This window comes from Mus caroli, unplaced genomic scaffold (assembly GCF_978045245.1).
Source record: "Mus caroli unplaced genomic scaffold, Mus_caroli_1 scaffold_13, whole genome shotgun sequence".
Classification (NCBI taxonomy): Eukaryota; Metazoa; Chordata; class Mammalia; order Rodentia; family Muridae; genus Mus; species Mus caroli.
This window is the reverse complement of record NW_028227268.1, coordinates 34558325-34665133: the sequence shown is the minus strand read 5'-3', so window position 1 is coordinate 34665133 and position 106809 is coordinate 34558325. Positions and strand designations below refer to the sequence as shown.

At 46.3% G+C, this 106809-nt stretch overlaps 5 protein-coding genes across 9 annotated transcripts in view; 1 reads left to right on the top strand and 4 right to left on the bottom strand.

The window, feature by feature from the left end:
• Nucleotides 1–34377: 34377 nt before the first annotated feature.
• On the top strand, nucleotides 34378–45072 carry Mks1 (MKS transition zone complex subunit 1). 2 transcript variants are annotated; one of them, XM_021176034.3, is made up of 18 exons: nucleotides 34378–34574; nucleotides 34993–35102; nucleotides 36234–36304; nucleotides 36722–36877; nucleotides 37819–37916; nucleotides 38064–38192; nucleotides 38440–38544; nucleotides 39114–39231; nucleotides 39855–39911; nucleotides 40891–40933; nucleotides 41353–41418; nucleotides 42001–42071; nucleotides 42397–42466; nucleotides 42555–42662; nucleotides 43272–43405; nucleotides 43843–43925; nucleotides 44016–44113; nucleotides 44208–45072. In XM_021176034.3, exons 1-18 carry the CDS (start codon nucleotides 34495–34497, stop codon nucleotides 44294–44296), a joined length of 1686 nt encoding a protein of 561 aa, XP_021031693.1. In that variant the 5' UTR covers nucleotides 34378–34494; the 3' UTR covers nucleotides 44297–45072. The 2 variants fall into 2 exon arrangements, with proteins under 2 accessions (XP_021031693.1, XP_021031694.1); XM_021176035.3 differs by lacking the exons at nucleotides 43272–43405; nucleotides 43843–43925; nucleotides 44208–45072 and having other exon boundaries at nucleotides 34450–34574.
• A 903-nt stretch (nucleotides 45073–45975) lies between these two features.
• Epx (eosinophil peroxidase) lies at nucleotides 45976–56220 on the bottom strand. The gene is made up of 12 exons (XM_021177666.3): nucleotides 56142–56220; nucleotides 55927–56020; nucleotides 55587–55762; nucleotides 55291–55408; nucleotides 55077–55206; nucleotides 53399–53605; nucleotides 52151–52469; nucleotides 50617–50777; nucleotides 50043–50298; nucleotides 49359–49529; nucleotides 46672–46909; nucleotides 45976–46177 (listed from the first exon to the last, which is right to left on the bottom strand). The coding sequence occupies exons 1-12, from the start codon at nucleotides 56218–56220 to the stop codon at nucleotides 45976–45978; spliced, it is 2151 nt and encodes a 716-aa protein (XP_021033325.1).
• A 13433-nt stretch (nucleotides 56221–69653) lies between these two features.
• Nucleotides 69654–70589, bottom strand: LOC147001429 (olfactory receptor 4D2-like). The gene has a single exon (XM_085829246.1). The coding sequence runs from the start codon at nucleotides 70587–70589 to the stop codon at nucleotides 69654–69656; it is 936 nt and encodes a 311-aa protein (XP_085685372.1).
• A 3008-nt stretch (nucleotides 70590–73597) lies between these two features.
• On the bottom strand, nucleotides 73598–74533 carry LOC147001428 (olfactory receptor 4D2-like). The gene has a single exon (XM_085829245.1). It carries the CDS (start codon nucleotides 74531–74533, stop codon nucleotides 73598–73600), a length of 936 nt encoding a protein of 311 aa, XP_085685371.1.
• Nucleotides 74534–92908: 18375 nt separating this feature from the next.
• Nucleotides 92909–106809, bottom strand: part of LOC110305869 (olfactory receptor 4D1) — a 20533-nt gene continuing 6632 nt past the window's right edge. Inside the window, exons 3-9 of one of the 4 annotated variants that reach the window (XM_085829242.1) lie at nucleotides 100626–100709; nucleotides 99989–100094; nucleotides 99761–99887; nucleotides 98137–98285; nucleotides 96648–96792; nucleotides 95732–95826; nucleotides 92909–94089 (exon numbers count right to left, since the gene is read on the bottom strand). In XM_085829242.1, the coding sequence (XP_085685368.1) occupies nucleotides 93309–94082 (774 nt within the window). In that variant the 5' untranslated portion in view covers nucleotides 94083–94089; nucleotides 95732–95826; nucleotides 96648–96792; ... (2 more) ...; nucleotides 99989–100094; nucleotides 100626–100709 and the 3' untranslated portion in view covers nucleotides 92909–93308. Of the gene's footprint in view, nucleotides 94258–95731; nucleotides 95827–96647; nucleotides 96793–98136; nucleotides 98286–99760; nucleotides 100191–100625; nucleotides 100710–106809 lie in introns of those variants that run through there. The other 3 variants (XM_085829243.1, XM_085829244.1, XM_021178005.2) reach the window with 3 other exon arrangements.

Below are 106809 nucleotides of genomic sequence, written 5' to 3'. Positions count from 1 at the left end.
CATTAACTTGGGGGGAATCAAATTCTCAAAAGACTGGCTTTTTGGAAGGAGTCACCAGAGAGGAGAGATCAGCCCGCACGCCATCAGGACACTGGGTCACAGACCCCTCAAGTCAATTCACCTTTCAGTGTTTTGAACTGTACAGTGGAAAAAATCGAAGGTTAGTTTAATGAGTATGATGGGTCTCTGACTTCACACCTTTTATACGGTGTTGCCTTAAAAAATGACCATGGCCCCAGAAAAATATCCACCCAAAGCCCAGAGATTAATAGATGACTTCTATCTCGGTGACTTGAAAAGTGTCAGATGGGTCAGAACCAAATAAGAAGGAAATGGATCGGAGAAGACAGAATTTCATTAGCGTGTTTTACAAGATGGGCTCTGTGAGGTCATCTTTGGGTGAGAAACACTTAGAAAGGACACTCATCCACCATAGCCCAGACCACGGGTTTCACCTTGAGGAAAGTGATCGCCCATCTCCGTCACTGAAATATACTTAAAGACTATTTCTCTTTTGTTTTTGAGACAAAGTCTCATGATGTAGCCCCAGCTGTCTCAGAGCTCATTATGCAGCCCAGGTTAGCCTTAGCATCACACAGTCTTCCTACCTCAGCTTCCACAGTCCCAGGATCACAGATCTGAACAGTCAGCTTCTTAAAGAGCATTTCTCTTCCGAAGAACACAGGCAAATGAGCTGGGCATCTCAGAAGAAAGCTGCTGCCCAGCAAAGGACGCAGACACCAGGGTCCTCTTGTTTGTTTGTTTGTTTTTGTTTTTTTTTTTTTTGTTTTTTTTGAAACAGTTTAGCTCTGCAGCCAAGCAGTTCCTTCCTATCTATTTTGTGAATGCTGGAGCCTGTTTCTAGTTTTGCACTTATGGGTTCAGGAAGCTCTGTCTTAGACAGATTTTATTTGAGGGTGGTTGTGCTTGGGCTCAGTCTTGGGCCTGGACAGTGCCAGGCAAGTGCTCTACCACCAAGCCATTTCAAGGTGGAACTTTCTTTCCTCTCCTCTCCTCTCCTCTCCTCTCCTCTCCTCTCCTCTCCTCTCCTCTCCTCTCCTCTCCTCTCCTCTCCTCTCCTCTCCTCTCCTCTCCTCTCCTCTCCTCTCCTCTCCTCTCCTCTCCTTTCCTTTCCTTTCTTAGACAGGGTTTCTCTGTATAGTCCTGGCTGTCCTGGAACTCACTCTGGCCTTGAACTCAGAAATCCACCTGTCTCTGCCTCTCAAGTGCTGGGATTAAAGACTGGGCAACCACTGCCCAGGCTAGGCTTGAACTCATGATCTTTCTGCTCAGCCTCCTTCAGCAAATCCTACCAGCGTCTGCCACCACAACCGGCAGAACTTTCTTCTACAATGTGCATGGGTTAATACTGTGTCCTCTAAATAATGAACTACTGCAACCAAGCTTTGCAGACACTTACACTGAGAGTTTATTCATGTAGGTTTCTCATTTTGTCCAAATCTTCTTAGCATAAGCAGCTGACTCCCCAGTAGAGAATTGTCAAGTTGGTCTGAGAAATGAAGGTTAAGAGACTGAAAATTCAGATGAAAGCTAAAATTACCAGAAATTTCTCATAAGTCAGCACAGAGATTTCAGGATATTTTAGTAATAGCAACAGCAGAAACGGAGCATGCCCTGTGAGGTCAGGGTGCAGATAGTAGACCCCTTAATCAACCAGAGATGGACACACACACACACTCAGCTCACACACACTCACACTCTCACACACTGAGCGCACACACACCCCAGGCGTTCAGTGCCTTAAACATATATCGCTTACTTCCATTTCCTTCCAAAGTGAGAACTCTGCACGCTGCACTTACGCCCTTTGGCAGGTGAAGAGGACAATGACGATCGTATGGGATACAGCTGCTGGGGTGATCATAGCTCTTGTCCTGGTCTGTGGCCTTCCAGACACCTCTGCCATCTTTGGGGAGGGGGCAGCTCCTTTCTTCCCTCACTGTCTGCTTCACAATTCTCTTACTGGCCTGGCAGTCACTTGTTTTGGGGCAGGCTATTTTTTTTCTGCTTGTGCTAAAATACATTTCCTCTTGTTGGATTCCTAGAACAATAAATGAATAGACTTCCTGACTTGAGGAAGGCTCCGTATGTCAGTGTCTCCTCCTTGGGATTCATTGGCTGTCCTACCTTAGAGAATGGAGGCTCTTTGGTATTCTGGTTATACCGTCCCCTGGGCTCTAGACCAGTATGACTATGACAAAACTCTGATTATGGACGCTGGGGGACAAACAGAAACACTGCCAGGTGGCTGCTTTCAGAGGAGGAACTTGTGAGCAAGGAAGAGAAATGTCTGAAATGGATTGTACGTTTCCCCGGAGACAAGAGACTATTGTCTTCTCAGGTTTTTTATTGTGTGCTTGTTTCAAGCAGGACATTGATAAGCTGCATAATGGCTTCTGGGACTGACATCGTACAGCACAAGGGCTTTGACCAGAAAACCCGGCATCAGTGAGTTATTCCGGTTAGTCATAGCCTGTTGCGTCTGAAGAGTCAGGGTCGTTCGAGGCCTTCCTGGGACCAGCACATTGAGGAGGGCAGGGGGAATTCCTAGGAACTACCAAGGTCAGAATGCTGTCTTCCCATTTTTTCTCGATGGACGCCTGCCCCTCCCAAGCCCATTCTTACCCAGGTTCTGCCTCTCGCTTCCACTTAAATATTTATTGAGCTCGTGATATTGCGCACTTCTTGTTTCCTCCTTCCTCTCTTCCAAATCCAGCTTTCAAATTATGAATTTTTATAAGTTCCCTTCAAATGAAAAGGGTGTCAGATCTGCTCCACATCTTGTCAGGGAAAGGCAGAGAAGTGGCGGGGGGGCAGGGTGGGGGGAGTGACAAATCTCAGCACGCAGTAAAAATAATTTATCCCAAATAAACCCCAAGACAGCCAGGATAGAAGTGAAGCCATGAGCCAACCCTCATAAGTCACAGAGAGACACAGGATGTTAAACTAAACTACACTAAACAAATAAACCAATTTTATTATTGCTAAAGCTTTTCACTGGGGAATCTGACAAAATATAACTTATAGTAACTCCATAGAGAAGATTTTCCAAAAGGTGTCTCACTTCTCGGCTGGGAATGTAGCTCAGTTGGAATAATGCTTTCCCAGAATGCACAAAGGTTTGATCTCTAGCATCACACACACATGGTGAATGGTGGTGCTCACCTGTGGTTACAGCACAAGATCAGGAGTTCAAGTTCACCCTCAGCTAGGGAGTTTGAGGTCTGCCTATACTATATGAGATCTTGTCTAAAAAAAAAAAAAATGTGTGGGGGGCTCAAGTCTCATGTATGCTTATCCCACCTCCCCAACCCCCAAGTAAGGAGTGAGGAAAAAGATTACTAAGATAGCAAGTCACTCTAGCCCTAGCCTGCTTCTTTGGCCATGTGACCTTGTAGAAATCACTCTATGGAGATGCCCGGGTTTCCTTATCTTTAGAGGGGGGTGGACATGCTAAATGACTGAGGGGGTTTCCTTGGGCTCCAAAGGCTAGAGTTCTGTCACGAACTGCCAACTGTAGGAGGTTCCAGCTCTAGCGTGCCTCTGCTTCATTGTGTAAGCCTGCTCAGGCCTCACTCCCTCTTGTCATTGTTAGGATCAAGTGGGTCCTTGATAGGGACCCATGGTAGGGACATGTTCTCCTAAAAGCCATTTTCCTTCATTCTGAAGACAGCCAGAAACAGAAGAATGGAAGACATCTCGTTGACAGCAGTTTTATAAGGAACAGACACCCATGTTGGAAACCAGGGGATCTTCCGGGCTCCTGCTCTTTCTGCTTTTCTCTTTCTATCACTCTCATCTCTCACACACGTTAGCTGGGCAGTGGTGGCACATATCTTTAATCCCAGCACTTGGGAGGCAGGGGCAGGCAGATTTCTGTTCAAGGCCAGCCTGGTCTACAGAGTGAGTTCCAGGACAGCCAGGGCTACACAGAGAAACCCTGTCTCAAAAACAAACAAACAAACAAAAACAAAAAACAAACAAACAAAAATCAACTCTTGCTTCTGTGGCTTTCCTCGTGTTTGCCACATTCCACAGCTCTTCGAATCATCCCGGAGTGTACCGCCTTCTTACAGAGCTCCCTGCCACTCCCGACATCCATCCCACCTCTCCCTCTACCCTGACATTTTGGTCAGCCCAGCACTGCCCATAGGACAAAGCTCAAGTGTCAGTGAGATTCCATACCATGTATGCCCGTGTCTCCAACCTGCCCCCTATCATTCCTTCACCCAAACTCTCCCAGCTGAACTAACACGTTCAGTCTTCCCCAACTCACAGCACGGGCTGCTGCTTCCATGCCTCTCCCTCTGCCACACTCCACGACCGTGCTTACAACCTCATCCCCACCACTCCAGAGGCTGACCTGGGACTTTTATCCTCCTGCCTCTGCTTATTCAGTGCTGGGATTACAGGCATGGACCATCCACAGTGCTCGGGATGGACCTAGGGCTTCATGCAAGCTGGGCAAGCACTGTACCAACGAAGACCCATCCCATCCTTCTTCTTTCTTTCTTTTTTTTAAAGATTTATTTATGTATTTTATGTATGTGAGTACACTGTAGCTGTACAGATGGTTGTGAGCCTTCATGTGGTTGCTGGGAATTGACCTTTGCTCACTCGGCCCTGCTCGCTCTAACCCAAAGATTTATTTTATTATTATTAATAAGTACACTGTAGCTGACTTCAGACACACCAGAAGAGGGCATCAGATCTCATTATGGATGGTTGTGAACCACCATGTAGTTGCTGGGATTTGAACTCAGGACCTTCAGAAGAGCAGTCAATGCTCTTGACCACTGAGCCATCTCTCCAGCTCATCCCTCTTACTTCTTTATGCATCTTTTCTGTTGCTCAAACTAGACCAGAAATTCTGAAGAAACTCTCAATTATCATGATGTTTGCTTTGATGATCGGGATGACACTAATATAAAAGGTATCTTGCTGGCTTAGCCTACTTGCTCCAGCTTTGGCTGTCAGTTCTAAAACTGTCCCAGGAATCCACTTTCTAGCTTGTTTGAAATAGCGTGGTGATTTAGAGTGTAGCTAGAGTCTATGATAACTGCATTTTCCTTTGATCTCCCTTCTTCCCTGTCTTAAAACCCCCATACCTTATTACAGATTAGACAGATTGAGAGCAAGCCGAGCTGCCGTGAGTAACATTGTCGCTGAGTTATGAGCTCAGAATGGGGCCAGAAAGTTTGGTGCAAAGAGCACCAGGATCCTTCTCGGTGAGTGTATCGACCCCACACCAGTTCCCACTCCCACTTCAATGCCTGTTTCCCAGAAGCCCCTTCTCTCTCAGAAGTCACGGACTTCCAGTGGTAGGCCTTGCACTCTTCAGCCTCTGTGTCAGATGGGAGGCTGGAATGGGCATCTCTGGGAAGGCTTCCTGCTCCTATGAGGGCTAAAACATGAAGGTGACAGACAGCCCAGGGTACCACACTGTGTGCTCACGTGGACTTAGTAGATGGAGGAGTTCTCACCTTTTCCCTTCAGGATTCCAGCCAGATGCTGAGGAACACACCAGGATCACAGATGCTCTGGAAGACTTTGGTGAGGTCTGGGATGAGGTGAGGTTTGCACTGGAATTCCTTCTATTCTGGTGGGAAGCTATGGAGAGCTAAGTGGCTATTCCCTGATTCCTTTCCTCGGTGCTCAGGGGACAGACATGAGGCAGGGCATCTTTACTGGTTTGCTGCTTTGATCACTTAACAAACACTGTAAGCGTGCACCTACACATGCCCTTCTAGTCTGCAAGGACTAGAGCAGGAGCAATGCTTTCCTAAAATGCCTCCACCCCAGTGGACATGCTGGAGCAGTGCTGGAGAGCTTGCCCTGGCGATGTGGATAAGGGAGAGCTGGTGGGCTGACCAGCTCAGCTAACCACTCAGACCATCCAGGTCTTTAAGTCGGCTCACCCCCAAATCTACATCATCTGTATGTAAACTGTTGGAGTTCATGAAAGGTCCGGTCTTGCTTATCCGAAGCTGTAGGATCTCCATGACACAGGGCAACAGCAGGATAGCCGTGAGGAGTCTCAGTGAGGATCCCGTATTGATGGTGTGACAGAAGCTAGAGGTCTCAGACCAGACCAATGATGCATTACAATGAACATCTTGCAAGCAAAGATGTGTGGATAGAGCGGTATACTGTGGGACACACTGTGACACACTACAGCTTCCACAACAAGATGTTGTCTATGCTTTGTTTTGTTCTGTTTATTTTTCTTTGTTTGTTTTTATTTTCTTTGGTGGAGGCGGTCACAAGGGTGGAAAGCAGTCATGAGGGGATGGGAGATGAATGAGACTTGGGTGCAAATGTCAGTCTCACAATCAATAACAGTTGAAGAAAAAAGAAGCCCCAGCTGCCCTTTCAGAGGACCCCAGTTTTGAGCATGCTCATGACAGCTTACAACCATCTGTAACTCCCGTCTCAGGGAATACAACACCCTCTCTAGCCCCTGGATACACTCAGTACACAGGCACACAGGCAAAATACCCATACACCTTTAAAAAAAAGTCTCTCACACTGTTATAGAAATTAGTGAGAAACCAAACACCACTCAGAGAGTTGGAAAACTCAGGTTTAAAATGGCAGGAGACCCAGACTGAGCTAGCACTCTGGTAGACAGCCCAAGCCACAACATTTGTAGCGTTTATAGACAGAGCAACAATGGTATTTTGGTCCTTCTCCTGCCAATGGATTCAGTTTATTTAGATTTATTTATTTTACTTTATGTGTATTAGTTTTGGCCTGCATGGATGTATGTACACGTGTTCATGCCTGGTGCCCATGGAGGCCAGAAGAAGGCATCAGCTCTCCTAAACTGGAGTTTGTGAGCAACCATGTGGGTACAGGGAACCAAACCCAGGTCCTCTGCAAAAGCAACAATGCCCTTAACTGCTGAGCCATCTTTTCAGTCCCTGTAGCTGGCAGCTTTTATAGATATAGACTGATATGGTGAGAACAGCTATTTTACAAGATCTGGGTTTTGTTTTTGTTTTTAACTAGTATGTATGTGTGCTTGTGTGTGTGTGCATGAGGGTGTATGTGTGTGTGTGCAAGAGGGTGTGTGTGTATGTGTGTGTGCATGAGGGTGTGTGTGTGTGTGCATGAGGGTGTGTGTGTGTGTGTGCATGAGGGTGTGTGTGTGTGTGTGCATGAGGGTGTGTGTGTATGGGTGCATGAGGGTATGTGTGTGTGTGTGTATGTGCAGGTGCCTTCAGAGGACAGAAGCATTGGATTTCCTAGAGCTGGAATTATAGACACTTGCAAGCCATCTGATGTAGGCCCTAGGAACTGAACTCAGATCCTCTGGGAGAACAGCAAGGGCTCTCAGCCACCGAGCCATCTCTCCAGCCCTGACATCTGCTTTCTTGAAATGAAAAGGATGAGGGTTTTAGTGGAAGCAAACAGGAGTTTGGCTCGTTTTAGTCCTCCCTACCCACGTACTACAAACAAAAGGGGACAATGACCGGGCTCCACGGGGAAGGCTGAGGCCCCTCAGAATCTCCTCATTTTATACACGCATGCAGATTTACATCTGCTGGAAGGAGGAGGGTGGGCAACTCAAAGAAGCCCTGTTGTTTACAAGAGGGGGCTTCATTAGGGAGCTCAGACTGTCTCCACCCTCGGGATCTTCTCGCCTCAACCTCTCCAGCACTGCGGTTACAGGTCCCTGTTCTTCAATATCTCATATTTTTAAAAATTAAAAAGATTGCTTTAGTGTTGTTATAGATCCACTGTATTCTTTTTTAAAATAGGACATTCACCTCACACCCAGGTTTTACTATTAGTGTGGTACATCTGTCACAGCTCGGAAACCAATACTGTTTCAATATTAATAACTACAATTTAACTTTAAATTTTTGGGGTTTTTTTTTTACCTACTTGAGAGCGTACCTGTTTTGACATGAACATTTACATTTTCCTTTTTATCTAGTTAAAATGGATGTTTGGGGAGCACAGTGTGTTTGGGGACACAAGCCACATTTAGCTCCGGCTTCATTTCCTCCCAGGGGAAGAGAAACAACCATCTTGGGCCTCACGAGTCACGGAGGGTAAGCTCAGAATGGGGCCAGAAAGAGGCAGCCCAGGACACTCAGTCCATCTCCAGCCCGAGGCCTTGCCCTCTGATGAGAGGTAATCATACCTGCAGCCTACCTCCCACAGAGCTGTGACGACCAGCTGATATGCTTCCACAGGCACGTGGAGCGTGATGACATATGAGAGATTTTTATCACGGCCGGTTTCTAGGTCGTGAGAGTTAAGCTGATACTTCAGGGTGAGCTGGCCCAATATTACAATTGCATTTCCATCTACCATCCTGATGAAAGCCTGAATCGGCTGGAACTAGAAACAGAAGTGACTTCAACCCCGTGTCCTCATTGCTGGGACCTGGCTGTAGTTGTGTTGGCTAGGCCTTGAGACTCAAGTGCAACAGGTTCTCCCAGACTCACGTGTGTCACGAGGGAAGTCACGAGGCTTCCTTTCCACGTCTGTCTTTTTCTTATTGCTGTACACTTTGGGAGGCTTATGCTGATCAAAGCATCGGGTCCGGGAGTTGATGCCCCCCTGTTACCATCCCCTCTCCAAACCTTGAGATCTTTCTCCTGAATCTCAGTCCACCATCCAGTCACTATTACTCCAGATAATTTAATTCAGGTTCACCCGGATCAAACAACAACTATATATTGAAGGATTGCTTGGATGACCCAAGACTACAAAGGTAAATTTGAGCTCAGTTCTTCCTCTTAGGAAGGTTATAGGTTGACTGAGAGCCCACCAGGTACCCAGTTAAAGTTCTGAGCTATCTCAAGATGGACAGGGTCTCTGCCTTCACGGAGCTTAGGATTTTGATGACAACTTTTAAATATTAGATGTATAACTGATGATCATAGGGAATGTTGGGGGCAAAGGGCTACACAGAATCTGAGGATAGATAATGAGGGGTCCAGTTACAGTCAGTGGGGAAGCTTCTCTGATTGAGGGGTGTTGGAGGTAGGGATGGATGGTTGGCTCAAGTAAGGCAGTAGGAAGCATATGGGGCAGGAGAGATGTGCTTATGGAGTGATGGAAAACAACCTTGTGTCCTGGGAGGAGATGGGAGGTGCACCTCACTCAGGCTGATGGGAGTATGGCCACACGGCCAGATGCAGCTGCCTACAGATCCCTGTTTTCTTCCCTCTGGCCAATGCCCACCTGACAGGCTGCACCATACTGGCTTCTCCATACGTTTCTTTTTACCCCAGGTTCCTACCTGTAGTCCAACAATGAATTTCCCGTCTCACTAATCCAAGTGACCCTTCTCCTAATTGCTGCTATGGCATACCATCTCCACCCCACTCCCAGCCCCAAGGTCTAAACCTTGGCCCCTATCCACCTCCATGAAGCCTTCTGTATTCGTTACATTTCTTATTGCTCTGACAGAATCAACTTAAGGAAGTTTAGTTTGGCTCTCAGCTTGAAGGTACAGTTCATTTAGGTGGGGGAAGGGCAGGCAGTGAGAGCAGCTCTGGCTACATGAGCAGGAACATTTTGGTCAGGAACACGTGGTCCCATTGCATGGGTAGTCAAGGAAGCAGAGATGAGGGCCAGTATTCAGCTTGCTTTTACTCCCCCCCCTTTTTTTAAAATTCCGTCCAGGCCCTCTGCCTATGGAATGATGATCTCCACATTTGGAGTGGATCTTTCCTCCTCAAGTATACCTCTCTAGAACACCCTCATAGATACAGTGGTGTGTCTTCTAGCTGACTCTAAATTTGATCAGCAGTGAAGACTAACTACCACAGGGGCCACATTGCAGGGAGATTTAATATTGATGAGTTCACTGAAAAGCAGGATTCTAAAGTAGTCAGAGTCTCCAGGGTGGGGAGATAGCTCAGTTGGTAAAGGACTTAGCACACAGCATGAGCTCTGAGTTCAATCCCTGGCTAGGCTCAATGGCATAGCATGTGCCTGGGACTTGTGATCTGGGCAGGCAGAGGCAGGCAATTCTAGTTGAATTGGTGAGTTCCAAGTTCAGTGAGAGACCCTTTCTTAAAAATTAAAACGGAGTGAATGAGGAAGACAGCCAATATAGATCTCTGAACTTTGGGCCTATATATACATATACACAAACACTATAAACCAGCAGTTCTCAACCTGTGAGTCGCAATCCCTTTGAGGTCACAGGGGTCACATATCAGATCTCCTGAATATCAGATATTTACATTACAATTCAGAGCAATAACATGATTATAGTCATCAGGTAGTAGTGGAAATAATTTTTGTGGTTGGGGGTCACCACAACTGTGTTAAAGGGTCGCAGCATCAGGAAGGTTGAGGACCACTGCTCTAAACCATGAGGCATCTGGAATTCTCTTTTTAGAGCTGCACCAGAAACAAGAGTCTGTGTCTCTTTCAAGCTCACTTTGAAGGATTCCTGCGTGGAAAACTGTTTTAAATGTTTCTTTTCACTACCCAGGATTTCCTTGCCTGTGTGTGTGTGCGCATGCGTGTGTGTGTGTGTGTGTGTGTGTGTGCCTGTGTGTGTGTGCCTGTGTGTGTGTGTGCATGCCTGTGTGTGTGTGTGCATGCCTGTGTGTGTGTGTGTGCCTGTGTGTGTGTGTGCATGCCTCTGTGTGTGTGTGTGTGTGTGTGAAAATTCTCCAAAAACAAAAAAAACCAAAAACATTCAAGTGCTGGCTCCTGTACGTGTGTGCCTAGAGGAAGCCATCAGGCTCCCTGCTTGATCACTCTCAGCCTTATTACCTTAGACAGGCTCTCTCACTGCACTCTAGACCTAGGCTGGCAGCTAGCAAGCCCTGGCAACTCTCTTGTCTCTGCCCATTTCCCCGACCCTTCAGTTTGAGTTATAGGCACACACGATTGTGTTCACCTTTTCACATGATTCTGTAAATGTGGGATTTGAACTTAATGCATTCACCTGCTGAGCCATTTCGCAAGTCTTCCTTTTAATTTTTCTATTTATTTTACATTATGTATGAGTGCACATATATGAGTGTATTTGAATATGCATGCACATGTGTGTGCCATGCATGCAGAAGCCATGTGCTCTATAATTCACCACTCTGGTTTTTTTTTTTTTTTTTTGAAAGGATATCTCACTCAATGATTGACTTGAATGGCTAGCCAGCAAGTCCCAGGGATCTGCCTATCTCTGGCCCCTACCCAGTGCTAGGGTTACATGCTAGGCTGCCATGCCTACCTTTGTGTATGCTTGCTGGGGATCCAAACTCAGGTCTTTATGCTTGAATATAAAGCATTTTATCTCCCCGTTCCCCACAAGTCTCTGTAATAAAATTATATTGGATCATTGGGCTGATGAATTTTAACACATCATTAAGAAAGTTATTTTGGGAGTATGGTATAAATCCTATCAATTCTTTGGAAAGAATGAGGTGAGAGTTATGTAACAAGGAGACGTTTGATCCCGGTACCTTTCCTGTGAACTTAAGAGTTTAATCGTCCCAGCCGTGTCCCATGTTGTGTGTGTCAGATTCTTCAGAAATGAAACTTGGAGCTTGAAATATATTTATGCCTGTGGTTCAGTGGCTCTCAAAGGCTGCACCCAGGTTAGTAGAAAGTAAAAACACAGGTGCTCAGGACCTGCTTCTAATCAATCGAGTTCAAGTCTCTGGCTTGGGAGCTGAGAGCTTTGATTTCTTATTGTTATCTGAGGGAGTCTAACATGCAGGCATGTTGGGAACATCCAACCCAGATGAGCTTTCTGTTCATGAAATCGTGGGATTTCCCCACCATATCCATGTTCCTAGGGGTGTGGTCCTAGGGCGTGCAGCAATGGACCCTACTGGGAGCTACTTATAGATCAGAATCTCAGACCTATTGAACCAGAAGTTGCATCTTGACAAAATTCTCAGATAGCATCTGATTCCATCCACTGTATTCTATGAGCAAGCACCTAGGTGCTGCCTGAGCACTTCCGGAGGTGGAGAGCAAGCGTATTGTTTTACTGGCAACTTGCTTCATCACTGGGAAGCTCTACCTAATTATCAGATCCACCCTTCCTGGGTAAGAGTTGGAGGGGACAGTACCGGAGCCAGAAAGGTCAGGTGGGGACATGTTGTCATCTAAACAAGCTTTAATGGCAGCCTAGATTCCTGCCTTCCTCCCCTCCTCTTTTCTTCTGCCTCCCCCAAGTCCCTCCCTCTCTCTTCCTTTCTTCTAGACTGGGCCCCACGACGTAGCCCAGGCTGGCCTGGAATTTGCAATCTTCATGGCTCCATCTCCCTAGTGTTAGAATCAAGGGAGTGTAGCATCATGTTTAGCTTAAACTTTTTCTTATAGAGAATTTACTCAAGAACTTAATCTTTAGACAAAAACATGAAAACTCTTTAAAAGTTGACTCACATAGACAAAGCCACATTTTCCCCACTTGGTCCATTTTTTTAAAAATTGCACATAGAACCTCTCTTTACAGAGATGTAGTTTATACTTTATTTTCACATAGGCACAATGTGAAGCTAAGTAAGTCTCTTTCTGGTAGAGGCTTAGAGATGTCCATTAGAGGTTGCTAACCCAATCCAATGTCTCAACTTCCTCCCAGAGAGAAAAGGGTCAAGGAATAAGAGACAAAGTCAGGAGATAGAGGATGAGGAAAGGAAACAAGGGAGAGGGGGAAGGAGCGTTTGTCCTAGAGGTGGGGGCAAAGAACTACTGCCTCTGGATAGAGAGGAGACAGATGCGGCCCATAGGCAAATCATGGTTTAAAAAGGCAAAATGGAAAACCTGTGTTAGGATGAGGTATTTAATTTCAATTGGGCATGTTAATTAGGTAAGCCAAAGAAAGCTTTTGGTTGCTGGACTTCAATACTATGATGGCAGGACCTTAGCAGTCAAACTCAGAGGAGGACGTGCCCCAAAAAAGAGAATAGACTTTGGTGGCTCGCTTTAGGATGTGATCGAATGGTTTTGTTTTGGTTTGGTTTTTTGTTTTTGTTTTTTGTTTGTTTGTTTTTTAGCAAGGGAAAGGGGGAGAAGGGCAAGCAAGGCCTTCCAGAGCCACGTTTGCCATGGTTGAGCTGGCTAGAGCCCCTTCACCGACCCCTATGGAACTGCCCACCATGTATTGTAGAATGTTTTGTCTCTTTATTTGTGAGATCACATTGTGTAAATCCCAGGCAAATGGAGACTGTTTAGATTACTACCCAGCCCAAGTCCATCAACAAATATGAGCCGTATGAGGTAAGGAAAAAGTTATGGGGAAAACTCAGAACTACCACATTTTATAATCTCAGGCAATATGACCAAGAATCGTCACACAAAACAAGGCATTTTTGTTAAAATGTATGTATGTCAAATAAGTAGACATACACAAAAATATTGCTTGTATATAAATGCAGACTTTCAAAAGATCACTGGTGGTTTGGTGAAAGTCAATGGACGTGAAGGATTCTGGAGTTGGAAAATGCAAGAGAAGGAAGAAAGTTAGCATTAGACTTTGATGAAGAGATTGGTTTTTGTAATTTCCATAGAAGTACAGAGAATTAAAAGGATCATGAGAATCTGGGTATTAATAATAACGATAATAATAATAATAATAATAATAATAAATAGACAGCCTTTGGAAGGGGAGAAGACTCAGGAACCAATATTATCAGAGAGCCATTACTTAGAGCAATATGTTGCCCCAGGTCATCCACATTTGTGGAAACCTGAGCTAACCTGTTGGGCCACACTGCGGAGGAATGGGACTGTTCAAGATAAAAGCTATCAACTCCCAGAAGCTTAGTGTATCTACTGGGGAACCGTGTTTGGGACCTTCCTGGGCCATACAAGCAAACTGTTACTCAGACTGAGATTCTGGGCCCTGTCAACCTACTATCTTCACACGGACATCTGTGGTAATAGTCATGTGATGTCACGTGTGCTGTTGCCACAGTTTGGAAAAGAAGAGGTGCTCACTCTGGTGGATTCTGGGTAAGTTGACCTGATTCATTAGTTACTCTTGGGTAGCTATGACCAAAATACCTATGAGAATTTTTTTTCCTCATGGTTTCTAGGGTTTTGACCAGTTATGAGTGTGGGTGGGTGTAGCAGAACACCTCACATAATGGTGTCAAATAAGTAGACTAGAGCTGTAACAGGAGGGAGCCAGGGCATGCTATGGATCTCAAAGATACATCCCCAGGGACCTACTTCCTTCAATCAGGCCCTACCTCCCAACGTCCTGTTCAAAATGTGACCCATTGGTGGATTAAACCATTCAACATGGTTATGATATAGTCATTTTTGGAAACGTGCTGTTCAAAATATGACCCATTGGTGGATTAAACCATTCAACATGGTTATGATATAGTCATTTTTGGAAACGTGCTGACAGTCCAATGAAGGTAACCTTTACTAACCTGGGCATTGCCTAACCCAATCAAGTTGAAAATCATATCAAGATTAACCTTTAGACACGGGTTTAATCCCTTCCCATCTGTTGTTTCCTGCAGTCTTCCCCCTATCCTCCAAGTGTACTTGTCTCAGGACTGTCATTGTCTCTGTAGAGCTACTTTCCCAATCCCGAGCTGTTTGGCTGCTAACCACACACACCTCCGTGAAGCCACACATACCTGTATGCAACCGCACATACCTGCATCTGTATCCATATTGTTCTTGCCTGATGGCAGCTACCTGGCCAAGGTGTGCGAGAGGCTCCGTTCTGTTTCTTCCATGAACTCAATCAATTCTCCAAGGAGTCCTGATTCCTAAATCTTGGAGAATGGATCTAGAACTCAAGGTCTCGGCATGAAAATGTACTTGTGTCTACTGGCAAATGCCTGCTTCTAGGTTTTCTCAGTGGACAGAGCTAGAAAGTTCACGTATGTGTGTCAAATTATGCATTCATATATACACAGCTATACTTAACTACACTGTGCTCTGGACCTGTCTGTAAACATACTTTAGAAAATGCCTTGCATTTTTATTCCTAACTCCAGCTTTAATCTAGCATCCCTGGGTCCATTCTTGCCTTCCCTCCTTACTTTGCTTGTAACATTTTTTTCTTAGACAGAGAAATGAGTCTCATTAGCTACTACAATTAATTTCAAAATGGCTCACCTAACTCTGCTGAGAAAAATGTATTAACTAGAGTTCGGTGTTGGCAGGTGATCTGTTTTGTGTTTAGTCTTCAGCTTTCTGTCAAAATACTGTTCCCACACTCACTCTCTCAGTTCCGGTTCTCCTTGCTCCTCTCGGTGGGCTGTGACTCATTTGTACAGGCGACCGTCTGTCATAGTTTGCATTCTGTCGTAAGTACCTCTCAACACCTGCTAATAGCCAAAGTGTTACATGCAGTAGAGTGGGACCAAAGTGTTACATGCAGTAGAGTGGGACCCTGGAGAGGTGACTGCAATCTAAAAATCCAGTTGTGATCTGTATTGCTTTGGGTTGCAACAAATGCAATAGTTTTATATCCCATTGCCACAAATCCATATTATACAGTTCTAGTCTTTCCCCAGTTTCCTCACACTGTTCCTTTATGTCCCTGTGACCAAACTCAATCCCAGGAACCACTGATCCACTATCCATCTCTATATTCTTTTTGCAAGAATGTCACATAAAAGATTTTGTGCAGTATGCAGTCTTTGGTGCCTTTTAGAAATTTGGGATCCATGCAGTTCTGTGCACTGGCCTTTTCATTATTATGGATTAGCATTCCTTCCATAGACATAATATAATTTTTTTTTTAAGATTTATTTATTATTATATGTAAGTACACTGTAGCTGTGTTCAGAAACACCAGAAGAGGGCATCAGATCTCATTACAGATGGTTGTCAGCCACCATGTGGTTGCTGGGATTTGAACTCAGGACCTTCGGAAGAGCAGTCGGTGCTCTTACCCACTGAGCCATCTCACCAGCCCAACATAATACAATTTCTTCAAGTGTTTACATACTGATAGACATGAGAGCTGGTTCTCCATTCTATCTTCATGAATAAAGGTTCTATGTCCCTCCACAGACATTGTCACTTCTCTTGGGTAAGTATGAGTGAAGTGTTTGTTCATATAATATGTAAACCTTTTACTTTATACAAAATCTCCAGGGGCTGGCAAGGTGGCTCAGTGGGTAAGGACATGAACTGCTTTTCTAAAGAACCAAGGATCAGATCCAAGCACTCATAGCTCGGGCTGGGGCAGAAGACAGTCAGAGGCCTCGGGTCTGGCTTGGGTTGGGGTGTGTTCCACTACAATGAACAAGTAGGTGGTGGCAAGTTGGAAGAGAAGGAGAAGCAGGGTGGTGTGTGTGTGTGCTGTGAAGAGAAGCAAAACTGTGAGGAGCAGCTTGCTGGTGGAGGCCTGTGCTGTCACCTGAGGCTACAGTGACATCTGGGCCCACACTGCAGCTAAGGGACAAGTCTACTTCAGCAGAAGTTTGTGTCAATGCCCTTGGCCTGTGTGAACATCTGTGATCTGGGCTGCTGTCTGAAGCCCTGTTGATATCTGAGGGCCACCCTGGGCTGCCCTTGTCCCTCACTGGCCACCACACACTGGTGCCTGCAGTGATATGGGCTTGGGAGAGCTGTCCTCACTCCTCTCTGGATGTGGCACTCCAGAGAACCAAACCCAACCCCTCACCTGGGCATCATGGGAGAACTGGCCCTGGTGGCAAGGGTGCAGAGGAGCTAGTGGGCTTTCTAACTCAGCTATTACCCAGGCCTAGATCCAGGGCTTTGAGCTGGACCACTACAACATCTACCCCATCTATGAGCTGCAAGAGTGCATGAAGGGACAGATCCCAAAGAACCAAAGCTGCAGGACCTCCATGATTCAGGGAAACAGCAGGATATCTCAGAAGAGTCTCTGTGAAGGTCCAGTATTGATGGTGTAGCAGAAGTCAGAGGTCTCGAGCCAGATCAGGGTTACTCATTGCCAAGAACACTTGTATGTAAAGCTATTTATTTGGGCAAGAGGATATAAAACTTTCCACTATGACTGAGACGGTGCCTGAGTTTAAAGGAGCTGAGAAATTATTCTCAGGGATTTATGGGAATATCTGCGAAGCGGAAAGTCTTTAGAGTTCAAAGAGAGAAGCAGGACTAACCTCTGATCTACTAGCCACAGCTCGAAGACTGCCATAAACCTCTGATGGAGTGTTTCCTCCATCACATATGGCAGTCCTTGTATGTATGGAAAGGTGCCACACCCACTCCAGTAGTGACTCGCGTGACAGGCCTAAAAACTTGGACGCAGTCCCAAGGCAAAAAGTTCATGGAAATTTGGTCTCCTGGAACCATGGCATCCTGTGAAAGGAATGCTCCAACTCTGTCCCCGAGTTAGTCGGGTGTATGGATCTGTGTGCTTTCTTTCAGTATTGTATTATTATAGGTGCTTCTAAGGATTGATTTTTGACATATAGCTAAATTAGATTAGCCTCCACCAGTGTTCCAATGTCCTAGGCAGTCCTTGAGCCGACCCTGGGTTTGGAATTCAGGAAGAATGTTACCTATTCAGTAACATTCAGAACCACCTCTAGTATTGTAAGGGAGATAGTGAAAGAAATCAGGCATTGCAATTTACTTGAAACAGAACTAGTAATCTCAGGGCTAGTCTGCATAGTAAATACTTAGAACAATAGCTGAGTTACTCCCATACATAGGAATTTAACCATGGCCTAGGAAAAAGAAGGGTTGTGGTTTAAGGAGGAACTACAGCATTGCATTATTCATGAAAGGTCTGCTAGAGCAGAACCCCCTGGTGCAAGCTTTCACAAGGCTCAAAGGAATAGCATAAATTGTGACTAAGGTGTGAAATCCTCTCCTGGCCCCTGTCATTAGCTGACTCTAGGCACTGCTGTTTTAATTATTAACTGTAAACATTGCCTGGTTCCTGCCAGTCATTTGAAGGCATTCCTCTGTTTTGTGTCAGATAATTTCAATGTACCTTGCCTGCTGGGATACCCTACTTCTTTGTTTTCTTCTATATATATATATATATATATATATATATATATATATATATATATATATATATATATATACATATATATGATGCTAACTCTGAAAAAATTACATTCAGATACAGCACACTCCTTTGTGTCCATGTCTGTTTGTCACCCTTTTCGCCGACTCCTGCCCACCTGTACGGGAACCCTGATTTCTCCCTCGGATTGAGGGGGGCTGACTGAGGCCAGTCCACTGCAGGATGGCGCCTGAACAGCGACTCTAGACAGGTAAGACTTTATCTCTTTTTCTTCCTCTTTTTCTTCTTTACTTCTCAGGCAAGGATAGGATCTCATCTTGGTGCTGCAAACCGGCTGATAAAGAATCATCAGTTTGAGGAGGACGAGTAAGTTTTACCATGGGACAGTCTGACATTAAAGCATGTTTATGCCTCACTAGCTGTAGTGCAAAAGGCCTACACTGAAGCAATGGAGGAACAGAAATTCAGTGCCAATTTTAAGAACACCTGTGGGAAAAAAAAGAGTCCTCAGGGGAATGAAGCTACATGTTTTGGTTGTAAAAAAAAAAAAAAAAAAAAAAAAACTGGGACACCAGAGGAAAAATTGTAAAACTCCCTCAAGAAACAAGAAGGGCCTTCCTCCAGGTCTGTTCCCACGCTGTGGTGAAGTGAACTTGGAGGAATGAATGTAAATCAAAGTCCCATAGAGATGGGACTTCGATCACTAAAGAAGCAGGTAAGACAAAAAACTAGATAAGGGGCAGCCTCTTAGCCCCGTTCAGGAAATGAGGGCCTCATTTTAGGACTCAGCCCCAGTTATAAGAAAAACTTCGAGTTGTAGATTCTGATACACTAGGTAAAATTAAAAGTTATGGTTAAAGCATTAAAACAGACTTCATAAAAGTCAATGAATAGCTCAATTCTTACTGTTACCTTATTTACAACTCCCCAGTCCTGCATTGTGCCAAAAATTTGTAGATAAGGCTTTATTGGAAGTTAGGAAATCATATCCTCAAACATATATAATTCATTTTGTGGATGGTGTCTTTGTTGATTGCAGAAAAGTGGAGAACGGGCAGAGCAAGTTTTGCGAATGGCTGTTAAATGTTTGACTAAGTGTGGGCTGATGGTGACTTCAAAAAACATTCAGCATGGTAGACCTTTACGCTATTTGAGACATCTAATGTATTAGTGTATAGAGATTTCATGTTTTCTTGGAGAATTGCCCTCAGATTAAATAAATTAGAAGCTTTGGATGATTGGGAATTCTGGATTTAAATCCTGGTTTGACAAGCTGCCTCTTATAAGCAGGAAAGGAAAGGAAAGGGGGAAGGGAAGGGAAGGGAAGGGAAGGGAAGGGAAGGGAAGGGAAGGGAAGGGAAGGGAAGGGAAGGGAAGGGAAGGGAAGGGAAGGGAAGGGAAGGGGAAAATGGATTTTGGAACTCTCCCAGGGACAGAGGGAAATCAGAAGTCCTGTTAATCCTCTCTGGCCCCTGCAGGAGGCATCCTTAGTTTTGGTTACATCAAGTTCTCTACCCTCTTTGTATTGTCTGTGTTTGGTGCACCAATCTGTCCATGTGTCAATTCATGTATGTTTTTGTTTCGTTGTCTGAATGACTGTTCTATGTTTCATGTTAAAAAGAAAGAAAATAGTGGTTAAAACTTTATCAGCTGATTCAGTCTCAGTTTGCACAGCGGAGGCTGAGAGTTGTCCCGCACCTTAGCCAAGAATCAAGCACGCCAGGAGAGCCCCTGCTGAAAAGCTGTTTTTAAAAAGAGTCTACACTTCTTAGTTCTAAGGCAAATAAGCTGATAGCTGTTTTTTTCCTAGAAAATTCTCAGCAATTGTGATTATTGGGTTTAGCAGATGACAAGGTGCTTTTTATCTTGAAATTATTGCTAGAAAAAGTAAAATTCTTTGAGTGGTATAAATTTACAAGATTCATGTAGCCGCTTCGTTTGGTTTTTGACTTGTCTTAAAGGTATATATATATATATATATATATATATATATATATATATATATATATATCTTGGTCATAGAGTATTGGCTTTTAAGTTATTGGGTTTGATTAAAAAGGTGTAACACGGGCTGGTGAGATGGCTCAGTGGGTAAGAGCACCCGACTGTTCTTCCAGAGGTCCAGAGTTCAAATCCCAGCAACCACATGGTGGCTCACAACCATCCACAACGAGATCTGGCGCCCTCTTCTGGAGTGTCTGAGGACAGCTACAGTGTACTTACATATAATAAAATTAGAATTTAAAAAAAAAAAAAAAAAAAAAAAAAAAAAAGGTGTAACACTGGTAACAAGAAAGTTAGCTTAAAAGTGGTAACTCAGGGTTGGAGTCATTTTTAAAACAACATGTGGCATGAACCAGCCCAAGAAACTAGGCCTCTAGGGATACTTCTAAAAGAGATAATACTTTATGTGGTTCTTATCCTAGAAGCTAGACTTATAAGAGATAAGATTCAAGCCGGGCGTGGTGGCGCACGCCTTTAATCCCAGCACTCGGGAGGCAGAGGCAGGCGGATTTCTGAGTTCGAGGCCAGCCTGGTCTACAAAGTTCCAGGATAGCCAGGGCTATACAGAGGAAACCCTGTCTCGTAAAACCAAAAAAAAAAAAAAAAAAAAAAAAGAGATAAGATTCAAAACAATGTCTCTTTACTAAAACATTAAAAATTTGCACTGTCATGCATTCATATATATGAATTGGCAGGCAAACCTCATAATGTGATCCTGATGTTTCTGGTATTGATTTTTAAAGATAATAAATTGTTTAAAATTGGGTTTTGCTTCCCAAAGTTATAGGTATAGTCTAATATGGCAAAAGAAACTTAAATTCTAGAATCTGCCTTCGCTGCAAGAGGGCCAAGACTCAGGCAATATGCTCAGATTAAAAATATTTACATTTGAGCAGCCTTGGCAAGGCTTGCGTGGCATTTCTGTTGTTTTGCAAACTGTGCCTTAGGAAGTTCTTGAGCCCTCACCTCTCCCTGCCTTCAGGGGAATTTCTTTTTAGCTAAAACAACATTGTTGCAGATCTATCCAGATGCTGCTCTAAATAAAGTTTAAATTCAAGATTTATAAAAGGTCAATCAGGCTGTAGAACATATAAAGGCATTACAAGCTGGCTTGCCTACTCCATATAAAATTATTATAGATTTGAAAGTTTTTTCCTTTGCATCCTGATAATTGTAAAGGGTTTGCTTCTAGTGAGTTTGTGATCACTGGGAAAATTTGCCTCTAGGTATGGCTAATATAGCCTTACATTATGTAAGAAATTTTTATTGTCTCAGCTTCAATACAAGAAGCTAAGACTTTGAATCTTTCAATGTATATTGTTTGTTTTAAAAAAAGTAATTTATTAACAGATGCCTCTGAAGAAAAATTTACTTCAAATCTTTGCTCTCACATAATGAACTTTAAAGTTCTGGGGAATAGCTGAAAAAAGGAGATTCAGAATATCTTTTTAATATTTAGGGTCTTAATTATCCTAGAAAAATTGTGGTACAGAAAATTCAAGAAAGAAAAGATGATTTTCTTACTTCAAATTATTTTCAAAAGCTTCCAGGAGATATTAATTGGCTAAGGCCTCACCTTAAACTCATCACCGGAGGACTTAAGCCTTTGTTGGCTGTTATCAAGGGAGATGCAAATTAACAACTGGTAAGAAACAAAAAGCTTTACGGAAAATAGAGGAAACTTCTGTGATCAATTGGTATCAATTATAATCAATGGTAATCAACTATTAGCTGCTTATTCTAGTTATTGTTACTCAATGTGTCCATAACAATTCTTTGGCAAAGAGAACATTAATGTAGAATCAATCATCTTTCTTCATCTCCAAGTAAAGTTTTTTTTTTTTGTTTTTTTTTGTTTTTTTTTTTTCGAGACAGGGTTTTTCTGTATAGTCCTGGCTGTCCTGGAACTCACTTTGTAGACCAGGCTGGCCTTGAACTCAGAAATCCGCCTACCTCTGCCTCCCGAGTGCTGGGATTAAAGGCGTGCGCCACCACGCCCAGCCCAAGTAAAGTTTTAACATCCTATTATGACACTGAAATTTGGATGCCAAAGAACTCCTTGCTGAGTGCCTTATTATGCCTAGGTGAGATGAGAAGGATCCACTTATTGGCACATGGCATGAGCCTATTTAGATACTTAATATGGGGAAGAGAACATGTTGTGTTTTTCCCACAGAATGCTGCAGGAGCATGCTAGCTTCCAGTGTGACAGGCTGACCTGTGAGTTGCTGAGTGCCCTGACAATGGTGACAGGAAAGCTGTATTGGGTGCACAGAGAAGGAGGAAGCAGGGAGAGCAGACACTTGCAAGCAAAATGAAGAGACTCTCCCTATCTCCACCCCGGGCTACAGCAAGGAACGCCGACCTGGTGTCAACTTGGGGACCACTAAAGAAGCTGACTCGTGAGGCGGAGGGACTGGTGCAGAGAACAAGCAAGCATACTACAGCTATTCAACCACAGTTGTTTAGACTTGTTGCTGCTGCTAATTTGATTTTTTTTTTAAAGAAATCCAAAGCTCAGGCCAACTCCCCTATAGCAATGAAAGCTTGTGTTCCTTACCCATATGCTATGTTATTGGGTAGTTTTGACAGAGTTAAGATCACCAATCTTGGCAAGTCTTTTGCATATTCATTGTAATTCTTGTCAATTAACTAATAGTGTAGATCCTAATTTAGATAAGGAATCTACTGCTATGATTTTGTTAAGGAGACCTGCTTATGTTTTGCTGCCTGTAGAGTTAGTTAGGAAGTGATCCTTGGTTTGAGAATTCAGGAATGCAAACTTTGAAAAGTTAAATGAGCTTACTAGACCCCAGAGACTTGTTGCAGCTCAGATTCTAGGGATTACTGCTTTAATCGCAATTTTAACTTCTTCTGCATCATCTATCACAGCCCTAGTTCGGCAGCTGCATGCCGCTCATTTTGTTAACGAAATGCATAAGAGTATTTCCATAGCTCTGTCAGAACTACATGTTACAGATAAAATTAAAAAAAAAAAATGGAGGCAAAGGTTAATGCTTTAGAAGAAGTAGTGTTAGCAATGGGGCAGGATATAGCAAATATTAAGGTTAGGTTAGCTTCTAAATGTCATGCTTCATCTCAATATATTTGTGTCACGCCTTTACCTTATAATGCAACCGTGGTTGGGAAAAGACTAAGGTTCATTTGCGGGGAGTGTGGAGAGATACTGATATTTCACATGGCATGGAACAGTTAATGGCAGAAATTTCAGATATTAGCAGAAGTCATATGGACACTTGGAACATTGATGGATTGGCCAGATATTTAAAGAATAACCTAAGTACATTGAATTCCTTGGATTGGATTCAATATATAATCTTGCTTGCTATTATTATTGGCATTATTTTATTAGTAATTGTTGTGTTTCTACTCATCTTTAGAGTTCTTCTGAGATCAGTAGCTATGAGTAGGTGGAACATTCTGGAACGTCACCTAAAAAAATAAAAAAGGGGTGGGGGGAACTGCCACATCCACTCCAGTAGGACTCACATGATAGGCCTAAAAACTTGGACGCAGTCCTGAGGAGAAAAGTTCATGGAAACTTAGCCTCCTGGAACCGTGGCATCCTGTGAAACGAATGCTCCAAGTCTGTCCCCGCATTAGTTGGGTGTATGGATCTGTGTGCTTTCTTTCAGTATTGTTTTATTATAGGTGCCTCTAAGGATTGATTTTTGACATATAGCTAAGTTAGATTAGCCTCCATCAGTGTTCCAATGTCCTAGGCAGTCCTTGAGCCGACCCTGGGTTTGGAATTCAGTAAGAATGTTACCTATTCAGTAACATTCAGAACCACCTCTAGTATTGTAAGGGAGACAGTGAAAGAAATCAGGCATTACAATTTACTTGAAACAGAACTAGTAATCTCAGGGCTAGTCTGCATAGTAAATACTTACAACAATAGCTGAGTTACTCCCATACATAGGAATTTACCATGGCCTAGGAAAAAGGAGGGTTGTGGTTTAAGGAGGAACTACAGCATTGCATTATTCATGAAAGGTCTGCTAGAGCAGAACCCCCTGGTGCAAGCTTTCACAAGGCTCAAAGGAATAGCATAAATTGTGACTAAGGTGTGAAATCCTCTCCTGGCCCCTGTCATTAGCTGACTCTAGGCACTGCTGTTTTAATTATTAACTGTAAACATTGCCTGGTTCCTGCCAGTCATTTGAAGGCATTCCTCTGTTTTGTGTCAGATAATTTCAATGTACCTTGCCTGCTGACTCCTGCCCACCTGAACCAGAACCATGATTTCTCCCGCGGATTGAGGGGGGCTGACCGGGGCCAGTCCTTGTCAGGCAGGGGCCGTGGGAAGGCTAACAGGAACTTTCACATCAGCCAGAATAATCCACAATCCTGTCACATTTACTATAGAGGATCCGGTTTTCCTTCAGTTGCCAGCCCTTGACAGGCAAGGCTACCTTGAGAGGTTTAGCATCTGTAATTTTAAAAGATACAGGCAGAGGTCCTCCATAAGGGAAGTGCATCCTCTACCTGAAACCCAAGAACAAAAGGCTCCACAAAGTGCGCGGCTTCTCTTAGCGCACTGCATCCTCGATGTCCCGCCTTCCATATTCAACCTCAAGTTAACGAGACTGAAGCAGCCTGCCCCTGCCCGTGCTCTACAACAGGACTAAATATCTCTATTCCTCCATCCAGTGTTTTCTTGTTAGTGGGGACTGGAATTTTCCCTGTTTCTTCTTTCACACCCAGGAGTCTGATCCCAGAGAGCAAGGGAAGAACAGGTCTCTTTGCTGGCCAGGCCTCTTCTGAGTCCATGTGGCCCCTGTGTATGCCCTTCCCTCTTGCAGACAGCTGCTCAACCCAGAGAAGCCACGCTCCCCCCAGCACCCTCCACCTCAATTTCTACCGTGACCACGTCTGTTCGTACTGTCCTTTTAATACTGATAAATTAATTAAATTTAATTAATTTAATGTTAATACCTTCCTGATGACTAGTGATGTTCAGCATCTTCAGTGAGCTTGTTGCTGTTCCCATGGTTTTGTTGAGCATGTCACCACACAGCTGGCTGGTCCATTGTTTCTGAGAGAACTTAGCTCAGATCTCACAAGTACTCACTCTCTTGCTGCCTTCGGATTCTCTGTCTTTGACTTTTTTTAAATTAATTTTTAAATTTTATGTACATGAGTGCTCTATCTGCACGTACACCTGTATGCCAGAAGAGGGCATCAGATTCCATTACAGATGGTAGTGAGCCACCGTGTAGTTGCTAGGAATTGAACTCAGGACCTCTGGAAGAGCGGTCAGTGCTCTTAACCGATGAGCCATCTCTCCAGACCCTGTCTTTGACTTTTTGATTATGATGTATAGACACACATACATTTCTTTGACAAGGCAGACAATGTACTTCTACAGCGGCTCATAAGATCATTGTATCCAAATGCTGCCTTCTGGGGAAACCACAGTGAGTACAGGAATCTGATTAAAGCCCAGTTTGCAAGCATTCTGCAGGGCAGGGAGTCTCTTTTTCTGCTTTTCTGAATTAAGCCCTTTGGAGTCAGGTAAGCTATAAAGTAACAACTACCAGGGAGAAGGGAGGGGCTCCTGACTCTGTTCTCATGGGGCTCCCCTGGGCCTAATTGGGCATAGATTAGTTTATGCCTATGTGGGTAGATTTAATCTTTGCCTAATCTAAGTGGGCATAGATGAAAGGGGGCAGCAGTTAAGAGGAATGGACTCATAGATTTGACTTAGAACATACTTTTTTAACATTTTGTAAAAACAAGTTTACTATCCCAGCACTCGGGAGGCAGAGGCAGGCAGATCAGAGTTCTGAGTTCAAGGCCAGCCTGGTCTACAGAGCAAGTTCTAGGACAGCTAAGGCTATACAGAGAAACCATGTCTCAAAAAAAAAAAACAAAAAAAAAAAACCAACAAAACAGTAAAACAGTTTGACTGAGGAACAGTTGATGTACATTGAACTGCAGTGTTTAAAATGTGCACTTAGTGCTCGTGCATTAACGTTTCAGCATGTGTGCACATGAGTGAACCTAGCACCACAATCAAGATAAGAATCAAGTCCACTGTCACTCAAAATGCCCTAAGCTCCTTTGTCATTTCTTCCTTGTGACTCCCATATTCCCAGATGACCCCGGGAGTCACAGTAATGTTTGCTTTTTTAGATTACACAGCAATGCCAAACTTCTGACTACCATCCCGGCACAGAGATGACATTTATTGTGTTTCTCCTAAAGTACACAATATGTCACAATACACTAGTACTGTGTGCACATCTTAACCTCTTTAGTTTAAGAAACACTTATACAAAAATAATCTTGTATGTTCTCTCTCTCTCTCTCTCTCTCTCTCTCTCTCTGTTTCTTTCTTTCTTTTGTAAACAGAGGTCATAAGGCATCACCGACAGGCCTAAAAAAGCATGAGGCTGTGCGGACCTTCTGAACTTCAGGAGCTTCACTCCTGACCACCTTGCACTGAATGGCACAATTCAATGGTAGTGGAACACAGAGGGCTTGTGAAGCCCCGAAACATCAAAGATATTTACCTTGGAGATGATGGCACTGGCTTCTTCTGGGTCTCAATGGGGACTGTCTTAATGGCCTTTTCCTTGGGCACACATCATGGTTTATGCTGTGCACAGGTTACGAGTGGCCCTTTGGCCACTGTACCTTGTCTCTTCTGGTTTGGTTTTGTTCTTGTTTTGTTTTTGAGATCTTGGAAGCCAAGACTAGAACTGTTGTTTTTTTTTTTTTTAATTGTTGTTGTTTGGGGTTTTGTTTGTTGTCTGAGACAGGGTCTCAGCTCTGTTGGCTGTGAAATAGCTGCTCAGCCAAGATTACCTTGAACTCCTGCTCCTTGGGCATCCACTTTCCCAAGTCCTGGGGTTATAGATTGATGCTACCGCACCTGGCTATGTGGTGCTGGAACTCAAACCCATGGCTTTATGTCTGCTAGGCAAGCACTCTGCATACTGAGCTAAATCCCTACAACCCTAGACATTTTCAATCATCTCTAGATCACTATTAATACCCAATGCAATGGAAATGCTATGGAAATAATTGCCTTGCTCTATTGAGTATGGACTTATGTTAGGAAAAAAAGTAACCATGTTCAGTACAGGTAATAACTTTCTCTTTCCTGATCCTTTCATTCTGTAATTTGTTGAGGGCCGCCATACAAGAAGAAAGGCAAAACAGCTTTAGGACTCATGGAATGTGGCCCACCAGTTAGCACAACCATGATGGTGAGAGGAGAGAGTCAGAACCAGACTGACTCCATGACAGGCTGCAAACTGGCAGTTATAGAAGAACAGGAACTAGAGGTTAAATAGTAACTGGTCATAAAAATTCATTAGCTTGTTCTGGGGTTTTGTCACTAGCCTTAGATGATCTTAGTATTTTGATGTACTAAATGATCATAAAAACATTCATTCTATCTGGATGTTTTACTGAAAACACCTTTTTTTGAAGTCATAAGACTTGGACGATTTTGTATTTTGATGTACCAAATGTTTATTGTTATGTCTGTTCTATTTCGCTGCTTCTCTGAACACAGCTTTTCAGAGCTGTAACACCTGTTGTTATGTATTAAAAAACCCTTGATTGAGAGCTGCAAAATACACTCAGATTCAAACTGCCTCTGTGTTTGTTTCTGTTTGTCACCACCGAATACTTACCCACCTGACCTGGAGAACCCACATCCCAGGGACCCCCATCCCCAGCCTGGGTGATCTGTGGCAGCTGATCATTTTCAACTTAATCTAGGCCTAAGTTTCTGTTTCTCAGAACTGGAAAAGTCCAAAGCAAGTTAACTCCAGGGAAAACCACCCCTCACGGGCAGCCAATCAGGAGCCGTAGAAGCAGTTCCACCTAGCTAGAGCCAAGTACAGTTAATCAGTAAAAGTCCCCCCAACCCCCTAGAGCCTTAACCAATTACAAAGGCACCTATACCTCTGGAGATAGAGCCAATCAATCAAGGAAAAGGTAAAAGTCACCCACTCCCACCCTACAGGCTTTAAACTGACCCTGCAAAGTCCACATCTCTGTCTTCCATCCCTGTGTATTGTGGGCCCCTGCATGCAGCTTCTCTGCAAAATAAATGATCTTTGCTGTTGCATACCATTTGAGCCGCGGTTATCGTTCTTCTGAAGTATGGAATTTTACAATGGGTGTGCCGAGAGGCAGAGCCCGGAGAACTACAGCGTCCTGAGGACTTGATGCAGTTGTGGAGATCAAACTGCTATCGTTCCTATGGGATTCACGTCCTGCCTAATCTATCTGTGGTTTGAAAACTCTAAAGAGGCCTCCAGCCCCTCGCTGGGCAGCATCCTTGCCACTTACAAGACTAGTGGTTTATCTTTTTCAAGCCTTGCTGCTGGAGCAGATTAATGATTCAATCACCACCCTTGGAAAGAACTCAGAAATGTAGACAGTTAGCAATGACCTCCACCCCTAGAAAGAATTTGGAGATGGAGATTGTTAGTAAAATTAGGTTAAGATGTTTTTGTCAATGGATCTGATGTGGAAAATCTTAGAAAACATTTGAAGTTCAGAAGTTAGAAGTTGCGCCAGGGATTTGTTTAAGGTCGGGGAACAAGAACAACAGCAGCCCCAAATAGACAGCACTGGACAACCAGTGTCAGCCCCAGACTGCACTGGCTGACCAATGGCAGCCCTGAATAGCACTGGCTGACCAATGGCAACCCTAGACAGCACTGGCTGACCAATGGCAGCCCCGAATAGCACTGGCTGACCAATGGCAGCCCCAGACAGCACTGGCTGACCAATGGCAGCCCCAGACAGCACTAGCCGACCAATGGCAAACCCAGACAGCACTGGCCGACCAATGGCAGCCCCAGGCAGCACTGGCCGACCAATGGCAGCCCCAGACAGCACTGGCTGACCTGACTCTTGCTGAAGCTGGACTGATGATCAAGGTGATTAATTTCTTGTACCCATCTTTTCCGTGAGATTCCTGATATGATTTAATTTAAAAAATTGTTAATGCGTTGATGTGCATTAACAATTAAGGATTTAAGGTAGATATGATTTTTTAATATAAAAGTTTAGATTTGTGATTCTTTTAAGATTTTTATAAGATTACTTTTTGGGATAAATATTAAAATAATTAATTCTTTCTTTGCAATCACAAATTGCAGCCTGCCAGTAAAAAGAAACTGCCTGAGAAAATTATCTCGCTTGCTTATACTTTGCTAATCTATAACAAGTTGCTTAGTTACAAATCTATGTGAGTTCTTGGGAATAAATTGGTTTTTTTTTTTTTTTTATTCATAATACATAAAGCATTTGATCATGTGAGGGCACCGGGGAACATACTTTTTCTTACATATACTCATTATAATTGTTCATTTAAAGAAAAACAGCATGTCACCACATTATGATTTTTGTTCTGCTTGAAAGATTTTGCTGGGATGTATAAGCTGATTTTTGGTGCTTGCCCAATGTGTGCATATGTGTGTGTGTTTGTATGTATGAATGTATGTATGTATGTATGTATGCATCTATGTATACATCCATGTGTGTGTGAAGTTGTTGGAGCTTATCTTGCTTCATCCACCGAGTGTGTGTGTATGTGCATGTGGATATGTGTGTGAGTGTGTGTGTGTGTGGGGGGTATGTGTGTGTGTATGTGTGAGATTCTTTTTTTTTTTTTTGAAAATTCTTATTTATTTATTTATTTTATTTATTATATGTAAGTACACTGTAGCTGTCTTCAGACACTCCAGAAGAGTGCGCCAGATCTCGTTACGGATGGTTGTGAGCCACCATGTGGTTGCTGGGATTTGAACTCTGGACCTTTGGAAGAGCAGTCGGGTGCTCTTACCCACTGAGCCATCTCACCAGCCCGTGTGAGATTCTTTTCTTTTTTTTTTTTTTTTGGTTTTTTCGAGACAGGGTTTCTCTGTGTAGCCCTGGCTGTCCTGGAACTCACTTTGTAGACCAGGCTGGCCTCGAACTCAGAAATCCACCTGCCTCTGCCTCCCGAGTGCTGGGATTAAAGGCGTGCGCCACCACGCCCGGCCCGTGTGAGATTCTTGAACCCCTTTTTTTTATTCCTTCTCACTGCCCCCCCCCAAAAGAAGCCAGAGAGTCTCTAGGTGGTCACAAGGAGTGCTGACTCCAGTGAATCAAGCTTTATTCCCTCAGAGAAAAGTCTGTTGAGTGGTCAGTCACCGATTCTATGCCCTGACTCAGTTTACCCTGAATGTTGAAGCTAGTCTTTGATAGTGATTGATTAGATCTCTGGATGGAAAACTCACAGATACAAAAGGCCGATTGAATAGACTGCTTGCAGTGTTTTCCCAACACATAAGTAACACATAAAAAGCTAATGACAAGAAAAAATAAAATTCAAGCCATTCTTGAAATCAAGGTACAAGTTCTTTTCAGACTCTGCTAAAAACTGTGAGCTCTTTGCAGAAAGCAGCCCAATGAAAATTCCAGAGGTGAACCTTGTTGCAGTAAATCTCCTCCCAAATATGCCCTGGCAATGAAAACACAACACAGTTAATATGATTACATGCTGCGCGCCTAGATTGGGCAGATCTACCGCTACACTACCATCTTCCACATCTATGAGACCCCTTAGAACTTGCAGTTTCTCCAGGCCATGAGCTTCTGCTACGCTTTTCTCCTTCCTCCTCCTCTGCATCCTCTCCCTCTTCCATTTTCTCCTTCCTCTCTCTCCCACCTTCTGCACCACCTTCCCTTTCATCTGCCCAATCATCAGCCCTCCTTTATTTTACAAATTAAGGTGGGAAGCAAGTTTATAGGAAATCACCTGAGTGATGACTCATTCCTTGATCTCACCACTCATCGGAGAATGGAATTAACATCAAATATAATTAGCCCCAGGGCTATCCACAACAGAACCAACTCTGGAACCTCAGATTTAAAAGACAGATTTGGCCAGGCAGTGGTGATGCATGTTTTTACTCCCAGGGGAGGCAGAAGTTTGAGGCCAGCCTGGTCTACAAAGAAAGTTCCAGGACAGCCAGGACTACACAGAGAACCCCTGTCTCAAAAGACAAACAAATGAATAAATAAAAAGCTTCGAGTTGGGCAGGCAGATTTCTGAGTTTGAGGACAGCCAAGGCTATGCAGAGAAACCCTGTCTTGAAAAACCAAAAAACAAAACAAAACAAAACAAAACAAAAAAAAAACTGTATTTCTAGGAGTCAGTTAGTAGACAAGGAGAAATTTTTAAAAAACACAGATTATTTTTGTATAAAAATATTATGTTTACTTATACAAACAGCCTATACTTCCACACCATGTATATAATGAAAATTTTGCTAACAACGACACCAGATTTCTTTTGGTGAAAGTCTAATTATAAAACTGAATTGTAAGGCAGAGGCAGGCGGATTTCTGAGTTCGAGGCCAGCCTGGTCTACAAAGTGAGTGCCAGGACAGCCAGGGCTACACAGAGAAACCCTGTCTCAAAAACCAAAAAAAAAAAAAAAAAAAAAACTGAATTGTAGAAGTAGACTCAATCCTCATTATGCATTGCTCATGTGACACTGTAGTTGTCTATTAAAAGAAAGTACTATTTTTTTTAAGGTCTTGAAGGCTTGGATTTTTGACTGGACTCAGAAGTAGAAGCTTTCTGGCCCTGCCCCTCGCCAGTGGCAGCATTCAGGGAAGAGGGGCCTGCACCTCACTTGCATAGCACAGCAGAGCTGGCCCTGGTGTGTGTGTGTGTGTGTGTGGTGGAAGAGGGAATGAGCTGGCCCCATGTGTGTGAGCGCAGGAGAGAGCTGGCTCAGCCCATAGCCAGCTGCAGCACTTGGGCCGGGCCTGACTGGGCAACACAGTGGAGCTGTCTCTGGAAGCATAGTGGGGAGGTAAGCTGGCCCCGAGGGCAAGAGAGCGGGAGAGCTGACCCTGCATCTCTCCAATGGTGGCATTCAGTGGCCTTGCCAGAGCAGTGCTGGAGAGCTTGCCCTGCTGGTGCAGACAAGGGAGAGCCAGCAGGCTGACCAGCTCAGCCACCATCCAGGCCCAGATCCAGAGTTTTGAGTTGACCCACCCCCAAATCTACATCATCTGTGAACTGTTGGGGCGCAGGAAAGGACCGGTCCAAACCAAAGCTGCAGGATCTCCATGACACACAGCAACAAAAGGATAACAGTGAGGAGTCCCAGTGAGGATCCGGTATTGCTGGTGTGACAGATGCCAGAGGCCTGGAGGCAGCTCAATGGCTCATCACAATGAGTGTTTGCAAGAGGCGATGTGTGGACAGAGGGTTATACTCAGGGGAACACTGTGACACACTACAGCTTCCACAAGGAGATGTTTTCTATGCTGTGTGTGTGTGTGTGTGTGTGTGTGAGAGAGAGAGAGAGAGAGAGAGAGAGAGAGAGAGAGAGAGAGAGCGTCAGCCGATCCTTCTGTGACCATGCACTGTCACAGAACACACGATGCTTCCGTTCATTGTCCGTTCCAATGAGTTTCTCACAGCCAGTGTCTGGGAAGGAGATATTCAGTCTCCCCTTGACACATGGCCTGGAAGGTTCCATGAAGAAAAGCTTAACTTTACTATCGTTTTTAGCGGTGGTGATGGTGTGTGTGGACGCACGTGCCACAAAGTGTGGAGGTCAGAGGACAACTCTGTGAAGTCAGTTTTCTTGTCCCAAGGATTAAACTCAGGTCATCATGTTTAGTGACAGAGGCCTTCCCCCACTGAGCCATTTCTACAGCTCTTGATCGATTTGGTTGGTTTGTTTTTCTTTTGTTTTGTTTAAAATGAGGTCTTAAATTGAAATCCTTCCATGTATGCCCCCAGTGCTGACAATCCAAACACAAACCACCTCTCCTGGCTGTTCTCATCTTAAACAAAAACTCAAAGTGACTTCCTTTCTAATCTCCATGGTTTCAGTCTATAGAAATCATCCCTTAATTGGAAATTGTATGTTCTTAAGGATGTGGGTGGGAGACAGTAAGTTGGTGGAAGGTTTGAGGCCACAAAAGCCAGACCAGGTTGGAATCTGTTTTTCCCACGTCTCATTAATACACCCCATAGTTAACTCCTGGCCCTTGGTAACTTCATCCTTTAAATAGGAATAAAGTACCTCTTGGAGAGGTTTTTGGGAGGGTTACAGGCAATACAAATGAACTGTATGAAATCCTAAATGAGTAGGTGCTATTTGTGGTGAGTTCTTAGTGCACACAATGAATAGCTAGGTGCTCAGGACTTCTCTGCTTTATAATCAGATGGCCGTGAAATGTCCCAGGCCAGGCAACAATTGCATATTCGGATGAATAAGTAGCAACTGTCAAATACTAATTGTCAATATTGATATTGCCAGACGGCCGGGATTAAACTTATACCATCTTTCCTTGGATGTGCCAGTGAACCATGACTTCTGAATGTCACTCTGGTGGTTTTTCAGGGGCTGGCTTGGAATCTTAACTGGCTAATAATCCAGAACTAACATGCCCCGGGGAAAACACCCTTTCCTTCCTTTCTGCTGGCTTCCTTGTTTTTTCTTTCTCTGGTTCAGTGCATACCAACAAAACTACTAATATACCTGCCCCACAGGTTTTTTTTTCTTCCAGGTATATTTTCTTATTTTTTTTCTTTTTCTCTTTCTCTCTCTCTCTCTCTCTCTCTCTCTTTCTTTCTTTCTTTCTTTCTTTCTTTCTTTCTTTCTTTCTTTCTTTCTTTCTTTCTTTCTTTCTTTCTTTCTTCCTTCCTTCCCCCCTCCTCCTCCTCCTTCTTCTTCTTCTTTCCTTTACTTTTCTTTTTCCTTTTTTCTTTTTTTCCCTGAGACAGGGATTCTCTGTATAGCCCTGGCTGTCCTGGAACTTACTCTGTAGACCAGGCTGGCCTCGAACTCAGCAATCTGTCTGCCTCTGCCTCTCAAGTGCTGGATGAAAGGCATGCGCTACCACTGCCCGGCTGTTTTCTTATGTTTGTTAGCATGTCCTTTTAATCATATCCACCAACTGTTTAGGCCTGAGTTTTCTCTCTTTAAATTTTTTTTTAAATTTATTTTATGCATAATGGTGTTTTGGCTGAACATATGTCTGTGCAACACATGTGTACTGTAAGGCGGCAAGGTGTCTGACCCTCTGGAACTGGAGTTAGAGACAGGTGTGAGTGGCCGTCTGGACCTGCTAGTTCCTCTGAAAGTCCAGTCACTAACCTCTTAACCACTAAGCCATTTCTCCACGCCCCCTAGGCCGAAGTTTTCAAATGTTCAGTGGAAGGCAGTGTTTGGTCAGAAAGTAAGGACTCAGGTCACGTGGTTCTGGCCACCATCACCATTTTTGCACCAAAACAAAGTAGCTGATGGCGGTTTCCTCTTTTGTGCAGTGCACCAACTTTCACCTTGGGTGGAGGTGAGCTTTACTCACACAGGACAGCTGAGGGTCCCGAGGCCAGGCTAGGGACTGGCTCCCGCAGACGTGGAGAGCTGCGCGCGCAGCGCCTCCCTTGCCTAAGAAGCCAGCGTCTCCGTTGCCAGGGGAACGGGGCACCACGCTTTCCGGCGCAGTCGCAGCGTGAAGCAGCAGTCATGGCGGAAGCGGTCTGGAGCACTGACACCGGCGAGGCCGTGTATCGCTCCCGGGACCCCGTGCGCAACCTGCGCCTCCGGTAGTCACTCGACCCCAGTTCCAGGGCCCCCTAACTTTATGCTCCGAGGCCCCCTAACTTTATTCCACCCTAAGCTTTTAGATGCTCAGAGGCCCCTACTTCCGCTTACAATCCCAACTACTTCCTCTGCCATCTCTGCGCGCGTCTTGTTATCAGGATCTTTTTCCACTGAAAGCTTCTAAGTACATCTTTCAGATTCACCCCTGCCCAAGTCCCTTCAAGTTCTCGCCACTTTCAAACCCCTCGGGTCCCTGTGCCCCGCCTCACTGACTTATCCAGCAGACGCCCCTACCCACCTCTTCTTTGCAGCAGCCTTGGCATCTCTGCCTCTGTGGTTTCTTTCCTCGATTCATGCTCTGTATATCTCCTTGCTGTGTGTCTCTGACACGCGTATTTGGGGCTTCTCTTCTCTTGACAGAGTTCATCTGCAAAGAATCACATCAAGCAACTTCCTTCATTACCAGCCTGCTGCCCAGATGGGGAAGGACCTCATAGACTTGGCCACTTTTAGGCCTCCGCAAGCTGCTAGTGGGTGTTTGTGATGACGCTACGTTCATTTGAGACTAAGGCAGGGGTGCGGGGCAGTAGAAGTACAAAGGAGGAACGAAGGCACAGAGAGGTTGAGTTTGTTGCCCAGTGTCACCTAGCCGGGGAATACGGAAGCATTTGAAAGAACCTGGGCAATCGTCTTTTTGATTATTTATTTATTTTTTTACATTGTAATTTACTTGTGTGTGTGTGTGCACGCCCATGCCACAGTGCGAGAGTGAAGTCCAGGGGATAACTTTTGTGAATCAGTTCAGTTATCTCTCTTCACCGGATGAATCCTGGGGCTTGAGCCATCTTACCCGAGTTGTGACTTGGGGGAATGGGTGAAGGGCTTCTAAGAGAAATATGTTCCAAACTCCTAATGTATGTATAAATACACTTAAAAACCAATTTTAAAACAGGAGTTTGCACAAAAATATGATTTTTTTCCCACTTGCCTTGAAAGCCAAAAGAAAGGACAGGACCCTCGTGTTTGGCCAATAATTTTTCATGGTTTTGTCATTGTTCTTTCTACTCAGAAATATTCTTAGGCAAAAAGGGTAGTCTGGCGGATCACAAAGCATGCATCTTGTGTTTATGGATGATTCGGTGGTGGCTTCAGAAAAGCATCAGGGTCCTTATCTAGCAAATTCAGCCAGGATTGAGGAAGGGCTGGCCCTTCAGCCTCTAGCTAAACTCTAGTTCCTTATACTGGACTAGATAATGTTTCCTGGAAGGCAGAGCTACCTTTTATTCAAATTAGAGTAATAATGATTAGGACACCTCGGGCCCTACTCTTGCTTCTAGTATTAACCAAAGTATGTCCACCACCTGCATTCTATGTTTAGAGTGAGCCCTTAATGAGTCACTAAATTCCAGTGGGGTTTGCAGTCAATGTGAATAGGGACTTTGAAGGCAGACCTAGTGGTATACACGTGTAATGTCAGCGTTTTTCTGCCGAGGCAGGAGGATCTGGAATTTGAGGTCAGACTGGGCTGCAGAATGAGACACTTCCAAACAACAATAGCAAAATTTTTTAAAACCCAAGTGAGACAAGAATAGGAACACTGGTTGTAGTCAACCAGAGAGGAAGAAATGTTGCTGGTCTGACTCACACTGTTGTGTTTGGAGGTGGACACCGCCCTGATGAAGAAGAGGAGGAAGAGGTTATAATTGGATGGCAGGAAAAGCTCTTTAGCCAGGTGAGCCAGCATTTCTTGTCTTCAGTCTACCTCCACCTACCTGACTCCTACCCAGCCAGTGACTCATACTGTCAAACTCATCTCCAGGAAAGATTGTGGTGGCTTATACTTTCTTCCTGTTATGTTTATGTGGCTATTGTAATATAACGGCTGCCATGCTCAGTTTAGTGTTCTAGGTAAGGCACTCCCCGTCTCCGGGCTCTATAGCGTCTCTAGCAACAAGGTTGGATTAGAACATCAGCTTGGATCCTTTTAACTCGAATATTCTTAGATTTCCCCTGCCCTTCATTTTTTAAACAAAGTGACAGTCGGTTTTCAAAATGTGTCAGCTAGCGCTAGAAGTGATTTGGTTCAGTAGCTGCAGGAACCAAAGTTTGAGGTAGTCCCAGCTGATGGATTTCTTTGTGGTGACCTCAGTTTGAAGTCGACCTGTACCAAAACGAATCTGCATGCCAGAGCCCATTGGATCATCAGTACCGCCAAGAGATCTTGAAACTGGAGAATTCTGGTGGCAGGAAAAACCGGCGAATCTTCACTTACACTGACTCGGATAGATACACCGACTTGGAAGAGGTAGTATTCCTTCTGGGGCCTCATTGCTTTCTTGTTTGTCTTCCCTGGTTTTCTAGCCTCACTGGCTCTAGGTTGTAAGTGGAAAGCCCAGTAAAGGGGCTATATAGAACATAGATGGTTCTAGAAGCTGCTGGAAGCTGCTGGCAGCCAGGCTGCAGTGGGCAGATGCAGATGGTGTCCTTCTGCCTACCAGAGGGCCCATGGGACCTGATAGCATAGGAATTGATGGCATAGATGGACAGGGTCTAGAACAATCCATTTACAATTCAGTCAAAGTCAGGAGTTATAGGCAAGAAGAGGAACATGCTTAGGCTGTGGGGATACCTGTGTTTTCACCTGTGCCCCTGAACCCTGTGGGCTTGTCTTACATTCTCTTCCATGACTCTGTGCCTTCTCAGGAAGAGATCATACATTCCTTGAAGGCGGGACTGTATCTTCTGATTTTTGTATCTATGAGCTCTGCTGGGAGCTGGTGTTAGTGGGTGTCTTAAAAGATTGGACTGCTTTCTTCAGGAAAGCTATGCGACAGCAGCATATACATTTGAGATTGATTTGGAAAAGCACATAAAAATACAGTTCATACTAGCTCACCCAAGTGAGAACTTTCTCAAGAAAACTGGTGTCCTGTTTGGCACTTTTGACCACCAAGTGAGCATCAACATTTACCAGACAAACTTACCCAACATGTGTTCAGAGAAGGCAGGTTGATATTACTGTTAGCATAAACAACTTGTCTCTAGACCCCTAAGGACACCCAAGACACAGTAGGAGTCTTCCTTGGACTGTGCCATCTCTCCCCTCCCCCAGCACGGGTGACTGTGAGGTTCTGCCTGTTGGGTTTGCACCCTGGAGGAGAGGTCAGAAGGAAGGCTTCCCTTCAGGTGGTTCTCCCCACACAGCTCTGACCACATGCCAGTCTCAGCTCTGTCTTCTTTCCCCAGTACTGTCAGAAAATAACCACTTCAGCCAGCGAGGTGCCATCGTTTCTGGCTGAGCGGATGGCGAACGTCAGGCGGCGGCGGCAGGACAGGCGAGGGGTGTGAGTACAAGCAGCGATCAGGTGGTCTCCGTGGTCTCTCTCATTTCTGGGATTCCTACTAACACTCTCCATCCACTGAGGGGTGGGGGGATGAGGGAGGCTCCCTCATGATCTCTTTCAGTGACCCTTTCCTGTGGTCCCTCCCAGGGAGGGCAGCAAACTCAAGTCTCGGATCATCACGTGGGAACCCTCTGAAGACTTCATCAGGAACAACCACGCTATTAACACTCCTCTTCAGACAATGTACATCATGGCAGACCTGGGACCCTATGGGAAGTGAGTGACCCTTCGCCCTGCTGGCTCTTGTTGTCCTCATCCTCGTCCTCTTCTTCCTCCTCCAGCCCTTCACCACTACCTTCCTGTTACAGCCATATGGGATGGAGGGTCTCTTTCTCTTTTTTGCTTTACTCAAAAGCGCCACCATGAGGATACTTGCTGCATCCCTCCCCGGTCCCTGAAGTGGCTGACTCCCTCTCTCTTTCCCTGGTGACCTGAACCTTGATGTTGATGTCCTGCTTCTTAGGCTTGGCTATAAGGTACATGAACACGTGCTCTGCATCCTGAAGGTGGACAGCAATGGCGTGATCACAGTGAAGCCTGACTTCACCGGCATCAAAGGACCCTACAGGTGGGAATGGGGAAGAAGTGTGGCAGAGACCTCTCTACGTGCCCTTCTTGCCTCTAGTTGAGCAGACTCCCAGAAAGCCCTTGACCTGCTCCTGAACATCTAGTTCCCAGGCACTTGGTCATACTCTGTTCTGGGTCGAAAGCCTTTAGGGAACAGCTGGTTAATATGCAGGAATCCCATTAGCTGTGTCAATGAGGGAGGAGGTTTTTGGTGCTGCAGAGGAGGAGGACTGGCTAGTGCAGGGGAGGTAGACTCAGCCAGGCCAGGGCCGGCCGTGCTCGGTTTTGTCTGAGAGGACAGCTCTATGAGTTAGCAACCAAACACACCCCAAGCTGTCCATTTCTCAGGCGTGAGAGCTAAGTGGTTAGGGTCCCCATGTCTTCAGGGTAGGAATGGGTCCAGATCCCATGGGTGTCGTCTGATGCCCTTTCTGTTTTATCATCTGTATGACTGTCTTCTCCATCATATACCTCAAGTGAGCCTTGTCACCAGCATAGCTGATTCCTGGGTCCAGAAGGCCACACGTCTTACCAACAGAAGCGATCCTTTTTGTGGCTTTGACCTCACAGAATCGAGACTGAGGGAGAGAAGCAGGAGCACACGTCTGCTTGGAAATACACAATTGACAACGTGTCCTCCCTCGCACAGCCAGAGGAGGAAGAGCGGGAGCAGCGAGTGTTCAAGGACGTAAGCACCAACTGACTCCACGTCCTCCCGGCACGTGGAGGAAGGAGCCCCTGTGCCGGGAGCTGAAACCATGTCTCGGTGTCTGCTGAGAGAGAGGGCAGCCCACCGCCATCCAGGAAATAGAACTGACGTGACAGCTGAGTGTTGATTATGTTCCACGCCAGCCCGGTTACAAGCATCTCACTTAGCTCTTACAACCCTGTGAGGGGAGCATTATTACCACTTTATAACAAGGACCCTAAGTTACAGACCCAAGTAATCGAGCTTGGGAACTTGAAAGCCAGGCTCGTTCCCAGGCTGGCCAACTTCAGAGCCTCTGTGTTTCGCTTTAGTTTAGTGATCTTTTAGCAGGTATATGTGTTGAGGCTGTTCACTCTGTCTAGCTCAGACTAGCCGGGGACCCCCTATGTAGCCCAGGCTGGCCTTGATTTGACAGCAGTTCTCTTGTCTTAGTAATCAGTATTGGTATTTCAGTTCTTAGGTCTGGCTGGTGGCACAGCCCTGTGCCCTGAAACAAAGCAACATCTCTTTAAAATGTCAGCATCTGATTTTCTCCCATTCAGAACTAAACCCTGGGGCGGGTTGAGCCGCATTTTGAGAACTGGTTTGCTTTGTTTCCTCAGCTTTACGGCCGGCACAAGGAGTACCTCAGCAGCCTCGTGGGCACAGACTTTGAGATGGTGGGTAGCTCAGCCCCCCACAGCGCTGTGAGCTGTTGGGGAGAGTGTCTGACTATAGAGGGACTGTCTCCCTCTCTTAAACGGCTCCAAGACCAACTCTGCAGGGTAGAAAGGAGGTCAAAGAAGAGTTTCATGACCCTGCATCTTGATGAGGGAGGGTCCTTGCACGCATAGAACCGGGTCTGAAAGGACACACATGCTATGTTGGCCTCTCTCTTGGGACAGGCTGGGTGGGTGGTGGTAATTGGGTATTGGGCAGTGAGAAAAATATACCAGGCATTTTGACTTCTTGTTCTCTAGGGTTTGGTGGTTTGGGGAATTTTATCAGTGGTAATGCATTCATGCGTTAATTTACAACTTATTTAAAAAACAATATAATGGTAAAAAGTGTCTTCTTTATTACTCATGTGGATATTGTTCCAGAGCACCTTAGGTAGGCAAAGAGCTGTCATTTTTGCTGGTCAGATGTTTTGGATCTTAGAAAATGAAACCAAAACAGTTTAGGTCAGTCACTCTGGGGTCCTGTCTGTGTTTTCCCCACCACCAGGGATTCAGTTTCTAGACCTGCAAACAAGGATAGAGCTACTCACCCCCGCCCCCGTCTCTAGAAAATTAACTCTAATAATAAAAATTATTGTTTTATGCTACATGAGCAACAGATGCTCATGTTTTTAAAAAAAAAAAAAAAAAAGCCCAGACAGATAACACAAATCATTAATGAAGAAAACCTGGCTGCCTGCGAGTTCTAGTGGGCCCTCCCTGCCCTCTCAGTGCTGTGCTGCTAATCTGCGGGTGTCAGAAATAGGAAAGCTTCCTGTTGAGAAGTGTCAGGGTGGAGAGAACGTGCAGAGTGTGGCCAAGCTTGGAGAGCAGGTGTGAGGTCATCTGCAGATTTGGGGACAGGGCTGGGGGCAGCGGTGGGGGGCAGGCAGCACTTATTCCCTCTGGGCCTGACACCTCCCATTTCTCTCTGCTGTAGATTGCCCCGGGTGCCCTCCGGCTCTTTGTGAATGGAGAGGTAGGTAAGTGTCTTCTTGTCAAGAGTCTGATGGAGCTGTGAGCGGCTACTCACCTTGGATTAGTCTGGGCCGAGCATGGTCTCTGGGAAGCTGAGTCATGAGTCTTTTCTGGAAACTGAGGCTCCTGGGCCCCAAGAAGGATTTATTTGTAGAGCATTTGGACCCTTCAAGACGAGACTGAGTTGCTGAGTAGTGGTGACAAACAACTTTAATCCCAGTACTTGGGAGGCAGAGGCAGGTGGATGTCTGTGAGTCTGAGGCCAGCCTGGTCTACAGAGTGAGTTCGAGGACTACACAGAGAAAAACTGTCTCCAAAAAACTGATAGATAAAGAAAGAAGGAGACAGACAGACAGACAGACTAGACTGAGTGGTAAGGGTAATAAGAGAACAAGCTAGGCTTACATTCCACTTTCTCTTTAAGTTTCAGCCCAAGGCTATGAGTATGACAACCTCTACGTCCACTTCTTTGTGGAGCTGCCAGCTACTAGTAAGTACTCTTCGGACATTTCTGTTCCAAGGGTTCTAGGGGCATTCTGACCACTCCCACTGAAACCATTCAAGGTTTCACAGGTCACCTCCACATGGCCAATTGTAATGGTGCCTCCATCCTTCCACCCCATTGACTTCTCTGAAGCACCTGACACAGCACACTTTTCTTCATGAAGCATTTCTCTCAGCTTCTGGTGCCATAGTCCTGCCTTCTCTCTGAGGGCACTCCAGGCTCTTGGGTGAATTCTTCCTCTCCTCCGAGGTTAAGCCTGACCTGTGTTACTTTCTACCTCTAGTGTTCCTGGGCGATTGCACCCATTCCATAGCTCAAATCACATCTGTGTCTCTTGTCCTACCCATAGGCACACTAGAATCTTAGCTCTAGGAGAGACAATCTGGTTGCTAACATCCTGTAAACACATCAGCCTACATCAGACACAACAAATGATAGTGATTGGCATTGTGTGAGTGTGTGGGCGGGTGAATGGCTGTGTGAAAGAGCGTTGCCTCGCTGCTCTGTTTTCTCTTGTGACCTCCACCCTCTCTAGTGAGCTTACTGTGTCTGCTCTTTGACTTTCAGACTGGTCCAGCCCATCATTCCAGCAGCTCTCGGGAGTAACCCAGGCCTGTGCCACCAAATCCCTGGGAATGGTACGGAGGGTGCCAGGGTGCCTGGAAGGAAATGGCAGCTCCGGGTGGGTGGCATGTGAAACATCATCAGGCCAGCTTCTCAGTGGAGGAGCCATAGTTAGGGCTCCACAGGGCTGCCTAGACCAGAGTCACTCTTTGATTTCTTAGAGACTGACAGCAGCTTACATTCAACTGTCCCTTTGCCTGCCTGCGGCTTCCTACCAGGAGGACAGTGTTTCTTTCCCCTGTGTGAAGGTGACCTTGTCACTGGACACCAAGAGCCCATTCCAATGAGGCTGCACCCACCCAGTGACTGTGAGTTGAAAGTGACACTCCTCTTTTTTAGGACAAGGTGGCCTATTTCTCCTTTCCGTTCACATTTGAAGCCTTCTTTCTGCATGAGGACGAATCGGCTGGTGAGTAGCTGTGGTCCTCAGCCTCACTAACGCGCAGCCAGGGACCTCTCTGAACAAAGGGCCCCGTGCCCCCTTGTTTACATTCCAGAGTCCCTCCCGGAGTGGCCCGTGCTCTACTGTAAGGTCCTCTCACTGGACTTCTGGCAGAGGTATCGTGTGGAAGGCTACGGGGCTGTGGTGCTGCCTGCCACTCCAGGTAACCTCTTGTCCCTGCCCTCCTGATGCCCTCTGTCCTGTCGACAAGACCAGCACTTCCCAAAGGCTCTGATGCTTCTGATGAGGAGAAATGATTAGGAACTGGGAGCTCTGACTGGACAAATCACTTGTGGCTTTTCGGAATTTCTCACCTTTCATGAGAGACGAGTGAAGCCAGAACTGACCTAGTCCAGCAACCTGACGGGCTGTCACATGTCACAGTCCTCCAGTTAGACCTTGAGGGAGAAGCTGCACCAACTGTGTGCTCTGGGCCCCAGGGGTATTGGATGAATTGACGTTCCTGTTGCTGTGCACCAGGCACCGTAGTAAACCTCATGTAATTCCCCCAGCCCCCTGCGAGGTGTAGTGTCCTGATTGCATCTATGTTTTACTAGGGTCAAAAGAGAAGCTGGCTCTCAGTGGTTGACAATCTTGTCTAGAGCACACAGTGGTGCCTGGAATAGCTGAGATTAGAACTTCTGTCTTCCTGTTTTCCAGTCAGGCACTGTTGTTACCCACCACGCTAACCTCTGCTAGGTTATCACCAACCTAGGTCATTGCTGGGAAGTCAGAGATGGAACCCCGCCCCTTTGCCCCTTTCCTTGCACAGGATCCCACACCCTGACTGTCTCCACGTGGAGGCCCATGGAGCTGGGTCTCGTGGCAGAGCTAAGGAGGTTCTTCATTGGTGGCTCTCTGGAGCTGGAGGACCCATCCTATGTGAGGATACCAGGAACCTTCAAGGTGACTCATCTCTGGGGAGACTTCAGGCTGAGTGCTTATATCCTGTTTGAGCCCCCTACCCTAATTGTTCATCATACACTCATGGTATAGCCCCTTCCTCCCTATGGCTTATGCTGCCAGGCCTGCCCGTATTTTAGAGGAACTAATATCTATACAAGGAGATCCTTGAGGAGTCGTGTAATTAGAGATTTCCTCTTCTCCTTTCCACCATGGAAGACCTTGGTAATCAGGTGCAAGGTGGACTCACAAGAAACATTCTTGCTTCTTGCTCATTCTCAAATGAGGGTGGAGCCTGGTGTCCCCCCTTGTGTTGCTGTCTGAATGACAAAGTAAAGTTACTCGATGATGCTATGCTACCTAAGAATAGGGATCCGGATGGCAGCAGCGCCCCAATCTAGAGTCTGCACAAACTGATTCTGTCTCTGCTGTCTGCCCAGGGGGAGCGCCTGAGCCGCTTTGGATTCCGCACTGAGACAACAGGTACTGTCACCTTCCGATTGCACTGCCTGCAGCAGTCCCGGTGAGTGACACTGGGCCCCTAGGGAGCCTTGAGCCCCTTGTCACTGAGGGCTGGAGAGCAGCCTTGGCTATGTTTTCGGTTTCCCTGCAGGGCTTTCATGGAATCGAACTCCCTCCGGAAACAGATGCGGAGTGTGTTGGACCGTCTGGAAGGGTTCAGCCAGCAGAGTTCCACGCACAACGTGCTAGGTAGACATCTCATCCCCTCACCTGGACACCCAGGGCCACTTGCTTCTCCTTCCCACAGTAGCTGACCTTGTGGCAATATTTTCCTCCCTTATAGAAGCATTCCGTCGAGCCCGGCGCCGGATGCAGGAGGCCCGAGAGAGCCTCCCCCAGGACCTTGTGAGCCCCACGGGAACGCTGACCTAGCTCTCTGCAACCCTGGCCTGTGGAGCAAGGGGAAGATGTCTGCATCCAGTGCTCTGACTTTGTCTTGCTTATTAGAAACCACATTGGTCAACCAAACTGGATGATCTAGAAACTTCCCACCGGCTCCGCGCCTCGTCTTCAACAGGACATTCTTTCCTCCACGCAGAAGTCAAGCCTGAGACTCTGGGGCCCCACCTGACACCCTGCTCATGTTTTGGCTATCAAACACGAGCATCATAACAAGGCAGGCCGTGCAGTCTGAAACTCGTCTGGGGGAAACCCAGCGTTAGCCTGTCCTCAGTACAGTGTCTTTTCTGGTTTGTCCTGGAACCTCCGTGGCAGAGGGCTCCAAAAGGGAGTTTGGCAACCGGGTGTAATGGTGCACACACCTTTAATCCCAGCACTCAGGTGGCAGAGGCAGGAGGATATCTATGAATTTGAGGTCAGCCTGGTCTACATAGTGAGTTCCAGGACAGCCAGAGCAACATAGTGAGACCCTGTCTCAAAGCAACAGCAAAAGCAGACAGCAGCAGCATGGAGTTTGGCATCTTCCGAGGAAGAAGGTGCATTCCAGAGCTCAGTCTCTTGTTTCTTCCAAGAAAAGGCGAGAGAGTACGGGGCCTCAACTTCCTGGCTAAGTCTCTGTCCCCTGACATTTTAGGGCTGGCTGGCTCTGGGACATAGCCTGGGGGAGTTCTCAGTTCTCCTGCTGGCTGGGTGGGGTCTTTTATTGTATTTGTTTGTTTTTCATATAAAAAAGTATTTATATTGACTGATCCTCTGTGGACTCGGTCTCTCTACTCTGGAGGTCCAAACTTTGCCTTTCTCTCCCTCACAGTGTTTCTTAAAACTCCAGAAGAGCCCGTGTGGCGAGTCCCAGGCTCCATCGCACCCTCGTCCTTACTATGTGGGGCAAAGCTTAGAACCAAGGCCTCCCTCTCCCCAGCCCAACAGAGAGACAGCGGGCCCTGCTCTTGCATTGTTTTATTGGTAGAAGAAGTAGAGAGAGTGCTGCTGTTCCTTCAGGTCCCAAGGAAGATGGTGGATGGCTAAGAGGCAGGACTGTGAGCTCTTCCTGTCATGCTGAGGGAGGGCAGGGGTGCTGGAAGCCCTCCCGCAGTGTCTTGCTGGGACCTCAAAGCCTCGTGGCTCTGCTCATAGGCTCTTATACCTGGTGCTGACGCATAATGTGCTATCTAAGAGGTTCCCGAGGTAAGTGGGCCTGTTGCCATAGCACCCCTGACACTCTCAACCTAAAAAGCCTTCTCTGAGTTTAACCAGCAAAAGCTCTAGCAGGAAACAGTGGTTCGCAGGGCAGAAAGCAGCCTCATGATCTCCCCGTTACCCTCATCTTCAAGGCTTGGAGTTTTGGCGTAGAATCCTGTGGGAATAGCAAAAAGAAATGGATGAGGAATTGGTTGGCTATCCAAAGAGCTATTTTAGGATGTTAGTGACAAAACTGAGGTCAGTTAAATACTTCTGATTGTCCCTCTCCCCACTACACCAAATCTTAGACCCCAGAACTGATTATCAGCCCAGAAGCTAGCGTTCTTGGAAGCCACTATGGAAGAATACTGTGTTCCTAGCGACAAACTGTATAGCAGCAGATGGGATGTCTTATTCCTGGAAGAGGTGCTAGGGCCTGACCTGTTCCAGATCTCCCCTTACCTGCAGAAACCTCATTTGCCTCGCCAGGCTGACAGGTTCAACTTGGGAATACGGCTACAGCTCACAAAACCCTGTGGGTAGACGTTAGCCCTGAAGATGTCCCTCGAAACCGTGGTGATACCAGTGTTGTCGCATACAATCCGAGATAAAGAGATTCGCCTCAGGGCTTTGCGTTGTCTTTTGGTGAAAACTCCCCATTTCTGCCACCAGAATCTGTGGGTCAAAGAGAGGTGTGAGAAGGTTGGAGAGTTGCTGTGTAGTGAGCACCATGCTTGTGTCTGACACCCGGGCACTCTATCTCGTCTGCTTTCCATAACCTTACCAGTTCCATACATAAGTGAACTGCCCAGAAGTAAGTGTACACCAATCTAGGTGGCCAGGGACGGACTTGAACTCAAGCGTATGCCACATTCAGATAAGGAGTCAGGTCTTAAGCCACAAGCTCAGGTTTAACTCTTTCAGCCCACATCTTCTGGGGTCCGCTAGCATAGAACATCGAGGTTGGCCAGTCACCGTTCTGGCCTATGGAGGCTCCGATCTTGACTGGGGCAGCATTTCTTTCCCACAGACCCACTTTGCATGGGGAAGCCTCCTGGCCTCAGGTCCCGTGAGCTCAGGAGAAAGGAAGCTTTAAAGAACGCTTTCCCCATTGTCCAGCCTCTCGATGCTGTATCCTGATGCTGGGTTATTTTAGGCGGATCACTTACCTGTCTCCATCTCTGGCTCTCCTGAACTGGTTCTCGAAAAGACAAGCCAGAAGCGGCCCCACTCGGGCCCCTGGCAGGAGAGGCTCCGCAATGGCTCCGACCCAGATGTCAATGTTGTCGGGCGTCTTGTACAGTCTCAGAAACTTCCTTGCCAAATCCTGGTTTTTTAGCACTCGACTAAGCTGGGCCAAGTTTCGGGGCTGGGAAAGCCCACAGAAGCGTCTCCAGGCATTGTATCCTGCAGGGGAGCCCAGTCAGAGCCATGCTGTCAGTCTCCCATCAGCTTCTGCTGTTCCCCACAGACCCTCCAGAGTATATTCAGTGCTCAGTACTGGGTGGCACCAGATAATCCCTGAGGTCTGAACACTAGATCACTGCCCTCGCTAGACTGTAGGTGGACAGTCTTGTTTTGTGTGTGTTGGGCTGAGGAGTGTGTCCTGATGTACAAAGCCCCTAGACACAGATTTGATGTGTATGTGTTTACATATTGTGTGTGGGGGGTGTGGATATAGAGGTCAAAGGTCAACACTAGGTGTCATTTGCTAGACACTGCCGTTGTTTTGTTTTTTTTTTTTAACTTGCCTGGAACTCATCAAGTTAGGGTGGCCAGCCAGAGAACCCCAGGTTTCTGCCTGTCTCTGTCTCCCAAGCACTGGGATTACAAAAGTATGCCACCTAAGCCTGGCATTTTCAAAAAGTGGTTTATGGGAAATGAACTCAGATCCTCATGCTTGCAAGGCAAACAATCCTTTTACTAACTCTGAGCCCCACAGATCTGACATTTAATATTATTATTAGGTTCATATACATTTTATAGGCACACTGCTCAGAGCATTCTTAAAAATCAGGTTTGAAGACTATGTGAAGGAATGACTAAATGAGAAAATAAGCAACAATTTCAAACAGTGTTGCAGGCAGCTAAGGAAAACAGTACCACATTCTCTTATCACTAAGTGTTATGTACCTCTCTCAAGAAGTCACAGTGCCTCTGTGAAGCAACCTGCAGAATGTAAAGTCTATCCAGTCATCGGCTGTTCAAGGTCTACTAAGTGGAGTTCAATTCTAGATTTGCTGTTGGCTGGGGAAGGGGCTAGAGGAGACTGCAAAAGCCAGATTCGGGATAGTATTTCTGAAATGGGCTATAGGAAACAGCTGTTTATGGGGAATAGAAAGTTACAGTGTGACAATTTTGAGTGGCTAGCAATGCCAGCCTTCCAGCAGGGGGCGACAACAGCTCCTTAGTGTAAGACTACCAGGGAACTGACCCTGCTTGTCACACAAGCATAAGGACCTCCTGAATTGGATTTCCAAAACTCAGGTATACATACACACACACACACACACACACACACACACACATGATCATGCACACTTAAAACCCTAGTGCTGGAGAGAGAGACAGAGGTAAGCAGATTTGGGATTCGCTGATGACTCAGCTCAACCTGCATGGCAACCTCCAGGTCAGTGAGAGACCCTGCCTCAAAAATACAAGGTAGAGCTGAGCGGTGGTGGCCCACACCTTTAATCCCAACACTGCGGGGGAGGGGGCAGAGGGAGGTGGATCTCTGAGTTCAAGGCCAGCCTGGTCTACAGAGTTAATTCCAGGACAGCTAGATCTATACAGAGACCATATCTTGAAAAAAAAAAAAAGAAACTGGCAAATAAAATACATACATACGTAGTACATACATACATACATATATACATACATACATGGTAGAGGGCAGCTGTGGGATAACACCTGAGATTCGCCTCTAGCTTCCATGTGAGCCCACAGACATGTACATGGGGGGGGGGGGGAAGAGGAGGAAGAAGAAAGGGAAAGCAGCCCTCATGTCTCGAGGCCTGCTGTCCATTGCTGTAGTGAGCAGAGCAGGCAGTTAGGACGTGCCTCTGACTCCTTGACACACAAGTGAGGCTCCGCCAGGACACATGGGGCTTCAGGCTCTATCTAGAGAGAAAGGCTGGAGTTGGAAGGGAGAAAGGCCAACCAGGCTTGAAGCCTCTTTGTGGTGTTGAATGGGGTCAAACACCAGGAAGAATGAAGACATTTTGAAGTCAGATTTCATATTCTCGAGACTTTGAGTGGATTACTAGCTGTCTCTGACTACTCCCCATCTGTATGACGGCTGGGACCGCTGACGCTGAAGGTCATTGGAGAAAGGGGGCGAAATGAGCATCCGTTCTCTTCACACTGCCATGGTGTCCTCACCAAACAGCCCTGTGGGGCCTTAATCCTAATCTACTTGCTCCCCATCTCTCTGGCTCCTGCCTTCCACCCTCAGGTCAGAGGGCCCTGCACTCTCTCTGGTCCTAGAAATTTTATAGCCTTCTCTGAAGTTGCCAGTGAGGTGGGGAACGGTTATCCATGTCCGTAAGGCTATTTATTGCTTTTCTCTGCTTGGAAAGTTCTGATCTCTTCCCTTCACCTCCTCGTCCCCTGACCTAGTCCTGGGGTGAACCTAAAGCCGGGGCCCCTCTAGCAGATAGAACTTAAAGCCTAAAGCCTATCTATAGCAGATAGGGGTGACCTGAGGAGCCAGCAAGTGTGGGATTTGGGGGAGGAGCGCTTTGCTGCATCGGCATAGGTCTTGCCTGCTCTGCACTGCTATCTTGTTCCTGTCATAAGGGAAGGTCCAGGTCTGCTCCAAACCCCCAAAATGGTCCTATGTGAGGAGCCCCGTCACCTGGAAGGCCGTGGTCCCGGCTGCGCTGCATGTTCAGAGCTGCCAGATCCAGCCCGATCCTTCTCACTTGCTGAAACAGCTTGTCACGGAGCTCATCCACCAGCATGGAATCCTGCCGGTTCAGCTTAGCTGGGGTGGCCATGAGACCTCGGAGGATAGGGTCGATGCCTCCTGGTTTCACAAAACGGAAGGAAGCGTTGGCCCGCCTCTTAGAGGCTCCTGAGGTCATCCCATGATGCTCAGCCAGCAAGTGGGGCTCCTTGCAGGTCCATGACGTCGGTCTGTCCCGCCCCTTGCTTAGGAAACCCCCTTTATCAGGCCTGGTGATATAGATACGATGATAATCCTAGCTACTCAGGAGGCTGAGGCAGGACAATCACAAGTTCAAGGCCAGCCTTAGCTATTTTTGTAAAGCCCTTATTATAAAATTTAAATTGTAAAAGGGGAGGGGAAACACTTTAACGGTAGATCACTTGCCTAGCGTGCACAAGGCCTGGGTTTAAATCCCAGTGCGTGAGGCAGGAAAGAGGGGGACTCCTCCCTTAGGGCATGAGAGACTCACTGATGGCTGCCATCTTTCCACTATCCTGAGAAGATGTTTGCAGAGGCCAGACCAGCAGACATCAGCCCACCTGGGAAGGGGTGCTTGGACCCTCCCCCCTTGCCTTTGGGAAACCCAGTCACCTTCATGTATGATTCGCCAGCTGGCAAAGAATACAGAGCTAAGCGGGACGTGGGAGTTGGGTGCCGAGGCCCGATACTGGCTATCCAGGCGGAACATGAAGGGCTGAAGCATGGTGTGGCCAAAGCGGAAGGCCAGGGTGAAAACGTTGGCTACACGGGGGTCCACATTGGAGCAGTACCCTCTGTAGGGACCCAAAGTTCTTCTGATCCGGGCCCTGCCCAGAACCAGAGGCAGGAAGTCTCGGTAGGTGATGATCTGGAAGAAATGGAACGGGAAGAGTGTTGCCCCAGCAGCCTGCAGCCCTCCCTCTCCTCTGCTGTTCAAAAGGCTCCTCGGGCACACTAGTGATGACTGTCATTGTGCCAAGTGTGGCAGCATTAATCTCCCCTTGGAGGATGAGATACTGGAATCAAAAGAAATGTCATAGATGGGGGCCTGGTTAATTTTGGAACCAGAAGTAGAGATGCACCCCAAGTATCCAGAGTCAGCAGCCTTAGGGCACAGCCTCAAAGCCATGTTCTCAAAGGCTGGGAACCACCCCCTCAGATTCATGCTGGCCTCTGGGCTCCCTACCTGGACCATGGCTCCCACGATCTTCCGGGCTTCGTTGTACAGCTTGTCTCCACTCCAGCGGGGATTCAGGCGCCTCAGCTCAGCGGCTAGACGATTGTGTTCTCTCACAAACAGCGTGTGCAAGGCCGTCAGTTTGGGGGTTTCACTTGACCGGGTGTCACCTTGAAAACCCCCAAGTTCAAGATTATAAGAGTCTCTTTTGGTAAGGGAAGACTGAGGTCTGGGTCCCAGAGACCAGGTGAGGCAAACTTCCTAAGCTAGGCTTCCGTCTAAGTCTCATGCGGCTCCCTACCGACAGTCACCTTCCTTCCCAGGGCAGGTTAGAACTAAGTGAGACACAAAGGGCAGATGCTGATCTTCTTGCCTGGTGGCTCTCTTCTACAAGAAGACCAGACCCATAGCCCAGACAACACTCTGTGGGGAGATGACCATGGGGGCCATGACCTTGAGACTACAAGTCCCTGCCTGCATCTGTTTCTCCACCAGGGGCTCTCCCAGTTCCCAGTTTGAATTTGATATCCTGATGCTCTTCCAAGGAATCCAGGAGGCGGGGACATTGGGCAGAGCACATTTCTGTACTCAGACCTTTCCCATAAGTAGGCAAGGACACCAAGTTCAGCCACCCAATGGCTTCCCACCCAGCCCCCACAGTCTTGTTTGGACTAAGCTTCTGAAGGCCTCTGGTGAAGGTACATGCTGCTCCCCCAGATTATATATATAGCTGTGCAATCCTTATAGAGTGAGTTTTAGTTAAGCAGAGAGGTGAAATGGACAGAGCAGAGACCCAAGAGTTACAGTGACTTTGTCCCAGGATAGGCTCTGCCCTCAGAGCGCTGCTCTCTGGAGCACAGCCATCTTCCCTCAGCCTCAGCCTCAGATCTGTAAACAGAGGATGATATTTCTCACCTTTCAGGGCGGCTATGAGGGTTCATGGATGGCTCAGAAGTGATTACTGTCATTATCATAACCACACAGGAAGGCTGGGGTAAGGACTATGAATAGAATGCAAACTAAACAGCAGAAGGGAGGGAGGGACCGCATAGATGCAGAACTGTGTAACCAGAAGGAAGGCACAAAACACACGTAGGGAGGGACAGCATAGATGCAGAACTGTGTAACCAGAAGGAAGGCACAAAACACACGTGTGTGAATGCACACACACACACACACACACACACACACACACACACATACACCAGCCTAAAGGAGAAAAAATTGAGTTCACTTGGGTCTCTGGACCATGACTAGGAGCAATGGGCAGATACTTAAGAGGGACCACTCCTGTAGTTGGCTGGAGTGACATTCAGGTAATGAGAGCCTTGTCACTGGAGACAATGAAACAGGGACACCAGGTCACAGCCAAGGGATAGGCACTTCCCATGTACTAGGTAATGACTGCACAGATCTGTACCTAAGGTGTGTCCCCCCATGCTGAGGGTCTCTATCCTGTGGGTCGCCTGAGGTCATCACTAATGTCTCCTCACCACACCCCATCATGCTCCTCCCTCCTGGGACGACTCCTCTGCAGACTGACCTGCCAGGAAGCAGGGGATGCGTGCAGAGCGGTTAGTCAGGAGACAGGGGTCCTCATGCAGGTTGTCGAAAGGCAGTAGGGCTCGGCCGTTGTCCTGGAATCGCTGGTTCGTGGCCAGCAGCCCCAGGAAGTTGGTCCTATTACGGAGCCGCAGGGCGAGGGTCACCTCGCTGCCGTACACCATGCTGGCGTCCACGAAGGATGTAAGCGCGTTGATCTGGTTGCGGACTTTGTTCCTGTTTTGGGGGCACGCCGGGGCAGAGCGGAAGAAGGGGATGCAGTCGCGCTGGTTCTTGATGCGGGGATCATTGCATGGGATCTAGGGTGAAGAGCTCTCAGTGACTCTGGGGCCCCTCCGTAGCAGGCTCACTCTGACATTGCTCAAAGCTTCCCTACCCCAGGAAGCCCTCCAAGACTCACCCAGACCTAAACCTGGGGTTTTGTGCCTGCTAGGCAAGTGCTCTACCCCTGAGATGAACCCCTTCCCCTCGAGGAAGCTTTTAAAATGAAGACCTTCATCTAACTGCAGGAGAGAGACTGACCCTCCGAGAGACAGGTTGTTGCCCAAGCAGTTGAGCAACACTCGGTGGAGGTAGCTCCACCGTACAATCCGAATGCTGTGCCTGCCGTACAATCTGAATGCTAACACTGTTCTGTAAAGACCTGGCAAGCTTCAGAGGAGGCACCCCGGCACCAAGGTGGGAGGAAAGGGGGTTTGTAACATACAACCCCTTCTGAGTGCCCCCCTCCCTACCCACGCAAGGAAGCAAACCTGTAGGTGAATGTGTGTCTGTGTGTGTGTGAATATGTCTGAGCGTGGATGTACGTGTGGATGTGCGTGTGGATACTTGTGCCCTTCCCTTCCCCAAAGCGAATCAACTTCCTGAATTCTGCATCTTCTCACCTAGTGCCCCACAGTATCCTGGCTTGGAGGAAGACCCTGCTAACAGCCCCCAAACCAGAGTTGGCAAGAATTGCAGGGTTCTTGGACTGCACCAACCCAGGAAGAGCTTCTAATAGGTTCTAAAAGGAGGGCCCAGAGACTTCCTCTGCTGGCGTCAGTCCAAAGGGTCAAGGCCTGCCTTATACATCTCCCCCATGAAACTCCAATAAAGCCCACCCATCCCCCCACCCCTCCACCATGCACCGCAGGGGGCATCTGTGGTCTCTGAATAGGGCTTGTTTTTCTGGCACCCCTCTTTCTGGGCTGCAAGCTACACCAGAAACCTAGAAGGCTGGCTGAGGGACCTTGATGGGGAAGCAGGGGGGCAGCTGGGCACAGGTCTTCTCACAGTCCACGCCCATGCTGAAGGCCACTCTGGCTGGGGACTCCGGGGAGAAGTCCAGGTCATGGTCGATGAACTGGCCCCACTGCATGAACATGAGGGCCCGGCCGCGGTCTGAGGTCAGTTTCTTGCTGGGGAAGCGCACAATCTGATTGGAGACATCCCGGACCTGGTAGGGAAGTACAGTCGGCATGGGTCTGGGCTCTCGGTCAGGGCCAGGTACTAAGACCAACTGGGACTCAAGGGGTGCCAGCTCCTGCCAGAGCTGTCTGTCTCCCATCCACCCTCTCCTCCTGGCACTTCTTCTGTTGTTAGAGATGCAGCCCGGATGGTCTGCCAGCTTGGCTTGAGGTTGCTGGTGGCACATGCCTAGAATCCCAGGATTTGGGAGGTTGAGGCAGGAGGATTGTAAATTCAGGGCCAGTCTGTTAAATAGTGAGTTATATGCCAATCTGAACTACCCAGAAAGATCATAAATCAACAAGTGTGAGGAGGCTGGCCCAGATCAGCAGATTCCCCCCTTCAGCTGATCCAGAGAGATAGAAACATGTTAATATGTAGACACAGCCAGAGAGATAGAAACATATTAATATGTAGACACAGATTATAGAACTGGTGATCTTCAGAAACAGGACTGATTTCAAGGTGACGGATAATAAATAGAGATCTGGGTAGACAGATGGAAGGGTCAGTAGGGTAAAATTTAACACTAATATTAAGGCAGGTGGGGGATTGTTATATTAACATATCAAAAGAAAGTTGATATTGTGAGAGTACAAATCATGGACGCACAGGTGCATGGCTCTTTATATTTAGCGAGATACTTTGACCTGAACGTGGAGTCTCATGGCTATAATCCCAGCCCTGGGAAGCAGAGACAGGAGGATTGCTGTGAGTTTGAGATCAGCCTGGGTTTCATCCTAAATTTGGACCAGTCTAGACAATAGACACAAGGCATAAAACAGAGGGACGGGAGGGTGACTTAGTGGGTAGGAACACTTGCTATGACCTGAATTCAAATCCCTAGGACCTACACAGAAGCCAAGCATTGCTACGCGTGCCTGAAACCCATGCATTGAGGGCAGAGATAGGCCAGTCCTGGTAGCTCACTGGCCGGCCAGCTTCCACAAAATTGCAAACTTCAGGATGGGTGAGAGACCTTGCCTCAAAAAATATGATGGCGGCAATCAGCCAAGGAAGACATCCAGCATCTTCCTCTGGCCTCCACAAACGTGTGCACACCTGTACACACGTATGACACACACAGGCACATACACACATACATGGGGTGAGGGGAGAGAGAGAAGAAGGGAGAGGAAGGAGGGAAATAGAGAGAGGGGGAGAGATGTCCTCTCACAAGAACCATAAAGGAACTCTATTCCATAGTAGGTAGCATTAAGGGATCATGGTCTACACAGCTGTTTAAGCCAAGAACTTCACTTTGATTCACACACGCTCTAGATTTTTCTATTCAAAGGTGAAGAAACTGGGCTCAGAAGGTAAGTATATTCTCTACCCACAGTCACTCAGCCACTCAGGGGGAGGAGAGCCTGGAGCTGAGCTTTGCCTGTGACAACTCAGGGCTGTCTTTACCTTCTGTGTTTAAAAGAGAGCAAGCATTTTCCAGACCCTTCACTCACAAGAGGAAGCAGGAAGCCATTACGCCTCTTTCCGGGGGTCCAGCCAAAGGGGAGAGACCTGTGGTCTTCATACTCAGCTGGCAGCCAGCGGGCCAGGGCTTGGTTGGAGGCTCCCAGCCAGGGATGCTTCCTGGGGTAATGAATAGGTGGGTGTTAGTAGGGTGCAGGGCCTGAGAGAGGGGGTGCAGAACAGAGGCAGGGTCCCAACACTCACTTGTTGTTGCATCTCCCTGTTATGGTTCGGTACTTGTTGCTGCACCTCTCAGCCTGGTCCTGGAGAGCACAGCCACTGGCCTGGGACAGCAGGCGCAGCTGCGGTTCTGTGAGCACATCTGGGGAGGAGGGAGGCAGGGTTCTGAGTCCAGAGTCCTATCTCTTACCTGGGCTGTTCAGTTCCACCCCCTTGTCATCTCTAACATCCCCTAGGCTTCTCACCCCACCTCCCACATCTGGCTTTCCTCTATTCCCAGGCTAGGGCAGGCCTTAGGGACTCAGCAGGAAAGAGAGTACCAGTGGCATTGAAGGGTCTAGATCCCGGTGGCTGCAGTCTCTCTTCTAGCAGCCCTAAGGCCACATGCATATAATCAGCAGCCTGAACCACTCTTCTGGTGGCTGCTACTGGCTGTTTGAAATAGGCCAGGAGGTCCATGGGGCTGGCCGAGCCACTGCGAAGACGCTGCGTGATGCTGTCCCAAAGAGGAGGAGAAAGAGGAAGCTGGAGGAGGGTGCAGGCTAACCATAAATTCTCAGCCCAGCAGGGAGACCCATAGTGCTCAGGGGTTCAGGTTGGGTAAGATGATTTTGCCCAGAGCCCGTCCTCCCTCACTGACCTTCCCAGTCCCAGGCCCACCTTTTCTGTGTGCGATTGTAGGCGGTGTCCACCAGCAGCTTAGCCTCTGCTATGCAGTTTCGAAGGACTGAAATCTCCACTGGACTGGGGGAAGCTGTTCAAAAGGATGGAGACTCAGTATTCAGGGAAGCCACAGACTCCCTATATCCAAGTGTTTTCCCTCCACATCCTTGCTTTAGACCAATCTTCTGCCTTGGTACCTAACAGTCTCCTACCTGGGGCAGTGCCCTCAGCATGTTGGGTGAGGATGAATGTGGCTAAGGCCCCTACCAGGGCCAGCAACTGCTGCATCATGCAAGCTGAACCCCCGCTACAGCTAAGCAGGCAAGCAATGCCCACGGACGTCACAGAGGTGAATGTACAATTCCTCTCTCTCCTAGAGGCCCTGTGATGGTTCCTTTCTTCTTACTCTTCCCTGGAAGGAGCTAAGAGACTTTATATCCCATCTTGGGGTAAAGGGGGCGGGACTTGGCTACCAGAAGCCCAGCCCCTAAGGCGGAGCTCTGGAACCTCGCTCTGATTTTCAGGGGGAGCCCCCGTGGGATTGAAACACCCCCATCATACTTTATCAACTCACCAGAATGGGGGTTCCCCTAGCCACCATTACCTTGTTCCACATCCACCTCTAGTCTTGGGTTCATGGATGCATTCCCCCCCCACACACACACAACCTGAAGCAGTGCTGGGGATGTAGGTGTCACCCAATGAGTGATGAATGACCTTGTTACTGACAAAAAGAGAGAGCTTGACCCCATCGCTAATTGTCACTCATTTCCAGACCTCACTTTCACATCCCTAAAATGGGTTTTGTGTGGATGTTTGGAAAGGTTCCTCTCTCCCCATCAGGGCAGAAATGGGGTCCGGACTTATTACCATCCCCCTAATACTCAGCACAAGGCTCCATTCAGTAGGTGTTCATTAAATGTTTGTAGAGGAGTGAATTGTCAATAATCCAGTTCTCTCCTTATCTCCCTAGGGCGATCAGCTCTCTCCAAGATGCCAGAGAAATACCTCAGGAGACACCTGGGGTCATGGTGAGGTGTCACAGGTAGAACTCACAGTGAGTGAACTGCTGGAAGCTTCCTGCCCAGACCTAAAGGCTCACTGTGGCTCTGAGCGTGCCCTGATCTCTTCTCAATGCACAGCAGTGGTGGGCTTACTGTGTGCTCCTGTGAAAGAGATTGCTGCACTAGGCCTGACTGACCTGAGTCTCCATCTGGCTCTTTCACAGGCAGTGAGATCTTGGGGCAGAACTCAACTCAGTTGGCCGCAGCCCCTTCCTTCATACTTCCAAGCCTTTCCTCCTGACAGGCCCTTCTCTGGAGGAGCCTGTTGATCCTCGCCTGCCTGATGGCTAGTGTTGGTCTCTGGCTCCAAAGCCACTGCCGCTGTGCCGGTAACCAACCTATCCTGGTCCCTTCAGGTGAGCATGTCCATTCCTTCCTAGACCTCAGGAGACTCTTCCCGGGCTCTTCAACCCCTGCCCCACCTCAACCTGCACAATGCCTTTCCCTGCCCCTCCTCCCGCATCAGTGCTCCCTCCTTCCACATCAGTGCTCCCTCCTCTGCCTCCAGCCTCAACAGTTGCTCCTGAAACAGCCACTTTGCTTTAGCAACTCCTTTCACAAGCTCCTGTTGGCAAGGCTTCCCCTATCTTATCTCCCATCTTCAGCAGAGGCCGAACCTGTGTGCCAAGGGATACAAAATTACAAAGAAGGATGAAGGTCGACTAGATCTCCCGACATACCCTGCTAGACCTCCGTTTCCAAGCATAAGAGCCAGAATGGTGATCCCAAGAGATTTTAAACCCCTACCATGCACAGCTGAGTTTTTCCTCCCCTCCAGATGCCCCAGGCTAGAGCTAGGATGCCCTCCTTCCAGGGATACCATACCCCCACAGGGCTCTGCTCTCCCCTAAAGGGGTCATTAGTTCTTTAACAGCAGGCAGTTAGTTGAGAGTGGTCCTAGCGATGGAATGCAGTGGGTTTGGGAGATGAACTAGGGGCAGAGCACTGGGCTCTAGATCCATCCCTACCTGCTACATTCGTTATATTTGGGTATCTTAACAAGTTAGGCTTAAAGATTTGACTGAGAGCCTGAGGGACCCTACAGACCCTGACTGTGGAAAGCAAGTTCTGGGGATGTTGCTAAAGCTGCCCCTTGGGTCAGGACTAGTGGGTAAAGCTCATTCAGGAGACTGAAGAAGTATGGCTTGTCACATGGCTCTCCTAACCCCTGGGGCCATGTGCTCCCTTCATCTTACACTCAGCTGCTCTCCTACGGGACCCTGTCCAGAGCACCAACCATGCTAATCTTCAGTTTATGATCCTCTCCCTTTGATGAATGCCACCCCCTTTGCCCAGCTCCCTCTAGGATGCCACGTTTGACCCCCTCTCAAGTCAAGCTGGGACCTAAATCCTGCACTCAGCACCAAGGAGCCCCCTGAGAGCAGCTCAAAGAAGTCCTCAAGAACTCCTGATAGAATCCCATCATCCTATGAGGTAAGTGCTGGGCCCAAAGGCCTTCTCCTGCACAGTGGAGGTTTCCCTAGCTCCTGGTAGAACATGTGACACACTACCACAGTGCCTGGCAAGCAGGGCACCAAAGAAGCCTCATCATTCTATCTTATTGTTACTTCTTTGTCACCTTTACAAGGGGCTGTCCCCTCAGGCAGCCATAGGGATATCCCCTCAGGCAGCCATGGGGCTGTCCCCTCAGGCAGCCATTGGCTTCAGCTCGGAGGCAGGAGCGAAGAATGCAAAAGCGTCTTTGGATCCTTCAGGGCTAGATCTCTAAAAGGGAGGCCTCTAAAATAAAGGCATTGGCTCCTAGTTCTGGGGCTGAGGCCACTGGGACCTGATGAAGATGGAGCCCTGATGAAGTGGGTGCCCTCCAGCCTCGGCACCCACTGTGGCCTTCACTGTGACAGGTCTGACAGACAGGCAGGGTCCGCACATGCTCATGGTAGTCAGCTCTGACATTGACTTTCTTCTTAGTTGTCGTGATCAGAGGGACCAGGGGAGGAGTGTGGGCAAAGGCCATGGGTTCGCAGGCTTCCCCATGGGTCTTTTCTCTCAGCAACTCATAGGGGAGATTTTCCTTGTAGCTAGTTTTGTCCGGTAGCAACTAAGTGTGTCTGACACTAGGGCCTCCTTCAGTATCTTCCTCTACCCATTAAAATAATTTTGAATGATACTCGTTAAATGAAACAAATAGTAATGGCCAGAAATGTGAGATTTTCTTTTATTGATCTTAATGTATATAATTATGTCAGTAAAATATATATGTATATGTGTATGTATATATATATAGTGTATGTATGTGTGTATATATATAAATATGTGTATATATATATGTATATATATAATACATAATATATATTAGCTGAAAGATTGAAGTTCAAGGTCTGCCTCAGCTACACAGGAAGTTAGAGATCAGTCTAAAATGCATGAGACTCTGGAAATAAACAAATACATGCATGCATGCAAACATACTAACTATATAAAAGGAAAAGTATAATGGCTTAATGTTTTTAACTTAAGGGGGAATATCCACATGTTGTTAGATTTTTGTTGTTGGTGGTGGTGGTGGTTGGTTGGTTTAGGTGTTTGGAAAAGAACCTCATGAAGTCCAGGCTGGCTTGAAGCTCTTCCTCCTCCTTCCCCCTCCCCAGGGCTGAGATTACAGATGTGAGATAACACACACACCTGGCTTATTTTAGCAGTTTTAGTATTCAACATACGGTTAAGCACTAAATTTCTTCTTTAGTTTTAGAGTCAGCAGTTCCACCAGGTGCGGCGGCACACCGCTGCCATCCCAGCACGTGGGAGACTGATGCAGTTAGAGATCGCCCTGAGCTACACAGCAGGGGCGTCCCAAAAACAGACAAACGGGCGTTTAAAGGGAAGAAGCAGCTCAATCTCGAAGGCGTAAAAACCCGTAAAACCATTTCTCGTGTGAAGTCAGTTGTACAGGAAGACACTGTTTCCAGGGCTGGGGAGATGGCTCAGTGGCTTAGAGTACGTGCTGTTCTTCCAGAGGACCCGGGTTCTGTTCCCAGCACCTACATTCAACAGCTCCCAGGCCTGTAACTCCAGCTCCAGGGGGTCCAATGCCCTTCTCTGGATTCCCAGGGCGCCTGCACTCATATGCACACACCTACACACAGATATGTGTATATCTACAAGAAGTTAAAACTTAATAAAAATATATCTTTTTTAAAGATACAGTTTTCACACACTCTTTTAAACTTGAATATTATATTAATTAAAATGCCAGCCTTCACATAGAACAACAGAATTAAAAGGAAATCAGATTCTATTTCTTTCAACTTTATAAGTACTGTGCTATCATTTATATCTACTATTTTTTGTTTTGTTTGAGACAGAGTTTCACATAGTCTAGGCTAGCTTCAAACTTGCTATGCAGCCAAAGATGACCTTGAACTTTGGCTTCTCCTAACCACTCCTACCCAGTGCTGGGGTTACAGGCATATTCCACCCCACCCACACCCCCAGTTCATGTGGTGCCAGGGATTGCCAGGACCTTGTGTATGCTAAGCAAGCACTCTTTCAGCAGAGCTACATCCCCAGGCAAGTGAAATGTGTAAATACAATCATGCACAGCTTTGTCCTTACTTTTGAAGTAAACGCACACAGCAGAGGCAGCCATTGTATAACTGGGAATTTCCTAAATTAACTACAGTTCTTATGCGCAATAAAAAAAAAAAACCACTGACTTGAACTCAGGGGGTTTATTAAAGTTAAACAGTATCGGCAGCAATCACTTAGCATATAGAGCGGCACAAGCTGTACTTGGGGAGGAGAATTTTATTGCAGAGATTGTTTAGAGTAACAATGGCAGAGTGGACCTCAAGAGCCACCTGACCCTGTTTAATGACTCCCTGGGGTAATGACTCTAAGGGGTTCACGGAACTCCTTAGCTTTTGTGCTTTCTACTCCCTCCACAACCCACCGTTCCATGTATTTTGAGTCAACGGAGAAAGAGAGGAGGGAATCGCTGGGCTCTGAGCACCCAGGGAGGGGAAGGGGCTGGGTGCACAGTGACCTGGTCTATTGAGCAGCAGGGACCCCAATGCTTCCACACCCCCTCAGGCTCACAGCTTCTCTTTAGCCTCCACTATCGTTCCTCCCCACCACCCACCATACCCCAGCCTTAATGGATGTGCCCTTCCCCCACTTCTAGATCCATCCGCACGCCCTGGTTCCAGAATAACTCCACTCATTTTACCCTAACCTCGGCCAGAAGGCCTTCCGTTGGCGACTTCCTGCTTGCCCCCAAACACATCTCTGATGTCCCTCTTTGATCTATGGGGCACCCCACAGTGATGTTTCACAGCACATATTGAACTTTAATGAAGGAATGACGTCACCACGTCCATTCATCTTCTGGATGCGTGGGAGAAGAGACTCCATACTTGATCTCCATGGTGTGTAGTCAACACCCAGCAGAGGCCTGGGGCCAGGTCTCAGAAGAGAGCGAGTAGCTTTCTTGCTTAACCCCCTAAGTCCACCCTAACAAGAAAAAACAAATCCCCTCCCTGACCTAGTTGGGATTTCTCCAGTTCTCTTCCTTCTCCAGGGGCCAGTTAGGCTACAGATCCAGGGTGGAGGGCAGAGCCTGAGCCAGCAGAAAAAAAGAGAGGGTGCGCAGACCACTAAGTAGGAGCCGGAGGGATACCCTCTGGGTTGGGTGTTAGGGAAGCTGCCTGTCTATGAGCTGATGTGAGAGCTCTTCCCTTAGCAAGTGAGCCGGGAACCTGTTTCTGAGGTAGATAAATTTCCTTCCAGGAATGACTAGGCCATAGGCTTGGGGATCTCACAGGCAAGCCCTTCCTCCTATAGGGAAATGGCCGAAATAAAAACAATGAGGCGGGGCCACTCAGGACCTGTGAGGGGGACTGTACTTAGGGCTGGGATGATTCTCTAGGCTGCGTTCCATGCCCAGCACTGAGGAGAAAGAAGAGGAAGGGGGTGAGGAAGAGATTATTATTTGGGGGTGACAAGGCTTCTAAGAGTGCTTGGGATGTGGAGCCCTGACCATTCAGCCCCTCAGTTGCTTGCTTGGGCTGCCTGCTTCCCTCCCTCCATCTCAGGCAGTGAGACTATGGGGCCATGGAGGAGTTGGTCCCCTGAGCCGAAAAAATCAGCATCCAGTCTCTCCTGTTGTCTCATTCTGACCTCCTCCCCGCCCCCCACCACCCCCCAGCAGCTCCTCCTAAAGAAAGAGGCACATGGGCGAGGAGGGCCACACAACCCTGGCTCCTGCCTCACCTGCAGGGTAAACCTATTCCAGTGCTTCCTACGCACACTGGGCTTTCAGCTTCATAGCAAAGTCTACCGTCTTTCAGACAGACACAAGTTGCAAGCCCTGAAGGCTCTTTGTGTCAGCCTGGCTGACTCCCACTGAGTTCCTAGGTCTTACTCATCCACAGGGAATCCTTCCAAGACTCGGCAGGCTTAGGCCCTCTGGTTCTTAGTCTCACAGTTTCTTTCCAACCTTCATCATGTGCTAATGAATTCAATATGCTCCTCAAGTTCCACACAGAAAAGGCGTTTGCTCACAGCCTGGTAGGATTTGTGGAGCAGATGTGTTTGCTGTGACCTTGCCTGCCATTGCTGTTGGGTCAGGAGATGGATTTGTGCCCGTACATGTCAGGACCCAGTACCTATGGTAAAGGCCATCCCTGGACCAGCCTTGCTGTGGGTCACTGGATGCTGTGGCAGACCAGGCCATGGACCATGAGGACAGCTTCCTTCTCAGGACTCTTAATCGACAGCACTGGAAGACCTCTCCCGCCTCCCCCCCCCCCCCCGGGCAGTCTGAAACCTCATCCTTCTGCAATCACTTTCACAAGAACTGTCTACCCGCCATGGTGGAACTGCTGGCCACAGGCCTGATCGGATCTCTTTATCTGCTCTGCTCCAACTGTCCCATTAAGACAGGGGACACAGCAAGGCTCAGGCTTGGCAGACTCACCCTTGCTCCCAGGGGTTCTTTGGAAAAGGGGTCATTTGTCCTGGTGTCACTTTGAGAACACTGATATGTGCATGGAAAGGGAGCTTGCCTAAACCTTAGTGGCAGCACACTGTGCCAGAGGCTGGTGTGTGTGTGTCTCTTTGTGTGTGTGCCACTGTGTGTGTATGACAGTGTGTGTGTGTGCCACTGTGCGTGTATGATGGTGTGTTTGTGTGTGAGTGTGTCACTGTGTGTTTCTGTGTGTGTCTCTCTGTGTGCCTGTATGTCTGTGACTGTGTGTCTGTGTGTGTCTGTGTGTGTGTTTGTATGTGTCTCTGAGTGTCTATATGTCTGTGTCTGTGTGTGTGTGTTTATATGTGTCTGTGTGTCTGCATCTGGGTGTGTGTTTGACTATGTATGTGTCTGTATATATGTATCTGTCTGCATCTCTCTCTCTCTCTGTCTGTGTGTGTGTGTGTGTGTGTGTGTTGTTTCTGAAAAAGATAGCTCTGAGTTCCCCACCTTTACTCATCAAGTCTGACAGTGCAGCTTGGGGCTCTGGAGAGCTGGCCGGAAGTCCAGCACTACTCCCACTTCTGTCATGGCTTGACCCACCTGTGTGGCTTTGAGCAAGAACTTGACCTCTATGAACTGCTAATCAAGTCAGCAAAAGGCAGGAAGGGTCAGTCCTAACTCTGCAGCTGGTCTGGAGAGACGGATTCCCTACACAGCCTCCTGGATGAGGATTGTGTAGGCTGGCTGTTCAGCTTGTGGAGAAAGAAGGCCCCCAGAGTAGGGGTTGATGGGAATCTGAGAGGGAAGCCTGCGTCCTCCTCAGCTCCCCTGGGCTCACACGTGTTTAATAAAGGACCAGCATAGGGTGAGGGAGAGCTTGCTGCTTGAACAGGAGGACCCAAGTTTGATCCCTGGAAACCACCTGCGAAGCCAGGCCTGGAGGTCTGGATAGAGGAATCCTAAGCTAAGAGCACTTGCTGCTCACACAAAGCCAAAGTCAGAGTTAGGAAGCACAGAAACACCTGTAATGCTAACTCCAGGCGATCTGATGCCCTCTGTAGGTACCGAACACACACGATGCACATGCGTGTGTGCAGGCCCTCACTTAAAAAAAAAAAAATCCCTGGCTGTCCCAGAACTTACCACATAGAACTTACAGAAATCTACCTCTGCCTCATAAGTGCTGGGATTGAAAATGTGTCCCACCATGCCTAGCTGCCCTGGCTGTCCTGGAACTCGGAGATCTGCCTGCTTCTGTCTCCCAAGTGCTGAGATTAAAAGTGTGTGCCACTATTGCCCAGCCCACATTTTTTTTTTTAATTTTTAATTTTTTTTTTAAGCCAGGCAAGGCAGCACCCTTGTGTTGGGGAGGGAGAGGCTGGAGTATCCCTGAGGTACAATGGCCACTGAACCTAATCAGCAAGTCTCAAGTCCTAAGGAAAGCGCTTGGCTTGTCTCAAAAACAAAGAGAGAGAGCTCCTAAGCATCCTAAGCTCCTAGGGCAATTCACAACCTCCTGTAACTCCAACTCCGGGAGCTCTTGCACCCTCTACTGGCCTTAATAGGTACTGCACACATGCACAAACAGATTCACAATTTAAAAATAATTAAAAAAAAAAAAAAAGATTTAAAGCAAGATTGACCATGTCTAAGTAAAAATGTCCAGGGTTGACATCTGGCCTCCATACATATACACACACACACACCACACATGCATACTCATACATGCCAGTGCACACATACAACCAACACAGTTCCTCGATAAGAAAAGGCCTCCCCCCAGGGGGGAGTGGGAAAGAAGGGGAACCTATCTGGTATTGGGTGAGGGAAAAGGACTGAAGCCCTAAGGGCCAGCAGAAAGAATGGAAACAGGCAACCTCAGGAGATAGGAGGTTGGGGGAATCCTCCAGAAAGCACCAGAAACCTGGGTGGTGAGAGACTCTCAGGACTCAAAGGAAGGGACCTTAGATGAACTGCAGGACAGTAGAAGAGGGAAATTACAGAGCCCACCTGCAGCAGGAAGACAGCACATCAAGTGAGGGAAGGGGCTGCCATCCCACAGTCAAACCTCTGAAGAACTGCAGGGATGGAAATGGAGAGGAGTCTGAGGAAAAGAAGGTCCAGCGACAGGTCCAAAGTGAGATCCAGCTCAAGGGGAGGCTCCAAGGCCTGACACTATCACTGAGGCTTTAGAGCGCTTACAAAAAGGGACCTGTCATGACCGTACTCTGGAAGCCCCAACAAGCGCTGAAAGAGTCAGATGCAGATATTTGCACCCAACCAATGGACAGAAGCTGCTGACCCCTGTGGTTGAATTAGGGAAGGCTGAAAGAAGCTGAGGAGAAGGGTGATCCTATAGGAAGACCAGCAGTCTCAATTAACCTGGATCCCTGAGATCTCTCAAACATTGGACCATCAAACAGGCAGCATACACCAACTGATATAAGGCCCCCATCACACATACAGTAGAGGACTTCCAGGTCTGTGTTCATTCAGAGATGACACACCTAACCCTCAAGAGACTGGAGGCTGCAGGGAGTTTAGAGGTCAGGTGGGGCGGAGGTAGGGACATCCACATGGAGACAGGGGTGTGGGGAGGAGGTATGGGATATGGAACAGTTGGAGGGTGGATGGGGGGAATAAAATATGGAGTGTAAAAAATTAATTAAATAATAAAAATAATAAAATAAAATAGAAAAGAAGAAAAAGGCCCACAGTTGTGCGTTTTTGCATGTTAGCAATTCAAAACACATAAAATCATGAATGTCGGAGTCAGAGTGTAAAGTTAGCAGTTTAATCAGGAGAGGATATGGGGATTGCAAACCAGCCTGCATTTTGCTCTCCAGGTGGTATTCTCTGGTCTCTCTGAGTTACATCAGTCCCATAGAGGCGGAACCTTTGTCTAATTTCCACGAAGCCTTCAAACATATCCGACCACCACACTGAGTGACAAAATCAAAATTTAAAGGTATTTGGCGTCTGCTGAGAGGCATGGAGTGGTGTTTAGCCTAATACATAAAGTCCCCCCACAACCTTTCAGAGATAATCCCAGCTCTGTGTCAAATCATATCATCTGAGAATCTAGAGAACAGGCAGTGTCCAGAGAAGTCATGTTGCAGCCACCTCCTGGTCTTCGGAGCTTCTTTGTCAGCCCGATGGAGGGATGTACCAACTTCCTTTTTCCACCTTCCTACACCAACCCAGGCAGCGGATGCTGCAAAGACAGAGGAAGCCAAGTGAGAGCAGACCCCTCCCCACACTCACCCCGAGACACCTGGACCACCCAATTCTTATTTCTCTTCTGACTTTCTCAGTTCTCTTAGTATCATGCATTACACATGCTCTGTAGTAGACCACTCTGATACACACACACACACACACACACACACACACACACGGGTGAGTTCTGAAGAGACATAGCAGGTGCATACATTAGCCAGGCAATATTTTATCTGACATCATTGAGGATTGCCAGGGTGTGGTGACAAGGAAGCACCTTGTAATTTTATTATTGCTTATGAATTCTCTAGAGAAAATGACTCCCCTATGACTTGCATGGGACATCCTGGCCTGCCTATGTTGTGTCCTACATCTGTCAGGAGCACATCCAGGGCAGGAATCCTTGTCTTTGACTGCCCTGGTGTCCTCCTTCCTCGAAGGGTGCCATTGGATGCTCCTCTTGCTGCCTTCAGGGCAGGCAGTATAGAAAGGATCCCCCGCATTTGTCTCTGCCTTCTTCCCAGCTCTCTCAGCTCTTGCTCTGGATGCCTACTGGGTATTCTGGCATGGATGCCACCACAAGTATCCCCTTGGGGTACCTCGGTTCTTGAGACTCCTGACCAAGGGTAGAATAGTTTCTCTTCCTTGTATTTGCCAAAACAGAACCAGGAACTCCCCTATGAACCCACAGTAAAAAATTAAAACAGAACTGAATGAGTGCATCACAGACACTCAAACACTTGCTCAGTGAACGGGCACGACACATGAGCATCAGGCACAACTAAAGAAGAAAGGATTGTGTGGTGCCATTAAAGGGATGCTATTCTTATTGCTTGTGTGGTAGACCATATTGAAGGTATCAGCAACATCCATCGTCACTCTCTTGGAACAACCCCCACCCACAACCCTTGCTGAAGGGGAACAGTACAATGATACTTACGTTCAATAGCCCCCTCCCCAGCCACTGGGGACATGTGGCCCTACCTCACTGTACTGGATAGCTTTATTTCAATATGACACAAGCTATAGTCATCTGAGAGGAGGGACCCTCAATTGAGAAAATGCCTCCATACAATTGGACTGAAGAAAAACCTGTAGGGCATTCTTTAAATTAGTGATTGATGGGGAAAGGCCCAATCCATTGTGAGTGGGGCCACTGCTGGGCTGGTGGTCCTGGGTTTTCTATAAGAAAGCAGGACGAGCAAGCCATGGGGAGCAAGTTAGTAAGCAGCACCCCTCCATGGCCTCTGCATCAGCTCCCTCCTCCAGGTTCCTGTCCTGCTTAACTTTCTGTCCTGACTTCCTTCAGTGATGGACCAGAGACATGGAGGTGTAAGTCAAATAAACCTTATACCCCCTAAGTTGTTGTGGTTATGTTGTTTCATCAAAGCAATAGTCACCCTAACTAAGACACCTACCTAATCAAATCATCTTCATAGATGTCATTAGAAGCCTGATAGACTGAGCTAGGCAGCTACAGGAAGTAAAAAAAAAAAAATCAAGTCTCAGTTTGGAACAATGGTCCCCATTTTTGCCCTTATGTGGACAGTTCCACAGGCAAGAGAAGGTGAGGTGAGAGGAAGAGACTCTTTCCTTATGGCTTCTTGCTCCCAAGGGAGACTCTCTTACATCTAGGAGATCTTCTGTCCTTGTTTATTTTTGTGGCATTTGTCTGTGGACATGTTTGTACATGTTCTTATGAATGTATGCTAATATAAATGGATGTGTGTGCATAAGGAGGCCAGAATTCAATGCTGGGACTTCCTCAATCACTCTTCACATTATTTTTTAGGACAAGTCTCTCAGCAAACCTGGAAAATAGCAATTTGGCTAGACCGGCCAGCCAGCAAGGCTCAGAGGTCTCCCTGTCTCTGCCTCTCCATCATTAGGTTTACAGATGCATGCCGCCATACCAGGCTTTTGTACAAGGGCTCTAGGGTTGAACTCGATTCTTTGATAGATTGAACCTTCTCCCTAGCCCAAAGATGTACAAACAACAACAATGACAAACCCTTAATTTGAACTTGTGTGGGATACAGCCTCCCTTGCAATGTAAACCATAACCTACTCTCTTTAACCTGACACCTTTCACATTTGTAATGAAGAAAAGAGAATAGGTGTAGCAGAGGAAAACTTACCAGTGAATAGGAAAATGAATAGCCCTAGCTGGCTATAAAGACTGAACTTACAGCAACTGATGAAGGAAAAGGGAGAGAGGAGGAAGATGAGCTAGAAAGAGATCAATGAACCGAGAGTCAATAAAATACTACACAGTATCTTCTACGAATCAAAATATGGCACCAAAACCCAAATTCAAATGTATAAAAGTGAATGATGGGGGAAACGAATTGTTGACTAAGTTAATGGGCATTCTGATCCAATTTGCGAGGAATTGTTGCTTCTGAAAATAGGGGTGGACCGGGAACAGCAGCCAATAGCCAGACTCCTATCAACCCCACTGATTACGGGTTTCACACCTTGGGTGTGGTGGACAGCCACCCTCACTGTCCCCACTAACACACACACACATCACAGAGGTTTTCTGGCCACTTCAGTGCACAACTCAACTGACAGAAGAAATATGTTTGTGTCGAGAGTGATGATCAGTAACTCTTCCCACATTCTGTGTCCTCCACAGCATCCTCTAGCGCCCTGTTTAGATCTTGACAGATGTGTAACATTGTCGAGATCATTGGTTTAAGCCAGTTTGGTGAAGCCAAGACCTGAGAGTTGAGGTAGGACATCTGTGGTCAGCAATTTGATGTGAAAGATCAGAGCTCCTGTACAGGAATAGGAGTGCAAACCATGTAGGTCCACCCCGTGCTCTGGACTCAGAACAATGGAAAATGCTTAGAAGAGAGGTGACACACAGACATAGTCTTCTGTGGGAGATGCCATCATCAAAAATGAGAAGTTTCTATCCATCAGAAGAGGGACAAAGAGGCTATGGCTGTTCATGGACAAGTAAACATGTCTAGTGCTAAAATACTTTTCACAAACTTTAACCACAAAGAGAACTCTTCCTTTTTGCCTACAGAGCCAAGTTACTGAGTCCCTGGGACTAAAGCAAATTAAAGGAGAAGAGGGTTGTGTTGGCTCACAGCTGCAAGAAATAGTCTATCCTGAGGAAGGCATGGTGGGTGAAGCAACTTGGTCCTTAATGTCAGGAGTGAGGGGTGGTGGGAACAAAGTACCTGGTTACAATGTATTGGTGCATTGAGACTTTGAGAATGCTGGAAGTGGGGGCTAAGATATAGTATCCAAGGCCTGTACCAATAACCCATGTCAGAGAGCTGGGTCCCAGACCCCAAAGGTTCTACAACCTCCCAAAATAGTTACGCCAGTTAGCAAATAGTTGAGTTTATGTAAAACAGTTTAGACTCTATCCATAACAGTTACTAGATTACAGAACAGGTCCTTTACAAAGACAGGCTGTGAAAACCTGCTTAAGCTATGAGAAGTAAGAATGTATACTTCTAAAAAGGACAAACCACAGGAAAGTACGTTACCCATAGTCACTCTTTTCTACAAACTAGCAGATGCATCCCTAGTCTCTTCAATGCTGCCTGCATCTCCTGGTTCCTGAGAGTGTAGATCATGGGGTTGAGCATGGGGGTCATGACCGTGTGGCTGATGGACACAGCCTTGTCCATGGTGAAGGGGGTGAAGGGCCGGGCATACAGATAAATGCTTGGAATGAAGATCATAGACACCACGATGATGTGGGTGGTGCAGGTGGATGCCACCTTCCTCCTTGCCTCCCCTGAGTGAGACCTCAGCATCACCAGGATGACCAAGTAGGAGATGAGAAGGAGAAAGAACCAGATGACATCCAGCATCCCACTGTTGGAGATCATGAGGAACTCCAGGAGGGAGGTGTCCGTGCAGGCAAGTCTCAACACTTGGGGGACATCACAGTAGAAGTTATCCAGGACATTGGGGCCACAGAATGGCAACGGGAGCATCAGAGACAGCTGGACAATCGAGTGGACAAATCCCACAATCCATGCAGTCACCACCAGTACCACACAGTGTTGAGTGTTCATGATGGTGACATAGTGGAGAGGCCGGGAGATAGCCACCAGGCGGTCATAGGCCATCACTGAGAGGAAGAAGACCATGGCCCCTCCAAGGAAGTGGAAGAAGAAGACCTGTGCCATGCAGCCTCGGTAGGAGATGGTCTTCTTCTCAGAGAGGAAGTCCACCAGCATCTTGGGGGCAGTGACTGAGGAGAAGCAGAGGTCTAAGACAGCCAGGTTGCGGAGCAGGAAGTACATAGGTGTGTGGAGCCTGGCGTCTGAGGAGACTGTGACTATGATGAGGAGGTTTCCCACCACGGTCGTGCTGTAGACACACAAGAACACCAGAAACAGGAAGACCTGAAGCTCCCAGATCTCTGAGAACCCCAGGAAGACAAACTCTGACACCCACGTGAGGTTCCCTGGTTCCATGGTGTCTTCTGCATGAACCTAAAGGAAAATGGCTGACTGATCCACGTGCATGAGGTAACTCTGCCCTGTAAGCATGCGGGGCTCAGACTGAGTTGTTCCATATGATGGACATCATTATGCGAAGACTGTGGTACCACCTACCTCGTCTCTGAAGAGGTGACAAGTAAGTTCTGGAATACACATTGACGAATTATCTTATAGCTGTCCAGAAGGATATACAACTTACCTTCCCAAGATCCGCACAGTGATGAGAAGACAGAGTGAGACACTCTAGAATGAACTTCAAGTGTTCTTTTGGGTTGTTTGTTTCTTTGTTTTGTTTTGTTTTCCCAGAGTTAACCAGGAATGACTAACTTATTTCTTTGGAATTTCAGTTCCGACATGTGAAGCTGGAAATGGAAAAGGCTTTCTTTCCTGGGTTTCTGTTGGAGTGAGTGGAACAACACATTTGAAATTCCTACAAGCAGTGCTGGAATAAGCAGTCACCCTCAGTGAGGCCTCAGTCTGTCCCAGTGTAGATGTGTCTCCCCTTTCCAGCCGGTAGATTTTTGTGCTATGTTCACACAGCATTCGATATTATCAGACTTCTCTGTCTATGTCTTTACAGTACAAGCCATAAGGTCCTGGGAACATGGATCTAGTTCTTAAAATTGATTTGTTCCTAGCAGTGGGCCTCTTGGTAATAGGCAATGTTTATTAAGGATCTGCTGTTGCTTACAGGGTGGGTAAATAATTATAGGACATTTGGGTCCTTGTAGGGGAGCCTCTGCACACAGCTGAGTATGGTATGGAGTTGCTTCCCACTCCCTAAGACAGGAGCCTCTTGCTTAGTGAGGCTCCACAGGACGTGCGTAGACCACCGTGAGACAGAGATGGAGAGGTCCAAACAAGTAAGCTGAGAGATGCTGAGGGTTGCCGAAGGGACACTTGAAGCACTTTTGAAAGGACAGCACTTTTACAAAAGCTGAGAAAAGGGGAGGAGTTGGATACAAGGAAACGGGAAGAGATGAAGTAAAGGAAGATTACGAGGAAGAGAAACATGATACACAGACACCAAGAGGAAGAGTGGAAAGTGGGGAAAGGGCCCGCAGGGATGGATGCCGTTAGTCTGGGGTGGAGAGGCAGAGTGAGGGGTGCGGGTGCTCAACTCCCCTGTCCATGCTGACTCTTTCCAGCCTCTCTTCTCTGGTCCACTGCAGTCTGTTAGCTACAGAGGCCATTATCCTCTCATCCCCCACATCCTTGTGTTCCCCCCCACACACACCCTTTCTTCTCACAGCTGCCTTCTGAATGAGTGAGACCTTCGTGAATGTGGATCTGACTGTTCTCAGTGTCTGTCTAGTGCCCATGGCTTAAACCTTCACCTCCTAGCAGCTACCTGCAATGCTCTGTGCATAGAGCTGCTACAGAAAAGCATGTGCACACACATGCATGCTGCTCCCTGTCTGAATGTCTTATGAGGCTATAAATGTCACCTCCATTTACCTTTGCAGTCATGTCACTAAGGACATATTTGCTATCTAAAGGATGGACGGTTTCCATGTGGTCATTTCCATATCTTTGCTAGTAACTCCTGGTGTGTGTGTGTATGTGTGTATGTGTGTTGTGTTTGTTTGTTTTTAAAAAATACCCATGTGAGAGAATAAATTCTTCATCTCTGCGTTCCAAAGACCCCACTTTAAAAACACCCGGCCATGGCACTTTGAATTTTCTCTGTGTCCCTACCAACTACATTTTAAATTCTTTAACGCTGAACCTAGCAGCAACCAAAGTAACTTAGAAGTTGTTTCAATAACGTTAGCGAACTTCATGAATGAATTAGCCATTAATAATGTAAGCTGGCTGTATGTGGCTGTATAGAGAATTCTGTATTGGTTTTTCCTGGAAAGATGGGTACTTTTCTGCTCCCTCCTCTGAATCCTAGGGTTAGTTCTATGCTCAGATGTCTTCACCTGGCCACCCACTGTTAGCATCATCCACTCCTGCTGTGCCTGCGGTCCCTGCTGTGCCTGTGGTCTCTACATGGATTCTCCTCAAGTGTATGCCACTTACTCACTCCCGCCTACTAGGCAACATTTGCACGGTCCTTCCGACGACTGACCTGTGTTCAGGAGGCAAACCCCTTCCTCTCACCTTGCCTCAGCTCAGCATGGGACTTCATGGCTTACATCTTCTTGGAAGTCCTTTGCCATGGCTCCGGGTTTCCAGTCCTTGGGCATCCCTCAAGTGTGCTACATGGGTGAGATCCTAGAGGAACACGGACTATCCCAGGGGGAGACCTATTGGACGGGGCTCAGGAGGCCGAGCTGGGCTCATTCCTACTGAGGCCTGTGCAGCAATATGGGACTTATTAAAAAAAACAAAAAAGTTTCTCTATGTCTCAAAGTGTATGCTCTCTGGGGGATCTGCCTTGGGGTGCCCAACGCATCAAAAGCATTGAGAATTTTGGAGACTTTTTGTCATGTATGATTTTTGACCAGCTCCTTTGTCTATTGAAGGACAAGGGGGTCTTCAGCAGAAGGAAACTCTCTGGGAGTTTGAGAATATGAGTCTTAGCCTAGTAATCCTTAACCTTGAAAGAATTGCTTCCACACTCTAAATTTCTTACTGTAAACTGTTTAATATTTTATTTTTAATTTAATCATATATTTTATCATTTATGTTTCTGTCTGTGCACACACACACACACACACACACACACACACACCATCATGTGCATACAGAGGTTGAGGACAACTTCCAAGGGTCAGCCCTCTTCTGTCACGTGGGATGTCAGGCTTTGCAGCAACTGTCTTTACCTGATAAGCCATTTCATTGGCCCAAAACGAATGTAATAGTACAGCCACTGTCATGTTTATATGAAGGAATATAACAAAGAGTGAGGGGCGTTGTTGAGAAATACTTGGGCATTCTGATTTATTGTAGGTAAGAAGGGCCTTCCTTCGCTGTTCACTTGGGATAACACAAGCTTAGAGACATTTCAGATGTAAAGTCACCCTATTTAAATCTCACTCCCTGTTGCAAATTGCTAAGCGCTTTGCTAGTCTCTTCATGGCTGCCTGCATCTCCTGATTCCTGAGAGTGTAGATCATGGGGTTGAGCATGGGGGTCATGACTGTGTGGCTGATGGACACAGCCTTGTCCATGGTGAAGGGGGTGAAGGGCCGGGCATACAGGTAAATGCTTGGAATGAAGATCATAGACACCACAATGATGTGGGTGGTGCAGGTGGACGCCGCCTTCCTCCTTGCCTCCCCTGAGTGAGACCTCAGCATCACCAGGATGACCAAGTAGGAGATGAGAAGGAGAAAGAACCAGATGACATCCAGCATCCCACTGTTGGAGATCATGAGGAACTCCAGGAGGGAGGTGTCCGTGCAGGCAAGTCTCAGCACTTGGGGGACATCACAGTAGAAGTTATCCAGGACATTGGGGCCACAGAATGACAACGGGAGCATCAGAGACAGCTGGACAATTGAGTGGGCAAAGCCTCCTACCCAGGCAGCCACCACCAGCCCCATACAGAGCTGGCTGTTCATGATGGTGACATAGTGGAGAGGCCGGGAGATAGCCACCAGGCGGTCATAGGCCATCACTGAGAGGAAGAAGACCATGGCCCCTCCAAGGAAGTGGAAGAAGAAGACCTGTGCCATGCAGCCTTGGTAGGAGATGGTCTTCTTCTCAGAGAGGAAGTCCACCAGCATCTTGGGGGCAGTGACTGAGGAGAAGCAGAGGTCTAAGACAGCCAGGTTGCGGAGCAGGAAGTACATAGGTGTGTGGAGCCTGGCGTCTGAGGAGACCGTGACTATGATGAGGAGGTTTCCCACCACGGTCGTGCTGTAGACACACAAGAACACCACAAACAGGAAGACCTGAAGCTCCCAGATCTCTGAGAACCCCAGGAAGACAAACTCTGACACCCACGTGATGTTCCCTGGTTCCATGGTGTCTTCTGCATGAACCTAAAGGAAATGGCTGACTGATCCACGTGCATTAAGTGACTCCCTGCCCTGTAAGCATGCGGGGCTCAGACTGAGTTGTTCCATATGATGGACATCATCACACGAAGACCATGATGCTACCTGCTGCCTTCTCTCTGAAGAATCGGGTAAACGGATATTGATATTGGCACACACGTGCAGGAGACAGTGTTTTCGTGTTGTATTTGTTTGCTTTGTTTCTTTAGACAGGGTCATGTGATGTAGCTCAGACTGTCATCAAATTCAAGATCCTCCTGCCTCAGCCTTTCTAGCACTGTGCTGACAGTGGTGTGTTCGCATGTGAAGTCCCACAGATGCCTTAAAGCCACACAGAAGAGTTTGCAACCGGCCTGTCCGAATCTGCAAGGCAGTGGGAAGACACTTAGTGAGCCTCTCTTGAGTAAATTTCAGGTTTTATTTTCCTTGAGATTTCAGCAAAAGCAGGTGACTTGTTTTATTAGGATCCCAAATGGCAGGTCAGTAAAGTGGGAACATGAACCACGAAGCTTCATTTTCTCATTTTCTGAGGGATAAATAGAAAGGCACATATAAATCCCTGTGACCATGCCTGGGAGAGTACGCATGCTCGGTAAGCATGCTGGTACGCATGCTCAGTACGCATGCTCGGTAAGCATGCTGGTGCGCATGCTCGGTGTGCTCTGAGTGCCCCAGTCTCCAGCCTCCCTTATTCCGGGCTTTACTTGTTTGTATCAGTTTTGATGCATTTAACACATCCCACCTTTAACAAACCGTTTGTGTTGCTAGTGTTTCCTCCTCAATCACTCAATCATGTGGTCCTGGGAGAACAAGGGTTTGGCTTACAAATATGTTTGTTCCCATAGAGAGTACTTAGCATGAAGCTCTTGGTGGGCGCAGGGTGAACAAATAGGTATAGGATGGAGAGTTTCTTGTTGTCTTAGGGTCACTATCGCTGTGGTGAAGCACTATGACCAAAATTAACATGGGGAGGAAAGGGTTTCCTTTCCTTCACTCAAGGTTCCATGTAACAGTTCATTATCAAATGCAGTGAGGGCAGGAACTCAAGCAGGGCAGGAACCTGGAGGTAGAAGCTGATGCAGAGGCCATGAAGGGGCGCTGCTTACTGGCTTGCTCCTAATGGCTTGCTAAGTCAGCTCTCTCCCAGGACCACCAGCCCAGGGGTGGCATCAGACAGAATGTTGGGCACTCCTCAATCACTAATTAGGAATGTGAATCGCGCTTTGGGGACCAGTTGCAGAGGTGATATACAGCGCAGGCGCACATTATACTCGTTGCAATTCTATGAATCAAAATTGTGTACGGTTAGAAAAATACTTTAGTGCCAAGCATTAACAAAGAAGAGAGCATGAATATTAGGAAGAGAAAGAAAACGAGCAAAGAAGAGAACGTGAATGAGAGAGAGCAAGAGAGCATTGACTTTTAGGCTCTGCCTCATCTGAACAGAAATTCAGGAGACTTGATTCAAATCCTTGGATTTTTTTTTTCTGTTATAGTTATGATGAAATTCTACCTTTTATGGGGGAAGGGAGTAATGTCTTGCAGTCAGATCTATGGAGACACTTCTGACTTGAGGCTCCCACTTTCCAGACAACTCTAGCTGTGTTGAGCTGACATTAAACTAGCCAGCACACTTGTCAAGTAATCGTGAGACACAGTTGGAGCCTGTCACATCCAGCTGCCTCGAACTCCTCAGCCCAGAAGCCTCTTAACTGACAAGGTTCCGTGGGACATATATACAGGCAAGAGCGAGCTGGAATTGGAGGATTTGTGAAATTAGAACTGGATAGTGACTCCCATCGGAAGAGGGCTCAGAGAGCTCTTCTGGGAGCATTCTGACTTTAGCAGACATAAAATCTAAGGCTGGAGGAAAAAGGATGTTGCTGAATAAAAGAAATGGGGATAGATGAAGTGAAGGGAGACTGCAAAAAAAGCACTGAGGTAATAGTGTGGGAAAGGAGGAAAGTAGAGTTGTTAGGGTTGAAGAGGATCTGGGAAGTGAGTGAGACAGATATGGTGCCAGAGTGAGGGTAAGTGTGCTCCCCATGCCTGTCCTGTGCTCCCCATCCGTGCCATGTCTCATGCTCCCATCCTTGCCCTGTGCTCCCTATGTCTGCCCTGCCCCATGCTCCCCACCCCTACCCTGTCTCATGCTCCCCTACTCTTTCTCCTCTTGCCTATTATAATCCATTAGCTGCTGGATACCAGCATCTACCTTCTCAGCCCTGCTTGTGTGGTCTTCCACTCCTGAGTCCTTCCACACGGCTGCCTGGGAGAACTTTCCAAATGGGGATGTGATCATGCTCCTTTCTCGTCATAAGAAAAGGAAGAATGACCATCTGATGCCCGCGACTTAAAACGCTGATTCTAAACGTGTGTATAATGTGAATCTGAAGGCAGTGGAAATGACATGTCTCCAACTGTGCATGCAGCCACTCAGTATTCCACGTCAGGCTACAAAAGTCACCTTCAAATACCACACCTTTGTGATCAATGCCCCTGTGACCCAAGAACCAACAGCTATCTAAGGGATTCATAGTTCCCACATACATCATCCCCTCAACTAAGTCTGTAGCTTTGGTAAGAACTCCTGTATCCTTAAATAACTTTCGTTAGGAATCCAACCCAGGAACACCCAGGAGCACCTCTCTCTGGCTCCTTTCCCTGCATCCCCCACAAACACTACACCTGCATCTACCCACGCTCCACTCAGACTTCCCAAGCATCTCTGGGGCCGCACTAACTATTTTTCCAACACCTGCTTAACTGGATCTCAAAGTCAGTACAGGATCTGTGACAGCAACTCTGGTTTAGTAGTTCTCAAACAACATCTGCCAGCTTCCTGGAATGGCATGGAGTGGCTTGCTCTACAGACACTGAGGAGGCTTGTGTGAAGGTTTCGCTCTTCCTCTCTGTCTTCTCAGCATCCTCCCTCCCAACAGCAGGGTCCATTGATTCTAAGCTTAGTGGTTCCACATGGAACATGAAACAACTTGTTTACACGATCACAAGACCCATGCCCGACGTACTTCCAGTCTCTCCTCACACTTCAGGCCGACTCTAGTCAAGTCTGTACCCCTCACCCATCCTTACCTACCAACAAGGTCTTTCTAACAGTTGACCTGTGTGCGGGAGAACAAAGCCCTTCCTCTCACCATACTTCAGCCCAGCACAGGACTTTATGGCTTACACCTTCTTAGAGGTCCTTTGCTATGACTTCAGCTTTCCAGTCAGTCCTTGGCCATCCCAAGTGTGTGCTGCATGTGTGGACCCTAGAGAAACAGGGAATGTCTTATGGGGAAACCTATTGGACAGGATTCAGGAGACAGAGCTGGGCTCATTACCACTGGGGCCTGAGCAGCAATGGGACTTGTTAAAAAGTTTCTGTATATCTCAAAACACATGTTCTTTGAGAGGTCATCCTTGGTGGCTCAAAATACCAGACATAATGAGGATTTTAAAAATGCTCTTGATGTAGGGTTTGCAATTTAAGATCCATAAAGACAAGAAGGTCTTCAACGGGTTGGAGAGATTGCTCAGTGGTTAAGGCAGGGTTCTGTAAAGAACCTGAGTTCAGTTCCCAGCACCCACATTAGGCAGCTCACAACCGCCTGTAACTCCAGCTCCAGAGAATGTGAGAAATCTCGTCCCTGCAGGCACCTGTACTCATACATGCATGTGCATAAACACAAACACATAATTTAAAATTAAAAAATGGTATGTTATCTAAGACAGAGTTCCCTCCAGACACAGGGGAAAGAACACAGGATTACACCTTTTAGTGGGAAGAATGTGAGCCAGTTATTGAGGCAACTCATTGAATTAAAAAAAAAAAAAAAAAAACCAAAAAAACAAACTGACCTGGTCAGCTAAGAAAAAAATACTATGTGCCACAAGCCACAGTTCTGACGACTTCTTCTTCTTCTTCTTCTTCTTCTTCTTCTTCTTCTTCTTCTTCTTCTTCTTCTTCTTCTTCTTCTTCTTCTTCTTCTTCTCCTCCTCCTCCTCCTCCTCCTCCTCCTCCTCCTCCTCCTCTCCCTCCTCCTCCTCTTCCTCTTCCTCTTCCTCTTCCTCTTCCTCTTCCTCTTCCTCTTCCTCTTCCTCTTCCTCTTCCTCTTCCTCTTCCTCTTCCTCTCCTGTTATGCCTCGACTCTGCAGGAAACTCAGGAGAGCTCAAGGACTGCAGAGTCTGATGCAAATGTTCATAAGAGTCTTTTTATTTTTGAGTCAGACTCAGATTGAAAACCTTCCCACAGAGCAGGACAGGAGTGCGACCCTGAGCTTGGAAGGCTTAGCACTTGTATACAGCATAAAGATTCGTTGGATGCTTAGGGTGATGGGGGAGGCAGGTGAGGTAAGTCATAATTCAAACAAGATACCATTTGGAAGGGTGGAATTTCTTGGCTGAGAGGGGGATTCTTCTTAACTAAGGATTATCTTTATGGGGCTATCAGAAACTAGTTTTATGGCCGGCCATAACTGTCTGTGACTCCTGATCACCTCCCTTCTATGATTTAATCCTGGGACCCTAATCTCCTTTTTCCAAGGACAGGCACCAACTGGAAGTTGGTGGACAGTGCACCTGGGTTATCAGGAAAAGTGCTAGCCTTGGCTTCAGGGAGGGTAGGGATGCTGTCATCCCTCTCACTCAAGCTGGCACCTGTAGCTCCAGCAGCCAGGGATGGGGAGGAAGCCCTGTGTTTGCTGCAGTGGGGAGCAGGGGTTGGGGAAAGCAGAACTTCTGCAGGAAAGCACAGAGGCAAACTGCCTGTGCACACTACCATGCTTGGGAGAAAGTCTGGGGTCAGGGAAGGGGAACTTCTGAGAGAAAGTGCAGAAGCAAGCCACCTATGCACTTCATTCCTCCTTCTCTTTCTCCTCCTCCTTCTTCTTTTTCTTCTCCCTCTCTCCCTCTCTCACTCTCTCCCTCCCTCCGCCCCTCTCTGTCCCTCCTTCCCTCTCTCCCCCCTCCCTCTTTGGTTTTTTAAGATGTGGTTTCTCTTCGTAGTCCTGGCTGTCCTGGAACTCACTGTGACCAGGCTAGTCTCAAACTCACAGAGAGTCATCCTCTGCCTCTGCCTCTGCCTCTGCCTCTGCCTCTGCCTCTGCCTCTGCCTCTGCCTCTGCCTCTGCCTCTGCCTCTGCCTCTGCCTCTGCCTCTGCCTCTGCCTCTGCCTCTGCCTCTGCCTCTGCCTCTGCCTCTGCCTCTGCCTCTGCCTCTGCCTCTGCCTCTGCCTCTGCCTCTGCCTCTGCCTCTGCCTCTGCCTCTGCCTCTGCCTCTCTGCCTCTCGACCTCTCAAATCCTGGAACTAAAGGCATGTGCCATTGCCATCTGGTTAAGACATACTTCTTGCTTTTTGATTGTACCTTTCTAAAGTAGCACTCTCATCTTGTTTCAGTTTTATGAGTATCACAGTCTATCAGAGTGGCATTAACATTGTACTGTATTACTCAATGTCTGGCAAGATCCTTATCTCAGTGTAATTGATCTGCTACAATGGTATACCATGGACTGAATGACTTGGAAGCAATAGCCACAAGTGGAAGAAAATAATCAGACGTCTATCTAACTCCCTGCAAAGCTCAGAGAACAGCAAGAAAGGAAAGAAAGAAAGAAAACACTGGAGGAAGAGATGAAGTGTAGTGTAGCTATTTCCTACCAATTGAATCAGTTCTATCCTCTCCAGAAGAGACCATAGAAACTGACAAAATTTACTAGGCTCAAAAAGCCCAGAAAGTTACAAAATTCTCAAGGTACCTTCCCAGGGTTAAACACAAACAGGACACTGTTTCTGGGAAAGAAAGGACTCTCCAATAGAGCTGCCATAAACTGGGTAGCAATGGACACAGACACAGCTCTGTAGACACCCGTGTCCCCATGAGTAATCCCAGTGAGGTCCGTCAGGTCACTAAGCTCCTTTGCTCTACCTTGATGCTCTGTCTGGACTGGTGGACATTTGTATACAGTTTGTCAAATGACATCCCTCATCTCACAAGCCAGCAGATGTTAATTAGATTTCAACATGTGCATTTGGGAAGGAAACAAAAATTTAATCTGTAGCAGTTCCTATGAGAAGAAAATGGGAGATGTGCATGGTAAAAAGATCTATAGTCATTTTTTTTACAGCTTCGAGTACAATTTTCAAAATAAAAAGTTCAATTAAAACATTTTTCAGGCTGGGCATGGCAGTGCACACCTTTAACCCCAGTGCTTGGGAGGCAGAGGCAGGCACATCTCGGGGATCTCTGTGAGTTCAAGGCCAGCCTGGTCTACATAGCAAGTTCCAGGACAGCCAGGATTACACAGAGAAGCCCTGTCTTAAATAATAAACACATACACACACAAACACACACACGCACACACGCAAGCACGCACACACGCAAGCACGCACACACACACACACACACACACACACACGCAAGCACACACGCAAGCACGCACACACACAAACACACGCACGCACACACACGCAAGCACGCACACACACACGCACGCACGCGCACACACACACACACGCACACGCAAACGCACACGCGCACACACACACACACACACACACACACGCAAGCACGCACACACACACACACAGAAGGTGAAGAGACAGAGACAGAGTTTAAGTTGTATTCTTTTTCTTGAACTGCCACTGGTTTCCTGAGGTTTCTGCTTCTTCTTTCTCCAGTTTCTCATTTGATTTCTTTAATTGTGTTTTAGTATCCTTCTTTTTTTAAAAATCAGTCAATCTATTTTTTTAAGATTTATTTATTTCATATATATGAGTACAATGCAGCTGTCTTCAGACACACCAGAAGAGGGCATCAGCTCCCATTACAGATGGTTGTGATCCACCATGTGGTTGCTGGGAATTGAAGTCAGGGCCTTCAGAAGAGCAGTCGGTGCTCTTAACCACTGAGCCATCTCTCCAGCCCCTTAGTATCTTTATGAAAAACACTGTTTGTTGATTCTTTGTGACTCTCACATCATGCACCCCAATCCCAATCATCTCACCATCCCTCCATATTCTCACTCTCCACCCTTGCAACCTCCCCCACAAAAGAAATATACTATACTACTCAATTATACTATATACTGTATCTCCACCAGAACTCCTCTTGGACATCCTGCTGTTGCCCCATGTCATGGAGGTCCTGCAGCTTTGGATCTACACCACCTGCTCCTACTCCACATGTTCCAACAGATCATAGATGGGGTAGATGTTGGGGTGGCCAACGCAAAGCTCTGGACCTGGACCTGGGTGGGAGCTGAGGTGGTCAGCCCTCCATCTCTCCAGCCCCCGAGCCAGCTCTCTTGCTTTGCCCAGGTGAAGGGTAGGGCCAGCTCTCTCAGTCACACACCTTTGGGCAGGCTTCACCATGCTACTAGAGCCAGCTCTGCTGTGCTGCCCAGGCAAGGTTTGGGGCTGTTCTCTGGGGTGGTGCAGCCAGCATGGGGTGGAACCAGCTCTCACACCCTGAGTGGTTTAGGGAAAACGATATTTTAGCTTTTTGGAAAAGCTCTATATTGACTTGCTCAGTGGCTACACCAGTTTCTATTTCCACATCAATCAATAAAGGTCCTGCCTTCCCCATGTCTAAGCAGCATTTGCTGTGATTTGTTTGCTTTCAAATCTCTCTCTCTCTCTCTCTCTCTCTCTCTCTCTCTCTCTCTCTCTCTCTCTCTCTCTCTCTCTCCTTCTTTCTTTCAGACTTAGACTCACCTTGTAGCCCTTCCTGTTCTAGAACTCAGTGCACACACCTAGTCTTGAACTCAAAGATCTGCCTGCCTCTGCCTCTTTTTCTTTTGTTTTGATTTTTTAAGAGATTGTTTTTATTAGATATTTTCTTTATTTGCATTTCAAATGTTATCTCCTTTCCTGGTTTCCCCTCCAAAAACCCCCTATCTCATCCCCCCTCCCCCTGCTCTCCAACCCACCCACTCCCACTTCCCTGCCCTGGCATTCCCCTACACTAGGGCATCAAGCTTCAAAGGACCAAGGGCCTCTCCTCCCATTGATGACCGACTAGGCCATCCTCTGCTACATATGCAGCTGGAGCCATGGGTCCCTCCATGTGTACTCTTTTGTTGGTGGTTTAGTTCCTGGGAGCTCTGGGGTTTGAATGCTGGGGTTAAAGGCAGGTGCCACTCCTATCCTGGGATTTGTTTTCTTGTTAATAGCCCTCTGACTATTGATGGAATAATGAGATGGGTTCTTAAAGTAGTTTTAATTTGCATTTCCCTGGTGATTAATGATGCTAAACATTTTTGGCATGTGTCTGTGGGTGTGTGGTATGCATGCCTGTTTGTGTGGGGAGTGGGGGCACTTAGAGGCCTGAGGTTGAATTTAGGAGTTAATCTTTTTTTTTTCTTGTTTCTTTTTTTAAAGAAATACTGTGTGAATAACTGTTGCAATCTTCAGACACACCAGAAGAGGGCATCAGATCCCATTACAGATGCTTGTGAGCCACCATGTGGTTATTGGGAATTGAACTCAGGACAAATGAAAGAGCAACCAGTGCTCTTCATTGCTGAGCAGGTCCCTTAAGTGAGGCCAGGCAAGTCTCCCAGATTCAAACCTTCAGGCTGGCTCACCTGCACCCACACAACAAGGGCCAGGTCTACTATGCTGCTCAGGTGAGGTATGGAGCCACTCTTCCCAAAGGCTAGAGCCAGGGAGGGGCAAGGCCAGCTCTCTGCAGTGTCCCAGCAGTGGGACGGGATGCTAGCTCTGTGCAGCCCCTGGAAATCAATATGGCCCCAGGTTGCAGCTCAGACCAGGCACATTCACCTGGCCTTTCAGACTTTGGTGGTCACATGGACAGTGGAAATCAACACAGAGCCCTCTTGCTTCAGAGCCACGGACCCAGTCATGGCCCTCAGCAGCTGCATGTGCTGGAACATCCCCATGGCCTCAGGAGCCAGAGCAGGTTCCTCACCTCAGGCTGTTCCTTGCAACCAGTTCCACCTTGCTTCATAGAGCACAAGCCATTCTGCTTCTCTTTCTCTCTCATCTCTCCAACATACACTTGCTTCTCCTAGTTGTCCCCAGGGCAGACGAAGGATTTCTGGGTGTCTTCTACCTGGTAGTGGAAGATTTCTTCATGTGCCTGATGATCTATATTTGAACACCAATACTTGAACTCAAACCACTCAAATGCTCACTGGCTGCTGTGTGTGATCAGGGTTTGGGGATGCATAAGTTGTTTTGTGAGAAGCTTCCTGTGTGACCCCTGAAAGTGTAGATCTGGGCTTTTTTTTAGCATCTCTAAATAAAATGCTCTGTTAGCTTTCACATCTCAGAACTCTGGAGGGACTAGAGGGAGATCCTCAGCCTGTATGAGTTCTCAGCAGATGACCTGTTCTCTCAGCTTGGCATGCTGCCTGTTGGCTTCACTGGGCATATGAATGGGTGACCCCTCTTCACGACTTTTCTTCTCATCATCAGAATTCCTTAGTCAAGACAATTGTGTCTCTTCCCGTTGTCAATGGGTACCACATACAGACACTGTTGTTTGACCTGGAAGAAAGGCTGGACATTATCCTGTCCTTTTCTGTACAGACTGAGGTGACCACAGAGCTGGCCAACTGGGTCCTAGGAGAATTCTACTGGGGTAGTTCTAGGAAATTTTCTTCCCCCAAACACACACATGCACACACACATGCACACACACATGCACACATACATGCACACACACATGCACACATACATGCACATATACATGCACACACATATGCACACACATGCACACACGTGCACACATACATGCACACACATACACACATACGTGCACACACACATATGCACAAAGGAAAAATAACTTGCATGTGTTTCCCTTTTCTTTTGTCTCACTAAAGGGCTCAAATGTGAAGCTGTGACATCCGGAGCTCTGACAGCCACATCTTCATGAGAGGAAAGTACAGCATCACCAAGAAGATAACACTGAGCCATGACATTTTTTGATGTGAAAAATTAACCAACAGGAAAGTGCTTGTCCCGGGTCTTCTATCTGAGACAGCTTAACTCCTTACTTGAGCTGCTCTCATTGGCTTAGTCAGCTGCTGACAGACAAAGGCATCTCACTGATACCAACTTGAGAAGTTGTTGGTGCAGAATTCAGAGGCAGTAGCCTATGTTTTCTGAACAATTCACACACACACACACAGACATGTATGCAGAGGGTCACACAGTGTAGTGGCTATTTCTGGTTGTCAACTTGACTATATTTGGAATGAAGTACAATCCAGAATTGGAAGGCTCACCAGTGACCTTTATCTGGAGGCTTGGAGATAGAAGTTTCTGATCTGGATCTTGGTATGGAGATCTTGAGCCATAGTGGCTATGGATTCCAGAAGATTAAATCTCTGAGTTTAAGGAACACACCTTTAATCTGGGCTACACCTTCTGCTGGAGAGAATATAAGGGCATTGGAAGAAGGGAGTCTCGCTCTTGCTCCTTCGCCTGCTTGCTGTGTGAGACTGAGTAACTGCTAGATCCTTGGACTTCCATTCACAGCTGAGACTGAACCATTGTTGGAAATTGGGCTGCCAACTGTAAGTCATCAATAAATTATTTTACTATATAGAGACTATCCATAAGTTCTGTGACTCTAGAGAACCCTGACTAATACACACAGTAAATGCCACATTTTAAGAGGGGGATGTTGTCATACAGCAGTGAAGATAGAAGGTTTGCCCGTGATGCTGGGGTCAGGAGGTTGGGATAAAGAAACCAACTGGAGGACCACAGATGCTGCGCCTGGGGAAGAGGCAATCTGGATGTGAACAGAACCGGGAGACAGGACTTTTGTGAGAAGGGAGAACCTGTGTGAGATGGATCAGGTCACACAGGTCCATACTCTCCTTCTCTTGTATCTATACTGTGGCTGTGAATATGAGTAAATGAGTGAGTAAGAAGCAGAGGAGACATACTGGTGCATACTCCAACTCTTAGAAGTTGCATAAATGTCTGCACATATGAACTTCACAAAACAAAAGTCTGCTCATGTGCATGCAACCACTCAGCATTCCATGTCAGGCTATAAAAGTCACCTCCATGCCGGGTGTGGTGGCGCACTCCTTTAATCCCAGCACTTGGGAGGCAGAGGCAGGCAGATTTCTGAGTTCGAGGCCATCCTGGTCTACAGAGTGAGTTCCAGGACAGCCAGGGCTACACAGAGAAACCCTGTCTCAAAAAAAAAAAAGTCACCTCCAAATATCACACCTTTGTGATCAGTGCCCCTGTGACCCAAGAACCAACAGCTATCTAAGGAATTCATAGTTCCCACATACATCACCCCTTCAACTAAGCCTGTAGCTTTGGTAAGAACTCCTATGTCCTTAAATAACTTTTGTTAGGAATCCAACCCAGGAACACTTGGTGCACCTCTCTCTGGCTCCTTTCCCTGCATCCCCCACAAACACTACACCTGCATCTACCCACGCTCCACTCAGACTTCCCAAGCATCTCTGGGGCCGCACTAACTATTTTTCCAACACCTGCTTAACTGGATCTCAAAGTCAGTACAGGATCTGTGACAGCAGATCTGGTTTAGTAGTTGCTCAAACAACATCTGCCAGCTTCCTGGAATGGCATGGAGTGGCCTTGCTCTACAGACACTGAGGAGGCTTGTGTGAAGGTTTCGCTCTTCCTCTCTGTCTTCTCAGCATCCTCCCTCCCAACAGCAGGGTCCATTGGTTCTAAGCTTAGCTGTTCCACATGGAACATGAAACAACCTGTTTACCCGATCACAAGACCCATGCCTGATGTACCTCTCGTCTCTCCTCACACTTCAGGCTGACTCTAGTCAAGTCTGTACCCCTCACCCATCCTTACCTACCAACAAGGTCTTTCTAACAGTTGACCTGTGTGCGGGAGAACAAAGCCCTTCCTCTCACCATACTTCAGTCCAGCACAGGACTTTATGGCTTACACCTTCTTAGAGGTCCTTTGCTATGACTTCAGCTTTCCAGTCAGTCCTTGGCCATCCCAAGTGTGTGCTTCATATGTGGACCCTAGAGAAACAGGGAATGTCTTATGGGGAAACCTATTGGACAGGATTCAGGAGGCAGAGCTGGGCTCATTACAATTGGGACCTGGGTAGCAATGGGACTTGTTAAAAAGTTTTTACATCTCAAACCATCCCCCTTTCTGAGAAGTCTCCCTTGAGAACCTGAAGAACCAAGAACAGGAACAATTTTAGAAATTTTTGTACTTCAGGGTTGCTGTCAAAGACCTTAAAAGACAGGGTTTTCAACAGGGGCTGGAGAGATGACGCCGTAGTCCAGAACACGTGTTGCTCTTGCAGAGGACCCAGGTTCAATTCTCAGCACTCACATTCTAGCTCACAGTCATCAGTAACTCTAGCTCCACGGACTCTGGAGCCCTCTTAAGAGCCCTCTTATCCTCCACCTGCTTTTTCTGCCCTCTGTGGACACCAGGCACACATGTGGTGCACATATATAATGCAGGCAAAAAAAATTATACACATAAACTTAAAATACTTTCTAATGTCAACAGAAAGCGACTGGGAGTTTCACAAGAACCGGGTTCTACTATGGTCTACTCTGTTGCTGCTTCTTAGCCTGGTGGTGTTACCATTGAGAGGATCACTCAGAGGGCTTGCTGGTGAGGAGACTGCTGCCCAAGCCAGCCTTTCTCATTCAGTGGGTCAATGGTAAAACCAAGAATTTGTATTTGTAGAAGGTTCTCGGCTGACTGAACCACCTGTCCCATGGACCAGACACTGGCTTGCTCATCGGCACAATACACAGATCTGCCATAAAGATAACGGATTAGATTACTCCTTCTTTCCTTTCCTTTCCTTTCCTTTCCTTTCCTTTCCTTTCCTTTCCTTTCCTTTCCTTTCCTTTCCTTTCCTTTCCTTTCCTTTCCTTTCCTTTCCTTTCCTTTCCTTTCCTTTCCTTTCCTTTCTTTTCCCTTCCTTCCTTCCTTCCTTCTCTCTCTCTCTCTCTCTCTCTCTCTCTCTCTCTCTCTCTCTCTCTCTCTCTCTCTCTTTCTTCTTTTATGCTGAATTTAAATAGATGTCAGTAAAATCACATGTGGGAAATTGTTTGTATACTATAACAGAACCTTAAAGCTTGACAAGTTGTGTCCCAGAGTTTACCAGCCACATGGACACAGTAGATTTACCACCCCACAGCTGGGTCTACTCTCACTGTCTCTAACGTGTTGGGGTTCTTTGCACTTGAATTATCGGTCTCTTTAGATAGGAGAATTGTATAGGAAATCCACATGGGTTCTCATTTTGAAGGGTTGATACAATGGAGTTCACAGGCATTGTATACTTGATGTAATGTAAAAACCGTAGCGTTCTTCCCAGACTCCAGGGAACAAAAGGAGGATCACACCCTCGTATAGTGTCCCAGAGTCCCTACACATTTCCTTCAGGGTTCTTTTGGAGTGAATGTTTCCTTTAATTGAGTGATCTAGTGCCTCTATCTTGTCTTTAGGACCTGGTATTCTTTCTCCCACTCAATGCAACATATTGCTGAAGCTCCCCATTGATCCACTGACCCACTGACCCTTTGACCCCTTGACCCCTTGACCCCTTGACCCCTTGACCCTTGCTTTCATTCAGTATCTGACTCACTAAAAATTTCATTTCAGGATATATTTCAACTTGACTTTTCTTCAGAAATTCTATATCTTTATTAAATTCTCTTTTCATATATCAACTTGCTTTCCTTATTTTATCCAAGGGCTTATGCTTTTGAGATGCTCATTCTATCACCAGTTCACACCCGCTTTGAGATCCTTGGAGATATGTGTTATTGTTGTAAAGTCATTGTCTTATGCGATGTCTAAGTTGATTTTCCCAGGGAACATTACTCTGGGAGCACTAATTTTTGGAAGAGACCTTTCATGTGGTTGTTCATGTTGCTTGTGCCTTTGCAATGAACCAAGTCATCTAAAGATAGGTCACTGGTTGTGTTTCATGGCCTGGATGTCTTATCTCACCTCTGTTGAGTGGGTGTTTGGATCTGTTTGTCGTCAGGTTTCAGGACAGCAGCATGATTCTTGGGGTTCTTTTCTTTATCAACTCAGTGTTGACATATGAACAGGGTATCAGAAGGTCTTAGCTCAGCTAGGACTAGGCGAAGCTTCAGAGCCCAAGGTTAGACTTTCTGTAGAATTAGAAACTTCTCAATGCTGATCTTGTGGACAGCTCACCAACTTCTGCAGTTGGTCCCTTGGTGACAGAGTTTAGGGAAGGTTGTGGCAGGATTGGGCATTGCTACCTGCAGAGGTGTACGGGACTTGTAGTCTCCAGGAATAGGTGTATAGGGGGCATGCCAAGATTTGAGAGTCCTTATGTCCTTATCTGGGGGAAGGAGGAGAGTGTTTGGGACAGGCAATCCTCAGGCAGGCAGTGGGTTGGGGTAGGATCACACCTTTCAGTGGGAAGAATAGGAGTAAATTTTTTGAGGAAATCTTAAGGAATGGAAGATACTTCTCTGAGCATCTAAGGAAAATATAGCATTTTACAAACCATATTTTTAATTTCTAAGAAGTTTTCCTCAATTTCTGATTGAACATTTCTAAAGTAGCATCCCAATCCCCATTATGAAATTGTGACTATTAATTATAATAAATATAGTTTAGTATCCTGCCCAGACTGGACTGCAGCAGTACGGACCTACTAAGATTACATGAGACGTTCCCAAGATGCCTTAGTCTGGCTGACCTCCTGCAACAGTGCCCCATAGGCTGGACCTGAGTATGGAATATAAATGTATTTCTCATTGTTCTCCTGGTGAGAAAAGTCTGAGGGCAAGATTAGAGGCCTTAGAAGGTCAGCCTCATGGCTTCCAGACAATTGGCTTTTCCCTGTGTCCTCACATGGCAGTGACTAGCTCTCAAGGGACTCCTGTAGAATCCTGGGCTACATGCCTAATATGAAGTAACCTAGACACCTAGCAGAGACTCCACAACATACAAAACGACAGATTTTGGCTTGGTTTCAACACATGACTTTGTGGGGTCAACAAATACTCAGTCTGTAGCAGTTCCCATGGGAAGAAATAGTGTGAAATTTATAGTAGAGAGCTCTTTATTATACCTTACAGAGGCAAATACAATCATTTCAAAATAAAAAGTTCAATTAAGAACATTTTAAAGTGTAGTATTTTATTTCCTTTAATTGCTGATCATTTTGTTTTATTTTGTTTTGTTTTGTTTGATTATTTTTGGTTAGCTTTCTGTTTTGTTTTTTTGTTTGTTTTTGTTTTTTGTTTCACTTGCGACAGAGTCTCTCTAAATGGCAGAGTCTCTTTAAGTGGTCCTGCCTGTCCTAACGCTTACCAAGTAGACCAAGCTGGCCCCGAAACTCAGTGAGATCAGCCTGGCTCAGCCTGCCGAGTACTAAAATAAAGGCCTGAGCCACCACACCATACTTCTTTTCCTCCCAGATCCCTACTTTTGTCTTACTTTTGTACCTGTCTTTTATTGGGGTAAGTTTTCTTAATCTTCCTGGTGGTCAAACATTGGTGTTTCAAATCGAATCACTCAGATGCTTGCTGGAAGTTCTGTGTGATCAGGGCTTGACATGTGGAGGTTGCCACAGCCCGTCAGATCAGGCATTTTATCAGAAACTTCCAGAATGATAATTTGGTATGATACACTGGAGACTGTTCTTCTGGGGCTTTTCAGTGTCTCTAACTGAAGTTCTTAAGGGTTCATGATGTAGCTCAATTTGTAGAGTGCTTGCCTACCTGGCATGAAGTCCTGAGTTTAATTCCTCACACCTTATAAACCAAGCATGGCAGTCTACGTCTATAATCCAAGCACTCCAAAGGTAGAGGCAGGAGAATAGAAGTGTAAAGTCACTATTAGGTTCACAGAGAGTTCCATGTCCTTCCAGAACATGATATCCTGATGATGGTGGCGGTGATGGTGGTGGTGGTGGTGGTGGTGATATGATGTCTTTCTGATGTTTTTTGATATAGAAGATCTGTAGTAGCAGGGTGATGACTTAAGACAGAGACACCACCCCCTTTAGCCTGTATGAGTTCTCAGAAGCTGACCTGTCCTCTTAGCTTGCCATGCTACCTGTTGGCTTCACCAAGCATATGAATGGGTTGACCCCTGTTCATGGTAGAGTTTTCTTCTCATCATCAGGATTTCTTTTTTTGTTTTGTTTTGTTTTGTTTTGTTTTGTTTTGTTTTTGTTTTTGTTTTTTGAGACAGGGTTTCTCTGTATAGACTTGGCTGTCCTGGAACTCACTCTTGTAGACCAGGCTGGCCTCAAACTCAGAAATCCACCTGCCTCTGCCTCCTAAGTGCTGAGATTAAAGGTGTGTGCCACCACTGCCCAGCTATCATCAGGATTTCTTACTCAAGACAATTGTGTCTCTTCCTGTTGTCAGTGGGTACCATATACGGACACTGTTGTTTGACCTGGAAGAAAGGCTGGACATTATCCTGTCCTTTTCTGTACAGACTAAGGTGACCACAAAGCTGGCCAACTGGATCCTAGGAGAATTCTACTGAGGTAGTTCTAAGGAATTTTCTTCCCCCAAACACATACATGCAAACATACATGAAAACATACATGCAAACATACATGCACACACACATGCACACACACATGCACACATATGTGCACACACATATGCACAAAGGAAAAATAACTTGCATGTGTTTCCCTTTTCTTTTGTCTCACTAAAGGGCTCAAATGTGAAGCTGTGACATTCGGAGCTCTGGCAGCCACATCTTCATGAGAGGAAAGTACGGCATCACCAAGAAGACAACACTGAGCCATGACATTTTTTGATGTGCAGAATTAACCAACAGGAAAGTGTCTCTTGTCCTGGGTCTTCTATCTGAGACAGAGCTTAACTCCTTACTTGAGCTGCTCTCATTGGCTTGGTCAGCTGCTGGCAGACAAAGGCATCTCACTGATATCAATTACAGAAGTTGTTGGTGCAGAATTCAGAGGCAGTAGCCTATGTTTTCTGAATAATTCACATACACACACACACTCACACCAGTGCAGAAGGGTCATACAGTAAATGCCACATTTTAAGAGGGGGATGTTGTCATACAACAGTGAAGACAGAAGGTTTGCCCAGGATGCTGAGGTTGGGGTAAAAAAAACAACTGGAAGACCACAGATGCTGTGCCTGGAGAAGATCTGGAGGATGTGAATGGAACCAGGAGATGTAAGACGTTCGTGTGAAGGGAGAACCTGTGTGAGATGGAGCAGGCCACATGCCTCTCATGACCTCCTCCTCTCATTTCTAAACTGTGGCTGCGAATATGGGGAGATACAGGGAGGAAGAAATACAGACAAAACAGACTCAGGGCAGCCATCATGGTGCAGAGAATCTAAGAGGAGCCTGTAATGTTCAGGTCTTGGTGGGGATGATGTTGGACAGAAGTGAGGAACAGCTCTCGCATTGTGTGCTAACTCACAATCAACTTATACTGAGAGTTTTGCAAAATGTTGTATATCCCATAGTAAACAAATATACAGTGAAGTCATAACAACATCCAGGTGCCAGAGTCTTAGGAAAAAATAGAAACGTTTGTGTCTGTCAGATGCAGCTAAAAGCACTGGGAGATTTTCTGAGGTGTCTGTGTCTCCAGGCTGCTAAAAGCTCTTGCTCCAGTTGGAGGTCACACCTGTGCCTCTGACCTTGCAGTCAGTGAAACCAAGTTCTATCATTCCATTGCTTCCACTTTGTAAAATTAAACATATTCTGAGCTTTCTTATCTTATTTTAATATAAAATATAGAATTATCTAACAGTGCCTCAACCAGGAATAGCTCATAAAGATATATTACTGTAATCTGATTTGTTTGTGTGTGTGTGTGTGTGTGTGTGTGTGTGTGTGTGTGTGTATGAGAGGGAGAGAGAGAGAGAGAGAGTTAGTTCATGTGGAGTCCAGAGGGCAAGCTCAGAAATTGTTGGTCAGATCTATAAGGTTTTTTTGTTGGGAATTGATTCTAATGCTTTGAATTAATCTGGCCCCCCAAATCAAGAATCTATATGTCCAAACACCGAAGGTCCTTATCCCCAATTGGTTTTTAATCAATCAATAAAGATCCAACAGCCAGTAGATGGGCAGGTAGACTGAGGCAGGACTTGGAGATTTGCTCCCGTGAGGAACCAGGAGAGGGGAAGGAGGCAGAATCACGAGATGGGTGTAGGATGGATCAGCCATGTAAGAATTCAGATAAGTGACTCTAGTGGCCACTTCCTCCAACTGGGTTTGAGGTAGCAGAAATGTACTATTGATCTTAAAGGATGTTAACTCTAGCTGCAGGAAGGATTAGAAGTACTCAACCATTAAGCTGGTCAAGGCATAATAAAATGAACTGGTGTGTGTGCGTGTGTGTGTGTGTATGCGCACGCACGCGCGTGTGCCTGTGCATCTGCATGCATGTCTTTCATTTGCAAATCCAGATAGCTCTTGGGTGGGTTCACAACAGGTTTATTTTAGACAGTGTATTTCGCTTGCCCTTACATCCCTGGGGCTGGCTGGCCAGTGCTCCCCAGGGTTCCCTTCTCTCCAGTTCTTGAGCTTTGGATTCTAAGCAAGCATTGCTATGCCTGGGGTTACGCATGTGAGTTCTGCAGATTGAATTCAGGCCGTGATATTCTCAAGGAAAACACCAGCTGAACTTTCTCCCCAGCCCTGGTTATCATGCATAAGGACTTAACCCTGCATTTTTTCCCAGGGTGGCACAAGTCCAGAGAGCTCTGTCATTGAAAGGCAATCTGTTTAAAGCTCATTTCTTTTAGTAAGTACCAAGTGCTCCGCCAACCTCTTCATGGCTGCCTGCATCTCCTGGTTCCTGAGTGTGTAGATCATGGGGTTGAGCATGGGGGTCAAGACTGTGTAGCTGATGGACACGGCCTTGTCCAAGGGAAAGGGGGTGAAGGGCCTGGAGTAGATATAGATGCAGGGGATGAAGATCATAGACACCACGATGATGTGGGTGGTGCAGGTGGACGCCGCCTTCCTCCTCGCCTGCCCTGAGTGTGACCTCAGCATCACCAGGATGACAGTGTAAGAGATGAGAAGGAGGAGAAACCAGATGAGAACCAGCATCCCACTGTTGGAGATCATGAGGAACTCCAGGAGGGAGGTGTCCGTGCAGGCAAGTCTTAGCACTTGGGGGACATCACAGTAGAAGTTATCCAGGACATTGGGGCCACAGAAGGGCAGTGGAAGCATCAGAGACAACTGGACAATGGAATGGGCAAAGCCTCCTACCCAGGAAGCCACTACCAGCCCCACGCACAGCCTGGTGTTCATGATGGTGACATAGTGCAGGGGCCGGGAGATGGCTATGTATCGGTCATAGGCCATCACGGAGAGGAAGAAGACAGTCCCACCTCCCAGGAGATGGAAGAAGAAGATCTGTGCCATGCAGCCCTGGTATGAGATGGTCTTGGTCTTGTGAAAGAAGTCCACCAGCATCTTGGGGGAGGTGACTGTAGAATAGCTGAGATCTATGACGGCCAGGTTTCGAAGAAGAAAATACATAGGCATGTCCAGCCTGGGGTCAAAAGTCACAGTAATCATGATAAGGATATTTCCCACCACAGTGGTGATGTAGACACACAGAAACACCACAAACAGGAGTTTCTGGAGTTCTTGAGTCTGTGAGAAACCTAAGAGAATAAACTCTGACACCCATGTGATGTTCTGGGGTTCCATGGGGACCCTCCCGTGTGCCTAGAGAGATAACACAATGTAAAACATTGTGAACAGTCAATCGGGTTTTTTGGGGTTTTTTTTGGGGGGGGGGGTGTTTGGTTGGTTGATTGGTTTGGGTTTTGTTCATTTGTTTGGTTTTGTTTTTCTGTTTTGTTTTTTACTTTGCAGGATCAGGATTGAATTGGTCAAAGCTATTCCAAGGTATGGCTTGACGGAGCTTGCAAGGAAGATAAAGACATTGCCAGCCCCTGCTGGCTTAGCTCCCTGACCACATCTGGCGTCGTATCATAGGCATTTATAGCTGCAAGCTCCCTATTCCCCTGGACCACAATGTCTTTGGACAAGGGTTTATTTCTAACTCTTTTTCCTACCTCCAGCATCTAGGATATGACCTTGCAAAATACAGCTTTCACAAATATGCTTGAGGCAATTAGTAAGAAAATAAGCATGTCATTGCACACCTGGAACCACGGGCCCATTCATGTATGTGCATAGATCATGAGAGGATGAGGAGAGTAATGACTTGAGGTAAACAGACACCCTGTGGCAGGAGTTTGGAGGGGGAAGATGTACAGGGTTTGAAGAGAACGAGGTGTTTACTATAAGAAATTGTGAACCTGGTGGTGGTGGCACACTCCTCTAATCCCAGCACTTGGGGGGCAGAGGCAGGCAGATCTCTGTGAGTTCAAGGCCAGCCTGGTCTGCAGAGGGAGACAGTCCTGCACAGCCAGGACTACACAGAGAAACTCTGCCTTAGAAACCCAAAACCCAAAACTGACAACAAACCCCAACACAGTAAAGAAACTGGGGTGCACATAATCAGATGTAAGTGGAGAAAGAGGCGGGCAGATGATCTTGGAATTGTGAGCTGGGATGATTCACACGGCTTATTTTTTCTACTTCTGTGCTTCTCTGATGGTGTGTGTGTGTGTGTGTGTGTGTGTGTGTGTGTGTGTGTGTGTGTTTGATGTTGAGCAACTTAGAAAAGCTCAGGCCAAATACAAATCTTCCTGAGATACTCTCATACTGTGTATTTAAAATTTATGCAAATGTTCTATCGACACATCATGCTAGGCAATCTTTGTGACATTTAAAAATTTTAAGTATGGGGTCTGAAGAGATGACTCAGCAGTTTAAAGTTCTTCTTGCTCTCACAAAGAATCCAAGTTCAGTTCCCAGACCTCATACTGAGTGGCTCACAACAGCCTGTAACTCCAGCTCCAGGGGATTTTCAGGCCTCTGTAGGCACTGCACTCATACATACACATAAAAAACCTACACACAAATATACACATAATTACAAGTAAAATTAAAGTATGGAGAATGGGGACTGGTAGAAAATATCAGAGTTCCCTCTAAAATTATCTACATCTATGGGGCATAACAATCCCCTAAATATTGTCATGTGAATCATCATGTGACATTCTTTATCGTCAAGCGTTTGTGTAAAAGCAATGGTCAGGATGGTTCAGTCTGCTCACCCTGTGGCTTTCACAACTCTCAGCACAGGACCACTGAAGCGATGCTCCCTGAAGGCAGGAGGATCTCTGAGTTCCAGGAGCTATGCTGAGAAACTCTGTCTCAAAAACCAAGAGAAAAAGGTGGAGGAGGAAGAGGAGAGAAGGAAAAGAGGAGAAGGGAAGGGAGAGGGGGAGGAGGAGGAGGAAGGGAGGAGGAAGAAAAGAAGGAGGTAAAAGTTGGTAGGATCACTCAGTGGGCAACAAACTTGTGAAAAACCTGATGACCTAAGATTGATCCCAGAAACCTATATAAACTTCTGAGAGAACTAACTCCACAAAGTTGTCCTCTGACCACACGTACCATGCACCCTACACAGATACATCGTGAAACACCACCACCACCACCACCACACATAGAAAGGTAAAAATAAAATAAACTTTAAAGAAATAAGATGAGGGCTCCAGAGAAGTGATTTGGTGGACAAGCTGCTTGTGCTGCCAGTACAAGGACCAGACTTTAGAGCCCCAGGACCCAGAGTGATGGAGAAAGATGCCTGATGTCAACCTCTGGCCTCCACACACATGCACACGTGTGTGAGCCTACACACATGTGCACACCACACGCACATTTGTATTAATTTGAAAGACCACAGAGGTAGTCCACCTTTGATATTTATGTCTCTATTACTTGGAATTTTTTACTTTAAATAAACTATGCATAAGTCATGATTAAAAGGTTTGAAAAATGAAGTAACAGGTGATGAAATTGTATCTCCTAGGTAAGATGGTAGACAGCTAAGATGCAGTGCTCCTAGATGTAATGTATAAGATTTATTTACAATGTACCATATCCACAAAATCAATTATTCACAAATGAAAGTGCGTACTGTCATTCCTCACCCCACTCCCAAGTACCAGCAACACTTGCAGCAATTACCTGTTAGCATAAACGGATTCCTTTCTGTTCCTGAGAACCAACCACGATGACACCACCTGTGGCAAACGCTGAGTCCTGACACCAGTGGATGCTACTGAGAGATTCAACTTCAGTCTTTTAAAAGATATTCAGGACTTCTTATCACCTATGGGAAAATAGTTAAGATTTACCTATAATCTATCAACCACCCAAGAAATGAAAATATAATAAGAGAAGTTCATTTCTTGGGTTATCGCATTGACAGGATATGTTTTAAGACTTGGACTCCTCAACACTGTGAGAGTTTAGAGAAACAGAAATCACTGTGGTCCAACCATAGCTCAAAATATAAACTACATCCGTACATTTGTTAGATTCTCTCCTAGGTGTTTATCAGAACAATAAAAGCTAATTCTAAAAATGTGTATTTAAGAATGTACATCCCCTACAGAATACTTATAATTTGATTAAACCATAAGCAGTGTAAATAACCGTGTAAAACACATTGCTAAAATAAAACATGATATCTCCATGTGATAAAGTTTTAGGAGTGATAAATTCATGTTCTAAAATGAATTTTGGTTGTATAAGACTTTATATTATTGTGTATTGGTATTATCTTAAAGAAGTAATTACAAAACATTTTAGCATTTGAAGTGATTTTTGAAACATGATCTCACTCTGAAGCCCTGGCCTGGATGTAAATCGGGCTAGCCTTAGACTTGGGATGATCTCCCTCACTCCTGAGTGCTGGGATTGCAAGCAGAGGCTACCATGTTTGGCTGACACTTTGTTAAAATGTTATAAGATCAAAATGCTAACAATGGTGGCTAGTGTTTATATCCAGTTGAAGGAACTGATTTCATAGCTATATATTTCTTCTCCTTCACTAATTTTTTCTCATTTCTCATAGTTTAGAAATGGTCATGAGATTTCCACTTAGCAAATATATATATATTGAAATATATATGTCACAATAAAAGAACAAAGGGAGGCAGGGACAGAGCCTAAGGCTTCTTGGCATTGCTGAACACCAGCCCTGTCAGCTCAGTCCTGTCCTGAGGAAAGACGGCCTGAGTGCAGAGATGGGAAACCTCAGAACATCAACAGGACAGCAGCGGGAAGAAGGGAGAGAGAAGGAGAGAAGTGTGTGTGTGTGTGTGTGTTAAACACACACACACAAATACACAGCTCTGAGAATAAAGAACAAAAGTCCCCATTGCAGAAGCAGCCAGGTTCTCACATGCACACTTCCCAGAGTAACCTTACTGGCCGCAGCCAGCCTCAACCTTTCTCCTAGCAGCCCTGTTCCATGAGGCCTCACCTGTCCTTATCGGTCTGTGCTCACGCTCACTCCTTGTCTTCAACCCAAATTCATCTCTGGCTCTCCTCTCTCATCTCCTAGCCCCTCACCCAGCCAGGCGCATATGGATTCTGCACATACTCTCTTTAGAGCAGAATAGCTCTTCCTTTGAAATCACTGACCAGTTATTCCTCCCACCTGACTTACTGTGCTTGGCTCCCGGGAGGGTTCCTGCCTCCAGATTGTGCTCCATTTAAATTCACACTGTAATGCATAGTCTGCAGTCAAGTTCTCAAGAGATACCTTCCCCATCTAATTCAAAATGTCTTCCGAAGAATTCCAAGGCTGTTTATTGTCTGCAAGAAAGAGCTGACATTTAGACAGAATTCCAGGCATGTTCTCACATCTATTCTAGAGAGTGCCCATCTCTCTAGAATAATCTGCCACCTTAGTAGTAATCACAGTCATTTATTTTTATGGTAATACTCATCAGTATTTATTTATAGGGCATTTCCTGTGTGTTAGGCACTATGGTAAATATTTCAGAAGCACTCCCTTACTCAGTGCTAATAATGTATAGGAAATACGATGAATTATCTCTATCTGCCTCAGGTCACACTGAGAATGACTAGCAGAGCCAGATCTTAATTGGCCTCAGAATCTGCACCCAGATCTACCATTCTTTTCTCCCTTGTTTTCCTCTGAGACGCCTCAGTGTCAACAGAACTGGCCCCCTCCAAGGTCCCTCAGGTGACAGTGCCCCATGTAGATGCTGTCTAATCCTACTCAGCCTCCTGAATCACACCATTTTCTGAAGGTTTAGGAGTCTTCAGGTCTTCTAGAAGAGTGTCCTGTGTCAGTATTTTTCCATGAGGATGCCTCTGTCACCTCATGTATTATAATCTCAATGTGAGGCCAATATGCCAGCTAGCGCATGGTGCCCAGTGCTCGCAGCCTCTCACAGAGAGAATGCTTACTCTGTGGTGGCTCAGGTATTGAACTGGTCAAAGCCCTGGAAGCTGAAGAATGGGGAAATAGCTCTGGATGAAGGGGCCTGGAAAGGAAAGCAAGGATCCTCGTTCCTAACACATGGGTGTTTGAGAGAGCACAAGCATTGCCTTTGCAAGGTCGATGTTTCTCCCACAACTCCCTAAGAGTCTTTGCAATGCTTCCTCCACCTGTAGGAGCAAGAGAGCGGGCTGCGGTGGGGGGGGGAGCTGCAGATGGGGAGAGACATGGATACACATGGGGAAAGCACTTTCTGTTGTTACTCGGTTGTGTCCTTCGTTGGGCATTGCCCTTAGGAAGTCAGTCTACATGACACTGAGAGAGGAGAAGTGAGCTCACCACACAGGGATGAACCTAGCATGTGACCACCCTTGAGCAGTAACAGGTCGAGCAGACACTGAATTAAAAGCAGAAGAGTGGCCATGGAGAAGGAATGAAAATCTGGGGTGAGTAGGAGAGCAGAGAGGCAGGAGGAGGAAGGTGGGACCAGAGAAGATTAAAAAGGGAATATTAGAGGGTGGGAAGTGACAGAGTTGCCTTTTTTCTGGGTGTGGGAAGAAGTCGCTGTATGGATGTGGGCACTGGGGGAGAAAACTCTGTCTATATTTTGCCTTCCCTCCCACCCTCTATACTAAATTTTCCCCAACATAAACCAGTATAGGCAAAGACTTAGCTCTAGATAAAACTATTCTCCAAATCGCCTTCCTCCAGGATTCTTGACCAGTGACTTCGCCATACCTTCCCTCTGCCCTGTGCTGGTCTCACAATGGGTTTTATCTGGAGTCCCTCAGCCATGACTCAGCCACAGGAAGCCACCACATACCTCCAGCCCAAATGGCCAAGGAGACTCTGAGCCTTCATCTTCTATCCATCCTTTTCCTACAGCTCTGTTCTTCTGTCCGTCCCTCAGGCCAGAACCTAGAGGATCATCCTTAAGAAGGACAATTCCTCTGGGGACGAAAGTTAGTCTTAATTCTTGGAGTGAAGATGGGCTCAGGCTGCTGAGGGCAGAGGAGCAATGGGAGTTATTAAAAAGTCGGTGAGCTCTTACATCAGAGGCAGGCAATCATGGAGAGACTGCCTTGGGGCCAGGGCTTCAGGATGACAGCTCACAGGACCAACAGAAGATCCCCTAGGGGAAGCCAATCCTAGAGGAACTTGACAAGAACACAAACCCTGGGGTCAGCACCATGGACAGTGCTGAGGTGTCCACCTTCTCAGTCACTGTACTCAGTAAAGTCATCAGGGTCCTAAGACACTAAGTCACCCCCTCTACAGACTGAACCCCAAAGCCTTTCTCACCAGTACTCCTTCATCTCAACTTACAAACTCTTCTCACAGCCAGAGCGAATTACTCATAAATTGGCTCCATTCACTCTCAAGATATAATTCACTTAGCAAATTTTGGGGGTTGTATCCAGGGTCTCACACATGCTAGACTAGTGCTCTAGCATGCAGGGGAGTCCCATCTTTCCTCTTACTTTCAATTTTGAAGGCTCTCACTTTCCTTGAACTCACTCTACAGTCCAGGTTCACTTTGAACTTATTATCTTTTTGTCTCAGCTTCTCAAATAGCTAAGACAATAGTCAGTCTCAAATAGCCAGACCTACATCACCAGGTTCAACATACATTCATTATTTTATCTTTTTAACTACTAAGTTTGTAAGTGTCTTGTCTATTTACTTACCTTTTGTAGATGGGTGTTTTACCTGCATATATGTCTGTGCACTATGTACGCCCAGTGCCAACAGAGGCTTCAGATTCCCTGGAACTGGAGTTAAAACAGTTGTCAGCTGCCATGTGGACTCTGGGAATCAAATTCAGGCCCTCTGGAAGAGCAGCCAGTTCCCTTAGCGGCTAAGCCATCTCTCCAGCCCCTTTACTCACAACTTTAAAGTGTACAATTCAGTCAGGCAGTGGCATTACATGTCTTTAATCCCAGCATTTGGGAAGCAGAAGCAAGCATATCTCTGAGTTTGAGGCCAGCCTAGTCTACAGTGTGAGTTCCAGGACAGCCAGGGCCACAAAGAGAAATCCTGTCTTAAAAAAACAACAACAGCAAAGGTTCAACTCAGTGGGGTTTAGTGTGTGAACGGCTTTCTGTGGCTCCATCACTAGCTCCAGAACATTTCCATCACTCCCCAAAGATACCTTGTGTCCACCAACAGCCATTATCCTTTCTGTTCTCCTAAAGTCCTGGCAGCCACTAACCTGTCTTTGCTTCAGTGGATTAGCCTGTTCTGGACATTTCATCACTGGCTTTGTATCTCGTTTCCTTTGCTTACTTTCAGGTTTCATCCGTGTTGTGCCATGTATCAACACTTTGTTCCTTTTCATGACCGAAGTATATTCCACTGAATGGATCTACCACATTCATTTGTCTATTGAGTGAAATTATTGGACATTTGGACTGTCCCTACTTTGTAGGTATTGTGATTAAAGAGCTAGGGATATTCATGAAAAATATTTTGTATGAAGATACACTTTCTTTCGTCTGGGATATATACCTGGATATGGGATTGCTGGGTTTTATAGACCAGTCTCTCTGCTAACATTTTGAAGAAGAGCCAGACTGTTTTTCGAAATGCCTCCCTATTCCTACCAGAAGTGTATAAGAACACATCATTACCAATATACTTTACTGCCTGCATCAGTTACTTTTCTATTGCTGGGATAAAACTTACCATGACTAAGGCAGCTTAAAGAAGAAAGAGTTTCCTCAGACTTACAGTTGCAGAGGGTTAGAAGGCATGATGCTGGAGTGAAGGCTTAGCTGTAGGAAGTTGAGGGCTCACATCTTGAATTGCAAGCAGGAAGCAGAGAACAAATCCAAAATACGTATGTCTTTAAACTCCCGAAGCCCTCCTCCAGTGACATACTTACTCCAGCAAGGCCACACCTCCTAAGCCTTGCTAAAACAGCTCCACCAACTGGGGACCAATGTTCAAATGTCTGAGTCTGTGGGACATATTACTTATTCAAACCCTCACACCATCTGTCTTTTTAGTATAGCCATCCTTGTGAAGATAAAATGGTACTTCATGACTTGAATACGCATATCTTCAGTGATGTTTGATGGTTTATATGCTTCGTGGTCATTGATTATCTTCTTTGGAGAAACATCAATTCAAAAACTTTGTGTTTCCTTCTTTTTTTTTTTTTTTTTTTGGTTTTTCGAGACAGAGTTTCTCTGTGTAGCCCTGGCTGTCCTGAAACTCACTCTGTAGACCAGGCTGGCCTCGAACTCAGAAATCCGCCTGCCTCTGTCTCCCGAGTGCTGGGATTAAAGGCGTGTACCACCATGCCCAGAGTGCTTATTTATTTATGTTTGTTTATTTGCATGGTGCTAGGGATCCAACCCAGTGCTTCATGAATATAAAACAAATACTTTACCAACTGAGTTATATTCCTGGGCCTTATTTTTTTAATTGGGTTGCTGATCTTTTGTTTCTGATATATACGCAATATACGCAATTTTTACACAGTCTGGCTGATATTGAACCATTATTAGATATAAAAAAAAATTCGAGGCTGCTGAGATGGATCAATCAAAGTTCCTGCCACCAAGCCTGAAGACCTAAGTATGATCCTCAGGAGCAACAAGAGAAAAGAAGACAACAAACTCCTGAAAGTTATCCTCTGACCTCCACACATGCTTAGGAGTGCATGTGTATACACCTACACATACATAAACATACACATACACACACACACACACACACACATACACATACCTATACACACATACACACATACACACACATAAACATACACATACACACACATGCACACACATACACACACACTAAATAAATGGAAAAAAATTTAAAACAATGGCTTATTGGTTCACAGTTTTTTAAAAAGATTTATTTATTTTATGTATATGAATACTCAGACACACCAGAAGAGGGCATCTGATCCCATTACAGATGGTTGTGAGCCACCATGTGATTGCTGGGAATTGAACTCAGGACCTCTGGAAGAGCAGTCAATGCTCTTAACTGCTGAGCCATCTCTACAGCCCTTTACACAGAAAATTTTAAAGATATTGCTAATATTTTGTCCATTCTGAAGATTATTCTTTCACGTTTTTGATACAGAACCTCAATATGTAGCTCAGGCTGGCCTTAATTCATGATCCTCCTGTATCTGCGTCCTGAGTGCAGCATACACCAGCACACACCACATGGCTTACATTCTTAAAAATATGTGTTATAAAGAACATCTTAGTAGTTATAAGACCTGCTTGTTTATTTGTGCTGTTGTGTTATGGTCTTGGTCTCAAGTTTAACACTGCACTGCCACATGTGAGGTCATGAAAGTGTGGTCTATTTCATCCAAGAGCTTTAGTTTTTCATCCCATTCTGATGCTTCTACAAGTTCACAACAAAAAGATCATGAAGCAACTTAACTGCGGGGTTTTAAAAGTATTGGTGGCCATAGAAACAGCTCAAATAACCAGATGAATGAAGCAAGGAAACAATTCAGGACCTAGACGAGAAACTTCCCACAATCATGAAATGGTCAATAACTCAGAGGAGGAACTTAAGTTTGGGGAGTAAATTCAGCAAATAAATTAAGGCTCAGAAAAACAAATTCCAGGGATGGTAGACAAGACTGAGACAACAATACACTAGACATAAATAAAGAAAAAATTAGCCAGGCGGGGTGTCACACACCTTTGATCCCAGCATTCTGGAGGCAGAGGCAGGTGGATCTCTGTGAGCTCAAGGCCAGCCTAGAGCAAGTCAAGAACAGCCAGGGCTAAAAAAGACAAAAAAATTAAAAATGAAAAATGAAAAAGAATATGATTCAGGCTTCCAAGAACTCTAAGCTATGTCTAAGAAACTAAACCTACTAATCCATAGACTAGAGATAGGAGCTGAAATAAAACCTATGGCATAGACTATCTATTCCATTAAATTATCAGAAAATTTCCCAAACCCAGAAAATAAATGGACATGCAAACACACGAGGCATATAGAACCCCAAACAGATATAGCCAGAGGAGAAACTCTTTGTGAAATATCATAGTCAAGATATCAAAGCTACGAAACCAATAAACAATGCCAAAAGCTGTTAAGCAGAAAATGTCAACTCATATACAAAGGTAGAAGCTATTCATCAAGGAGATACAAAAATTACAAATATTTATGTGCCATATCCTGGACTCCCAATTCCTCAAGCAAATTCTAAAAGGCATGAAAAGCAAGAAGGGTCCTGACACAGCAACAAGGAGAGTCCACACGCAGTGTCACCTTCAGATGGGTCAGCTAAGCTAAATACCAACAAAGAAAGCCAGACTTCAATTATATCATAGGTCAGATGGATTTAGCAGATAGCTATAGACTATTCCATCCAATGGACAGGGAATACACATTCTTCTCAGTGGCTCATAAAACCTTTTCTAAAGTCACTTATCCTATATGCCACAAAGAAATCCTTAACAAATGGAAGGGAGGGAGGGAGGGAGGGAGAAAGGGAGGGAGGGAGGGAGGGAGGGAGGAAGGAAGGAAAAGGAGAAAGAGACAGACAGAGACAGACAGAGACAGAGACAGAGAACCCCTTGCATCCTATCAACCCACAATAAAATAGAACTAGAAATCCCCTGCTAGAGAAACTATGCCATCTCCTAAAGACTGAACAGACACTTTGGAATAAACACTGAATCACTGAAGAGATCAGGAAGGAAATTAAAATATCTCCAGAATAGTTTAAAATAATAGAATAACCTACCAGATCCTCTGGGGTACAGTCTGAAAGGGAAAGTGTATAGTTGCCAGTGTCCAAAAGAAGACACACAAATAGCCAGTAAGTATATTTTTAAGTGTTCGACATACTTAGCCATTAGAGAAATTCATATGACATCTACTTTGAGACTTGATGTCATCCCAGTCAGAATGGCTAATGTCAAGAAATCAAATTACCAAAACTGTAGACAAGAATGCAGAAATGTGAAAGAGAGGGGCCTCTTATTTACTGTCAATGTGTGTAGTCGGTGCCATTTTGTTTCCAGAAATAAGGACTCCTAGACTTCTTATATATGAATAAATGTCTAGGCTAATAGCTTTGACTTGTTCCCCAGCTAGCTCCTAACCCAAATGCCCATTTATTCTATTCTAAGCTATACCACATAGCTGGTTACCTGGTCCTTGGTTTCATGAATCTGTCTCCATTAGTGTCCCCAGTGGACCTCCATGCCTGACTACTTCCCAGAATCCTATCTCTCATTTCTGCCAGATGTCCCACTTTCTAATCCTGCCTCAGCTCATTGGCCATAAGCTTATTTTATTGACAGGTGAATATTTCCACACATTGGCACAAGAGATTCCCTCTGCAGATATGTAAACTGCTACAACCACTAAAGAAACCAATACATGACTTTTAAAAACAACAATTTACCATATGCACCAGTAAAATACTTCCCAGGCATATTCACAGAAGACTCTAAGTCCCAGCAGAGAGAAATCTTCATCTCTATGTTTATTGCTGTTCATGATAGTTAGGAAGTGGAACCAGCTTCAATGCCCATCAAGAGAGGAATGATAAAGCAAACATGGAGTCTAGAGAGATAGCTCAGTGGTTAAGAATACTTGCCGTGCAATCATGAGGATGGGAATTCAGACCCCAGAACCCCCTGTAACAAGCCTAACACCCTGCAAATGCCTGCACCTCTAGCTCAGAGGAATCTGACATCTCTTCTGGCCTCTGCACACACATGCATGCTCACTTATGCACATATGCGCGCACACACACACACACACACACATTTTAAAAAGAAAATGCAGTGCATTTAAACAATGGAAGCTTATCCAGCTTCGAAGAACAATGAAATCATGACATTGACAGGGGATTGTTGTATTAAGCAAAGCAACTCAAATTCAAAAGGAAGTACCACGTGTTTTCTGTATATGGACACTCGTGGGGTGAGCACAGGCTGTGAGGGACAGTGATGAAGGGAAACCATGCCCTAAGGAAGGGAGGTCATAGAATATAGAGAAATGAAAGCGAAAATGGTGGAAACCACTGAAGGACGGCACAAGTGGAATGCCAAGGGATGGGGCAGAAATGACAGAGGACAACCAACCAAAGTGAGTACAGAAATGGGTTAATGAAACAAACACCAGCTGTTGAGATGGCTCAGCAGGTAAGAGCACTGACTGCTCTTCCGAAGGTTCAAGTTCAAATCCCAGCAACCACAAGGTGGCTCACAACCACCCATAATGAGATCTGAGCGGAGTTGACTGGAGCAAGCAGAGGTCCTAAATACAATTCCCAACAACCACATGAAGGCTCACAACCATCTGTACAGCTACAGTGTACTCATATACATAAAAATAAATAAATAGATCTTTCAAAAAAGGAAATAAACACATGAATAGAGATGTTTTATAGCTTTAGCTTTGCACTTACCTCATAGATTTGCTCCAGTTAATTCTGTGTAGAGCAAGACAGATGTCCAACTTCACTGCTTTGGGTGTGGATGCCCAGTTGTCCCCAGTTTGTTACAGAAACTGTTCTTTCTCCCTTGAGTGGCCTTTGTCACCCTTGTGAAAAACCAACTGCCCATAAAGGTTTAGACCTGTTTCCAGATACTCCACTCTATTCCATTGCTTTGTGGCCTGTTCTTATGCTAGCGCCATATTGTTTTGATTACTGTAGCTTTGTAGTAAACTTTAATATTGGGGCATGGAGAGACCTCTTACTTCATCTTCATGAGTGTTGTTTTGCCTCCTTGGGGCCCCTTCCATGTATATAAGAACTTAAAGACTTAAAAAACAAAACAAAACAAAACAAAACAAAACAAAACAAAACAAAACAAAACAAAAAACAGGGAGGGAAACAGGCTGGAACCGTTGGAATTTTGATAA

What these genes read in the sequence shown, in the direction of transcription:
- LOC147001429 (XM_085829246.1), bottom strand. Translation starts at nt 70,589, where the DNA reads ATGGAACCAGGGAACCTCACGTGGGTGTCAGAGTTTGTCTTCCTGGGG.
- Mks1 (XM_021176034.3), top strand. Translation starts at nt 34,495, where the DNA reads ATGGCGGAAGCGGTCTGGAGCACTGACACCGGCGAGGCCGTGTATCGC. An exon ending in AGCAGCGAGTGTTCAAGGAC is followed by an intron (nt 39,232 to 39,854) that starts GTAAGCACCAAC and finishes TTGTTTCCTCAG; the next exon opens with CTTTACGGCCGGCACAAGGA. An exon ending in TGTGGAGCTGCCAGCTACTA is followed by an intron (nt 41,419 to 42,000) that starts GTAAGTACTCTT and finishes TTTGACTTTCAG; the next exon opens with ACTGGTCCAGCCCATCATTC.
- LOC147001428 (XM_085829245.1), bottom strand. Translation starts at nt 74,533, where the DNA reads ATGGAACCAGGGAACATCACGTGGGTGTCAGAGTTTGTCTTCCTGGGG.
- Epx (XM_021177666.3), bottom strand. Translation starts at nt 56,220, where the DNA reads ATGATGCAGCAGTTGCTGGCCCTGGTAGGGGCCTTAGCCACATTCATC. An exon ending in CTGGCGAATCATACATGAAG is followed by an intron (nt 49,530 to 50,042) that starts GTGACTGGGTTT and finishes TTGTGAAACCAG; the next exon opens with GAGGCATCGACCCTATCCTC. An exon ending in AGAGCCAGAGATGGAGACAG is followed by an intron (nt 46,178 to 46,671) that starts GTAAGTGATCCG and finishes TTTGACCCACAG; the next exon opens with ATTCTGGTGGCAGAAATGGG.